This window comes from Coffea arabica, chromosome 8c (assembly GCF_036785885.1).
Source record: "Coffea arabica cultivar ET-39 chromosome 8c, Coffea Arabica ET-39 HiFi, whole genome shotgun sequence".
In the NCBI taxonomy this organism is placed as follows: domain Eukaryota; kingdom Viridiplantae; phylum Streptophyta; class Magnoliopsida; order Gentianales; family Rubiaceae; genus Coffea; species Coffea arabica.
Genome location: NC_092325.1, coordinates 1,955,803 through 2,066,806, shown reverse-complemented (window position 1 = coordinate 2,066,806; position 111,004 = coordinate 1,955,803). Strand labels below are relative to the sequence as shown.

Here is a 111,004-nt window from a genome sequence, read left to right as displayed (position 1 = left end):
TCTATCCGACTCAATAACAAATGGCTCTTACACCAACACAACACTGGCAATTAACTCAACGCGAGTCACTAAAAGTTATGCATATCATCTTACTCTATAAAATGTATTTTCCATATGAAAATCATTCCTGAATACAGACATCCACTAACTCCATCTGACGCATTAGTTATTGGCTCCTTGCACTACAACTGACACACACAACTATGACTAAGCTTACAAGGTCTCTGTACATCTGAGAGAGTCCAGTTACAGTTCAATGTAGTTTCATATCAAAAATCATTCTTCAAAAAAAACCCCATTCAATATACTATCTAACAGCATTTTAAATCTTCATCTAAATACTTTCTATGATATTGCATGTAACTGTTTAAGGGAGTCCGTTGACCTGTATCTTGGTATCTAATATCTAACAGCATCTTGTGTCATTGCTTCATTTATTGGTGCTTCTAGCTTCCAGTTACATTCATTCACATTATGTGCATCCATACTATCACTTAGCTTGTACCTTCAAGGAATTATATCCACAGAAAAAAAAAGAAATTAAAAAAAGTATATAAACAGTTTCCACACAGATTAAGTATATTCACAACAATTTATGCATCCTGCAACGGACTCAATTGAGTAGTTTTAGCACACTTAAAATTGAGTAAGATCAGCACTCATACAAACCATCCCATAGTTCACCTTCTTCTGCTTCTTCTTTTTTTTTTTTTTGTTTTACCCATCCCTTCACCCTTCCCACCTCTAATTGCCATGCCCAAAATTTGAACCCTAAACCTGGCAGTGGGAAGTATTATAAGAGCCCTCCCCTGCCCCAGTGTTTCGTTCATTTCATCCGTCAATCTGCACAATAATGCCCTGAACTTATTGCATGATGCATTTACATTTTATAGCAAGGCACTAGGTCATATCCCCAGTATTATTATGTGGCATGCCAGTTTGAAAAGCTCCCACGAAATGGCCACAGCATCATTTCCTAGAGGAATATCACTACTTCAGCATCGAACATTGAACCCATCATTGGACAGACCACACGAACAGTTGACAAAGACCTCTTAACAACTCAAACATTGAAGCCAGAGTAATGCTTTTTTTTTTTTTTAGTAATGTTGCTTATGATCTTTGGTATGCTAAATCTTCATTTGACCAGAAACTGGAAGCAACTCAATTCAGAAATAAAACTAATCCGGATCGATTTTCTGTGTCGCCCCACAATAAAGGAGAAACTAGTTATAGTCTCCGAAAACCTTTTGAAACTTTTTCACATTCCAGTCAGACTAAAGAAGATTGATGATGGCACAAAGCTAATTTAATTGTTTGGTCCCTGCTAAAGAGTTTTGTAAGTTTGTCCATGCTCAGAGGAATTCCAGAGGACTTCGATCTAGTCTGTTTTGGAACATCCAATTGATGAATGCTGTTCCTTTAAGGAGTTCAATTCTGCCTTTCTTCATTCGTGTATGTATGTTCTTTTTCACTAGAAAAAGGAGAGAACAAATGGAGGGCTGTTGCAGTCTGGAGGAGAATATATAGCACAACTACCATAATTTGGTGTGCCATTACTTGAACTGATCTGAACAATTTTTTTTTTTTTCTTTTGACTATAGAATGTGCATTGAGCAACAAAATTGAGATGCTTTATCCAAAACAATTTCTTACTTGAAATTATGTGACCAATTGCATTAGCCACAATTTTGAGATCGTAAAAAATATTAGTATAAAAAAAATAGATGCTCTTGGAACAAAAGAGAAATATATAAGAAGAAAAGAGTCCATATTCATTTGAAGAATCTTGATATGAATATCGTGTGACAGATATATAATTATGTGCTTTTTATCGGTATGAAGAAATACTAAGAGAAAAGAACAAATAAAAGAACCCAACTATTTCTATCAATTGAATGTCAATAGACAACTAAGTAGACAATCTAGGATAATTAAGCAGTATAGATCATTTACAATCTTTATTAACCTCAATAACACTTAAAAAATGTAAACATTCCAAATTCAATAATATGCCTCACATTATTCAATTCAAATCCACAAAAAGAAATATAAGTTCAACTAGAAAGATATAACGTAGAATAGGTAAATGTTCATGCGAAATTAGATGTTAGCACGGTTCATATATTTTATTCTTAAATAATTATTCATTCTAATTGTACAATTGCATTTCATTTGTCTTAACAAGGAAAAATTAACATTCAAAATGTTATGGCAAATAACATTCAAAATGTTTATACAAATTTTTCATTTGTTAAAATTTATTGAGTTCATTAGAAACTTAACCATGGAATTTATTTTTAAGTAAAAAAAGGCAAGTCTAGACTTTGATTGGTTAGTGAGCAAGCTTTCCATGGGGTAAAAAAAAGGGGTGGGTGTGGTAAAAATAATTAGAATGACAAAATCTAACAAGGCAATTTATTTACTTTAATACCCTTTTAGAAATTGATTTTATGGTTTAAGTCTTTGCTATGCTAATAATTTGGGTAAATTACTTGCAACCCTTGTGGTTTCATCTGTTGCTAAATGGCCTCCTCAACGTTTCAAAAAATCCACTTCATCCCCCTGTGGTTTTATGTAAAGTGAAAATTTGATAGAAAATACCTATGTAACGTCATTAGTTGAAATACTAATAGTGCCCTTATTTAAATGCTAAATTAATTGACGGCATAATCACTTTGTTTAAAAATATAGGGAGATTATATGAATAAATGTAAAAATCACAGGGAGTAAAATGGATATTTATACAAATCATAAGGGGGTTATATAAATATTAAAATTTTATCACACGTTTTAAAGCAATTTTGGTACAAATGTTGTAAATGATTATGTATTCCGTCCATTTTTCAATTTACATAAAATTACATAGGGGTTGTGTGGCTATTTTAAAATCTTAGGGGATCATCTGGCATTTTGTAAAATCACAGGGAGTAATAAGGTATTTACCCTAATAATTATGAATTCTATTTTCTAAACCTGCACTTGACATGTATACATCTATTTTTTGTTTAACAACATCTTTTGTAAGGATGACAATTGGGGCGGGTACTAGGAAACTCATGGGACGAGGGGTAATTTTCATCCCCCATCCCCTGACCCGTTCCCTGCCTTAAAACATATATACATATATATATATATATATATATATATATATATATATATATATATATATATATATCATTAGTTGTAAATATCAAATTATGCATATGTAATATAATTAATATTCTTAGTTATACTAATAATTATGTATTTATACTAATGTAAATTATTGATTAGTTGTACTAATACTTTTTACTAAATTACTAATTATACATTTATGCCAAATACTAGTTACATTTTTTTTTACTAATTATATATAAACTTTTTTCCCTCGCAAACACCAGCAGGGAATGCGGGACAAGGCAGGGGTGGAGCGGAGGAAGCAAGGGATAGGGGGCAGGGGCAGGAGTAGGGTATGCTTAGGCAACCGAGGGGATTGGGGGGGGGGAATCATTGCCATTCCTAATCTTTTGTATGACATTAAAAAAATAATATTATGATTTAATGGTAAAAATATTATGAGTATACAGCAACTTTGGCGAAACACAACCGTATTCAGAATTGTTTATCAAAGCTAAATCCATAATATACTAAAAGCTCAAAATAAATTTAAAAAATTTGAAAATAAATTCAAAAATCAATAGGTCAAGGAGTTCCTTTTTAGATACTTTTTATAACAATAACTGGTTAAAGAAATTAAAATTATAAAATATCATATTATCAAGTACACAATCAAATTTCACAAAAAAATTATATATAAGAGATGTTATATTTGGGTTACTATAATCACGTGCAAAGTACGTGAACTATTACTAGTACGTATATATGTTTGTACACAGTGTTTTCACTAAGAGCATGCCCTATTTCAGCTATAGTTTCTTCCGTTCCGCTTAAAGATTTGTACTAACTTGCAGATCTTGATAAAATCTTTTGTGTATATATAAGGAAAACTGAACAATCCAAACCAGTAATTTTATAGTCTTTTCTAAAGAGAGCAAGCTGAAAATCTATTTGGAATTTCCATAAATTCACACCACCAAAATCAAAACACCATTCAGGTTACCTTACTTGCCTGATAAAAGAACAGATAAGAAGTTTTTTAACTAGTGACTGCATGATCCAAATCAATATATATGTTTGTATCTAGAGCTTTCTCCAACAGCAAGCTCTTTCGGGTTTTGAGGAAGTAATCAAGAAAGAGGATAGCTTTTGACGAGGACAAAATGACGAGAATGCCATTTAATTTTGTGACTACGTATTATACTTTGGGACAGAAATAAAATGATATTTAACTCTAAGATGATCACAATATTTAGATTTTCAATATTATTTCACTATATAAGAAACCAAGGAAAATCTGATGCAATTTTAGGAAGCTACATATTTTTCGATTGAGGGATAAACGCTGTGATTCTGTGGCTAGTTATTCATGTATGACGGATTTATTTGTTTAGTTTTTTTCTTAGACAGACAGCAAGAAGTTGATGGGCTTCTTAGTAGTCCACACCCTCAGGGATTTTCCGTCCCCTACATTCCAGCGATGCCTTGTTGTAGAATGTCATTGCCAAGTGAAATCACCTTCAGATTTATAGAGCCATACGAGATGGTAAAAACCAATTTATTGGCCAATAAAGATTGAGGTCTATTTACATATAAGTTTGAGAGAACTTTTACCCAAGGCTTGGGGGAGTCTTTTAGGATGTGTCATCCCAGTTTTGCTAAGCCTGCCTTGTTGACTAAAGCAATTTGTTTGATGCCAAGGCCACCTTGGTTCTTATTGAGGGTGACAACGCCCCAATTGATCAGGTGGATTTTTCTTTTAGAGGGGTTTGAAAAGCTGTTCGTTCCCTATCAATGGCATCACAAATCTTTTTAGGGACATGTGCAGCTTGGAAAAAATAGTTGGGAATGGAAGCAATACTCTGTTGGATGATGGAATGTCTGCCAGCCAATGATAGAAGATTAGCCTTCCATCCTTCAAGTTTATGTGGGACTTTTTCCAACAAAAATCGGAAGGTTTTGGTTGGGGCTTTTTGGATGTTGAGGGGAAAACCTAGCAAATCTGAGGTGGGACTGATACCTAAAGGGTTGTTGGAGAAGAGAATTTTTTACTTAGAAAGATTAATCTTCAAACCAGAGACATTACAGAATGAATCCAACACAAATTTGATGGTTTTAAGAGAAGTTAGATCAGTTTTGGAATAGAGGACAATGTCATCAACGAAGAGACAATGAGAGAGGAAGTCCATACTTCAACGTTCTGGAGGCCAAACCAACAATCACACCAATCTGGATCAGGAATCTGTTAAAGATTAATGCCAAGACAACCAACACAGAAAGGGGTCGTTTTGCCCGCCTCTGCATAGAACTTGATTTACACTCAACTTTGCCCCATTCCATCCTGCTAGACGGCCACTTGCAACCCATCCAGGTGGAGAACTTCTCCTTCTGCCTACACTATGGAAGGTCGGGTCATCATCACCTTGTTCATTGCCCCAGACTACTTCACACTGTTCCTGCCCCAACCGCTCCACCGGAATCTGGGCCATGGAGAAAGCTTCCGGCTAAGCCCAAAGCTATTTCGAAAGGGTTACAGAAAGAAACCTCTAGCCCAACCCTCCAATGGTAAAAGCATTTCAATTTCAAACCTGACCTCCCAATCCAAGCGCCAAAACCTTAGCCAGACGCTGCAGACAACGTCAAATGCGTATAACAGACACAAACGCAAAGCACATCTAAACCACTAGACAGACAGTCTATAAAAGCCCATCTCATCCTTCCTTGAAACACTCTCAAGCAAAGAAAGGCCAAGTTCTTAAATTGTAAAACAAGATAAAAAGAACTCCAACAAATCTACACGTTCTCCACTCTGTCAAGTCCGGTTAATAACAGGGGAAATTTCAAGAAAAGGGCATGCTTGGAACCTTATTTGACGAAGAACGCACAATGTTCGGCTATATATTGAAGGTCTTCATGTGTGAAATGTATTTTCGTGTACACACACATACTGGTACATTTTGTACAAATGTCAGTGCAAATGCCCTTCACTTTCGGCCTAAAAAACTGAACCCTTTATTGATTAGGGCTTCAAGGGCACCCTTTTCACTAATTTAATTTTCCATAATAATTCTACAGCAAGTCGTAGGAAACAGAAAAAAATCTGCATCTATGATCCAACAACGCAATAACCAACCTATCTAAAGGTCATGTCCCAATGGACTACCCATCCCGGGATGGGTATTCTAATTTTAATGTTGAGTTTGAAATAGGACTTAATCCCATTTATTCCCATTAATTGATGGGAATTTTTAGAACATTCTTGGGTATCCATTGGGATCCAAGTATTTTACCAAAAATTTACTCAATCAATTGTATGTCTTTTAGTGACACTAGTAAATTACTTTTATTCTTCCAACTAGGTCCTTCATTTTTTCCCTTGTAATTATGCTTAAAACCCCCCCCCATCTAGTTTCAAGGGCACCCTTTTCACTAATTTAATTTTCCATAATAATTCTACAGCAAGTCGTAGGAAACAGAAAAAAATCTGCATCTATGATCCAACAACGCAATAACCAACCTATCTAAAGGTCATGTCCCAATGGACTACCCATCCCGGGATGGGTATTCTAATTTTAATGTTGAGTTTGAAATAGGACTTAATCCCATTTATTCCCATTAATTGATGGGAATTTTTAGAACATTCTTGGGTATCCATTGGGATCCAAGTATTTTACCAAAAATTTACTCAATCAATTGTATGTCTTTTAGTGACACTAGTAAATTACTTTTATTCTTCCAACTAGGTCCTTCATTTTTTCCCTTGTAATTATGCTTAAAACCCCCCCCCATCTAGTTTCCTGAGCTCTTTTGTCCCTTAGAAATCAATTTTTTAAATTTTTTCTTTTTTCATAAAAATTCTGTCGCCAGTCTTAATTTAGAGTACTTTTTGAAAAATGTCGAAAGAACGGGAACTTAATAGTTTTGAACTCTTTTTCTAGTAAAATACTGATCAAAATTAATATTGGGAGTAATATGAAAGTCATTAATTTATACTCTTATTAGCAAACACTTTGTCTAGTTTTGATAGTTTTATGATGGCTTATTGGCTTATAGTTCTAAACGCCATTTCTTTATACTCATAAAGACAAGTCCTTTAAGTTTTTATAGAACTTATTTTTTTCTCAACTAAAATTTAGCAACATAGGAAATCAAAGATTAAAAAATATATATATACATATAAAATAAATAAAAGAAAATTTGAGGGAAAAAAAGGATTCACGAAAATATAAATTCACAATAAGGCTAAAAGAAATTTAATAAATTAAAAATATTAAATTTATATAAAAAATTAAAAAAAATTAAAAAAAATTAAAAAAAATAAATTTGGATATTGGACGGAATCAATCCATGCCCATTCCAAAGGTTGATCCGGCCAAATTAATCCCAAAACATATATGGATAAGGTTGGATTCAAATCCATATTACGCAGTCCCGTCTCATACTCAAACAAATCCTATTCATCCGCCTACTTTGCCACCTCTAAGCCCATTTTGCCACAACAAAATTACCTCTTTCCTCTTCCTTCCCATGTTTTCAATCCACTACTACCCATTTCTAGACCCATTTCTAGTATAGATAAAAACCCATATGAACTGAAGAAACTCTACTTAGGATTGGGATTTTACCCCTCCTCACCATTTCCTCAAAAGCTAAGCTGAAAATTCTCCTTTTTTTTGCCAATTATTTTTCCGTCAAAAGACTACGCGAAATTGAGGGGCGTCGGGGCCTTGAGCCGGCAGAATCTCCCAGCGGCAAGGTTCGAGCTTGTGAGAAACAGGGCAGAAGCCGCGAGGGTGACCTTATCAGCAGAAGCGACAGCGGAACCGAATTCGAAAACGGTGATATCAGCTGGTGGTGGGCCGGGCCGCCGGACCTCCACTGCTCCGTTCATGACGGGAACTTCAGAAGCGGATTGGGTTTTAACGGGTTCAGGTTTTTGGGTCACGGGTTTGGAGTTGGGATCGTTTTTGGTTCCCTCAAACCATGAAAAAAATACCCATTGGTGGTGAATCAGTTATGTTGCTCACAAAAAGAACTAGTTAGAACTTCCAGAGAGAGAAAAGGGGCAGGGGTTCGTTGAGGAAGAAATCAAGAAAGAGGATAGCTTTCGTTGACCGCAAAATGACGAGAATGCCAGCTATAAATCAGCTGTAAATCACCCTTTATTTGTTTGGTATTTTTTTCTTATATAGGCAGCTAGAAGTTGAGGAGCTTCTTAAATCCCATTTTTGTGCTCCTAAAAAATTAGCAAATCTAGAGAAACTTTTAGAAATAAATCAAAATTGGGATCAGAAGCTTTTGTTATCTAAAATTGAAGAGTGAAAAAAAGATTGTCATTCTCAAATTTCACACAATGCTATATGCATTGCAATCTTTATGTAGATTTGCGGGCAAATTGATTCATGTACTCATGCTTCATTGCTGAAATTAAAATTAAAGAAAAATAGTTTTAAAAAAATACATTAACAAAATGCAGCATATGAACAAGATGATGATGCAATGCAACATACTACACGTGGTGGAGAAGATAGAAAACATCAGAAACTTCTCAGAAAAACAGAAGAAGAAGAGAAAGCAGTTTGTCAAAGATACCAAGGGAAAGCAAACAAAGAGAAAGGAAAGCCACAGGATGCTGCTAGTGCTAGGCAAGGAATGTTTTCTTCTGCTTCCCCCATAGCCGGCAGATTCTCCATCCACCATCATCTGTATAAAAACCAATGACAATTTCAGGAATGTGTGCCATTCTTCTGTAATTTTCACTTTCTTCCCCCTGATTCTCGACATTTTCGATCATTCCAGAACTCATCTCATACAAACCCAGCTCTTGAAGATGGCTCAAGTGCTGAATTCCCGAAGGTAAGTCCTCTAGTGATGGAAGTTGAGCAAGAACTAGTTTTCGGAGATTTGGGCACGCACCCTCCTCTATTGTCATCCATCTCAACCCTTCCATTCTCCTTAACCACAACTGTTTCAGCTTTAGGAACCCTCCAGCCTTGAAACACAACCTTTCTCCCTGGTAAGATCCACAGAAACTAATTACACCCAAATTGGGCAAATGTTGGAGCGATTCTAGCGGATCCTCCTCAGCCCTTAACCCGCTCCAGATCAAATCTAATCTTACCAAGTTTTGAAGATGAGTTATCCATACTGGCATCGTTTCTAAACGGCCACGCATCATTAGCACACAAAGAGATTGAAGAAACGAACAAGAAGTAGAAGAAGAAAGAGAATGTTGATGATGGTTTAGATCAATTATCTCACGATCATCACCTTTTCCAACTGAATCAACACTTAATTCCTGGAGGCTGGTGAGGTTGACAAGGGAGGAGCAGAGCTCCTTTCCATCTTCTCTTCTCAACTGTGTAATATATAACACTCTTAATTGGGTCAATTTTCCTATCTCTTTAACTATTACAGACCCGCTGCTTGCATCTATGGTGTTTAACATTTGTAGAGCGAGAAGCCCTCCCAATTTTGACGGACCTTTAAACCCATGAAATCCATAATTACTGTCTAAGGGATCAACTGGTTGGAACACTATGAGATACCGAAGCTTTTGCAGCTTTAGGATTTCCACGGGTAATTCCCTAACTCCAGAGTACCCCAAATTCAGATATTCCAAATGTTGAAGCTTTCCAATAGCTCTCGGGACTCTTTCCACTTTTGTACCACATAGGTTCAGATACGTGAGATGCAACAAGTTGAAAATCTCATTTGGTGTTTCCTCTATCTCTTCACCTCCCAATTCCAAAACTTTTAGCAACTTACTACTCCTTAAAACTTCAGATAGGAAAGTTTTGGATAGAAATGGGTTGGTGGAACTAACTGCGATGAATGATCGAAGGTGTTCAAAGCAATAAAATTGTCTTTGTTGGTGGTATTGGATGTTGCTACTGTTACTACTACTATGGATTGCTAGACGGCGTACCTTCTCCTTAGATGGCCACGTCATTGGTTGTCCAGTAGTAACTGTCACCATGTTTTGTTCCCTTGACTTGATGAGAATAACTTCCCTCATTAAGTCATGGATTCGACAATGGTTGGGCAATCCTTCATAAAACACTCCAGTTACTTGAATTAGGCTTCTATTGATGAGTTCACCGAGATAACCCCAGGCTACATCTTCAATATTCATTCCTTCTCTCCATTCTACAAACCTTTCAGCAATCCACAAATTAATTAGTCTATAGCATCCTATTAGATAATCCTCCGGATAAATGCTTAAATACAACAGACAGGGTTTGAGGTGCGAAGGCAGATCGTTGTAACTCAGAGAAAGTATTCTTTTAACTCTCTCTAGCTTACCGGTGCCTTCTAATTCACCCCCAAGACTGTGTTGAATCTTCTCCCATTCATCTATTCTGCTCACGTCCTTCGAAGCCAAGAGCCCACCAATCGCAACAATCGCCAAAGGCAAACCGTCACATTTGTCCAATACAGCTTTCGCAACATCCATCAGGTGGGCGGGGCAATGATTTCCTTTAAAGATCTTGTTGCAAAATAGGGTCCACGAATCTTCAATTGATAGTGGCTCCATTTTGTAGACATAATCCTGAGATTCTGTGCAAGAGGCAGAGGCTACATCGGCATTTCGTGTTGTGAGCATGACACGATTGCCGTAGTTACCCTCAGGTAGTGCAAATTTGATTTCATTCCAAAATTCCACGTCCCATACGTCATCAAACACAATTGCATACCTTCCAACTCGTCGAAGAATATCTTTGACAATTTTTTTCAGCTCAGCGGTAGTCATGGACTCGATCGATTGTGGGACTGATTTGTTCAACTGCCGAATCAAGTCTCTCAGGAGCTTTGGAAAGTCGCATGTTTGAGAGACGGTTACCCAGGCACGAACTGGGAAATTCTTTCTAACTTTTGGATCTTCATGGACCTTTTTGACTAGGGTAGTTTTCCCTAGTCCAGCCATACCAACCACTGAAATAACTTTGAGTTGGTGATCGTGCCCCTCGAGAAGCTTAGAAATCAGATGTTGTTTGGGCTGGTCAATGCCAACCAATTTGGCTTCCTCCACTAGAAGTGCATCATCCCTGCTATAGCGCCGTGAGTCGTTCATGGTTGAAGATCCAGCGACACGGTGGTCGATGCCAAATTCATCTTGGTATCTCCGACGTAATTCTGAAATATTTTTGATCCTGGACTTGATGCTTTGAATTTCACTGGCAACCTGATGACGAGCTGGCAAGCTCTTAATGGCTTTGAGAATTCTCTGCAGAGAGCCACAGAATCCATGATGTCTGTGGCCAGCAAAGCGAAGTACAAATTCATCGAGAACATCTTCAATGTCATAAGCAGCTTCGCACACTTGCTTGATCCATTCTTGGAGCCTGGGATTAGAGGTGTCAAATTGAGTGACTTGAGCGGGTTTAGATAGGGTAAAATGGGTAATGGTATAAGTGAGTCAATCCATTTATATCCATTTTATTAGATGTGTATAAATGGGTAAGTCAAGAAATGAATTGGGTAACCCAATTATCCATTTATAACCCATTTATTTTAACTTTTTGGAAACTCATTAAAATTCTTTTTTGCAAACTAAGTTATCAATTTATACCGCTCTTTATACCCATCATTAGTTTTAAATATTTACTTATAATGCTCAATAAGTCTAATTACCAATTTTTTTCCATTGACACTCTATGTCGTAAAATTACATATTATTTAATAATTGAATAATAAGAATATAAAAATTTGAACTAAATACTATAAAAATTAATATAAAAACTTAATCCAAAAATTTTGAACCCCTAACATTTTTTTCATATGTAAATTTAAATTTTCATTTTAGTAAGATAAGAAAAGAAGCTAAAACTTATCATAAATTAGTAATGCTGAAAAATGAGTAAGTAAACAAACTAAGAGAAAATAAAATAATAAGATAAACCAACAAATAATAATAATAATGAAACAAAAATAGTTAACATCATGACAAAATGAAAAATCTAAAAAAAAATGGGTGGGAAAAGAGAATTCTAAATGAATTAATTGAATTTAATGGGTTATCTAATAATATAAAAAAAATTAAAATACCCTTACCCATTATTCATAGACGAATATGAGTAAATTTAGTTAAGTGGATTGGTTTGCCACCTATACCTTGGATCATCATCTTCTTTTGGTTCAGCCACTTTGAGGAAAGCTCTCATCTGCCCCAACTCATCCTTGATGAATTGGACCTCTTGTCGAAGCCCTCCCAATAGGCTTCCCTCCTCTCGGAGTAAGGTTGCGAGACGATTTGAAACTAAAGGGACAACAGTTTCTGCCATTTTATAATTTTTTTTTTTACTTTTTTTTTCAAGAAAAAGAAGGAGGAGGCAGGGTTTTTGCTTCTTTTTATATGGTTATGAGTAGAAGAATGGTTTTAACTTCATATATTTTTTGGTGCCTGAGAAGGATTTATTATATAGAAAGGAAGACCTTGGCCGGCGATCAGGTTGATTCAATTGGAAGTAATGCTCTTTTTCTACCTTCCTTGTTCCTCATGGTTTGGAATTTGTAGAAAGAAAGTTGAAATGATTTATTCTTTCTTCACTTCCGGAAATTAGTATCACTTTAGGTGAGAGCTGAAGCGCCACTTTAGGAATAAATCAGCCTTACGAGTAAGAAAAGAGATGAACAAATCAGCCTTTATTCTTCGTCCATTCTATTCTTACGTTAAGTCTTAGCTATATCATCTTCAAAGGCTCTCAAATACACATTCTCATTGAGGAAACATGCCTTTCTATATTGTACTACAAAAGTATGAGGAAACAAATTCAGTAGCAACATTGTTATTTGTCTTTTGTGTCTTTTCAGCATTGTTATTTCGTCTTACAACATTTGCCGCAAGACAAGTTTGCAATGAATCAGGCTAACCAAAAATATATATATATTGGAATTAAAGGGAGAGAATCTATTTCATATAGGGTCTGTTTGGTTGGAAGTAAAATGTTTTCCTTGGAAAAATATTTTCGTGGAAGTAATTTTCCATGAAAATCATTTCCCTTTCATCATTTTCAGGTGTTTGGTTAGTTTATTGAAAATATTTTCTTACTTCATTTTTCTGGTGTTTGTTTAACTTTTGAAATATTTTCACTTTTATCTCTATCTTTACTTTCTACACATTATAATTACATACTTCTTTCCATGCAAAATAAGAAAATTTATCTCATTGTTTAACTTTAAAAAATCTTGGAGAAATGTATATATGAATAAAAAATATCTCCTCAAGCAATAAACAAATTGCTGGCCATTTAGTGTCAAATATCAATCACATGCAATGCATATTGTGACATATATCTTGCACTCTCACTGTTGAAAGTTTCTCTAAAAAAGAATGTCCCTATTATACATTATTAATTACTAGCATAGGATGAGCAGGATGAGGTTTTTTTTTTTTAATTTTGAATATACTAGGGGAGGGTTGGGTTGGGTGGTACGGGGGAGGGAGTGTAAGGAAGAGGTCTTGGGTTCGAGTCCTCCTGTTTACACTAAAAAAAAAAGAACATACTACAAGATGTTTTCAGTAAGTTTGGAACATACTACAGGCGGAATGCATGCATTTCGGAAAACAACTTCAGTAAATTTGGAAGGGAAGTTGTTTTCCATAAGATGGGTGAAAATATTTTACATAGGAAAATGTTTTCAGTAACTTTTGTGTAACCAAACACGGGAAATTAGGAAAATATTTTCACCCGAAACAAACGGACCCATAAAGCAAGAATTTTTCTTCTTACAGAAAATCAGGCCAACTGTGTGTTATTAATAACCCCTCCAGTTAATGTTGGCCAAGAATTATTCATGATTTACCTTCTTCCTGCAATAATTTATTCCGTAGGGTAGATAGAATCAACTTGAAATGTTGTTTGGATAGCAAATTTTTCTTCAAAAATTTTTCGCTTCCATCATAAACACATTTCTCAATCCACCTTTTTATATTTCCAATCATATTTTTATCTTACATATATCACATCACAAAAAGTGCTACAGTAATTATTCCAAATAATTATTTGAAATAATTCTCTATCCAAATATTCTTTCTTCAATACTACAAATGAGCATCATTTAAGGTTGAAGCACCACTTTTGGTGTCAATAATAAGATAAATAAAGATGGCTTCATTCTTCGTATCTAGAATATTATTCTTACTTCAACTCTTCTGTTATCCTCTTTGACAGCTTTCGAAGGAAAGAAAACACTTTCTCAATTAATCTCTGTTATTCTGTGTCAGCGTGACATTGGTTATACCTGGTGCCAAGTATTGTTGCATATGATATTTCATATGCATAAATTTTCATTTTCAACAGAAAGAACATTAATTATTGTAAGTGAGGACCAACAGGAATTTGAAGCAACTTAATGCAAAAATAAAAACTAATCCGTGATTCAAAAAATCCAGTTCAATTTCTGTGTTGCCCCAACATAAAGAAGAAAATAATCATGGACTGTTGAAACATTTATGGTTTGTAACTTTAGCAAGGAAAGAAGCCCTCTTAATTCTGATGGAACTTTAATGAGTAACACGCATTATCAGGATTTAAATAATCTAGTTAAAAAGGGATTTGCATTGGTAACCCCCTGGCAATAGTATCACCCATATCTAGATATTCTAAATTCTGAAGCTCTCAAATGCATCTGGGATTGTTTTTAACTTTCATTCTCCTTCATTTGGGATTTCGTTAAATTCGCACCTCCAAAATCCAAAACCTTGATTAACTTACCTGATAAGAGAACAGATTTTGGATACTGACTCCATGGACCAATACCCATACGTGTGTGTATACAGTGTGTTTTCACTCAAAAGTTATAGTTATAGTTTCTTCAGGGCCACTAAAAAGTTTTGTACCAGTTTGCTGATCTTGATAAAATTTTCTGGGCATATAAGGAAAACTTGACAATCCAAACCAGTAATTTTATGAACTGTTCCAGAGAGATCAGATTGGAATTGCTATAAATTCACACCTCCAAAATTATAACACTAATCCAACTTACCGAAGAAGAGAACAGATAAGAAGGTTTTTAACTAGTGACTCCATGATCCAAACCTTTATGTGTCTGTGTCTAAAGTTTTCTCCAGCAGCATGCTCTATTTCAGTAAAAGTTTTTCAACTGCCACTTAAAGATTCATACCAACTTGCTGATCTTGAAAACTATTTCTTGGTATATAAGAACTTGACAATCCAAACCAGTCATCTCAGGGTATTTACTGGAGATACCTTGTAATTTCTCCAATTTACTTGGAGAGTGAAAGATGGTTATTGGCACTCTATCTGACTCAATAACAAATGGCTCTTACACCAACACAAAACTGGCAATTAACTCAACAAGAGTCACTAAATGCATATCATCTTACTCTATAAAATGTATTTTCCATATGAAAATCATTCCTGAATACAGACATCCACTAACTCCATCTGACGCATTAGTTATTGGCTCCTTGCACTACAACTGACACACACAACTATGACTAAGCTTACAAGGTCTCTGTACATCTGAGAGAGTCCAGTTACAGTTCAATGTAGTTTCATATCAAAAATCATTCTTCAAAAAAAACCCCATTCAATATACTATCTAACAGCATTTTAAATCTTCATCTAAATACTTTCTATGATATTGCATGTAACTGTTTAAGGGAGTCCGTTGACCTGTATCTTGGTATCTAATATCTAACAGCATCTTGTGTCATTGCTTCATTTATTGGTGCTTCTAGCTTCCAGTTACATTCATTCACATTATGTGCATCCATACTATCACTTAGCTTGTACCTTCAAGGAATTATATCCACAGAAAAAAAAAGAAATTAAAAAAAGTATATAAACAGTTTCCACACAGATTAAGTATATTCACAACAATTTATGCATCCTGCAACGGACTCAATTGAGTAGTTTTAGCACACTTAAAATTGAGTAAGATCAGCACTCATACAAACCATCCCATAGTTCACCTTCTTCTGCTTCTTCTTTTTTTTTTTTTTTGTTTTACCCATCCCTTCACCCTTCCCACCTCTAATTGCCATGCCCAAAATTTGAACCCTAAACCTGGCAGTGGGAAGTATTATAAGAGCCCTCCCCTGCCCCAGTGTTTCGTTCATTTCATCCGTCAATCTGCACAATAATGCCCTGAACTTATTGCATGATGCATTTACATTTTATAGCAAGGCACTAGGTCATATCCCCAGTATTATTATGTGGCATGCCAGTTTGAAAAGCTCCCACGAAATGGCCACAGCATCATTTCCTAGAGGAATATCACAACTTCAGCATCAAACATTGAACACATCATTGGACAGACCACATGAACAGTTGACAAAGACCTCTTAACAACTCAAACAAGTAAAAAGTCAGTTGCAAAACAGACACTTGGATCATTTGTGAACTGTAAAATATAACTTTATTGATGACACATTGATTCATAGAAATTACAAGATTCCAATGAATATCCAAAAATTAATAACTTATCAACGCTCTCGTCTGCCATAAAACGTATTGGTAACAGGTTTCTAGAATGGACTCAAATCCAGCGTTGAAAGAGTATTCATCAATCTCTATCCCTAAAATTTTTAAAGTGTATCACTCTGTAACACAAAATTTTTACCTTCTCAAGGCAGCCAGAATTCGATTGCCACTCTCTCATTTAAGCCTCACTAGAACCAGCCTTAGAACTCCTGAAATCCTTCTTCAATTCTGCCACTCTTTTCATACAAGCTGGCTTCGTTTTCCCCGGCACTGCAGCTGCAATCTTCTCCCACCTCATTGGTACATCCTTAGGAAAGGCTTTTAGAGCATTAAGCAATGCTAAATCCTCCCCAGCACTCCATCCACTACTGTCTCCCTTCGCTTCAACGCTCTGCAATCCTCCAACATGACTCTCATTTCCCCCCTCGATTCGCCTATCCACCGGCTTCCTATCCTTCAAAAACTTCTTATAACTATCCTCGTCACTCACTTTTTTTTCCCCCAATTCCTTTGATCTCTTTATCACACTGTCTACGCTATGCCTGCCCTTAAAACCCTCAGTTACCGCCTCCCAACGTCCCGGCTTCCCTACCGGATGCTTCCCCATCAACTTCTTCAACAACTCATCATCCCCCGCATCCCACTGCACCTCCTCATTCACAACCTTCCCCTCGCTCTTCTCAAATTTTGCAACCAACCCATTTCGATTCACCGAAAACCCATTTTGTTCCACCGCTTCCCAGCCGTAATCCGGCCTGGTTGACCCGGATCCATTTCCTGACCCGTCTTGTCTCCTTGTAGATTTTACTGACCTTTTACCACTTCTTTTGCTAACCTCATCAGATATTTCGGTTTCCTTTGTGGGTTCGGGTAGGGGTGGGCCAAGGCCGACCCGGATGTCGCCGGCGGTGAGGGAGAGGGGAGCAAATGGGCCGACGAGGAGGGAAAGAGAGAACCATATGAAGAGGGATTGGAAGGGATCTAAGGTGAAGTAGAGGAATGACAGAGCGAGGAAAAGAGCAGAGACAGTGAGAGAAATGAAGAGAGTGGGTTTACGGAGAGATGGGGGATCTTGGGACGATTGGGCGGGTTCGGGTGTAGGCTTCGATTGGAGGACGAATCTGGGTCGGGCATCTTCGTCTAAGAACTCCATGGTCAAATCTCAAAACCAAAAAGCCGTCTCCTCAAACCACAGAAAACGTGGAAACTCTGAAAGAGATCTACCACCCTTTACCGTTTGCATAAGTTGATGGAAGGGAACGCTTTCGCATCTTGGACAAAGCGGAGAGCGGTCTCTGCTTCTCACGTCTTTCCCTTAGGTGGTCTCTCCAATTTTTACTTATTCCACTTTAATTTTGCAAGTGACCAGCATTTTTTCTTCTCTTTTTTTTTTTTTTTGGATGTGGTAACCACTAACCAGCTGTGTAATATTTCATCTAACGCATGTTTTTTACTTAATACTTCTATTTAATTTTGAAAAAAAAATAGTGAGTTTAAAATTTTGAAAATATTGCATTAAAAAATTCAACCTTGAACTTGAAGAACAAATCATAACTTGTGTCCTAATATTCATCATGTTTAAATAAATGATTTAATTCTCACTTTTCCACTCTGTGGCCTTCTATTCATGTACGATGATGATGCATGAAAAATCAAGTAGATTATTTGGGATAATTTTTTGTAAAAAAATATTGTAGCACTATTTTGACTTTTGACTTTTGATACAATGTATGTAAGATAAAAATGTGGTTAAAAAATATGTTAGTAATGCAAGCAAATGAAATTTGACAAATAAGTGCTATCTTTTTGCAAACTACAAAACATTCTAAACCTTTTGAATGCAGCATGAAGTCATGTAAAAAAGAGCATGTGAAAATTTGTTATTCTCTTCATAACTCGCTAAAATAGAGCAAGAAGCAGTAAAATTGAAACTCAATAGACAGTAAAAACGGTATGTCACAAATATGCCCTGATATATAGGAAGCTGTTGGTTAACTGTTGAAACGCTGCTTATCATGTCAATACTTGCAAATGTTCAGTAGCCTTTATGAAGAGGCCTGCCAAGCTAACTTCAAAATTTCTGATCCTTATATCAGTTGAAAAACATAATATTGAACTAAGAATTTCATAACCAACAGATCATGCATTCTTCATATATCCACAATATACATGCTTTCAAAAGCTTAGTATGGCATCCACAATCCACAGTTGTGAAACTTTCAGCAAGTTTTGTACATTTTCAGTCCTTCACTCCTCACTTGTCAATCCACTTTCAAGTAGCCATCCAAGAGTGACAATACATGAAACCTGTAATTAAGCAAAATTAACCAATGCTAACATTTTCTTTTTTGCAAAAATAAGAAACAGCATCTTGTTTTTGTACTTATTTTGGGAGAGGAAGGGATGAATGTTCCATCTGAGAGAACGTCTAATGTAAATCAGAGACTACTACCTGAGTGCATGTAGTATCAAACCAGTAAAAGCTATTATTCCTTGAGCTTCAGGCACCCTGCAAGGCACAACATGGTCTGCATCAGCTGAGTTGGATAACAGAGAAGATGTGGCATTAAAAACTTTTAAGAGCATGACTAGTTCAGTCAACTCATAATTTTCAAGGCAAGTAAAACTACAGTTGTACAATCCAATGCAGAGTTCTCTTTACTTTGTTTTCAGGGGAAAAAGAAAGAAAAGGCCAAATCAACCTCGTAACAGGTAAAGATTAGATATTTCCAATGTCATAGTCATTTAATCACCAATTCACTTCAATAAATTCCATATCTAGTTTTTACCTGTTCATTTGCTGAGGAGAAAATGGTTTTGACTGATTCAAAAACAGCTTCAACAGGCCTTGCAGCATCCACCTGCCAATTGAGAACTTGGTTGTTGCTGCTGCAGGAACCAAAATAGTCATTTGTTCATAAACTCGTGAAGATGAAAGATTGCTTACCTTCCGTACCTTCCCCTTTGAAGCATAATAATTAACCAGAGGCAGAGTGGACTCTTGAAAAACTCGAAAGCGTTTCTTTATTGTTTCAATGTTATCATCTTCTCTTCCCTAAGATTTTGAGTGCAAGTCAAATGCGATCCTTTCTTTGTCCACAATAAGGAAGAAACCTACATTTTGTAAAAACACTAAACAGAAACCATGAGCATGTCAACTTGGCTTACACAAACCTAACCTGGTTTCTGGATAGAAGGCGCTTTGTCATCTCCTCTTCTGGACAATCAAGAAACAGTATGAAATCTGGTTCAATCTTTGTCTACAGAAAAGAAGAGTCAAATTCAAAGTCAATCTTTTAAGTGTGGCTTTGACAAAGTGGTGGTTTTGCCAGAAGCCCAGTACACTGAGATTAGGTGAATACAAGTTTAAATTGGAAGGAGGATGTATTGTGTTCAAAACTCAAACTTTCAGTTGAAAAATATACTTACAAGTTTCTCAAACGTTCTAACATTCTCTTCATCTCTGGGGAAGCCATCTAGAAGAAATTTGTCATTGTCAGTTTCTTGCATAGCTTTTTGAATAAGCCTAACCGTTATATCAGATGGAACAAGTTTTCCCTCATTCATCATGTTCTGGATCATGGTGCTGCAGAATCAATTAGGACATGATGACAGTATGAAGTCAGAGAGTAAGAACTATTCCAACCATAACCATAATCTAACAAAAATTCTACATCAGATCCATTTCAACTACATAATATCATGCCAATGTTGTATAGTCAATACCATGGAATCAAACATTGTTCAACTGATACTTCGTGCTCAATATTCTGAGAAATAAAATTGTAAGACCAATAAATCAAGGGAAAAGCAAGACTATATACCCATGCTCTGAGCCAGCTTTGATTTCTTTCCTGAGAAGCTCACCCGAACTAAGGTGGCTATAACCAAATTGTTCAACAATTTTGGCACACACAGTCCCTTTTCCACTTCCTGGACCACCTGTTAGATGCATCATCCAAAGCCATCCCACCGTAAGAAAGAATAAAAGAAGTGATACAAGTATATTGAGAAAGGTCACAGATTGACAATTACAAGGTCAGAAACACTAAAATTATTGATCAAAAGGAAAACCATATTCATGTGAGGTTGTTAGGGTTATTGCAAAGGAAAATTGAAGAGAAAAGGCAAAAGAAACTCGGATGCTGACACATAGGTGGATGCATATGGTTACCGAACTTGGCAACCAAATATCTAAAAACAAAAACAGGTCTTTAATTAACAACTTCAGGTGCCATGAAAATGAAACACAGCCACATCAAGGAATGATAAAAAATACTTTCTTTTCTGCCAAACAGAGGGTTTCAGAAAAGGACGGAGCAACTAAAACTCGTTGACTCAACCAAAGCCAAAAGAACTAAAGGCACTATGAAGCCATTCTCTGAAATAAATGAATTTTGTGCAGTGCAGATTGCTAGCTTCTTTTATCATTCACTCCTCTTGCTAATAAAAGATATAATAGCCTTGCAGGTGTTTCTTCCAGTCACAAGCAGCAAATTTGGTTCCATGTGGTCCATACAACTAGAAAGGCAAACTTGATGAGACAATTTTCCAAGATGATTTTGAAATTATTTGGCAGTTTATCTGTTTGATTTGAATCTGTGTCAACATGTCTTTTGCTCAACTTTCTCGAGTTTCTTGGACTTGTGTCCTCCGTTATATGGAGGAAAGACAATAAGTAGAGATCCACCTTCAAGATTTGTTGAAAAAGCTGTGTACAATTCATGAGTTTAATTAATCAGAACAGAAGTAGTCTATTTTGACTGAAGAATTGGATCAGAAGACACTTCCTGTGGATTTAAATATAACTAAGTGGAATATGCCAGTTTAAATGCTCATACAGGTTAGGAACAGGAGCAGAGAATCAACCCCAAATGCTCACCCAAGACAAAAACAACTTTGACCTTCTTCTGTTTTGGCAACCTTCCATCATGCTCCTCCTGTATTATGAAATCCTTTCATTGATCAGACTGAATATGATCCCTGCTGATTCTAGCTATATAAACTAAACATTAGCAAGCAAAAACATATCTACTGAGGCAATTCATCAAGTTAAAGCTCTGCACAAGTCCCGTAGTGCTTACCTTTCAATCCAATCACCCATTACCTAGATGTTGTGTGGAGATTGTATTCAGATGGAGCAAATCAAACATGTAATTGTCCAGAATTAAGAACATAATTCTTTAGCTGGCTCCTTAAACTGCCTATAAATTTAACCTAGAAAATCATGTCTAGAACAGATCAACTTTTTAAATCACCATGCACTAGGCTTGCTCATTTCAAAATCATGGGCAAACAAAAAGCAGTATATATCTACCTCGGTTGCAAAACCCATAATAGATTTTAGGAGAGCACAACAATTTCCCATTGAGGTAAGCTCCTACAAAGTCAAAAACAAAATTTAACCCAAATATATTACCTTATAATCAGGCGATAATATCCTTCTGAAACATATTTATTTCAGCAAATATGCAATTGCCGGTACCGAAAATTAACAAACAAAATCCAAACCGCCCTCTAATCAAAGCTAAAAACAATCATATAGCAGTAGGAGGATGATCAGCCAAAACTAGATGTCACTTTCTTATGCCTTGCGAACAAGAAACAATAACGTACCATTCCAAACTAAAGCACTGATTTCATGCAGTCAAACAGTCTAAGCCGCATAGAAAATTCTAGTGATTAAAATCAGAAAAAGCAATAGATTTAAATGGGGAGAAGAGAAAGGTACCTGGTACAGTTGTGGCAGTTGCTGGAAGTTAGCAAGAGACAAAGAAGAACGGAGAAACGTAACAATAAGAGTAATGGAGTAGCAGTATTTAGTAAGCTACTGAAATGGAATAAGTTATTCTATGCGTTAAAACTACGATGCTCTGTCTTTTTGGATGGTTGATACAATTTTAAATACTACTAATCAACTTTTGTACCATTTTAATTTTACTCGACGAAAAGAATAATTAGTGCCACAAGAAACTTTGCATTGTGAATTTCGCATTTTCCATTGCCATTTTGGATCCCATATGGAAAGGTTAATTCTTCTTGACAAAACCATTGCACCCAAGTTTTTTTTTTTTTTGTCAATACGATAGCATTTTATATTATGGAGAGGGGGGAGCCTGAAAAAGTTTTAAAATAATTCGGAGGGAACTGAACCATCACCAGACCAGATTGGTATACTATGCACCTGCCTGAATTTTTTAAGTAAGGCCACATTTAACTGTGACAAATTGGTGGGAGGCGATGCATGGGTGGTGGCCACCAATCCTTGCATCTAGAGGCGTCAAAATGGGTGACTTGGGCGGATTTGGGTTAAGTAAAATGGATAATGGATATAAGTGAGTCAACTCATTTATACCCATTTAATTAGATGGGTATAAATGGATAAGTTAAAAAATGAATTGGGTAACCCAATTACCCATTTATAACCCATTTATTTTAATTTTTTGCAAACTCATTTAAATTCATTTTTGCAAACTAAGTTATCAATTTATACCACTCTTTGTACCCATCATTAGTTTTAAATATTTACTTATAATATTCAATAAACTTAATTACCAATTTTTTTTCATTTATACTCTATGTCACAAAATTACCTATTATTTAATAATTGAATAATAAGAATATAAAAATTTGAACTAAGTACTATAAAAATTAATATAAAAACTTAATCCAAAAATTTTGAACCCCTAACATTTTTTTCATATATAAATTAAAAATTTTATTTGATAAAGATAAGAAAATAGGCTAAAATTTATCATAAATTGGTAATGCTAAAAAATGAGCAAGTTAACAAATTAAGAGAAATAAAATAATAAGATAAAACCAACAAATAATAATAATAATAATAATAATAATAATAATGAGACAAAAGTAGTTAACATCATGACAAAATGAAAAATTTGAAGAAAAAAAAAAGGTGGGGGAAAAGAAGAGACTTGGAGGAAAGAGAATTCTAAATGGATTAATTGGGTTTGATGGGTTACCCAATAATACCCATTTAATAAATGGATATTATTGGGTAATCTGTCGCGCCCCATTTTTTGAATAAATAAATGAATGGTTTAATAAATGTATTTTGTGATTGGAAAATGAATCGTGATTTAAAAGAAAAATGGGTCTAAATGGGGGTTTTGAGAATGCGACGATTTGACCCAAAATTATAGTTTAAAAAGGGTTTTTAAAACTAAATACGGAGTCGCCACTTGGTAATGAGTTAAGGTGTACCAAGTCACCTAAAAATGTATTTTTAAAGAAAAATAGGAAAGAGTAGTGAGAAACCCTTTTTAAACGACTCCTAGTCTACGTAAACCAAGAAAAAAGGTTCGGGAGTCACATTTGACAAAGGGGAAGGCAAGAATACAATCCAAGGCACCCCTTTGACCTAGCCAAGGCTAGTTGCGTGATTTAATCAAAGATTTTCTTGTTTTAACCAAAGAATTTATTACATTTGGATGTGCTACATGAAATGCAAAACCCTAGATTCTAAGATGTCTCTTGTAAGGTTTTTGGTCCCAACCACATGAATTGTGGCGGCCAATAAAGGAAAATCTTATAGAGGTCGATTAATGCAAATGATGGCTAAAGTGCAAGTGTGCAAGTGTATAAAAAGGTGAACGTGTGAAATTGTATGAAAAATCCAAGTGTTTGTGTGCAAGTGTATGAAAAGGTGCATGTGTGAAATTGTATAAAAAATCCAAGTGTTTGTGTGCAAGTGTATGAAATATAATGATAAGTGCATATAGGTGTAATTAAGTGCAATTTTGTGAAGTAGAAATCAAACTGAACACTAAGGAAAGGAAAAGTGATGAGGAAATGTGAATTGAAAAAAAATGAGTAAGTGATAAATGAGAATGAATGAACCTAAAGGAATGCATCAGGTCGGGTATGGGAATGACTCCTAACTTTTCGACTTCGATTTTCCCTTTGATTAGAAAGCAAAACTAGCGTGCTAAGGCTATCGAGTAGCCACACTCGCTCGTTTCCCTTATCAAAAGGGGACTCTTCAGGCAAATGTACCCTAACTAGCATGAGATGTAAGACCTAAAGTGAGGGGAAAGGGGAATCGAGGAGCATGCAAAATGATAAAACTAAAAAAATGCATGACATGTAATGAACATGCAAACATGTACTAACGAGGGGAAATCCCTAAGGGTCTAGCGTTGGACTAGCCCATTCTATGAATTCCGACTAGCGTTGGACTAGTGGAAACGTACATTCATCCATTCCATTCATCTACACTACAGAAAGCTAGTAGACATGCCAAACGCTCATAAACACGTAGCACGTAACACTTAACATGCTCGACTAGATGCAAAACCTAATAAAGCAAGTAACACGTAACACATAGGCATGCAACCATTACATTTGCTAACTAAAACAAAGGGGAAAGGGAAAATGGACCAAATTACTTGCTACGCCCTATCTATTACAAGCCAAGAGGTGTACACATACCCCATTAATAAAAATCAAAAGTAAATGAAATAAATGAAAGGAAATAAGGAGAGGCTAGGAAAGCAAGTAGACATGCAAATTCCAATTAGCACATTAGTCCACATAGGAGAGAAACAAAAGGGGTAAAAGAGATTATACCTCCGTGTTGGTGATACTAAGGAAGTAAACAAACTCAACTTGGCTAGAGTCACCCAAGAAAAGACTAACTTAGGCTAAAATCACCAAAAACAAAAGATTAATGCACCAATTTAGTGATAAGATATAAACTAAACAATTTGAATCCACCAAAACATCAAACTTTCCCTCAATTGCAACTCAATGAAGTCAAAACTACTTAAAGACCAAGGCAGAAGGCATGATCATCCAAACCCCAAGCATAACGTCTACTAAAGACCCAAAAGCAAGCACTACTCAACCATTTGAACCTAATTGAAACATTTAAAAACACAAAAAGTTCCCCAAGTAAATAACAAGATCCAAACAAACATTATGGAATTTTGAAGGTCCAAGAATGAACAAGGGTCCACGAATGATTTAAACATGCATTTTGAAAACTCAATAGCAACCATTAATCAACCAAATAAAACCAATTGAAAAATTTAAGAGCTTCAAAAGTCCCAAAAACAATGAAAGGCCAAATGATGACTCAAAATACACCCACCTTAGGACCTAATTGTAAAGAAATGAGAACATGCTTGGGCTTTTATGGAACATGGAGAAGCTTGAGGGATTAAATTGATTAAGTATTCAAATTACTTGGGCCATAGTGAGCCAAAGGGAAATTTGAGGGGTTTAAGTGCAAAGTTCAGAATTTGTTTCATGCATGCATACGTAAAGAGCTTCAAAATCTGCAACTAAAAAGAATGAAATCTGCTGACTTTTGCTTCCAAGCTTGCGGCAATTTCATCTATTAAACACAACCTTCCGAATTTAGCACAAACTTCAATCAAACCTTCTCAACCCAATGTCCACACTTTGAGTTAAGCAACACAACACACAAATTGGCATTCAAACAAGTAAAAAAAAAAAACACAGAAAAGAAATGATGCAAAACATGGAAAACTTTCTGCAATTCTCGGCCTTCATTCATGCAAGAAAACAGCCGTGGACATAAAAGGAAAGGAAACGTGCAAGCCTATCAATTAATCCCATAAGACCCAACTTAACACAAACCATACAATGATGCAAAATCAAGGATTCAAGATCCATTCCCCTCAACAGATTCACAACAACCAGAAAAACATTTCTTGCCGCCTCACCTAAACTCTAGCATGTTGGGTTCAAATTTCTGGTGAATTTTGGATGCCATACAAACTTGCCTAATGGCAAAACCAACAAAATTTGGATCCAAACAACAACATTACCCAGCATTCATCCCATTTTCAAACACAAAGTCTCATTTTTATGCACTAAAAAAAACGCAAGAGAGAGCATGCGGCAATTTGGAAAATTTTTGGCCATTTGAGCTTTCATTCCAGAGACCACAGAAAACTTGCAGCCTAACATTCATTAGATTTCTCATGAGCATATAATGGACACAGCAATCCAGGAGTAGCAATAAATACTAAGAGTTGAACAACAAATTTCAGCAACCTAAGAGAAGAAAGCTTCGAGCTTTGGGCAATCAAAAGAAAAAATTCCACGCTGCTTCAACAAGCCAACTTCAAGCTTGTTGCAGCAGACTTGTATGCACAAATATATGCCAAACCATAACCCGACACCCAAACAAACAACAAGAACAAGAAGAGCAGCGACCAACGCAACATTAGAACAGACTTGCTCAACTTCCTTTCTACAATTCCAGCATGTTTATAAACGTTTATTTGCCTCGATGAAACTTGTAGATACCTCACCCAAATGACCCAAATCTTCAACCCAAATTACTTTGCGTCAAACAATAAAATCATAGTTTTAGCCACTGCCTGCCTTCCCCCAGAAAATCTGAAAAACAGAAAAATGCAAACTTTGGCTACTTTCTACAATTTTATCCGATATAATCAACCCAGAAGATCAGCAAAACCCATGAAAACCCAATAGTTCAAACTCACTTCCTATCAAAACCTGGTCATACACACTCCATAGACAAGATTAAAGCCATAGAGATAACAGCAAACCCCTAACTCAGTAACGGTTGAAACATCAATAGCGACACAAATAACAAAACAGGAAACAAAACGCGAGACCCAACTCAGTCACGAAGGGAAAACGGAGAAGCTAAGAAACCGGTTTTTAAAGAAAAGACCTGAGGTTTTTGAATCTGGATTCGGGTGAATGATGGAAAAAAAATGAAAACTTCAGTCTCTTACCTCAGCTCCGATACCTTCCTTTGCCGGCTTTCTCCTTGGTTTCCCGCTGACAAGACTTCCCTCGGTTTCTTGTTTTCCTCCTCCTCTGGTGCTGCTTCGTTCCTACTCTTGACCTCCCCTCTTTGGTCTCTCTCTTTCACTCTTTCTTTTCTGAACCCAGCCCTTTCTTCTGCCCAGAACCTATGCCGCCAATTATCCCTGTCCCATTTTCCTCGCAAGCCTTTCTCTTGTTTCTTTCTTTTTGCCGTTCACTCCCTTTTTTCTTCCTTGCTGTTTTCCTTTTGGTTTTGCAGCCGTCACTTGATGCCTATTCTCTCTGATTTCTGTTTTTCTTCAGAATTTTCCTTTCAGCCGTGCTCTCTATCCTTCCTCCTCCTTGCGGCTGCTGATTCTTGTTCCTTTTATATGAGCTCCAATCCGTAAACCCTCTCTCGGATGGTGAGGATGAAGAGCTTATCCTCCCTCTTCCATCCAGCCATCCGATGGCTATTGAAGTTGTACCTTGCACGCTGCAAAAAATTGCAGCGTGCATGCTGCGGTAATTTTTTTTTAATTTTAATTAATTTTTTTTTAAAACAACTTGATAATTACAGAAATGATAAAATAAAATATAAATAATAATAATAACAAAATTACACAAACCAGGTAATAATAATAATAACAAAACAAAAATAATTTTAAACAAAAAACTAAACAAAAATGGCCATTTTTAATTTTTCTTTTTTTCATTTTTTCAAAATAAATTAACAAAAATAAACAAAATGCCAAAAGATTGAATTTAAGAGAAATAAACGTATTTTTGTGAACCATTTTCTTTTTCCCCTTTTTTTTTCATTTTTCCATTTTTTCATTTTTTTCTTTTTCCATTTTTTCTTTTTCCTTTTCCCTCTCTTTTTTTTTTCAAGAAATTCTATGCTAAACTTAAAAATAAAAAATAAAACTATAAACTAAAAGCTAAAAACCGAATAAACTAACACGACTAATAAAAAAAACTAAAAATAAACAGTAAATGAAATTACATCAAAAATTTGGTGTCTACAGTTTGCCCCTCTTTGTCTGAGTTTTGAAAAAACTTGAGACAAAGAAATAGACACCAAATACTTACCTGCATTATTTGGCTGCAAAAATGATTCCAAAAATGGGGCTGACCCAAACATAAAATTAAAAACGGGACTGACCCGAACAGAAAATGTAAAATGGGATAGACCCAAACAGAAACGTAAATGGGATAGACTCGAACAGAAAATGAAAAATGGGATAGACCCACGGGATAGACCCGAACAGAAAATGTAAAATGGGATAGACCCAGACAGAAATTTAAATGGGATAGACCCACGGGATAGACCCGAACAGAAAATGTAAAATGGGATAGACCCAGACAGAAATTTAAATGGGATAGACCCATGGGATAGACCCGAACAGAAAATGCAAACGGGATAGACCCGGACAGAAATTTAAATGGGATAGACCCGAACAGAAATTTAAATAGGATAGACCCAGACAGAAATTTAAATGGGATAGACCCATGGGATAGACCCGAACAGAAAATGCAAACGGGATAGACCCGGACAGAAATTTAAATGGGATAGGTCCTAAGGTGGGTGTATTTTGAGTCATCATTTGGCCTTTCATTGTTTTTGGGACTTTTGAAGCTCTTAAATTTTTCAATTGGTTTTATTTGGTTGATTAATGGTTGCTATTGAGTTTTCAAAATGCATGTTTAAATCATTCGTGGACCCTTGTTCATTCTTTGACCTTCAAAATTCCATAATGTTTGTTTGGATCTTGTTATTTACTTGGGGAACTTTTTGTGTTTTTAAATGTTTCAATTAGGTTCAAATGGTTGAGTAGTGCTTGCTTTTGGGTCTTTAGTAGACGTTATGCTTGGGGTTTGGATGATCATGCCTTCTGCCTTGGTCTTTAAGTAGTTTTGACTTCATTGAGTTGCAATTGAGGGAAAGTTTGATGTTTTGGTGGATTCAAATTGTTTAGTTTATATCTTATCACTAAACAACCAAATTTGTTTTCCATGTTGAGGCAAAAATTGTTTAGTTTATTCAAGATCCATTCCCCTCAACAGATTCACAACAACCAGAAAAACATTTCTTGCCGCCTCACCTAAACTCTAGCATGTTGGGTTCAAATTTCTGGTGAATTTTGGATGCCATACAAACTTGCCTAATGGCAAAACCAACAAAATTTGGATCCAAACAACAACATTACCCAGCATTCATCCCATTTTCAAACACAAAGTCTCATTTTTATGCACTAAAAAAAACGCAAGAGAGAGCATGCGGCAATTTGGAAAATTTTTGGCCATTTGAGCTTTCATTCCAGAGACCACAGAAAACTTGCAGCCTAACATTCATTAGATTTCTCATGAGCATATAATGGACACAGCAATCCAGGAGTAGCAATAAATACTAAGAGTTGAACAACAAATTTCAGCAACCTAAGAGAAGAAAGCTTCGAGCTTTGGGCAATCAAAAGAAAAAATTCCACGCTGCTTCAACAAGCCAACTTCAAGCTTGTTGCAGCAGACTTGTATGCACAAATATATGCCAAACCATAACCCGACACCCAAACAAACAACAAGAACAAGAAGAGCAGCGACCAACGCAACATTAGAACAGACTTGCTCAACTTCCTTTCTACAATTCCAGCATGTTTATAAACGTTTATTTGCCTCGATGAAACTTGTAGATACCTCACCCAAATGACCCAAATCTTCAACCCAAATTACTTTGCGTCAAACAATAAAATCATAGTTTTAGCCACTGCCTGCCTTCCCCCAGAAAATCTGAAAAACAGAAAAATGCAAACTTTGGCTACTTTCTACAATTTTATCCGATATAATCAACCCAGAAGATCAGCAAAACCCATGAAAACCCAATAGTTCAAACTCACTTCCTATCAAAACCTGGTCATACACACTCCATAGACAAGATTAAAGCCATAGAGATAACAGCAAACCCCTAACTCAGTAACGGTTGAAACATCAATAGCGACACAAATAACAAAACAGGAAACAAAACGCGAGACCCAACTCAGTCACGAAGGGAAAACGGAGAAGCTAAGAAACCGGTTTTTAAAGAAAAGACCTGAGGTTTTTGAATCTGGATTCGGGTGAATGATGGAAAAAAAATGAAAACTTCAGTCTCTTACCTCAGCTCCGGTACCTTCCTTTGCCGGCTTTCTCCTTGGTTTCCCGCTGACAAGACTTCCCTCGGTTTCTTGTTTTCCTCCTCCTCTGGTGCTGCTTCGTTCCTACTCTTGACCTCCCCTCTTTGGTCTCTCTCTTTCACTCTTTCTTTTCTGAACCCAGCCCTTTCTTCTGCCCAGAACCTATGCCGCCAATTATCCCTGTCCCATTTTCCTCGCAAGCCTTTCTCTTGTTTCTTTCTTTTTGCCGTTCACTCCCTTTTTTCTTCCTTGCTGTTTTCCTTTTGGTTTTGCAGCCGTCACTTGATGCCTATTCTCTCTGATTTCTGTTTTTCTTCAGAATTTTCCTTTCAGCCGTGCTCTCTATCCTTCCTCCTCCTTGCGGCTGCTGATTCTTGTTCCTTTTATATGAGCTCCAATCCGTAAACCCTCTCTCGGATGGTGAGGATGAAGAGCTTATCCTCCCTCTTCCATCCAGCCATCCGATGGCTATTGAAGTTGTACCTTGCACGCTGCAAAAAATTGCAGCGTGCATGCTGCGGTAATTTTTTTTTAATTTTAATTAATTTTTTTTTAAAACAACTTGATAATTACAGAAATGATAAAATAAAATATAAATAATAATAATAACAAAATTACACAAACCAGGTAATAATAATAATAACAAAACAAAAATAATTTTAAACAAAAAACTAAACAAAAATGGCCATTTTTAATTTTTCTTTTTTTCATTTTTTCAAAATAAATTAACAAAAATAAACAAAATGCCAAAAGATTGAATTTAAGAGAAATAAACGTATTTTTGTGAACCATTTTCTTTTTCCCCCTTTTTTTTCATTTTTCCATTTTTTCATTTTTTTCTTTTTCCATTTTTTCTTTTTCCTTTTCCCTCTCTTTTTTTTTTCAAGAAATTCTATGCTAAACTTAAAAATAAAAAATAAAACTATAAACTAAAAGCTAAAAACCGAATAAACTAACACGACTAATAAAAAAAACTAAAAATAAACAGTAAATGAAATTACATCAAAAATTTGGTGTCTACAGTTTGCCCCTCTTTGTCTGAGTTTTGAAAAAACTTGAGACAAAGAAATAGACACCAAATACTTACCTGCATTATTTGGCTGCAAAAATGATTCCAAAAATGGGGCTGACCCAAACATAAAATTAAAAACGGGACTGACCCGAACAGAAAATGTAAAATGGGATAGACCCAAACAGAAACGTAAATGGGATAGACTCGAACAGAAAATGAAAAATGGGATAGACCCACGGGATAGATCCGAACAGAAAATGTAAAATGGGATAGACCCAGACAGAAATTTAAATGGGATAGACCCACGGGATAGACCCGAACAGAAAATGTAAAATGGGATAGACCCAGACAGAAATTTAAATGGGATAGACCCATGGGATAGACCCGAACAGAAAATGCAAACGGGATAGACCCGGACAGAAATTTAAATGGGATAGACCCGAACAGAAATTTAAATAGGATAGACCCAGACAGAAATTTAAATGGGATAGACCCATGGGATAGACCCGAACAGAAAATGCAAACGGGATAGACCCGGACAGAAATTTAAATGGGATAGGTCCTAAGGTGGGTGTATTTTGAGTCATCATTTGGCCTTTCATTGTTTTTGGGACTTTTGAAGCTCTTAAATTTTTCAATTGGTTTTATTTGGTTGATTAATGGTTGCTATTGAGTTTTCAAAATGCATGTTTAAATCATTCGTGGACCCTTGTTCATTCTTTGACCTTCAAAATTCCATAATGTTTGTTTGGATCTTGTTATTTACTTGGGGAACTTTTTGTGTTTTTAAATGTTTCAATTAGGTTCAAATGGTTGAGTAGTGCTTGCTTTTGGGTCTTTAGTAGACGTTATGCTTGGGGTTTGGATGATCATGCCTTCTGCCTTGGTCTTTAAGTAGTTTTGATTTCATTGAGTTGCAATTGAGGGAAAGTTTGATGTTTTGGTGGATTCAAATTGTTTAGTTTATATCTTATCACTAAACAACCAAATTTGTTTTCCATGTTGAGGCAAAAATTGTTTAGTTTATTCAAGATCCATTCCCCTCAACAGATTCACAACAACCAGAAAAACATTTCTTGCCGCCTCACCTAAACTCTAGCATGTTGGGTTCAAATTTCTGGTGAATTTTGGATGCCATACAAACTTGCCTAATGGCAAAACCAACAAAATTTGGATCCAAACAACAACATTACCCAGCATTCATCCCATTTTCAAACACAAAGTCTCATTTTTATGCACTAAAAAAAACGCAAGAGAGAGCATGCGGCAATTTGGAAAATTTTTGGCCATTTGAGCTTTCATTCCAGAGACCACAGAAAACTTGCAGCCTAACATTCATTAGATTTCTCATGAGCATATAATGGACACAGCAATCCAGGAGTAGCAATAAATACTAAGAGTTGAACAACAAATTTCAGCAACCTAAGAGAAGAAAGCTTCGAGCTTTGGGCAATCAAAAGAAAAAATTCCACGCTGCTTCAACAAGCCAACTTCAAGCTTGTTGCAGCAGACTTGTATGCACAAATATATGCCAAACCATAACCCGACACCCAAACAAACAACAAGAACAAGAAGAGCAGCGACCAACGCAACATTAGAACAGACTTGCTCAACTTCCTTTCTACAATTCCAGCATGTTTATAAACGTTTATTTGCCTCGATGAAACTTGTAGATACCTCACCCAAATGACCCAAATCTTCAACCCAAATTACTTTGCGTCAAACAATAAAATCATAGTTTTAGCCACTGCCTGCCTTCCCCCAGAAAATCTGAAAAACAGAAAAATGCAAACTTTGGCTACTTTCTACAATTTTATCCGATATAATCAACCCAGAAGATCAGCAAAACCCATGAAAACCCAATAGTTCAAACTCACTTCCTATCAAAACCTGGTCATACACACTCCATAGACAAGATTAAAGCCATAGAGATAACAGCAAACCCCTAACTCAGTAACGGTTGAAACATCAATAGCGACACAAATAACAAAACAGGAAACAAAACGCGAGACCCAACTCAGTCACGAAGGGAAAACGGAGAAGCTAAGAAACCGGTTTTTAAAGAAAAGACCTGAGGTTTTTGAATCTGGATTCGGGTGAATGATGGAAAAAAAATGAAAACTTCAGTCTCTTACCTCAGCTCCGGTACCTTCCTTTGCCGGCTTTCTCCTTGGTTTCCCGCTGACAAGACTTCCCTCGGTTTCTTGTTTTCCTCCTCCTCTGGTGCTGCTTCGTTCCTACTCTTGACCTCCCCTCTTTGGTCTCTCTCTTTCACTCTTTCTTTTCTGAACCCAGCCCTTTCTTCTGCCCAGAACCTATGCCGCCAATTATCCCTGTCCCATTTTCCTCGCAAGCCTTTCTCTTGTTTCTTTCTTTTTGCCGTTCACTCCCTTTTTTCTTCCTTGCTGTTTTCCTTTTGGTTTTGCAGCCGTCACTTGATGCCTATTCTCTCTGATTTCTGTTTTTCTTCAGAATTTTCCTTTCAGCCGTGCTCTCTATCCTTCCTCCTCCTTGCGGCTGCTGATTCTTGTTCCTTTTATATGAGCTCCAATCCGTAAACCCTCTCTCGGATGGTGAGGATGAAGAGCTTATCCTCCCTCTTCCATCCAGCCATCCGATGGCTATTGAAGTTGTACCTTGCACGCTGCAAAAAATTGCAGCGTGCATGCTGCGGTAATTTTTTTTTAATTTTAATTAATTTTTTTTTAAAACAACTTGATAATTACAGAAATGATAAAATAAAATATAAATAATAATAATAACAAAATTACACAAACCAGGTAATAATAATAATAACAAAACAAAAATAATTTTAAACAAAAAACTAAACAAAAATGGCCATTTTTAATTTTTCTTTTTTTCATTTTTTCAAAATAAATTAACAAAAATAAACAAAATGCCAAAAGATTGAATTTAAGAGAAATAAACGTATTTTTGTGAACCATTTTCTTTTTCCCCCTTTTTTTTCATTTTTCCATTTTTTCATTTTTTTCTTTTTCCATTTTTTCTTTTTCCTTTTCCCTCTCTTTTTTTTTTCAAGAAATTCTATGCTAAACTTAAAAATAAAAAATAAAACTATAAACTAAAAGCTAAAAACCGAATAAACTAACACGACTAATAAAAAAAACTAAAAATAAACAGTAAATGAAATTACACCAAAAATTTGGTGTCTACAGTTTGCCCCTCTTTGTCTGAGTTTTGAAAAAACTTGAGACAAATAAATAGACACCAAATACTTACCTGCATTATTTGGCTGCAAAAATGATTCCAAAAATGGGGCTGACCCAAACATAAAATTAAAAACGGGACTGACCCGAACAGAAAATGTAAAATGGGATAGACCCAAACAGAAACGTAAATGGGATAGACTCGAACAGAAAATGAAAAATGGGATAGACCCACGGGATAGACCCGAACAGAAAATGTAAAATGGGATAGACCCAGACAGAAATTTAAATGGGATAGACCCACGGGATAGACCCGAACAGAAAATGTAAAATGGGATAGACCCAGACAGAAATTTAAATGGGATAGACCCATGGGATAGACCCGAACAGAAAATGCAAACGGGATAGACCCGGACAGAAATTTAAATGGGATAGACCCGAACAGAAATTTAAATAGGATAGACCCAGACAGAAATTTAAATGGGATAGACCCATGGGATAGACCCGAACAGAAAATGCAAACGGGATAGACCCGGACAGAAATTTAAATGGGATAGGTCCTAAGGTGGGTGTATTTTGAGTCATCATTTGGCCTTTCATTGTTTTTGGGACTTTTGAAGCTCTTAAATTTTTCAATTGGTTTTATTTGGTTGATTAATGGTTGCTATTGAGTTTTCAAAATGCATGTTTAAATGATTCGTGGACCCTTGTTCATTCTTTGACCTTCAAAATTCCATAATGTTTGTTTGGATCTTGTTATTTACTTGGGGAACTTTTTGTGTTTTTAAATGTTTCAATTAGGTTCAAATGGTTGAGTAGTGCTTGCTTTTGGGTCTTTAGTAGACGTTATGCTTGGGGTTTGGATGATCATGCCTTCTGCCTTGGTCTTTAAGTAGTTTTGATTTCATTGAGTTGCAATTGAGGGAAAGTTTGATGTTTTGGTGGATTCAAATTGTTTAGTTTATATCTTATCACTAAACAACCAAATTTGTTTTCCATGTTGAGGCAAAAATTGTTTAGTTTATTCAAGATCCATTCCCCTCAACAGATTCACAACAACCAGAAAAACATTTCTTGCCGCCTCACCTAAACTCTAGCATGTTGGGTTCAAATTTCTGGTGAATTTTGGATGCCATACAAACTTGCCTAATGGCAAAACCAACAAAATTTGGATCCAAACAACAACATTACCCAGCATTCATCCCATTTTCAAACACAAAGTCTCATTTTTATGCACTAAAAAAAACGCAAGAGAGAGCATGCGGCAATTTGGAAAATTTTTGGCCATTTGAGCTTTCATTCCAGAGACCACAGAAAACTTGCAGCCTAACATTCATTAGATTTCTCATGAGCATATAATGGACACAGCAATCCAGGAGTAGCAATAAATACTAAGAGTTGAACAACAAATTTCAGCAACCTAAGAGAAGAAAGCTTCGAGCTTTGGGCAATCAAAAGAAAAAATTCCACGCTGCTTCAACAAGCCAACTTCAAGCTTGTTGCAGCAGACTTGTATGCACAAATATATGCCAAACCATAACCCGACACCCAAACAAACAACAAGAACAAGAAGAGCAGCGACCAACGCAACATTAGAACAGACTTGCTCAACTTCCTTTCTACAATTCCAGCATGTTTATAAACGTTTATTTGCCTCGATGAAACTTGTAGATACCTCACCCAAATGACCCAAATCTTCAACCCAAATTACTTTGCGTCAAACAATAAAATCATAGTTTTAGCCACTGCCTGCCTTCCCCCAGAAAATCTGAAAAACAGAAAAATGCAAACTTTGGCTACTTTCTACAATTTTATCCGATATAATCAACCCAGAAGATCAGCAAAACCCATGAAAACCCAATAGTTCAAACTCACTTCCTATCAAAACCTGGTCATACACACTCCATAGACAAGATTAAAGCCATAGAGATAACAGCAAACCCCTAACTCAGTAACGGTTGAAACATCAATAGCGACACAAATAACAAAACAGGAAACAAAAATAAACAAAATGCCAAAAGATTGAATTTAAGAGAAATAAACGTATTTTTGTGAACCATTTTCTTTTTCCCCCTTTTTTTTCATTTTTCCATTTTTTCATTTTTTTCTTTTTCCATTTTTTCTTTTTCCTTTTCCCTCTCTTTTTTTTTTCAAGAAATTCTATGCTAAACTTAAAAATAAAAAATAAAACTATAAACTAAAAGCTAAAAACCGAATAAACTAACACGACTAATAAAAAAAACTAAAAATAAACAGTAAATGAAATTACACCAAAAATTTGGTGTCTACAGTTTGCCCCTCTTTGTCTGAGTTTTGAAAAAACTTGAGACAAAGAAATAGACACCAAATACTTACCTGCATTATTTGGCTGCAAAAATGATTCCAAAAATGGGGCTGACCCAAACATAAAATTAAAAACGGGACTGACCCGAACAGAAAATGTAAAATGGGATAGACCCAAACAGAAACGTAAATGGGATAGACTCGAACAGAAAATGAAAAATGGGATAGACCCACGGGATAGACCCGAACAGAAAATGTAAAATGGGATAGACCCAGACAGAAATTTAAATGGGATAGACCCACGGGATAGACCCGAACAGAAAATGTAAAATGGGATAGACCCAGACAGAAATTTAAATGGGATAGACCCATGGGATAGACCCGAACAGAAAATGCAAACGGGATAGACCCGGACAGAAATTTAAATGGGATAGACCCGAACAGAAATTTAAATAGGATAGACCCAGACAGAAATTTAAATGGGATAGACCCATGGGATAGACCCGAACAGAAAATGCAAACGGGATAGACCCGGACAGAAATTTAAATGGGATAGGTCCTAAGGTGGGTGTATTTTGAGTCATCATTTGGCCTTTCATTGTTTTTGGGACTTTTGAAGCTCTTAAATTTTTCAATTGGTTTTATTTGGTTGATTAATGGTTGCTATTGAGTTTTCAAAATGCATGTTTAAATCATTCGTGGACCCTTGTTCATTCTTTGACCTTCAAAATTCCATAATGTTTGTTTGGATCTTGTTATTTACTTGGGGAACTTTTTGTGTTTTTAAATGTTTCAATTAGGTTCAAATGGTTGAGTAGTGCTTGCTTTTGGGTCTTTAGTAGACGTTATGCTTGGGGTTTGGATGATCATGCCTTCTGCCTTGGTCTTTAAGTAGTTTTGACTTCATTGAGTTGCAATTGAGGGAAAGTTTGATGTTTTGGTGGATTCAAATTGTTTAGTTTATATCTTATCACTAAACAACCAAATTTGTTTTCCATGTTGAGGCAAAAATTGTTTAGTTTATTCAAGATCCATTCCCCTCAACAGATTCACAACAACCAGAAAAACATTTCTTGCCGCCTCACCTAAACTCTAGCATGTTGGGTTCAAATTTCTGGTGAATTTTGGATGCCATACAAACTTGCCTAATGGCAAAACCAACAAAATTTGGATCCAAACAACAACATTACCCAGCATTCATCCCATTTTCAAACACAAAGTCTCATTTTTATGCACTAAAAAAAACGCAAGAGAGAGCATGCGGCAATTTGGAAAATTTTTGGCCATTTGAGCTTTCATTCCAGAGACCACAGAAAACTTGCAGCCTAACATTCATTAGATTTCTCATGAGCATATAATGGACACAGCAATCCAGGAGTAGCAATAAATACTAAGAGTTGAACAACAAATTTCAGCAACCTAAGAGAAGAAAGCTTCGAGCTTTGGGCAATCAAAAGAAAAAATTCCACGCTGCTTCAACAAGCCAACTTCAAGCTTGTTGCAGCAGACTTGTATGCACAAATATATGCCAAACCATAACCCGACACCCAAACAAACAACAAGAACAAGAAGAGCAGCGACCAACGCAACATTAGAACAGACTTGCTCAACTTCCTTTCTACAATTCCAGCATGTTTATAAACGTTTATTTGCCTCGATGAAACTTGTAGATACCTCACCCAAATGACCCAAATCTTCAACCCAAATTACTTTGCGTCAAACAATAAAATCATAGTTTTAGCCACTGCCTGCCTTCCCCCAGAAAATCTGAAAAACAGAAAAATGCAAACTTTGGCTACTTTCTACAATTTTATCCGATATAATCAACCCAGAAGATCAGCAAAACCCATGAAAACCCAATAGTTCAAACTCACTTCCTATCAAAACCTGGTCATACACACTCCATAGACAAGATTAAAGCCATAGAGATAACAGCAAACCCCTAACTCAGTAACGGTTGAAACATCAATAGCGACACAAATAACAAAACAGGAAACAAAACGCGAGACCCAACTCAGTCACGAAGGGAAAACGGAGAAGCTAAGAAACCGGTTTTTAAAGAAAAGACCTGAGGTTTTTGAATCTGGATTCGGGTGAATGATGGAAAAAAAATGAAAACTTCAGTCTCTTACCTCAGCTCCGGTACCTTCCTTTGCCGGCTTTCTCCTTGGTTTCCCGCTGACAAGACTTCCCTCGGTTTCTTGTTTTCCTCCTCCTCTGGTGCTGCTTCGTTCCTACTCTTGACCTCCCCTCTTTGGTCTCTCTCTTTCACTCTTTCTTTTCTGAACCCAGCCCTTTCTTCTGCCCAGAACCTATGCCGCCAATTATCCCTGTCCCATTTTCCTCGCAAGCCTTTCTCTTGTTTCTTTCTTTTTGCCGTTCACTCCCTTTTTTCTTCCTTGCTGTTTTCCTTTTGGTTTTGCAGCCGTCACTTGATGCCTATTCTCTCTGATTTCTGTTTTTCTTCAGAATTTTCCTTTCAGCCGTGCTCTCTATCCTTCCTCCTCCTTGCGGCTGCTGATTCTTGTTCCTTTTATATGAGCTCCAATCCGTAAACCCTCTCTCGGATGGTGAGGATGAAGAGCTTATCCTCCCTCTTCCATCCAGCCATCCGATGGCTATTGAAGTTGTACCTTGCACGCTGCAAAAAATTGCAGCGTGCATGCTGCGGTAATTTTTTTTTAATTTTAATTAATTTTTTTTTAAAACAACTTGATAATTACAGAAATGATAAAATAAAATATAAATAATAATAATAACAAAATTACACAAACCAGGTAATAATAATAATAACAAAACAAAAATAATTTTAAACAAAAAACTAAACAAAAATGGCCATTTTTAATTTTTCTTTTTTTCATTTTTTCAAAATAAATTAACAAAAATAAACAAAATGCCAAAAGATTGAATTTAAGAGAAATAAACGTATTTTTGTGAACCATTTTCTTTTTCCCCCTTTTTTTTCATTTTTCCATTTTTTCATTTTTTTCTTTTTCCATTTTTTCTTTTTCCTTTTCCCTCTCTTTTTTTTTTCAAGAAATTCTATGCTAAACTTAAAAATAAAAAATAAAACTATAAACTAAAAGCTAAAAACCGAATAAACTAACACGACTAATAAAAAAAACTAAAAATAAACAGTAAATGAAATTACATCAAAAATTTGGTGTCTACAGTTTGCCCCTCTTTTTCTGAGTTTTGAAAAAACTTGAGACAAAGAAATAGACACCAAATACTTACCTGCATTATTTGGCTGCAAAAATGATTCCAAAAATGGGGCTGACCCAAACATAAAATTAAAAACGGGACTGACCCGAACAGAAAATGTAAAATGGGATAGACCCAAACAGAAACGTAAATGGGATAGACTCGAACAGAAAATGAAAAATGGGATAGACCCACGGGATAGACCCGAACAGAAAATGTAAAATGGGATAGACCCAGACAGAAATTTAAATGGGATAGACCCACGGGATAGACCCGAACAGAAAATGTAAAATGGGATAGACCCAGACAGAAATTTAAATGGGATAGACCCATGGGATAGACCCGAACAGAAAATGCAAACGGGATAGACCCGGACAGAAATTTAAATGGGATAGACCCGAACAGAAATTTAAATAGGATAGACCCAGACAGAAATTTAAATGGGATAGACCCATGGGATAGACCCGAACAGAAAATGCAAACGGGATAGACCCGGACAGAAATTTAAATGGGATAGGTCCTAAGGTGGGTGTATTTTGAGTCATCATTTGGCCTTTCATTGTTTTTGGGACTTTTGAAGCTCTTAAATTTTTCAATTGGTTTTATTTGGTTGATTAATGGTTGCTATTGAGTTTTCAAAATGCATGTTTAAATCATTCGTGGACCCTTGTTCATTCTTTGACCTTCAAAATTCCATAATGTTTGTTTGGATCTTGTTATTTACTTGGGGAACTTTTTGTGTTTTTAAATGTTTCAATTAGGTTCAAATGGTTGAGTAGTGCTTGCTTTTGGGTCTTTAGTAGACGTTATGCTTGGGGTTTGGATGATCATGCCTTCTGCCTTGGTCTTTAAGTAGTTTTGACTTCATTGAGTTGCAATTGAGGGAAAGTTTGATGTTTTGGTGGATTCAAATTGTTTAGTTTATATCTTATCACTAAACAACCAAATTTGTTTTCCATGTTGAGGCAAAAATTGTTTAGTTTATTCAAGATCCATTCCCCTCAACAGATTCACAACAACCAGAAAAACATTTCTTGCCGCCTCACCTAAACTCTAGCATGTTGGGTTCAAATTTCTGGTGAATTTTGGATGCCATACAAACTTGCCTAATGGCAAAACCAACAAAATTTGGATCCAAACAACAACATTACCCAGCATTCATCCCATTTTCAAACACAAAGTCTCATTTTTATGCACTAAAAAAAACGCAAGAGAGAGCATGCGGCAATTTGGAAAATTTTTGGCCATTTGAGCTTTCATTCCAGAGACCACAGAAAACTTGCAGCCTAACATTCATTAGATTTCTCATGAGCATATAATGGACACAGCAATCCAGGAGTAGCAATAAATACTAAGAGTTGAACAACAAATTTCAGCAACCTAAGAGAAGAAAGCTTCGAGCTTTGGGCAATCAAAAGAAAAAATTCCACGCTGCTTCAACAAGCCAACTTCAAGCTTGTTGCAGCAGACTTGTATGCACAAATATATGCCAAACCATAACCCGACACCCAAACAAACAACAAGAACAAGAAGAGCAGCGACCAACGCAACATTAGAACAGACTTGCTCAACTTCCTTTCTACAATTCCAGCATGTTTATAAACGTTTATTTGCCTCGATGAAACTTGTAGATACCTCACCCAAATGACCCAAATCTTCAACCCAAATTACTTTGCGTCAAACAATAAAATCATAGTTTTAGCCACTGCCTGCCTTCCCCCAGAAAATCTGAAAAACAGAAAAATGCAAACTTTGGCTACTTTCTACAATTTTATCCGATATAATCAACCCAGAAGATCAGCAAAACCCATGAAAACCCAATAGTTCAAACTCACTTCCTATCAAAACCTGGTCATACACACTCCATAGACAAGATTAAAGCCATAGAGATAACAGCAAACCCCTAACTCAGTAACGGTTGAAACATCAATAGCGACACAAATAACAAAACAGGAAACAAAACGCGAGACCCAACTCAGTCACGAAGGGAAAACGGAGAAGCTAAGAAACCGGTTTTTAAAGAAAAGACCTGAGGTTTTTGAATCTGGATTCGGGTGAATGATGGAAAAAAAATGAAAACTTCAGTCTCTTACCTCAGCTCCGGTACCTTCCTTTGCCGGCTTTCTCCTTGGTTTCCCGCTGACAAGACTTCCCTCGGTTTCTTGTTTTCCTCCTCCTCTGGTGCTGCTTCGTTCCTACTCTTGACCTCCCCTCTTTGGTCTCTCTCTTTCACTCTTTCTTTTCTGAACCCAGCCCTTTCTTCTGCCCAGAACCTATGCCGCCAATTATCCCTGTCCCATTTTCCTCGCAAGCCTTTCTCTTGTTTCTTTCTTTTTGCCGTTCACTCCCTTTTTTCTTCCTTGCTGTTTTCCTTTTGGTTTTGCAGCCGTCACTTGATGCCTATTCTCTCTGATTTCTGTTTTTCTTCAGAATTTTCCTTTCAGCCGTGCTCTCTATCCTTCCTCCTCCTTGCGGCTGCTGATTCTTGTTCCTTTTATATGAGCTCCAATCCGTAAACCCTCTCTCGGATGGTGAGGATGAAGAGCTTATCCTCCCTCTTCCATCCAGCCATCCGATGGCTATTGAAGTTGTACCTTGCACGCTGCAAAAAATTGCAGCGTGCATGCTGCGGTAATTTTTTTTTAATTTTAATTAATTTTTTTTTAAAACAACTTGATAATTACAGAAATGATAAAATAAAATATAAATAATAATAATAACAAAATTACACAAACCAGGTAATAATAATAATAACAAAACAAAAATAATTTTAAACAAAAAACTAAACAAAAATGGCCATTTTTAATTTTTCTTTTTTTCATTTTTTCAAAATAAATTAACAAAAATAAACAAAATGCCAAAAGATTGAATTTAAGAGAAATAAACGTATTTTTGTGAACCATTTTCTTTTTCCCCCTTTTTTTTCATTTTTCCATTTTTTCATTTTTTTCTTTTTCCATTTTTTCTTTTTCCTTTTCCCTCTCTTTTTTTTTTCAAGAAATTCTATGCTAAACTTAAAAATAAAAAATAAAACTATAAACTAAAAGCTAAAAACCGAATAAACTAACACGACTAATAAAAAAAACTAAAAATAAACAGTAAATGAAATTACATCAAAAATTTGGTGTCTACAGTTTGCCCCTCTTTGTCTGAGTTTTGAAAAAACTTGAGACAAAGAAATAGACACCAAATACTTACCTGCATTATTTGGCTGCAAAAATGATTCCAAAAATGGGGCTGACCCAAACATAAAATTAAAAACGGGACTGACCCGAACAGAAAATGTAAAATGGGATAGACCCAAACAGAAACGTAAATGGGATAGACTCGAACAGAAAATGAAAAATGGGATAGACCCACGGGATAGACCCGAACAGAAAATGTAAAATGGGATAGACCCAGACAGAAATTTAAATGGGATAGACCCACGGGATAGACCCGAACAGAAAATGTAAAATGGGATAGACCCAGACAGAAATTTAAATGGGATAGACCCATGGGATAGACCCGAACAGAAAATGCAAACGGGATAGACCCGGACAGAAATTTAAATGGGATAGACCCGAACAGAAATTTAAATAGGATAGACCCAGACAGAAATTTAAATGGGATAGACCCATGGGATAGACCCGAACAGAAAATGCAAACGGGATAGACCCGGACAGAAATTTAAATGGGATAGGTCCTAAGGTGGGTGTATTTTGAGTCATCATTTGGCCTTTCATTGTTTTTGGGACTTTTGAAGCTCTTAAATTTTTCAATTGGTTTTATTTGGTTGATTAATGGTTGCTATTGAGTTTTCAAAATGCATGTTTAAATCATTCGTGGACCCTTGTTCATTCTTTGACCTTCAAAATTCCATAATGTTTGTTTGGATCTTGTTATTTACTTGGGGAACTTTTTGTGTTTTTAAATGTTTCAATTAGGTTCAAATGGTTGAGTAGTGCTTGCTTTTGGGTCTTTAGTAGACGTTATGCTTGGGGTTTGGATGATCATGCCTTCTGCCTTGGTCTTTAAGTAGTTTTGACTTCATTGAGTTGCAATTGAGGGAAAGTTTGATGTTTTGGTGGATTCAAATTGTTTAGTTTATATCTTATCACTAAACAACCAAATTTGTTTTCCATGTTGAGGCAAAAATTGTTTAGTTTATTCAAGATCCATTCCCCTCAACAGATTCACAACAACCAGAAAAACATTTCTTGCCGCCTCACCTAAACTCTAGCATGTTGGGTTCAAATTTCTGGTGAATTTTGGATGCCATACAAACTTGCCTAATGGCAAAACCAACAAAATTTGGATCCAAACAACAACATTACCCAGCATTCATCCCATTTTCAAACACAAAGTCTCATTTTTATGCACTAAAAAAAACGCAAGAGAGAGCATGCGGCAATTTGGAAAATTTTTGGCCATTTGAGCTTTCATTCCAGAGACCACAGAAAACTTGCAGCCTAACATTCATTAGATTTCTCATGAGCATATAATGGACACAGCAATCCAGGAGTAGCAATAAATACTAAGAGTTGAACAACAAATTTCAGCAACCTAAGAGAAGAAAGCTTCGAGCTTTGGGCAATCAAAAGAAAAAATTCCACGCTGCTTCAACAAGCCAACTTCAAGCTTGTTGCAGCAGACTTGTATGCACAAATATATGCCAAACCATAACCCGACACCCAAACAAACAACAAGAACAAGAAGAGCAGCGACCAACGCAACATTAGAACAGACTTGCTCAACTTCCTTTCTACAATTCCAGCATGTTTATAAACGTTTATTTGCCTCGATGAAACTTGTAGATACCTCACCCAAATGACCCAAATCTTCAACCCAAATTACTTTGCGTCAAACAATAAAATCATAGTTTTAGCCACTGCCTGCCTTCCCCCAGAAAATCTGAAAAACAGAAAAATGCAAACTTTGGCTACTTTCTACAATTTTATCCGATATAATCAACCCAGAAGATCAGCAAAACCCATGAAAACCCAATAGTTCAAACTCACTTCCTATCAAAACCTGGTCATACACACTCCATAGACAAGATTAAAGCCATAGAGATAACAGCAAACCCCTAACTCAGTAACGGTTGAAACATCAATAGCGACACAAATAACAAAACAGGAAACAAAACGCGAGACCCAACTCAGTCACGAAGGGAAAACGGAGAAGCTAAGAAACCGGTTTTTAAAGAAAAGACCTGAGGTTTTTGAATCTGGATTCGGGTGAATGATGGAAAAAAAATGAAAACTTCAGTCTCTTACCTCAGCTCCGGTACCTTCCTTTGCCGGCTTTCTCCTTGGTTTCCCGCTGACAAGACTTCCCTCGGTTTCTTGTTTTCCTCCTCCTCTGGTGCTGCTTCGTTCCTACTCTTGACCTCCCCTCTTTGGTCTCTCTCTTTCACTCTTTCTTTTCTGAACCCAGCCCTTTCTTCTGCCCAGAACCTATGCCGCCAATTATCCCTGTCCCATTTTCCTCGCAAGCCTTTCTCTTGTTTCTTTCTTTTTGCCGTTCACTCCCTTTTTTCTTCCTTGCTGTTTTCCTTTTGGTTTTGCAGCCGTCACTTGATGCCTATTCTCTCTGATTTCTGTTTTTCTTCAGAATTTTCCTTTCAGCCGTGCTCTCTATCCTTCCTCCTCCTTGCGGCTGCTGATTCTTGTTCCTTTTATATGAGCTCCAATCCGTAAACCCTCTCTCGGATGGTGAGGATGAAGAGCTTATCCTCCCTCTTCCATCCAGCCATCCGATGGCTATTGAAGTTGTACCTTGCACGCTGCAAAAAATTGCAGCGTGCATGCTGCGGTAATTTTTTTTTAATTTTAATTAATTTTTTTTTAAAACAACTTGATAATTACAGAAATGATAAAATAAAATATAAATAATAATAATAACAAAATTACACAAACCAGGTAATAATAATAATAACAAAACAAAAATAATTTTAAACAAAAAACTAAACAAAAATGGCCATTTTTAATTTTTCTTTTTTTCATTTTTTCAAAATAAATTAACAAAAATAAACAAAATGCCAAAAGATTGAATTTAAGAGAAATAAACGTATTTTTGTGAACCATTTTCTTTTTCCCCCTTTTTTTTCATTTTTCCATTTTTTCATTTTTTTCTTTTTCCATTTTTTCTTTTTCCTTTTCCCTCTCTTTTTTTTTTCAAGAAATTCTATGCTAAACTTAAAAATAAAAAATAAAACTATAAACTAAAAGCTAAAAACCGAATAAACTAACACGACTAATAAAAAAAACTAAAAATAAACAGTAAATGAAATTACATCAAAAATTTGGTGTCTACAGTTTGCCCCTCTTTGTCTGAGTTTTGAAAAAACTTGAGACAAAGAAATAGACACCAAATACTTACCTGCATTATTTGGCTGCAAAAATGATTCCAAAAATGGGGCTGACCCAAACATAAAATTAAAAACGGGACTGACCCGAACAGAAAATGTAAAATGGGATAGACCCAAACAGAAACGTAAATGGGATAGACTCGAACAGAAAATGAAAAATGGGATAGACCCACGGGATAGACCCGAACAGAAAATGTAAAATGGGATAGACCCAGACAGAAATTTAAATGGGATAGACCCACGGGATAGACCCGAACAGAAAATGTAAAATGGGATAGACCCAGACAGAAATTTAAATGGGATAGACCCATGGGATAGACCCGAACAGAAAATGCAAACGGGATAGACCCGGACAGAAATTTAAATGGGATAGACCCGAACAGAAATTTAAATAGGATAGACCCAGACAGAAATTTAAATGGGATAGACCCATGGGATAGACCCGAACAGAAAATGCAAACGGGATAGACCCGGACAGAAATTTAAATGGGATAGGTCCTAAGGTGGGTGTATTTTGAGTCATCATTTGGCCTTTCATTGTTTTTGGGACTTTTGAAGCTCTTAAATTTTTCAATTGGTTTTATTTGGTTGATTAATGGTTGCTATTGAGTTTTCAAAATGCATGTTTAAATCATTCGTGGACCCTTGTTCATTCTTTGACCTTCAAAATTCCATAATGTTTGTTTGGATCTTGTTATTTACTTGGGGAACTTTTTGTGTTTTTAAATGTTTCAATTAGGTTCAAATGGTTGAGTAGTGCTTGCTTTTGGGTCTTTAGTAGACGTTATGCTTGGGGTTTGGATGATCATGCCTTCTGCCTTGGTCTTTAAGTAGTTTTGACTTCATTGAGTTGCAATTGAGGGAAAGTTTGATGTTTTGGTGGATTCAAATTGTTTAGTTTATATCTTATCACTAAACAACCAAATTTGTTTTCCATGTTGAGGCAAAAATTGTTTAGTTTATTCAAGATCCATTCCCCTCAACAGATTCACAACAACCAGAAAAACATTTCTTGCCGCCTCACCTAAACTCTAGCATGTTGGGTTCAAATTTCTGGTGAATTTTGGATGCCATACAAACTTGCCTAATGGCAAAACCAACAAAATTTGGATCCAAACAACAACATTACCCAGCATTCATCCCATTTTCAAACACAAAGTCTCATTTTTATGCACTAAAAAAAACGCAAGAGAGAGCATGCGGCAATTTGGAAAATTTTTGGCCATTTGAGCTTTCATTCCAGAGACCACAGAAAACTTGCAGCCTAACATTCATTAGATTTCTCATGAGCATATAATGGACACAGCAATCCAGGAGTAGCAATAAATACTAAGAGTTGAACAACAAATTTCAGCAACCTAAGAGAAGAAAGCTTCGAGCTTTGGGCAATCAAAAGAAAAAATTCCACGCTGCTTCAACAAGCCAACTTCAAGCTTGTTGCAGCAGACTTGTATGCACAAATATATGCCAAACCATAACCCGACACCCAAACAAACAACAAGAACAAGAAGAGCAGCGACCAACGCAACATTAGAACAGACTTGCTCAACTTCCTTTCTACAATTCCAGCATGTTTATAAACGTTTATTTGCCTCGATGAAACTTGTAGATACCTCACCCAAATGACCCAAATCTTCAACCCAAATTACTTTGCGTCAAACAATAAAATCATAGTTTTAGCCACTGCCTGCCTTCCCCCAGAAAATCTGAAAAACAGAAAAATGCAAACTTTGGCTACTTTCTACAATTTTATCCGATATAATCAACCCAGAAGATCAGCAAAACCCATGAAAACCCAATAGTTCAAACTCACTTCCTATCAAAACCTGGTCATACACACTCCATAGACAAGATTAAAGCCATAGAGATAACAGCAAACCCCTAACTCAGTAACGGTTGAAACATCAATAGCGACACAAATAACAAAACAGGAAACAAAACGCGAGACCCAACTCAGTCACGAAGGGAAAACGGAGAAGCTAAGAAACCGGTTTTTAAAGAAAAGACCTGAGGTTTTTGAATCTGGATTCGGGTGAATGATGGAAAAAAAATGAAAACTTCAGTCTCTTACCTCAGCTCCGGTACCTTCCTTTGCCGGCTTTCTCCTTGGTTTCCCGCTGACAAGACTTCCCTCGGTTTCTTGTTTTCCTCCTCCTCTGGTGCTGCTTCGTTCCTACTCTTGACCTCCCCTCTTTGGTCTCTCTCTTTCACTCTTTCTTTTCTGAACCCAGCCCTTTCTTCTGCCCAGAACCTATGCCGCCAATTATCCCTGTCCCATTTTCCTCGCAAGCCTTTCTCTTGTTTCTTTCTTTTTGCCGTTCACTCCCTTTTTTCTTCCTTGCTGTTTTCCTTTTGGTTTTGCAGCCGTCACTTGATGCCTATTCTCTCTGATTTCTGTTTTTCTTCAGAATTTTCCTTTCAGCCGTGCTCTCTATCCTTCCTCCTCCTTGCGGCTGCTGATTCTTGTTCCTTTTATATGAGCTCCAATCCGTAAACCCTCTCTCGGATGGTGAGGATGAAGAGCTTATCCTCCCTCTTCCATCCAGCCATCCGATGGCTATTGAAGTTGTACCTTGCACGCTGCAAAAAATTGCAGCGTGCATGCTGCGGTAATTTTTTTTTAATTTTAATTAATTTTTTTTTAAAACAACTTGATAATTACAGAAATGATAAAATAAAATATAAATAATAATAATAACAAAATTACACAAACCAGGTAATAATAATAATAACAAAACAAAAATAATTTTAAACAAAAAACTAAACAAAAATGGCCATTTTTAATTTTTCTTTTTTTCATTTTTTCAAAATAAATTAACAAAAATAAACAAAATGCCAAAAGATTGAATTTAAGAGAAATAAACGTATTTTTGTGAACCATTTTCTTTTTCCCCCTTTTTTTTCATTTTTCCATTTTTTCATTTTTTTCTTTTTCCATTTTTTCTTTTTCCTTTTCCCTCTCTTTTTTTTTTCAAGAAATTCTATGCTAAACTTAAAAATAAAAAATAAAACTATAAACTAAAAGCTAAAAACCGAATAAACTAACACGACTAATAAAAAAAACTAAAAATAAACAGTAAATGAAATTACATCAAAAATTTGGTGTCTACAGTTTGCCCCTCTTTGTCTGAGTTTTGAAAAAACTTGAGACAAAGAAATAGACACCAAATACTTACCTGCATTATTTGGCTGCAAAAATGATTCCAAAAATGGGGCTGACCCAAACATAAAATTAAAAACGGGACTGACCCGAACAGAAAATGTAAAATGGGATAGACCCAAACAGAAACGTAAATGGGATAGACTCGAACAGAAAATGAAAAATGGGATAGACCCACGGGATAGACCCGAACAGAAAATGTAAAATGGGATAGACCCAGACAGAAATTTAAATGGGATAGACCCACGGGATAGACCCGAACAGAAAATGTAAAATGGGATAGACCCAGACAGAAATTTAAATGGGATAGACCCATGGGATAGACCCGAACAGAAAATGCAAACGGGATAGACCCGGACAGAAATTTAAATGGGATAGACCCGAACAGAAATTTAAATAGGATAGACCCAGACAGAAATTTAAATGGGATAGACCCATGGGATAGACCCGAACAGAAAATGCAAACGGGATAGACCCGGACAGAAATTTAAATGGGATAGGTCCTAAGGTGGGTGTATTTTGAGTCATCATTTGGCCTTTCATTGTTTTTGGGACTTTTGAAGCTCTTAAATTTTTCAATTGGTTTTATTTGGTTGATTAATGGTTGCTATTGAGTTTTCAAAATGCATGTTTAAATCATTCGTGGACCCTTGTTCATTCTTTGACCTTCAAAATTCCATAATGTTTGTTTGGATCTTGTTATTTACTTGGGGAACTTTTTGTGTTTTTAAATGTTTCAATTAGGTTCAAATGGTTGAGTAGTGCTTGCTTTTGGGTCTTTAGTAGACGTTATGCTTGGGGTTTGGATGATCATGCCTTCTGCCTTGGTCTTTAAGTAGTTTTGACTTCATTGAGTTGCAATTGAGGGAAAGTTTGATGTTTTGGTGGATTCAAATTGTTTAGTTTATATCTTATCACTAAACAACCAAATTTGTTTTCCATGTTGAGGCAAAAATTGTTTAGTTTATTCAAGATCCATTCCCCTCAACAGATTCACAACAACCAGAAAAACATTTCTTGCCGCCTCACCTAAACTCTAGCATGTTGGGTTCAAATTTCTGGTGAATTTTGGATGCCATACAAACTTGCCTAATGGCAAAACCAACAAAATTTGGATCCAAACAACAACATTACCCAGCATTCATCCCATTTTCAAACACAAAGTCTCATTTTTATGCACTAAAAAAAACGCAAGAGAGAGCATGCGGCAATTTGGAAAATTTTTGGCCATTTGAGCTTTCATTCCAGAGACCACAGAAAACTTGCAGCCTAACATTCATTAGATTTCTCATGAGCATATAATGGACACAGCAATCCAGGAGTAGCAATAAATACTAAGAGTTGAACAACAAATTTCAGCAACCTAAGAGAAGAAAGCTTCGAGCTTTGGGCAATCAAAAGAAAAAATTCCACGCTGCTTCAACAAGCCAACTTCAAGCTTGTTGCAGCAGACTTGTATGCACAAATATATGCCAAACCATAACCCGACACCCAAACAAACAACAAGAACAAGAAGAGCAGCGACCAACGCAACATTAGAACAGACTTGCTCAACTTCCTTTCTACAATTCCAGCATGTTTATAAACGTTTATTTGCCTCGATGAAACTTGTAGATACCTCACCCAAATGACCCAAATCTTCAACCCAAATTACTTTGCGTCAAACAATAAAATCATAGTTTTAGCCACTGCCTGCCTTCCCCCAGAAAATCTGAAAAACAGAAAAATGCAAACTTTGGCTACTTTCTACAATTTTATCCGATATAATCAACCCAGAAGATCAGCAAAACCCATGAAAACCCAATAGTTCAAACTCACTTCCTATCAAAACCTGGTCATACACACTCCATAGACAAGATTAAAGCCATAGAGATAACAGCAAACCCCTAACTCAGTAACGGTTGAAACATCAATAGCGACACAAATAACAAAACAGGAAACAAAACGCGAGACCCAACTCAGTCACGAAGGGAAAACGGAGAAGCTAAGAAACCGGTTTTTAAAGAAAAGACCTGAGGTTTTTGAATCTGGATTCGGGTGAATGATGGAAAAAAAATGAAAACTTCAGTCTCTTACCTCAGCTCCGGTACCTTCCTTTGCCGGCTTTCTCCTTGGTTTCCCGCTGACAAGACTTCCCTCGGTTTCTTGTTTTCCTCCTCCTCTGGTGCTGCTTCGTTCCTACTCTTGACCTCCCCTCTTTGGTCTCTCTCTTTCACTCTTTCTTTTCTGAACCCAGCCCTTTCTTCTGCCCAGAACCTATGCCGCCAATTATCCCTGTCCCATTTTCCTCGCAAGCCTTTCTCTTGTTTCTTTCTTTTTGCCGTTCACTCCCTTTTTTCTTCCTTGCTGTTTTCCTTTTGGTTTTGCAGCCGTCACTTGATGCCTATTCTCTCTGATTTCTGTTTTTCTTCAGAATTTTCCTTTCAGCCGTGCTCTCTATCCTTCCTCCTCCTTGCGGCTGCTGATTCTTGTTCCTTTTATATGAGCTCCAATCCGTAAACCCTCTCTCGGATGGTGAGGATGAAGAGCTTATCCTCCCTCTTCCATCCAGCCATCCGATGGCTATTGAAGTTGTACCTTGCACGCTGCAAAAAATTGCAGCGTGCATGCTGCGGTAATTTTTTTTTAATTTTAATTAATTTTTTTTTAAAACAACTTGATAATTACAGAAATGATAAAATAAAATATAAATAATAATAATAACAAAATTACACAAACCAGGTAATAATAATAATAACAAAACAAAAATAATTTTAAACAAAAAACTAAACAAAAATGGCCATTTTTAATTTTTCTTTTTTTCATTTTTTCAAAATAAATTAACAAAAATAAACAAAATGCCAAAAGATTGAATTTAAGAGAAATAAACGTATTTTTGTGAACCATTTTCTTTTTCCCCCTTTTTTTTCATTTTTCCATTTTTTCATTTTTTTCTTTTTCCATTTTTTCTTTTTCCTTTTCCCTCTCTTTTTTTTTTCAAGAAATTCTATGCTAAACTTAAAAATAAAAAATAAAACTATAAACTAAAAGCTAAAAACCGAATAAACTAACACGACTAATAAAAAAAACTAAAAATAAACAGTAAATGAAATTACATCAAAAATTTGGTGTCTACAGTTTGCCCCTCTTTGTCTGAGTTTTGAAAAAACTTGAGACAAAGAAATAGACACCAAATACTTACCTGCATTATTTGGCTGCAAAAATGATTCCAAAAATGGGGCTGACCCAAACATAAAATTAAAAACGGGACTGACCCGAACAGAAAATGTAAAATGGGATAGACCCAAACAGAAACGTAAATGGGATAGACTCGAACAGAAAATGAAAAATGGGATAGACCCACGGGATAGACCCGAACAGAAAATGTAAAATGGGATAGACCCAGACAGAAATTTAAATGGGATAGACCCACGGGATAGACCCGAACAGAAAATGTAAAATGGGATAGACCCAGACAGAAATTTAAATGGGATAGACCCATGGGATAGACCCGAACAGAAAATGCAAACGGGATAGACCCGGACAGAAATTTAAATGGGATAGACCCGAACAGAAATTTAAATAGGATAGACCCAGACAGAAATTTAAATGGGATAGACCCATGGGATAGACCCGAACAGAAAATGCAAACGGGATAGACCCGGACAGAAATTTAAATGGGATAGGTCCTAAGGTGGGTGTATTTTGAGTCATCATTTGGCCTTTCATTGTTTTTGGGACTTTTGAAGCTCTTAAATTTTTCAATTGGTTTTATTTGGTTGATTAATGGTTGCTATTGAGTTTTCAAAATGCATGTTTAAATCATTCGTGGACCCTTGTTCATTCTTTGACCTTCAAAATTCCATAATGTTTGTTTGGATCTTGTTATTTACTTGGGGAACTTTTTGTGTTTTTAAATGTTTCAATTAGGTTCAAATGGTTGAGTAGTGCTTGCTTTTGGGTCTTTAGTAGACGTTATGCTTGGGGTTTGGATGATCATGCCTTCTGCCTTGGTCTTTAAGTAGTTTTGACTTCATTGAGTTGCAATTGAGGGAAAGTTTGATGTTTTGGTGGATTCAAATTGTTTAGTTTATATCTTATCACTAAACAACCAAATTTGTTTTCCATGTTGAGGCAAAAATTGTTTAGTTTATTCAAGATCCATTCCCCTCAACAGATTCACAACAACCAGAAAAACATTTCTTGCCGCCTCACCTAAACTCTAGCATGTTGGGTTCAAATTTCTGGTGAATTTTGGATGCCATACAAACTTGCCTAATGGCAAAACCAACAAAATTTGGATCCAAACAACAACATTACCCAGCATTCATCCCATTTTCAAACACAAAGTCTCATTTTTATGCACTAAAAAAAACGCAAGAGAGAGCATGCGGCAATTTGGAAAATTTTTGGCCATTTGAGCTTTCATTCCAGAGACCACAGAAAACTTGCAGCCTAACATTCATTAGATTTCTCATGAGCATATAATGGACACAGCAATCCAGGAGTAGCAATAAATACTAAGAGTTGAACAACAAATTTCAGCAACCTAAGAGAAGAAAGCTTCGAGCTTTGGGCAATCAAAAGAAAAAATTCCACGCTGCTTCAACAAGCCAACTTCAAGCTTGTTGCAGCAGACTTGTATGCACAAATATATGCCAAACCATAACCCGACACCCAAACAAACAACAAGAACAAGAAGAGCAGCGACCAACGCAACATTAGAACAGACTTGCTCAACTTCCTTTCTACAATTCCAGCATGTTTATAAACGTTTATTTGCCTCGATGAAACTTGTAGATACCTCACCCAAATGACCCAAATCTTCAACCCAAATTACTTTGCGTCAAACAATAAAATCATAGTTTTAGCCACTGCCTGCCTTCCCCCAGAAAATCTGAAAAACAGAAAAATGCAAACTTTGGCTACTTTCTACAATTTTATCCGATATAATCAACCCAGAAGATCAGCAAAACCCATGAAAACCCAATAGTTCAAACTCACTTCCTATCAAAACCTGGTCATACACACTCCATAGACAAGATTAAAGCCATAGAGATAACAGCAAACCCCTAACTCAGTAACGGTTGAAACATCAATAGCGACACAAATAACAAAACAGGAAACAAAACGCGAGACCCAACTCAGTCACGAAGGGAAAACGGAGAAGCTAAGAAACCGGTTTTTAAAGAAAAGACCTGAGGTTTTTGAATCTGGATTCGGGTGAATGATGGAAAAAAAATGAAAACTTCAGTCTCTTACCTCAGCTCCGGTACCTTCCTTTGCCGGCTTTCTCCTTGGTTTCCCGCTGACAAGACTTCCCTCGGTTTCTTGTTTTCCTCCTCCTCTGGTGCTGCTTCGTTCCTACTCTTGACCTCCCCTCTTTGGTCTCTCTCTTTCACTCTTTCTTTTCTGAACCCAGCCCTTTCTTCTGCCCAGAACCTATGCCGCCAATTATCCCTGTCCCATTTTCCTCGCAAGCCTTTCTCTTGTTTCTTTCTTTTTGCCGTTCACTCCCTTTTTTCTTCCTTGCTGTTTTCCTTTTGGTTTTGCAGCCGTCACTTGATGCCTATTCTCTCTGATTTCTGTTTTTCTTCAGAATTTTCCTTTCAGCCGTGCTCTCTATCCTTCCTCCTCCTTGCGGCTGCTGATTCTTGTTCCTTTTATATGAGCTCCAATCCGTAAACCCTCTCTCGGATGGTGAGGATGAAGAGCTTATCCTCCCTCTTCCATCCAGCCATCCGATGGCTATTGAAGTTGTACCTTGCACGCTGCAAAAAATTGCAGCGTGCATGCTGCGGTAATTTTTTTTTAATTTTAATTAATTTTTTTTTAAAACAACTTGATAATTACAGAAATGATAAAATAAAATATAAATAATAATAATAACAAAATTACACAAACCAGGTAATAATAATAATAACAAAACAAAAATAATTTTAAACAAAAAACTAAACAAAAATGGCCATTTTTAATTTTTCTTTTTTTCATTTTTTCAAAATAAATTAACAAAAATAAACAAAATGCCAAAAGATTGAATTTAAGAGAAATAAACGTATTTTTGTGAACCATTTTCTTTTTCCCCCTTTTTTTTCATTTTTCCATTTTTTCATTTTTTTCTTTTTCCATTTTTTCTTTTTCCTTTTCCCTCTCTTTTTTTTTTCAAGAAATTCTATGCTAAACTTAAAAATAAAAAATAAAACTATAAACTAAAAGCTAAAAACCGAATAAACTAACACGACTAATAAAAAAAACTAAAAATAAACAGTAAATGAAATTACATCAAAAATTTGGTGTCTACAGTTTGCCCCTCTTTTTCTGAGTTTTGAAAAAACTTGAGACAAAGAAATAGACACCAAATACTTACCTGCATTATTTGGCTGCAAAAATGATTCCAAAAATGGGGCTGACCCAAACATAAAATTAAAAACGGGACTGACCCGAACAGAAAATGTAAAATGGGATAGACCCAAACAGAAACGTAAATGGGATAGACTCGAACAGAAAATGAAAAATGGGATAGACCCACGGGATAGACCCGAACAGAAAATGTAAAATGGGATAGACCCAGACAGAAATTTAAATGGGATAGACCCACGGGATAGACCCGAACAGAAAATGTAAAATGGGATAGACCCAGACAGAAATTTAAATGGGATAGACCCATGGGATAGACCCGAACAGAAAATGCAAACGGGATAGACCCGGACAGAAATTTAAATGGGATAGACCCGAACAGAAATTTAAATAGGATAGACCCAGACAGAAATTTAAATGGGATAGACCCATGGGATAGACCCGAACAGAAAATGCAAACGGGATAGACCCGGACAGAAATTTAAATGGGATAGGTCCTAAGGTGGGTGTATTTTGAGTCATCATTTGGCCTTTCATTGTTTTTGGGACTTTTGAAGCTCTTAAATTTTTCAATTGGTTTTATTTGGTTGATTAATGGTTGCTATTGAGTTTTCAAAATGCATGTTTAAATCATTCGTGGACCCTTGTTCATTCTTTGACCTTCAAAATTCCATAATGTTTGTTTGGATCTTGTTATTTACTTGGGGAACTTTTTGTGTTTTTAAATGTTTCAATTAGGTTCAAATGGTTGAGTAGTGCTTGCTTTTGGGTCTTTAGTAGACGTTATGCTTGGGGTTTGGATGATCATGCCTTCTGCCTTGGTCTTTAAGTAGTTTTGACTTCATTGAGTTGCAATTGAGGGAAAGTTTGATGTTTTGGTGGATTCAAATTGTTTAGTTTATATCTTATCACTAAACAACCAAATTTGTTTTCCATGTTGAGGCAAAAATTGTTTAGTTTATTCAAGATCCATTCCCCTCAACAGATTCACAACAACCAGAAAAACATTTCTTGCCGCCTCACCTAAACTCTAGCATGTTGGGTTCAAATTTCTGGTGAATTTTGGATGCCATACAAACTTGCCTAATGGCAAAACCAACAAAATTTGGATCCAAACAACAACATTACCCAGCATTCATCCCATTTTCAAACACAAAGTCTCATTTTTATGCACTAAAAAAAACGCAAGAGAGAGCATGCGGCAATTTGGAAAATTTTTGGCCATTTGAGCTTTCATTCCAGAGACCACAGAAAACTTGCAGCCTAACATTCATTAGATTTCTCATGAGCATATAATGGACACAGCAATCCAGGAGTAGCAATAAATACTAAGAGTTGAACAACAAATTTCAGCAACCTAAGAGAAGAAAGCTTCGAGCTTTGGGCAATCAAAAGAAAAAATTCCACGCTGCTTCAACAAGCCAACTTCAAGCTTGTTGCAGCAGACTTGTATGCACAAATATATGCCAAACCATAACCCGACACCCAAACAAACAACAAGAACAAGAAGAGCAGCGACCAACGCAACATTAGAACAGACTTGCTCAACTTCCTTTCTACAATTCCAGCATGTTTATAAACGTTTATTTGCCTCGATGAAACTTGTAGATACCTCACCCAAATGACCCAAATCTTCAACCCAAATTACTTTGCGTCAAACAATAAAATCATAGTTTTAGCCACTGCCTGCCTTCCCCCAGAAAATCTGAAAAACAGAAAAATGCAAACTTTGGCTACTTTCTACAATTTTATCCGATATAATCAACCCAGAAGATCAGCAAAACCCATGAAAACCCAATAGTTCAAACTCACTTCCTATCAAAACCTGGTCATACACACTCCATAGACAAGATTAAAGCCATAGAGATAACAGCAAACCCCTAACTCAGTAACGGTTGAAACATCAATAGCGACACAAATAACAAAACAGGAAACAAAACGCGAGACCCAACTCAGTCACGAAGGGAAAACGGAGAAGCTAAGAAACCGGTTTTTAAAGAAAAGACCTGAGGTTTTTGAATCTGGATTCGGGTGAATGATGGAAAAAAAATGAAAACTTCAGTCTCTTACCTCAGCTCCGGTACCTTCCTTTGCCGGCTTTCTCCTTGGTTTCCCGCTGACAAGACTTCCCTCGGTTTCTTGTTTTCCTCCTCCTCTGGTGCTGCTTCGTTCCTACTCTTGACCTCCCCTCTTTGGTCTCTCTCTTTCACTCTTTCTTTTCTGAACCCAGCCCTTTCTTCTGCCCAGAACCTATGCCGCCAATTATCCCTGTCCCATTTTCCTCGCAAGCCTTTCTCTTGTTTCTTTCTTTTTGCCGTTCACTCCCTTTTTTCTTCCTTGCTGTTTTCCTTTTGGTTTTGCAGCCGTCACTTGATGCCTATTCTCTCTGATTTCTGTTTTTCTTCAGAATTTTCCTTTCAGCCGTGCTCTCTATCCTTCCTCCTCCTTGCGGCTGCTGATTCTTGTTCCTTTTATATGAGCTCCAATCCGTAAACCCTCTCTCGGATGGTGAGGATGAAGAGCTTATCCTCCCTCTTCCATCCAGCCATCCGATGGCTATTGAAGTTGTACCTTGCACGCTGCAAAAAATTGCAGCGTGCATGCTGCGGTAATTTTTTTTTAATTTTAATTAATTTTTTTTTAAAACAACTTGATAATTACAGAAATGATAAAATAAAATATAAATAATAATAATAACAAAATTACACAAACCAGGTAATAATAATAATAACAAAACAAAAATAATTTTAAACAAAAAACTAAACAAAAATGGCCATTTTTAATTTTTCTTTTTTTCATTTTTTCAAAATAAATTAACAAAAATAAACAAAATGCCAAAAGATTGAATTTAAGAGAAATAAACGTATTTTTGTGAACCATTTTCTTTTTCCCCCTTTTTTTTCATTTTTCCATTTTTTCATTTTTTTCTTTTTCCATTTTTTCTTTTTCCTTTTCCCTCTCTTTTTTTTTTCAAGAAATTCTATGCTAAACTTAAAAATAAAAAATAAAACTATAAACTAAAAGCTAAAAACCGAATAAACTAACACGACTAATAAAAAAAACTAAAAATAAACAGTAAATGAAATTACATCAAAAATTTGGTGTCTACAGTTTGCCCCTCTTTTTCTGAGTTTTGAAAAAACTTGAGACAAAGAAATAGACACCAAATACTTACCTGCATTATTTGGCTGCAAAAATGATTCCAAAAATGGGGCTGACCCAAACATAAAATTAAAAACGGGACTGACCCGAACAGAAAATGTAAAATGGGATAGACCCAAACAGAAACGTAAATGGGATAGACTCGAACAGAAAATGAAAAATGGGATAGACCCACGGGATAGACCCGAACAGAAAATGTAAAATGGGATAGACCCAGACAGAAATTTAAATGGGATAGACCCACGGGATAGACCCGAACAGAAAATGTAAAATGGGATAGACCCAGACAGAAATTTAAATGGGATAGACCCATGGGATAGACCCGAACAGAAAATGCAAACGGGATAGACCCGGACAGAAATTTAAATGGGATAGACCCGAACAGAAATTTAAATAGGATAGACCCAGACAGAAATTTAAATGGGATAGACCCATGGGATAGACCCGAACAGAAAATGCAAACGGGATAGACCCGGACAGAAATTTAAATGGGATAGGTCCTAAGGTGGGTGTATTTTGAGTCATCATTTGGCCTTTCATTGTTTTTGGGACTTTTGAAGCTCTTAAATTTTTCAATTGGTTTTATTTGGTTGATTAATGGTTGCTATTGAGTTTTCAAAATGCATGTTTAAATCATTCGTGGACCCTTGTTCATTCTTTGACCTTCAAAATTCCATAATGTTTGTTTGGATCTTGTTATTTACTTGGGGAACTTTTTGTGTTTTTAAATGTTTCAATTAGGTTCAAATGGTTGAGTAGTGCTTGCTTTTGGGTCTTTAGTAGACGTTATGCTTGGGGTTTGGATGATCATGCCTTCTGCCTTGGTCTTTAAGTAGTTTTGACTTCATTGAGTTGCAATTGAGGGAAAGTTTGATGTTTTGGTGGATTCAAATTGTTTAGTTTATATCTTATCACTAAACAACCAAATTTGTTTTCCATGTTGAGGCAAAAATTGTTTAGTTTATTCAAGATCCATTCCCCTCAACAGATTCACAACAACCAGAAAAACATTTCTTGCCGCCTCACCTAAACTCTAGCATGTTGGGTTCAAATTTCTGGTGAATTTTGGATGCCATACAAACTTGCCTAATGGCAAAACCAACAAAATTTGGATCCAAACAACAACATTACCCAGCATTCATCCCATTTTCAAACACAAAGTCTCATTTTTATGCACTAAAAAAAACGCAAGAGAGAGCATGCGGCAATTTGGAAAATTTTTGGCCATTTGAGCTTTCATTCCAGAGACCACAGAAAACTTGCAGCCTAACATTCATTAGATTTCTCATGAGCATATAATGGACACAGCAATCCAGGAGTAGCAATAAATACTAAGAGTTGAACAACAAATTTCAGCAACCTAAGAGAAGAAAGCTTCGAGCTTTGGGCAATCAAAAGAAAAAATTCCACGCTGCTTCAACAAGCCAACTTCAAGCTTGTTGCAGCAGACTTGTATGCACAAATATATGCCAAACCATAACCCGACACCCAAACAAACAACAAGAACAAGAAGAGCAGCGACCAACGCAACATTAGAACAGACTTGCTCAACTTCCTTTCTACAATTCCAGCATGTTTATAAACGTTTATTTGCCTCGATGAAACTTGTAGATACCTCACCCAAATGACCCAAATCTTCAACCCAAATTACTTTGCGTCAAACAATAAAATCATAGTTTTAGCCACTGCCTGCCTTCCCCCAGAAAATCTGAAAAACAGAAAAATGCAAACTTTGGCTACTTTCTACAATTTTATCCGATATAATCAACCCAGAAGATCAGCAAAACCCATGAAAACCCAATAGTTCAAACTCACTTCCTATCAAAACCTGGTCATACACACTCCATAGACAAGATTAAAGCCATAGAGATAACAGCAAACCCCTAACTCAGTAACGGTTGAAACATCAATAGCGACACAAATAACAAAACAGGAAACAAAACGCGAGACCCAACTCAGTCACGAAGGGAAAACGGAGAAGCTAAGAAACCGGTTTTTAAAGAAAAGACCTGAGGTTTTTGAATCTGGATTCGGGTGAATGATGGAAAAAAAATGAAAACTTCAGTCTCTTACCTCAGCTCCGGTACCTTCCTTTGCCGGCTTTCTCCTTGGTTTCCCGCTGACAAGACTTCCCTCGGTTTCTTGTTTTCCTCCTCCTCTGGTGCTGCTTCGTTCCTACTCTTGACCTCCCCTCTTTGGTCTCTCTCTTTCACTCTTTCTTTTCTGAACCCAGCCCTTTCTTCTGCCCAGAACCTATGCCGCCAATTATCCCTGTCCCATTTTCCTCGCAAGCCTTTCTCTTGTTTCTTTCTTTTTGCCGTTCACTCCCTTTTTTCTTCCTTGCTGTTTTCCTTTTGGTTTTGCAGCCGTCACTTGATGCCTATTCTCTCTGATTTCTGTTTTTCTTCAGAATTTTCCTTTCAGCCGTGCTCTCTATCCTTCCTCCTCCTTGCGGCTGCTGATTCTTGTTCCTTTTATATGAGCTCCAATCCGTAAACCCTCTCTCGGATGGTGAGGATGAAGAGCTTATCCTCCCTCTTCCATCCAGCCATCCGATGGCTATTGAAGTTGTACCTTGCACGCTGCAAAAAATTGCAGCGTGCATGCTGCGGTAATTTTTTTTTAATTTTAATTAATTTTTTTTTAAAACAACTTGATAATTACAGAAATGATAAAATAAAATATAAATAATAATAATAACAAAATTACACAAACCAGGTAATAATAATAATAACAAAACAAAAATAATTTTAAACAAAAAACTAAACAAAAATGGCCATTTTTAATTTTTCTTTTTTTCATTTTTTCAAAATAAATTAACAAAAATAAACAAAATGCCAAAAGATTGAATTTAAGAGAAATAAACGTATTTTTGTGAACCATTTTCTTTTTCCCCCTTTTTTTTCATTTTTCCATTTTTTCATTTTTTTCTTTTTCCATTTTTTCTTTTTCCTTTTCCCTCTCTTTTTTTTTTCAAGAAATTCTATGCTAAACTTAAAAATAAAAAATAAAACTATAAACTAAAAGCTAAAAACCGAATAAACTAACACGACTAATAAAAAAAACTAAAAATAAACAGTAAATGAAATTACATCAAAAATTTGGTGTCTACAGTTTGCCCCTCTTTTTCTGAGTTTTGAAAAAACTTGAGACAAAGAAATAGACACCAAATACTTACCTGCATTATTTGGCTGCAAAAATGATTCCAAAAATGGGGCTGACCCAAACATAAAATTAAAAACGGGACTGACCCGAACAGAAAATGTAAAATGGGATAGACCCAAACAGAAACGTAAATGGGATAGACTCGAACAGAAAATGAAAAATGGGATAGACCCACGGGATAGACCCGAACAGAAAATGTAAAATGGGATAGACCCAGACAGAAATTTAAATGGGATAGACCCACGGGATAGACCCGAACAGAAAATGTAAAATGGGATAGACCCAGACAGAAATTTAAATGGGATAGACCCATGGGATAGACCCGAACAGAAAATGCAAACGGGATAGACCCGGACAGAAATTTAAATGGGATAGACCCGAACAGAAATTTAAATAGGATAGACCCAGACAGAAATTTAAATGGGATAGACCCATGGGATAGACCCGAACAGAAAATGCAAACGGGATAGACCCGGACAGAAATTTAAATGGGATAGGTCCTAAGGTGGGTGTATTTTGAGTCATCATTTGGCCTTTCATTGTTTTTGGGACTTTTGAAGCTCTTAAATTTTTCAATTGGTTTTATTTGGTTGATTAATGGTTGCTATTGAGTTTTCAAAATGCATGTTTAAATCATTCGTGGACCCTTGTTCATTCTTTGACCTTCAAAATTCCATAATGTTTGTTTGGATCTTGTTATTTACTTGGGGAACTTTTTGTGTTTTTAAATGTTTCAATTAGGTTCAAATGGTTGAGTAGTGCTTGCTTTTGGGTCTTTAGTAGACGTTATGCTTGGGGTTTGGATGATCATGCCTTCTGCCTTGGTCTTTAAGTAGTTTTGACTTCATTGAGTTGCAATTGAGGGAAAGTTTGATGTTTTGGTGGATTCAAATTGTTTAGTTTATATCTTATCACTAAACAACCAAATTTGTTTTCCATGTTGAGGCAAAAATTGTTTAGTTTATTCAAGATCCATTCCCCTCAACAGATTCACAACAACCAGAAAAACATTTCTTGCCGCCTCACCTAAACTCTAGCATGTTGGGTTCAAATTTCTGGTGAATTTTGGATGCCATACAAACTTGCCTAATGGCAAAACCAACAAAATTTGGATCCAAACAACAACATTACCCAGCATTCATCCCATTTTCAAACACAAAGTCTCATTTTTATGCACTAAAAAAAACGCAAGAGAGAGCATGCGGCAATTTGGAAAATTTTTGGCCATTTGAGCTTTCATTCCAGAGACCACAGAAAACTTGCAGCCTAACATTCATTAGATTTCTCATGAGCATATAATGGACACAGCAATCCAGGAGTAGCAATAAATACTAAGAGTTGAACAACAAATTTCAGCAACCTAAGAGAAGAAAGCTTCGAGCTTTGGGCAATCAAAAGAAAAAATTCCACGCTGCTTCAACAAGCCAACTTCAAGCTTGTTGCAGCAGACTTGTATGCACAAATATATGCCAAACCATAACCCGACACCCAAACAAACAACAAGAACAAGAAGAGCAGCGACCAACGCAACATTAGAACAGACTTGCTCAACTTCCTTTCTACAATTCCAGCATGTTTATAAACGTTTATTTGCCTCGATGAAACTTGTAGATACCTCACCCAAATGACCCAAATCTTCAACCCAAATTACTTTGCGTCAAACAATAAAATCATAGTTTTAGCCACTGCCTGCCTTCCCCCAGAAAATCTGAAAAACAGAAAAATGCAAACTTTGGCTACTTTCTACAATTTTATCCGATATAATCAACCCAGAAGATCAGCAAAACCCATGAAAACCCAATAGTTCAAACTCACTTCCTATCAAAACCTGGTCATACACACTCCATAGACAAGATTAAAGCCATAGAGATAACAGCAAACCCCTAACTCAGTAACGGTTGAAACATCAATAGCGACACAAATAACAAAACAGGAAACAAAACGCGAGACCCAACTCAGTCACGAAGGGAAAACGGAGAAGCTAAGAAACCGGTTTTTAAAGAAAAGACCTGAGGTTTTTGAATCTGGATTCGGGTGAATGATGGAAAAAAAATGAAAACTTCAGTCTCTTACCTCAGCTCCGGTACCTTCCTTTGCCGGCTTTCTCCTTGGTTTCCCGCTGACAAGACTTCCCTCGGTTTCTTGTTTTCCTCCTCCTCTGGTGCTGCTTCGTTCCTACTCTTGACCTCCCCTCTTTGGTCTCTCTCTTTCACTCTTTCTTTTCTGAACCCAGCCCTTTCTTCTGCCCAGAACCTATGCCGCCAATTATCCCTGTCCCATTTTCCTCGCAAGCCTTTCTCTTGTTTCTTTCTTTTTGCCGTTCACTCCCTTTTTTCTTCCTTGCTGTTTTCCTTTTGGTTTTGCAGCCGTCACTTGATGCCTATTCTCTCTGATTTCTGTTTTTCTTCAGAATTTTCCTTTCAGCCGTGCTCTCTATCCTTCCTCCTCCTTGCGGCTGCTGATTCTTGTTCCTTTTATATGAGCTCCAATCCGTAAACCCTCTCTCGGATGGTGAGGATGAAGAGCTTATCCTCCCTCTTCCATCCAGCCATCCGATGGCTATTGAAGTTGTACCTTGCACGCTGCAAAAAATTGCAGCGTGCATGCTGCGGTAATTTTTTTTTAATTTTAATTAATTTTTTTTTAAAACAACTTGATAATTACAGAAATGATAAAATAAAATATAAATAATAATAATAACAAAATTACACAAACCAGGTAATAATAATAATAACAAAACAAAAATAATTTTAAACAAAAAACTAAACAAAAATGGCCATTTTTAATTTTTCTTTTTTTCATTTTTTCAAAATAAATTAACAAAAATAAACAAAATGCCAAAAGATTGAATTTAAGAGAAATAAACGTATTTTTGTGAACCATTTTCTTTTTCCCCCTTTTTTTTCATTTTTCCATTTTTTCATTTTTTTCTTTTTCCATTTTTTCTTTTTCCTTTTCCCTCTCTTTTTTTTTTCAAGAAATTCTATGCTAAACTTAAAAATAAAAAATAAAACTATAAACTAAAAGCTAAAAACCGAATAAACTAACACGACTAATAAAAAAAACTAAAAATAAACAGTAAATGAAATTACATCAAAAATTTGGTGTCTACAGTTTGCCCCTCTTTGTCTGAGTTTTGAAAAAACTTGAGACAAAGAAATAGACACCAAATACTTACCTGCATTATTTGGCTGCAAAAATGATTCCAAAAATGGGGCTGACCCAAACATAAAATTAAAAACGGGACTGACCCGAACAGAAAATGTAAAATGGGATAGACCCAAACAGAAACGTAAATGGGATAGACTCGAACAGAAAATGAAAAATGGGATAGACCCACGGGATAGACCCGAACAGAAAATGTAAAATGGGATAGACCCAGACAGAAATTTAAATGGGATAGACCCACGGGATAGACCCGAACAGAAAATGTAAAATGGGATAGACCCAGACAGAAATTTAAATGGGATAGACCCATGGGATAGACCCGAACAGAAAATGCAAACGGGATAGACCCGGACAGAAATTTAAATGGGATAGACCCGAACAGAAATTTAAATAGGATAGACCCAGACAGAAATTTAAATGGGATAGACCCATGGGATAGACCCGAACAGAAAATGCAAACGGGATAGACCCGGACAGAAATTTAAATGGGATAGGTCCTAAGGTGGGTGTATTTTGAGTCATCATTTGGCCTTTCATTGTTTTTGGGACTTTTGAAGCTCTTAAATTTTTCAATTGGTTTTATTTGGTTGATTAATGGTTGCTATTGAGTTTTCAAAATGCATGTTTAAATCATTCGTGGACCCTTGTTCATTCTTTGACCTTCAAAATTCCATAATGTTTGTTTGGATCTTGTTATTTACTTGGGGAACTTTTTGTGTTTTTAAATGTTTCAATTAGGTTCAAATGGTTGAGTAGTGCTTGCTTTTGGGTCTTTAGTAGACGTTATGCTTGGGGTTTGGATGATCATGCCTTCTGCCTTGGTCTTTAAGTAGTTTTGACTTCATTGAGTTGCAATTGAGGGAAAGTTTGATGTTTTGGTGGATTCAAATTGTTTAGTTTATATCTTATCACTAAACAACCAAATTTGTTTTCCATGTTGAGGCAAAAATTGTTTAGTTTATTCAAGATCCATTCCCCTCAACAGATTCACAACAACCAGAAAAACATTTCTTGCCGCCTCACCTAAACTCTAGCATGTTGGGTTCAAATTTCTGGTGAATTTTGGATGCCATACAAACTTGCCTAATGGCAAAACCAACAAAATTTGGATCCAAACAACAACATTACCCAGCATTCATCCCATTTTCAAACACAAAGTCTCATTTTTATGCACTAAAAAAAACGCAAGAGAGAGCATGCGGCAATTTGGAAAATTTTTGGCCATTTGAGCTTTCATTCCAGAGACCACAGAAAACTTGCAGCCTAACATTCATTAGATTTCTCATGAGCATATAATGGACACAGCAATCCAGGAGTAGCAATAAATACTAAGAGTTGAACAACAAATTTCAGCAACCTAAGAGAAGAAAGCTTCGAGCTTTGGGCAATCAAAAGAAAAAATTCCACGCTGCTTCAACAAGCCAACTTCAAGCTTGTTGCAGCAGACTTGTATGCACAAATATATGCCAAACCATAACCCGACACCCAAACAAACAACAAGAACAAGAAGAGCAGCGACCAACGCAACATTAGAACAGACTTGCTCAACTTCCTTTCTACAATTCCAGCATGTTTATAAACGTTTATTTGCCTCGATGAAACTTGTAGATACCTCACCCAAATGACCCAAATCTTCAACCCAAATTACTTTGCGTCAAACAATAAAATCATAGTTTTAGCCACTGCCTGCCTTCCCCCAGAAAATCTGAAAAACAGAAAAATGCAAACTTTGGCTACTTTCTACAATTTTATCCGATATAATCAACCCAGAAGATCAGCAAAACCCATGAAAACCCAATAGTTCAAACTCACTTCCTATCAAAACCTGGTCATACACACTCCATAGACAAGATTAAAGCCATAGAGATAACAGCAAACCCCTAACTCAGTAACGGTTGAAACATCAATAGCGACACAAATAACAAAACAGGAAACAAAACGCGAGACCCAACTCAGTCACGAAGGGAAAACGGAGAAGCTAAGAAACCGGTTTTTAAAGAAAAGACCTGAGGTTTTTGAATCTGGATTCGGGTGAATGATGGAAAAAAAATGAAAACTTCAGTCTCTTACCTCAGCTCCGGTACCTTCCTTTGCCGGCTTTCTCCTTGGTTTCCCGCTGACAAGACTTCCCTCGGTTTCTTGTTTTCCTCCTCCTCTGGTGCTGCTTCGTTCCTACTCTTGACCTCCCCTCTTTGGTCTCTCTCTTTCACTCTTTCTTTTCTGAACCCAGCCCTTTCTTCTGCCCAGAACCTATGCCGCCAATTATCCCTGTCCCATTTTCCTCGCAAGCCTTTCTCTTGTTTCTTTCTTTTTGCCGTTCACTCCCTTTTTTCTTCCTTGCTGTTTTCCTTTTGGTTTTGCAGCCGTCACTTGATGCCTATTCTCTCTGATTTCTGTTTTTCTTCAGAATTTTCCTTTCAGCCGTGCTCTCTATCCTTCCTCCTCCTTGCGGCTGCTGATTCTTGTTCCTTTTATATGAGCTCCAATCCGTAAACCCTCTCTCGGATGGTGAGGATGAAGAGCTTATCCTCCCTCTTCCATCCAGCCATCCGATGGCTATTGAAGTTGTACCTTGCACGCTGCAAAAAATTGCAGCGTGCATGCTGCGGTAATTTTTTTTTAATTTTAATTAATTTTTTTTTAAAACAACTTGATAATTACAGAAATGATAAAATAAAATATAAATAATAATAATAACAAAATTACACAAACCAGGTAATAATAATAATAACAAAACAAAAATAATTTTAAACAAAAAACTAAACAAAAATGGCCATTTTTAATTTTTCTTTTTTTCATTTTTTCAAAATAAATTAACAAAAATAAACAAAATGCCAAAAGATTGAATTTAAGAGAAATAAACGTATTTTTGTGAACCATTTTCTTTTTCCCCCTTTTTTTTCATTTTTCCATTTTTTCATTTTTTTCTTTTTCCATTTTTTCTTTTTCCTTTTCCCTCTCTTTTTTTTTTCAAGAAATTCTATGCTAAACTTAAAAATAAAAAATAAAACTATAAACTAAAAGCTAAAAACCGAATAAACTAACACGACTAATAAAAAAAACTAAAAATAAACAGTAAATGAAATTACATCAAAAATTTGGTGTCTACAGTTTGCCCCTCTTTTTCTGAGTTTTGAAAAAACTTGAGACAAAGAAATAGACACCAAATACTTACCTGCATTATTTGGCTGCAAAAATGATTCCAAAAATGGGGCTGACCCAAACATAAAATTAAAAACGGGACTGACCCGAACAGAAAATGTAAAATGGGATAGACCCAAACAGAAACGTAAATGGGATAGACTCGAACAGAAAATGAAAAATGGGATAGACCCACGGGATAGACCCGAACAGAAAATGTAAAATGGGATAGACCCAGACAGAAATTTAAATGGGATAGACCCACGGGATAGACCCGAACAGAAAATGTAAAATGGGATAGACCCAGACAGAAATTTAAATGGGATAGACCCATGGGATAGACCCGAACAGAAAATGCAAACGGGATAGACCCGGACAGAAATTTAAATGGGATAGACCCGAACAGAAATTTAAATAGGATAGACCCAGACAGAAATTTAAATGGGATAGACCCATGGGATAGACCCGAACAGAAAATGCAAACGGGATAGACCCGGACAGAAATTTAAATGGGATAGGTCCTAAGGTGGGTGTATTTTGAGTCATCATTTGGCCTTTCATTGTTTTTGGGACTTTTGAAGCTCTTAAATTTTTCAATTGGTTTTATTTGGTTGATTAATGGTTGCTATTGAGTTTTCAAAATGCATGTTTAAATCATTCGTGGACCCTTGTTCATTCTTTGACCTTCAAAATTCCATAATGTTTGTTTGGATCTTGTTATTTACTTGGGGAACTTTTTGTGTTTTTAAATGTTTCAATTAGGTTCAAATGGTTGAGTAGTGCTTGCTTTTGGGTCTTTAGTAGACGTTATGCTTGGGGTTTGGATGATCATGCCTTCTGCCTTGGTCTTTAAGTAGTTTTGACTTCATTGAGTTGCAATTGAGGGAAAGTTTGATGTTTTGGTGGATTCAAATTGTTTAGTTTATATCTTATCACTAAACAACCAAATTTGTTTTCCATGTTGAGGCAAAAATTGTTTAGTTTATTCAAGATCCATTCCCCTCAACAGATTCACAACAACCAGAAAAACATTTCTTGCCGCCTCACCTAAACTCTAGCATGTTGGGTTCAAATTTCTGGTGAATTTTGGATGCCATACAAACTTGCCTAATGGCAAAACCAACAAAATTTGGATCCAAACAACAACATTACCCAGCATTCATCCCATTTTCAAACACAAAGTCTCATTTTTATGCACTAAAAAAAACGCAAGAGAGAGCATGCGGCAATTTGGAAAATTTTTGGCCATTTGAGCTTTCATTCCAGAGACCACAGAAAACTTGCAGCCTAACATTCATTAGATTTCTCATGAGCATATAATGGACACAGCAATCCAGGAGTAGCAATAAATACTAAGAGTTGAACAACAAATTTCAGCAACCTAAGAGAAGAAAGCTTCGAGCTTTGGGCAATCAAAAGAAAAAATTCCACGCTGCTTCAACAAGCCAACTTCAAGCTTGTTGCAGCAGACTTGTATGCACAAATATATGCCAAACCATAACCCGACACCCAAACAAACAACAAGAACAAGAAGAGCAGCGACCAACGCAACATTAGAACAGACTTGCTCAACTTCCTTTCTACAATTCCAGCATGTTTATAAACGTTTATTTGCCTCGATGAAACTTGTAGATACCTCACCCAAATGACCCAAATCTTCAACCCAAATTACTTTGCGTCAAACAATAAAATCATAGTTTTAGCCACTGCCTGCCTTCCCCCAGAAAATCTGAAAAACAGAAAAATGCAAACTTTGGCTACTTTCTACAATTTTATCCGATATAATCAACCCAGAAGATCAGCAAAACCCATGAAAACCCAATAGTTCAAACTCACTTCCTATCAAAACCTGGTCATACACACTCCATAGACAAGATTAAAGCCATAGAGATAACAGCAAACCCCTAACTCAGTAACGGTTGAAACATCAATAGCGACACAAATAACAAAACAGGAAACAAAACGCGAGACCCAACTCAGTCACGAAGGGAAAACGGAGAAGCTAAGAAACCGGTTTTTAAAGAAAAGACCTGAGGTTTTTGAATCTGGATTCGGGTGAATGATGGAAAAAAAATGAAAACTTCAGTCTCTTACCTCAGCTCCGGTACCTTCCTTTGCCGGCTTTCTCCTTGGTTTCCCGCTGACAAGACTTCCCTCGGTTTCTTGTTTTCCTCCTCCTCTGGTGCTGCTTCGTTCCTACTCTTGACCTCCCCTCTTTGGTCTCTCTCTTTCACTCTTTCTTTTCTGAACCCAGCCCTTTCTTCTGCCCAGAACCTATGCCGCCAATTATCCCTGTCCCATTTTCCTCGCAAGCCTTTCTCTTGTTTCTTTCTTTTTGCCGTTCACTCCCTTTTTTCTTCCTTGCTGTTTTCCTTTTGGTTTTGCAGCCGTCACTTGATGCCTATTCTCTCTGATTTCTGTTTTTCTTCAGAATTTTCCTTTCAGCCGTGCTCTCTATCCTTCCTCCTCCTTGCGGCTGCTGATTCTTGTTCCTTTTATATGAGCTCCAATCCGTAAACCCTCTCTCGGATGGTGAGGATGAAGAGCTTATCCTCCCTCTTCCATCCAGCCATCCGATGGCTATTGAAGTTGTACCTTGCACGCTGCAAAAAATTGCAGCGTGCATGCTGCGGTAATTTTTTTTTAATTTTAATTAATTTTTTTTTAAAACAACTTGATAATTACAGAAATGATAAAATAAAATATAAATAATAATAATAACAAAATTACACAAACCAGGTAATAATAATAATAACAAAACAAAAATAATTTTAAACAAAAAACTAAACAAAAATGGCCATTTTTAATTTTTCTTTTTTTCATTTTTTCAAAATAAATTAACAAAAATAAACAAAATGCCAAAAGATTGAATTTAAGAGAAATAAACGTATTTTTGTGAACCATTTTCTTTTTCCCCCTTTTTTTTCATTTTTCCATTTTTTCATTTTTTTCTTTTTCCATTTTTTCTTTTTCCTTTTCCCTCTCTTTTTTTTTTCAAGAAATTCTATGCTAAACTTAAAAATAAAAAATAAAACTATAAACTAAAAGCTAAAAACCGAATAAACTAACACGACTAATAAAAAAAACTAAAAATAAACAGTAAATGAAATTACATCAAAAATTTGGTGTCTACAGTTTGCCCCTCTTTTTCTGAGTTTTGAAAAAACTTGAGACAAAGAAATAGACACCAAATACTTACCTGCATTATTTGGCTGCAAAAATGATTCCAAAAATGGGGCTGACCCAAACATAAAATTAAAAACGGGACTGACCCGAACAGAAAATGTAAAATGGGATAGACCCAAACAGAAACGTAAATGGGATAGACTCGAACAGAAAATGAAAAATGGGATAGACCCACGGGATAGACCCGAACAGAAAATGTAAAATGGGATAGACCCAGACAGAAATTTAAATGGGATAGACCCACGGGATAGACCCGAACAGAAAATGTAAAATGGGATAGACCCAGACAGAAATTTAAATGGGATAGACCCATGGGATAGACCCGAACAGAAAATGCAAACGGGATAGACCCGGACAGAAATTTAAATGGGATAGACCCGAACAGAAATTTAAATAGGATAGACCCAGACAGAAATTTAAATGGGATAGACCCATGGGATAGACCCGAACAGAAAATGCAAACGGGATAGACCCGGACAGAAATTTAAATGGGATAGGTCCTAAGGTGGGTGTATTTTGAGTCATCATTTGGCCTTTCATTGTTTTTGGGACTTTTGAAGCTCTTAAATTTTTCAATTGGTTTTATTTGGTTGATTAATGGTTGCTATTGAGTTTTCAAAATGCATGTTTAAATCATTCGTGGACCCTTGTTCATTCTTTGACCTTCAAAATTCCATAATGTTTGTTTGGATCTTGTTATTTACTTGGGGAACTTTTTGTGTTTTTAAATGTTTCAATTAGGTTCAAATGGTTGAGTAGTGCTTGCTTTTGGGTCTTTAGTAGACGTTATGCTTGGGGTTTGGATGATCATGCCTTCTGCCTTGGTCTTTAAGTAGTTTTGACTTCATTGAGTTGCAATTGAGGGAAAGTTTGATGTTTTGGTGGATTCAAATTGTTTAGTTTATATCTTATCACTAAACAACCAAATTTGTTTTCCATGTTGAGGCAAAAATTGTTTAGTTTATTCAAGATCCATTCCCCTCAACAGATTCACAACAACCAGAAAAACATTTCTTGCCGCCTCACCTAAACTCTAGCATGTTGGGTTCAAATTTCTGGTGAATTTTGGATGCCATACAAACTTGCCTAATGGCAAAACCAACAAAATTTGGATCCAAACAACAACATTACCCAGCATTCATCCCATTTTCAAACACAAAGTCTCATTTTTATGCACTAAAAAAAACGCAAGAGAGAGCATGCGGCAATTTGGAAAATTTTTGGCCATTTGAGCTTTCATTCCAGAGACCACAGAAAACTTGCAGCCTAACATTCATTAGATTTCTCATGAGCATATAATGGACACAGCAATCCAGGAGTAGCAATAAATACTAAGAGTTGAACAACAAATTTCAGCAACCTAAGAGAAGAAAGCTTCGAGCTTTGGGCAATCAAAAGAAAAAATTCCACGCTGCTTCAACAAGCCAACTTCAAGCTTGTTGCAGCAGACTTGTATGCACAAATATATGCCAAACCATAACCCGACACCCAAACAAACAACAAGAACAAGAAGAGCAGCGACCAACGCAACATTAGAACAGACTTGCTCAACTTCCTTTCTACAATTCCAGCATGTTTATAAACGTTTATTTGCCTCGATGAAACTTGTAGATACCTCACCCAAATGACCCAAATCTTCAACCCAAATTACTTTGCGTCAAACAATAAAATCATAGTTTTAGCCACTGCCTGCCTTCCCCCAGAAAATCTGAAAAACAGAAAAATGCAAACTTTGGCTACTTTCTACAATTTTATCCGATATAATCAACCCAGAAGATCAGCAAAACCCATGAAAACCCAATAGTTCAAACTCACTTCCTATCAAAACCTGGTCATACACACTCCATAGACAAGATTAAAGCCATAGAGATAACAGCAAACCCCTAACTCAGTAACGGTTGAAACATCAATAGCGACACAAATAACAAAACAGGAAACAAAACGCGAGACCCAACTCAGTCACGAAGGGAAAACGGAGAAGCTAAGAAACCGGTTTTTAAAGAAAAGACCTGAGGTTTTTGAATCTGGATTCGGGTTCTATGCTAAACTTAAAAATAAAAAATAAAACTATAAACTAAAAGCTAAAAACCGAATAAACTAACACGACTAATAAAAAAAACTAAAAATAAACAGTAAATGAAATTACACCAAAAATTTGGTGTCTACATAATCCATTTATACTCATATACAAAAATTTAAAATACCTATACCCATCTATTCATGAGCGGATATGGAGAAATTTAGTTAAATGGGTTGATTTGCCACCTCTACTTCCACCCAAGTTATTTGTGCACTTTTTAAGCTCCAAAGTAGTCCAATTCAAGTCTGCCTACAGTGACTTTTTTTTTGGAAGTGATTTAGCACATTGCTTTGTAAGATTTGATTTTTTGTCTTCACAAACTTGAGTGATAGAAATTGATTAGCCAGTACGAATATGAAAATTTTACCTTATTAAGTTGACAACAGGTTAAACATGCTTGATAAAAGTACCTTCAAGAATGTTTTATCAAGAAATCAAATGAAGTTTCAACAAAATGTTTGTATAGTATATTTTTCCATGTTTGGTTCTACCTCAATAAGATAATTATAGTATAAGAAATTCACATAATGGAAAAAAAATGCTGCAGTGGCTTAATTTGTATTCCACTATTCTTCGTAAGCATATTTCTGAAGAACTTTAAACGTATTTCTCAATTAACATTTTTTGTACTACATTAATCAAAAAAGAAGTTTCAATAAAAGTTTTATAAAAACACCTCAAAACATCTAATTGATGAAATATCATTTCAATTCATGACCTATAATAATCTGGCCAAGCTAAAAGCATCTATAAGAGTTCAAACCAAAGTTTTTTTTCTTTTTCTGAACGACTTTTCTAAAATTATTTTGACAAGAGTACGGGGTGTAAAGTGATGAAGTAAGCATCATTATACAGAAATTTAACTGTAAAACACCAAACTATACGATCCCTATCTGATCTTGCCGCCAAATCTTGGAGGGAAAAAGATGACCGTTAGGCTCAGAGCCGCCAGAAATTCAATCGACCTTTCCTCAAGAACCCTTGAAAAGTTCATCAAAACCCAGAGAAACCTTGCCAGGCCAACTCCAAAACTCTGGTCTGATGCCGATAAACGAGTCCCCAGCCATCTAGACCATGATGGGGTGCAGATTTTAGATCTTAGCCACCCCATCCTGCGCATTTTAGACTCTATCAGTCCTAATCTCTACCATTTCAACCAAATTTATACCCAACTCGTTGTCTCGGGCCTCATTCAACACCCACTTGCTTCCGGCAGAGCAATTAAAAAACTCTGTTCTTCTCAATCGACACTTCCTTTTGCCATTAAAATATTTGATAATCTTGAAAACCCTGATGCTTTTTCATGTAATACTATAATTAGAGGATATGTGAGATTCAATGACCCAAAAAAGGCATTGGCCTTTTACTATAATGGAATGGTTAAAAATTGCATCTCTCAGAATAATTATACTTTTCCTATATTAGTTAAAGCTTGTGCTGATGTGGGTTTGTTAGATGAAGGGATAAAGATTCATTGTCGTGTTGTGAAATGTGGGTTTGAGTTGGATTTATTTGTTAGGAATGCTCTGATTCATATGTATTCTGTTTGTTTTAAAATTTGGGATGCAAGGAAGGTATTTGATTTATGTTCTGACTCAGATTTGGTAACGTGGAACACTATGATTGATGGGTATGTGAAGAATGGAGAACTGGGTTTTGCAAGGCAGATTTTCGATGGGATGCACGAAAGGGATGTTTTTAGTTGGAATTCAATGATTACAGGGTATGTAGGGGTTGGGGATATGGTGGCGGCAAAGGAGTTGTTTGAGGAGATGCCTTCTCGTGATGTTGTTTCTTGGAATTGTATGATTGATGGCTATGCCAGGACTGGAAATAAAGATGGAGCGAGGATGTTATTTGATCAAATGGATTGCCGGAATATGGTTTCTTGGACTACTATGTTGGCTCTTTACGTGAGGTTGAAGGACTATTCTGAGTGTTTGAGATTGTTTGATGAGATGATGGTGGAAGGAGATGTTCAGCCAAATGAGGCTATACTTGTAAGTGTTCTGATCTCTTGTGGACATCTGGGAAGGCTTGATCGAGGTCAATGGATTCATTCTTATATAAAAGGTAGTGAACAAATCAAGCCAGATGTGTTGCTTATGACAACTCTCTTGACAATGTTTGCAAAATGTGGGGCTATGGATTTGGCTAAGTTGATCTTTGATGAGATGCCAGATAGAAGTGTTGTATCATGGAATTCTATGATTATGGGATATGGGATGCAAGGGCATGGAGAAAAAGCTCTTGAAATGTTCATGGAGATGGAAAAGTGTGGACTGATGCCAAATGATGCCACTTTTACATGCATCCTAAGTGCATGTAATCATGCTGGGATGGTGTTAGAGGGCTGGTGGTACTTTGATTTAATGCATAGAGTTTACAATATAGAGCCCAAAATTGAGCACTATGGTTGCATGGTTGATCTCCTTGGCCGGGCTGGCTTGGTGCATGATAGTGAAGAACTTGTTAAGACAATTCCCGTGGAAGCGGGAACAGCTCTATGGGGGTCTGTACTTTCGGCATGCAGGACCTACTCCAGACTAGAACTTGGACAGATTGTTGCAAAGCGATTAATTGATATGGAACCAGGGGATATTGGGCCATACGTGTTATTGTCCAACATATATGCCACAGAAGGGAGATGGGATGATGTGGAGAATGTAAGAAAGTTGATGAAAGAAAAGGGCACAGAAAAGGAAGCTGGGTCTAGCCTTGTGCACTTGATGGATTTACAATCAGATATGTCTCAGAAAACTAGATCAGCCCACAAGAGAAGCATGGTTTACTCTATGTTGAGTGAGATGGGTGCTCAATTGAAGTTGTCATGCAGACAATAGAACAGGAAGAGGAATATATATTCTTTGTGGAAGAAATTATCAATATTGGTTATTCGCAGACCAAATTCATGAATAGAAGGATTAAACCAATACAAAACTCCCTGCTAGAGAAGATTGAGTTCAGGAAATTACATATTTGAGGCAAAGGGAAAACATTTGATGATTCTTTTTTAAACCAAAAATTTCACTCAGCATATGCAAAAAATCAGAACGTGTTTGTGTTAATATTGAGTTGCGATTATTTGAGACGTAAGCATGCTAGGCAACACTGAAGAGGTAAAATGTTGACCTGAATACCAATTATCTACCAGATATCCTAGCCCGGCTTCTGAATTGAAGGTGATGGTATGACTTTTCGTGGTTCATCGCTTGCATAGACAATAGGGTGATTTCCTAAGTTATGATTGCCCAACTTCATCGTGGAATACTTTTGATCTCTCAGTTTATGAATTAGCATTGGCATTCAAGTATTCAAGGCCGTTGCTGCCCAGGTGAGATATAGTTCATAAATACGTATCACTTCTGTAAATTCACAAAAGTTGTTCAGTTTGTTCAGAAGTAACATGAAATGCTGTATATTGACAGATACAATCAACATCTTGTCTATCAGAGATTTGAAGCTTTGAAAGCTTTATGAGTAAATGTTGAGAGAAAAATAATTATGTCTTGCATCCAATTTATTCATATGCAATCAATTCTTTTAACATAGAAGGAGGATACAATTAGTCCATAGTCTATGGTAGAGAATTACTACAAACCTATAATTCTTCTCATGGTTACTTTGACTAGTGAGCAGTAATGGAATGACTACATGTAGAACTCCAACTTCTTGCACCATCTCCTGACTAAAATTGGATAGGAACCGAATAAAAAATAAAGCACAAGAACACCGAGGACTTATTGACCGTAAAATGACAACATTCAGTTTCTTTGGCTAAGCATTTACTTGTACTCCTGAGTCATATGTGTCTCCAGGTTTCCAATTTCCTGGTATGTTGTTGACTGGAACTACCCATGTCTGATCTTCATCATTGGCACTAAATAGCATCCTTATCGATAAAGGCCCACTTGGCGGCGAGGTGGTCGTCCATACTGCTCCATGAGTCCTATCCAAGAGTTTACAAACAAAGTTTTGTGTCTGCACAAAGAAAAATGTGCGTTTATAAGTTAAGCACGCTTCTGAACTATAGTCAAGGAGTCTAGGTGGTGTGCTTTTACCCGGACTGATTAATTAATCTTGTGACACTCAAAGTTGGTGAAACAAAACTATTCTTGTTTCACAGATAATTTGACAATATCTTTCATAAACTTGGTCTATGGAAAATGAGTAGGTTCCAGTATCAAAGGGGGAAAAGCATTGTATGGTACCTCACAGAGCTGCACAGCTGTAATGTCCATCTTTCCTTGCTGGTACAATATTTCAAAAGCTAGATAATAAGGGTTATTGCTGCTCTCATCGATCTTGAATGTAATATTTTTGTTAGGATAGCTACATGAGACCCTGTTCAAAGAGAGACAGAGAGATTCATTTAGTTCACAGAGGTTTTGCATTGTTCTCTATGGAGGATATAATGAAGTTTTGTGTTTTCATGGACTTGCTTAATTACTATATGGAATAAATCGATGATAAACCCAAGGAAACGAACATATAGTTCCTGCAGATGTTCTCCTCTCAGTCATATGAAAGTTCAGTTTGTGAGCTTCTAACTTCTAAATCATCTGTTATTAGTTGAATCTAGAAGCTTTCTTGATGACCATGAAGCATATCTTGTAGTTTTTTTGTTCATATGTAACTCTAACCTTCTATATTCAATGTCAACTATTCCAAGTGCCAGTAGAGAGGCTGCTGCATCCGTGCTCTGTGCCATCTGACTAAAGGCTCGCTGGCTGAGAATGAAGTCAGTTCGATCACTGATTCCATGGTCAGTTATGACTACAGTTACTCCTTTATCCAGGCAATAATAACTGTAAGTGCACCTTACCTGTTAGCAGCATGATAGAGTCATTAGAGACATAAATATAGATACAAGCATATGAAATTGTTTAACATTCTAATGACATGTATAATACCTGATAGCAAGCACCACATCCTACACCCCCTCGATATAGTTCTGATGCAGCCGAAACGTCACCGCCGTTGAGTGTTGCTCCAAACTTACCAAAGCCACATTCCCCAACTGCAATCATGTTAAGCACGATATTAAGCATGAATTCATGTCATCTAAAATTGCAAAGCAAGCAAGACAACACGCTTTCATGCTCATGTTTATAAATTTGTATATGTAGCTTGATCCTGACCTTCTGTTCCTTTTTCGTCAGAATTTGGGTAATAACCTGCCCGAGAATGGATAAAACAATCAGGACAGGTCTCAGACTTTCCAAGACTGTGCATGAAAAGGAAACATGCAACAGAGATCAAGAGCCATCTCAGGGGTGCCATTTTAGGAGTAAGTTGCAGATGCAGGGTAGAGGGATGCAAATGAAACAAGAAGTTGGTTGCAGAAGAAGTGGATGATGAGTTCTGCAGTATTTATAGAGCTAAACAAGCAAATTGCCTCCTGTTCGGTAAAATCTATGACTTTGACATTCTGTTCAAGTTCGATTTGAATTAATGAATTCTGTCAAGTTTGTACCCAGCAACTTTCTTGGACCACTTTCTGACCTTCCATAGTTTATTATTTTTCAAGGCTGCAGTCTGGAATCTGCAAAGACTCACTTTTCTTTCTTTCTCATGGTGTCATTCTTCATTTTTCCATATGTTCGAAGAATCAAAACCACTAAAAAACAACAGATTTGGATTTCATTTGAAAGTAATATCACGTTAGAGTTAGACAACCACTTTTGTGTTTTGTCTGTTCAGCAAGAAGCTAAAAAGTGTTCTATTTGGAGAAGAAAACAGTCTCTTTCTACTGTTTGGTGAGCTACCACAATAGTGGAGTATCTTTTTGCACGCAGCAGATTCAGAGAATTAACGCTTGGCAAGAAAAGAATTCCAATGAAACTTGTTATTCAGCCAAAATGAACACGGCCAGGAGAGGCAACAACATACTTTTCCTTCCTAAAACATCAAATTAGTGACTGTAATTTGTGCTTAATGATGTTGATTTGGTATCAATGATGTAGGCCCGTATAGGCTAATGAGATCAGAGAAGACTAACTAATCAACACATCATCCATGACATGGAAAGCATATTCAGGTAGGATCCTACCCAGTTTTTGTCAACTTGGGTTGCTGCCAGGAACTTACCATCCAAGAAATTAAATGCTGTTTCTGAGACAACACAATCAAGCCCAGGAGCTATCAGAAAGAGACAAAAAAAAAAAAAATCATGTCCAACTTTACAGAGAATTCAATTCGCAGACAAATAAAGCAGAGGTGATTGCAAACTTCATTAGAAGGAAGTGGAACTGATGATGACTTCCAATACACGAGTTACATCAGAACTCTCTGTTACCAAAATAAACTTTTCTGAGTGCAGAGAATCAACCTTTTATACAAAATTAAGACCAAATACCATGATCAAAAAACCATGAAAAAAAAATGAAAGAGTCTAGATTAAAGATTTACACCCATAGAAACTATCAGAACTTAACAGAAAAACAGAAAAGAAAGAACAAAAAAGACCATGCATACTAATTAATCAACCAGTTCCAGTCACACCCAAGTCCCCCTTGTCATCATCCTTGCCAGCACCGAAAACAGGACCTCCCTTGCCCACAGGATCCTCTACTTTCTCCTGAATTTTATCAACCTCAACATAGCCCTCATCCTCCTTGGAATAAAGGTCGGTTCTGGGCTTGTTCTCTCCTCCATCTTTTGATTCATACGTTGTAGCAGTATAGGCCTCCTTTGGTTGTGCTCCTTGTGCCCCTGACATCCTTAATTTCACCTTATTTTGGAACAACTTTAAATCTCTCTACCTATGTTCATTAATTTTTGTATTCCTTGGCACTGGTACCTAATTGATGGGGTTTCCCTTCTTTCTTGTTTTTCCTTAAATTCCATCTATGAGATCCTAGGATGAACAACAACTTTTATCTGCTTCGAATTTTGATCCCTTTGTGCCACGTTTCATGTTGCCAGTTTGTGTTGTGCATGCATGAGGGAGCGATGTTAAATGTGTCACACGTCGACAACCTTCGTAATTTACGTGTTACATGCTCACCCGTGCTACGTACAGACTGTTTTGCAAAGGTTTCGGCCTACATAGCAAGTGCTGAACAATTCTACACAGAATCATACAAAATTGTCCAAGGGCGATTTTCATTTAATTTGAAGGTAGGGACATGGCCCAATAAAATGGAGAAAAAATAGTTCAAAGTGTTGTTTACATTTTGCCAAAATGAATTTTTTCGTCCTTTACTTTTAAAATAGAAACTTTATACCCCTTACACAATCAAATCGATCGAATTTAGTTTTTCAGCACTTTTTATCCTAAATCCCTTACGTAACTTATACATGGTCATTTTTTTAAAGGCAAAAAAATTAAATCTCATTTGTAATTAAATAAATGACCCAATTCATAATCATTTTTTCCTCTAACAAAGTAGTATCTGACCTGAATCATGTTTATTTTTTTTCCTAAAAAGTGAGATCTGATCTAATTCATATTCATTTTTACCTCTAAAAAAAGTGGAATTTGACCTTTTATACATAAAAAATGACTACATGTGAGTCATATAATAATTTCAAACTAAAAATTGGTCGGAGACTTAGATTTGGACAAAATTTTGCTGATTTAAATTTGTAAAAGACGTAAAATTAATATTTTAAAAGTGAAAGACGAAAATTTTCATTTAACAAAATGTGAAAGACATTTTAAAGGATTTTCCCTAAAATGAAATAAAATAGCCTATATCTGTAGGCTTGAGGCACACAGATTAAACAATGTAATTGATTAGTATGAGCCGATAGTCAAATTTTCACTGAATTACTCATAACATTATTGAATTGAGAGTGCAGGGGATTGTTAATATCACCAAAAAAAAATATAGTTGAATAGAGCCATGAAAAGTTTTGGGGATTCGTACAATAATTATGCTATAACGCAATTTAGCCATGAAAAGTTGAATAGAGCATATATACAGCACATTGAGTTGAAAAGTTGAAAGAGATTATTACCAGCAAAGAGTGAGATTCTGATTTCTGTGAAGGCCCAAATATGCTTTTTTGTTGGCAAACAAATAAACTCAAGTAGAAAATATATAGATTTACCATTACGTATCTGAGATTGGCTGATTGACAGTCATTTACTATTACGTATCTGAAGAATAGTGAGTTTTTTTTACGTTTGTTTTTCTTTCACAATAAATATCTTCTTTTAAAAGTGGTTTAATTGATTATTTCTTAAGATTAATTACTACCAGGTGGAAAACTTGCTCATTTTTTTTCCACCCCAAGCCGATACTAGCTAAAATATATTGCAGCAGAACCGATCAATGTCTTCCTTTAAGGGATCGGGGATCCGGAACGGTTTTATGCATTTGAACAAAATATGCATGCATTTGTTCAGAATGTAAATCAATTTGAACAAAATGTAAATTTATCTCTTTTTTTTAGTCTCGCGCCCGTTGTTGAAATCGATGTATAACTTATAATCTGAGCCTTGCAAATTTTCTTTCTTAAGCAATCAAGGCCGTAAAATGTTCAGAAACGATTCCTGCCCCAAATTCTTACTGAAGGACGGGGTGAATACCCAATTTGGATAAAGATTCCATCTCAACCTGCTTAATTAGAGCCCAAATGGCAACCTTTTTGTAAACTGTAAACCTGGCCACAATGTCCTTCTCAATTTTTTGCCACAACACTCAAAAGTTCGCAGCAATGCTTGTGTCCCACTCATGGTTCAAAAACTCGGCTGAGACCGAGACGATTCGGTCGAGTCGTCACTGGAACGGAGCTTCCCAATCCGATACCGGAACAAGATGATTCCAAGATAATAAATTGCCGAGAACTCGGCCGAGAATTCTCCGAAACGGATAGAAACGGCCGAGTTGCCTCGAATTAAGGAATCAGGATGGATCAATTAAGATTCTAACTGATGTCCGATATGTGCCAGAATTGAAAAAGAACCTCATTTCTGTGGGAGTACTAGAATCAATGGACTACAAGGTGTCGGCATATAATGGAGTGATGAAAATCATTTCAGGTGCATTGGTGCTGGTGAAAGGAATCCGAAAAAATAATAACTTGTATTACTATCAAGGTAATGCAGTTGTTGGAGTAGCGGCCGTGGCTTCCAGTGATGATCGAGAATTGAAAGTAACCAGATTATGGCATATGCGCTTAGGGCATGCCGGAGAAAAATCTTTGAATCTTCTGATGAATCAAGGACTATTAAAAGGAGCCAGTGTTTGCAAGTTAGATTTTTGCGAGCATTGTGTCAAAGGAAAGCAGACAAGGGTAAAATTTGGCACTGCAATTCACGATACCAAGGGTATTTTGGATTATGTGCACTCTGATGTGTGGGGACCTTCCAAAACAACTTCTTTGGGAGGCAAGAATTATTTTGTTACCTTTGTCGATGACTTCTCTCGAAGAGTATGGGTGTATACTATGAAGGCGAAAAGTGAAGTATTGGGAATTTTCATCAAGTGGAAAAAGATGGTGGAAACTCAAACAGAAAGAAAGATCAAACGCCTTCGAACAGACAACGGAGGTGAATACACTAGTGATCCGTTCATGGAGGTCTGTGAAAATGAAGGCATTGTTCGGCACTTCACAGTCAGAGATACACCACAGCAAAACGGGGTGGCAGAGCGTATGAACCGGACATTGGTGGAGAAAGTTCGGTGTATGTTGTCCAATGCTGAGTTGGGCAGACAATTTTGGGCTGAGGCTTTAGCATATGCAAATCACCTCGTTAATCGCTTACCATCAACTGCTATTGGCGGCAAAACGCCATTAGAGAAATGGTCGGAAAAACCTGCTACAGATTATGATTCCTTACATGTGTTTGGTTCTACTGCATATTATCATGTTAAAGAATCAAAGTTGGATCCAAGGGCGAAGAAGGCGCTCTTTATGGGGATCACAACAGGCATTAAAGGTTATCGCCTTTGGTGTCCCGAAACGAAAAAGATAGTTTTCAGCAGGGATGTCACCTTTGATGAATCTACCATGTTAACAAAGGTAGATGTACAGCAGAATGATAGTACTCCCCAACAGGTGGAGAGCACTCCTAAGCAGATGGAGTTTGAAAGAAGCATTATCAGACCAGCAGTGGATATCGGAGTAGATGAAAGGACTCCTATGGTAGAAGAAGAATCAACTGAAGAAAATGTTCCAGTTGAAGAACTTTCACAGCAACATGAATCAATTGCAACCAGTAGGCCAAAGAGGACAATCAGAAAACCTACTCGTTTTGCTGATATAGTGGCCTATGCATCCCCAACCATAAATGTTGATATTCCTGCCACTTTCAATGAAGCAGCTCAAAGTTCGGATAAAGAAAAGTGGAGGATTGCAATAGATGAAGAAGTACATTCCCTTCATAAGAATCAAACATGGAGGCTAACCAGTCTTCCAAAGGGAAAGAAGGCAATCGGATGCAAGTGGGTATATGCAAAGAAGGAAGGATTTTCTGACAAGTCTGGTGTTCGCTACAAAGCAAGATTGGTGGCTAAAGGCTACGCTCAGAAGGAGGGAATTGATTACAACGAAGTGTTTTCTCCAGTCGTGAAACATTCCTCCATCAGAATTTTATTGGCTTTGGTAGCACAATTGGATCTGGAACTTGTCCAATTAGATGTAAAAACTGCGTTTTTACATGGTGACTTGGAAGAGGAAATCTACATGACTCAGCCAGAAGGATTCAAAGTTGCTGGTAAAGAAAAGATGGTATGCAAGCTTGACAAATCGTTGTATGGATTGAAGCAGTCTCCAAGACAGTGGTATAAGCGATTTGACAAGTTTATGATGGGGCAAAGGTACACAAGAAGCAAATATGATGATTGTGTATATTTGCGCAAGCTACGAGATGGATCCTACATATATCTTCTTCTTTATGTTGATGATATGTTGATAGCTTCCAAGGATCAAGGTGAGATTGAAAAATTGAAATCTCATTTGAGTCGGGAGTTTGAAATGAAGGATCTCGGCGAAGCCAAGAAAATTCTCGGCATGGAGATAAGTAGAGATAGAAGATTGGGGAGGCTTTATTTGACACAGAAAGAGTATCTTAGTAAAGTATTAAAGAGGTTTGGTATGAATGAAAAGACTAAACCTGTTAGTACTCCACTTGCTCCTCATTTCAAGTTTAGTGCATCGTTATCTCCAAAGAATGATGCAGAACGAGAATATATGGCAAAGGTACCGTATGCAAATGCGGTGGGTAGCTTGATGTATGCTATGGTGTGTACAAGGCCCGACATTTCACAAGCAGTTGGAGTTGTGAGCAGGTACATGCATGATCCTGGCAAGGAGCATTGGCAAACTGTGAAATGGATTTTACGGTATATTTTGAACACCGTAGATGTTGGATTAGTATTTGAGCGGGATGAGAAGATTGGTCAAGGCGTAGTTGGATATTGTGATTCCGACTACGCAGGAGATCAAGATACACGTCGATCAACGACTGGGTATGTTTTTACACTTGCTAAGGCACCAGTCAGTTGGAGGTCTACCTTACAGTCAACAGTTGCTTTGTCTACTACAGAGGCGGAGTATATGGCAGTTACGGAAGCTGTTAAGGAAGCAATTTGGCTTCATGGATTGCTTGATGAATTGGGAATTGGACAGAAGTCTATCAAAGTTCATTGTGATAGTCAGAGTGCTATTCATTTAGCAAAGAACCAAGTTTATCATGCAAGGACGAAGCATATCGACGTACGGTATCATTTTGTGAAGAAAATTTTGGAAGATAGTACGATACTACTTCAAAAGATTCAGACCAAGGAGAATCCTGCTGATATGCTTACGAAGGTTGTGACAACTATCAAATTCCAACATTGTTTGAATTTGATAAATGTTGTGCACAACTTGAAGATTGGCGCTTGACAACGCATTTGAAGACACCACCGAATTTGAGGAAAAAAAATTTGTATTTTTGGTGGGATTAGAAATTATGCCAAGGTGGAGATTTGTTGAATTCAAAGCCAAGCCTCAATTGATGACTTTTTCAAGCCAAAATTGAGGATTTTGAATTCTTTGGCCTAAGTTTCTAAATCCCACATCGGTTAAGTTTAACATTTGAGAGGTTGTTTGAGAACTATAAATAGCTCTCAAACAAACCAATTCAAGTACACCAAGCAAGAGCCAATAACTTGCTTTCTTCTCTCTCTTTGTAATATTTCTTCTAGTGAAATATTAAATTGTCGGTAGTGTCCGAGGACGTAGGCAAATTAGCCGAACCTCGTTAAATTCTGGTGTTCTATTTTATTGTCTATTTAGTAGCTATATTTGTAGGTATATTTGTAGTGAGTTATTGTGCAATTAAGTGCATATATAGGTGATTCTGTCTAGAAAATTGGTACTTAAGCAGGCCAGTGTGCCTCACCAAATATTTCTTGGGAATTACCATTTTTGCAATTTTAGGTACAATAATTTACTCGTTATACCTTAACTTTGGTAGGGCTTCCGCAACACTAACTTCTAAATCATCTGTTATTAGTTGAATCTAGAGGCTTTCTTGATGACCATGAAGCATATCTTGTAGTCTTTTTTGTTCATATGTAACTCTAACCTTCTATATTCAATGTCAACTATTCCACGTGCCAGTAGAGAGGCTGCTGAATCCGTGCTCTGTGCCATCTGACTGAAGGCTCGCTGGCTGAGAATGAAGTCAGTTCGATCACTGATTCCGTGGTCAGTTATGACTACAGTTACTCCTTTATCCAGGCAATAATAACTGTAAGTGCACCTTACCTGATTAAGAGCAGCATGATAGAGTCATTAGAGACATAAATATAGATACAAGCATATGAAATTGCTTAACATTCTAATGACATGTATAATACCTGATAGCAAGCACCACACCCTACACCCCCTCGATATAGTTCTGATGCAGCCGAAACATCACCGCCATTGAGTGTTGCTCCAAACTTACCAAAGCCACATTCCCCAACTGCAATCATGTTAAGCACGATATTAGTGCTAGCAATTAATGTGCCTCTGACTTCATGTCATCTAAAATTGCAAAGCAAGCAAGACAACACGCTTTCATGCTCATGTTTATAAATTTGTATATGTAGCTTGATCCTGACCTTCTGTTCCTTTTTGGTCAGAATTTGGGTAATAACCTGCCCGAGAATGGATAAAACAATCAGGACAGGTCTCAGACTTTCCAAGACTGTGCATGAAAAGGAAACATGCAACAGAGATCAAGAGCCATCTCAGGGGTGCCATTTTAGGAGCAAGTTGCAGATGCAGGGTAGAGGGATGCAAATGAAACAAGAAGTTGGTTGCAGAAGAAGTGGATGATGAGTTCTGCAGTATTTATAGAGCTAAACAAGCAAATTGCCTCCTGTTCGGTAAAATCTATGACTTTGACATTCTGCTCAAGTTCGATTTGAATTAATGAATTCTGTCAAGTTGGTACCCAGCAACTTTCTTGGACCACTTTCTGACCTTCCATAGTTTATAATTTTTCAAGGCTGCAGTCTGGAATCTGCAAAGACTCACTTTTCTTTCTTTCTCATGGTGTCATTCTTCATTTTTCCGTATGTTCGAAGAATCAAAACCACTAAAAAACAACAGATTTGGATTTCATTTGAAAGTAATATCACGTTAGAGTTAGACAACCACTTTTGTGTTTTGTCTGTTCAGCAAGAAGCTAAAAAGTGTTCTATTTGGAGAAGAAAACAGTCTCTTTCTACTGTTTGGTGAGCTACCACAATAGTAGAGTATCTTTTTGCACGCAGCAGATTCAGAGAATTAACGCTTGGCAAGAAAAGAATTCCAATGAAACTTGTTATTCAGCTGAAATGGACATGGCCAGGAGAGGCAACAACATACTTTTCCTTCCTAAAACATCAAATTAGTGACTGTAATTTGTGCTTAATGATTTGTGCTCCTTGTGCCCCTGACATCCTTAATTTCACCTTATTTTAGAACAACCTTAAATCTCTCTACCTATGTTCAATAATATTTTGTATTCCTTGGTATGGGTACCTAATTGATGGGGTTTCCCTTCCTTCTTGTTTTTTTTCCTTAAAATCCATCTATGAGAGATCCTAGGATGAACAACAACTTTTATCTGCTTCGAATTTTGATCCCTTTGTGCCACGTTTCATGTTGCTAGTTTGTGTTGTGCATGCATGAGGGAGCGATGTTAGATGTCTTACACGTCCACAACCTTTGTATTATACGTGTTACGTGCTCATCCATGCTACGTACAGACTGTTTTGCAAAGGTTTCGGCCTACATGAAACTAGCAAGTGCTCAACAATTCTGCACAGAATCATACAATGTTGTCCAAGGGCGATTTTCACATTTGATTTGAAGGTAGGGACAGGGTCCAATAAAATTAGGACAAATCGTTCAAAACGTTAGTTACATTTTGTCAAAATAAATTTATCGTTCTTTATTTTTGAAATAGTAAATTTATATTTCTTATAAAATCAAATCAGTAGAATTTAGTTTTTTATCACTTTTTATCATAAGTCTCTCACGTAATCTATGCATGGTCTTCTTTTTTTTCAGAGTAAAAAAGTTAAATCTCATGTGTAATTAAACAAATGATCCAATTTATAATTATTTTTGCTTCTAAAAAAGTAGAATTTGATCCGAATCATGTTTATTTTTTTTCCTAAAAAGTGAGATCTGATCTAATTCATATTCATTTTTACCTCTAAAAAAAGTGGAATTTGACCTTTTATACATAAAAAATGACTACATGTGAGTCATATAATAATTTCAAACTAAAAATTGGTCGGAGACTTAGATTTGGACAAAATTTTGCTGATTTAAATTTGTAAAAGACGTAAAATTAATATTTTAAAAGTGAAAGACGAAAATTTTCATTTAACAAAATGTGAAAGACATTTTAAAGGATTTTCCCTAAAATGAAATAAAATAGCCTATATCTGTAGGCTTGAGGCACACAGATTAAACAATGTAATTGATTAGTATGAGCCGATAGTCAAATTTTCACTGAATTACTCATAACATTATTGAATTGAGAGTGCAGGGGATTGTTAATATCACCAAAAAAAAATATAGTTGAATAGAGCCATGAAAAGTTTTGGGGATTCGTACAATAATTATGCTATAACGCAATTTAGCCATGAAAAGTTGAATAGAGCATATATACAGCACATTGAGTTGAAAAGTTGAAAGAGATTATTACCAGCAAAGAGTGAGATTCTGATTTCTGTGAAGGCCCAAATATGCTTTTTTGTTGGCAAACAAATAAACTCAAGTAGAAAATATATAGATTTACCATTACGTATCTGAGATTGGCTGATTGACAGTCATTTACTATTACGTATCTGAAGAATAGTGAGTTTTTTTACGTTTGTTTTTCTTTCACAATAAATATCTTCTTTTAAAAGTGGTTTAATTGATTATTTCTTAGATAATTACTTTTTTTTTTTTTTGTCGAAACGATAAGATGATTTCATTGCTTTAAAAGTAAACCAATTACAAGTACGAGCAACGGCTCGATCGGACTCTACACACTAGTGTTCAAAGACACTGAGGAAGCTGTCGCTCCTCATCCACAATAATGCTTAAAGCATCAGCACTGATTTTTTTGCTAACTATCATATCTTCTTCCCTATTCAATCCAAAAGAGCACATGCGAAACAATCTCTGTAGCTGAGATATGTCTTCAAGTACTGTTGCCAATCTGCTGTCCGCTGGGCTCTGGTGTTTCAGTTGTCTCCACAGTTCTTTGTTACCAAAACTCAGCTTAATATTGCTCCACTTGCGCTGCACAGCTTTACACAGCACTAGTTTCAGCGCCAAAGCTTCATCTAGGAGTTTGTTTCCAGAACTGATGTCTTTCATTGCCCACCCTATCGTCGTATCACTTGCAAAAACTTTAACTTTGACTCCAATTCCCATGAATAGCTGCCCTTGTTTCATGGTTGTAGCCACCTCCATTAGCACTTCTCCTTCATTTACATAACTCTGATCCTGAGTTTCTTGTCTAGGGGCTGTTTCTTCTGTGCTCTCTCCTTCCCCCTTGTACTCCAACTGCTGCTGCTCTAACCAACCAGAATGCGCTTTCCTTATAGCTTTGAAGGGAGTATCAGCGGTAGTGTTCTCGAATTCTCTTTTGTTTCTATCTTTCCACACCTGCCACAGGATATTCGCAGTTAAACCAATGTGATCCATCCCTTCTGTCCTGTGCCTTGCTTCTGAGATTCTTAGCCACCACCTTTTGAAATCTCCCTGCTGCTCCTTTGCTCCGTCCCATTGAATGGGAGAGGCCTTCCATATGTTTTCCGTGTGGGGGCAATTTAGCAGAAGATGTTCAACTGTTTCCTGTGCTGTTCCACACATCTTACATATCGGATCCCCCACCCCCGTTCTTCTATACACTGCTGCTTTCACAGGCAGAGCACCTTGAATACATTTCCAAACGAAAAACTTGATTTTGTGTTTGATGTTTAATCTCCAAAGTGTATTCCACATCTGAGCTAAATGCGAATCACTTACTATATAGCTAGAGCTAGCTTCTCCCTGATTGCACCTATCCCTCTTTCTGTGTTGCTTCATCAGAAACTTATACCCAGAATTGACAGTGTACATCCCTCCCTCCTTTGGTTGCCAGTAAAAGCTATCCTCCCTATCAGCCAGGCTTAGAGGAATAGCTAAGATTTTCTGAGCATCACTTCTATTGAAGTATCTGAATATAATATTTCTGTTCCACCTATGCTGACTGATAAGCTCCTCCACCTTTTCCAGCTCACAATGAATTCCTCGACTAGTAGTTGGCTTCCCTGTCTCAGAGTCTGGGATCCACTTGTGTCTCCAAATATTTGTACTCCTTCCATTTCCTATCCTTCTGATCATACCAGCAGTGATTAAACTTCTAGCCCCCATAAGTCCTTGCCAAATCCATGATGCATTTTTGGCGAGATTACACTGCAGAATGGGTTCCTGTGGAGAATATCTGGATTTCAACACCTTACTAACCAACAGATTTGGTTTAGTAAGTATCCTCCAAACTTGTTTTCCTAACAGCGCTTGATTGAAAGCTTCAATATCCTTAAATCCTAATCCTCCTGCACTTTTAGCCCTTGCCAATCTTTCCCAAGACAACCAGTGCATTTTGTTCTTGCCATTAGCTTCACCCCACCAAAAATTGGCCATCAAAGCACAGATATCTTTGCACAGCCTTCTGGACAACTTGAAACTAGACATCACGTATGTAGGCATTGCCATTACCACAGCTTTCAGAAGCACTTCCTTACCTGCTGGACTCAGAAGTTTGTTCTTCCAATTCTGGCATCTTTTCCTTATATTGTCCCTCACAAAACCAAAGATCTGCTCTTTAGACCTTGAAACTACCATTGGAAGCCCCAGGTATTTGCCTTGTTTAGCCTCTACCATTCCTCCTAAGGTCAGGCATACCTCCTTCTTCAGCTCATCATCCATATTTTTGCTAAAGAAAACTGCTGATTTGTCTAGGTTGACTAATTGCCCCGAGGCCTTTTCATATGTTTTCAACACCTTCATGATTTCCACGGCCTCATTCTTGTTAGCCTTGCAAAAAATGATAGAATCATCCGCAAAAAACAAATGTGTTAACACTGGGCCATTTCTGCTGATTTTGAGCCCCTGGATTCTTTTACTTTCCTCCGCCCTTTTTAGCAAGTTTGAGAAGCCCTCTGAACAGATAAGAAACAGATATGGAGACAAGGGATCTCCCTGTCTTATCCCTCTTTCTGGTGTCACAAAGCCTTTGATCTCTCCGTTACAGTTGAAGGAGTAGCTCACTGTCTTCAAACAACTATGGATCCAGTTTATCCATTTAGAGCAGAAGCCCATCTTTTCCATCATATCCATCAAGCATTGCCACTCCACCCTATCATAAGCCTTTGCCATGTCCAGTTTGATAGCCATGTAGCCCTCTTTACCTTGTCTTTTATTTTTAAGAAAATGCATGTACTCATGAGCTATGATCACATTATCTAAAATCTGTCTTTCAGGTATGAAGGCAGATTGAGTTTTGCTAATGCACAGATCCAGAACAAACTTCAGTCTATTAGCCAAGATTTTTGATATGATTTTATAGAGCACACTACATAGACTGATAGGCCTGAAATTTTTCAGATTGGTTGGGTGCAGAATTTTGGGAATAAGGGATATCACCGTATGGTTAACTGATTTGAGCATGTGACCTGAGTGAAAAAAAGCTTTAATAGCTGGAATGATGTCACTTTTAATGGAATTCCAAAATTTCTGAAAAAACAAAGGTGACATTCCATCTTGTCCAGGAGCTTTTTCTGGGTTCATAGAGAACAAAGCCTCACGGATTTCATCCTCCATTACTTCCTTGGTTAGCTTAGCATTCATCTCCTGAGTAATATAGTGAGGAATCCCCTCTAAAATTTCTGTCGTTTCCCCCTTCCCTCCACTCATAAACAGGTCCTTAAAGTACTCAGAAAGTTCAGTCACTACCTCCTCTTCATTAGCTGTCCAAGATCCGTCCTCTCTTTGTAACCTGTTCAATCTATTACTGACTCGCCTCCCCTTGACTGAGGAGTGAAAAAATCTAGTATTTTTATCCCCCTCTCTCAGCCAGCTGATTCTGGACTTCTGACTCCAGAAGACTTCTTCCTCCTTGTAGGCCTTAGCCAACTTTCTTTTGAGATCCTGGAGCTCCTCTTTTTTGTTCACAACAACTGCATTCCTAGTTTTCTCCAAATCCTGCTTAAGGCCCTCAATTTTACTCCTAGAGTTAGCTTGGACAGTATTTTTCCATTTTAAGAGTTCAATTCTGCAGTTCCTAATCTTTCTAGTAACTTTAAACATCTTAGAACCCTGTTCCTCTCTATTCCAGGCTTGCTCCACCACTTGCTGAATCCCCTCCTTTTGGAGCCATCTCTTGTCAAAGTAAAACCTCTTTTTTTTTTTTCCTATCCCTGGATTGGTGTCTAATAAAAGCATTGAATGGTCAGAAGCAAGAGTCTCAATGTGTTGACACTTAGCACTCTCAAAGTCATGAAACCAATCCATACTACCCAAAGCTCTATCTAGTCTTTGACGAACTTCCCCTTCATTGTCCCAGTGATTACTCCAGGTCCAAGGGTGGCCTTCAAAACCAATATCCACTAGTCTGTTCAACTCAATGAATTGTCTAAAGTCCCTCAAACTTCTCTCCTCCCTAAACACACCCCCCCACTTTTCCTCATTGGACAAAATGTCATTAAAATCTCCAGAGATCAGGTATCTTGATCCCCACAATCTACTTCTATCAGTAAGCACCCTCCATTGTTCCTTCCTGATTCTATGCTCACAACTAGCATACACTCCAATGAACCACCAAGCCGCCTGAGAATCATTACCTTCGATCTTGGCTTCTATCGTAAAGGCAGTAGTAGTCACCTCTACAATTTGTGTATCCTTAGTCCATAGCAGGGCCATCCCCCCTGCTCTATTCATAGCTTCCACAGTCACATTGTTATCTAGCCTTAAGCTTCTAGTAATTCTATCAATGACAGGCTTCCTATTCTTAGTCTCACTTAGGAAAATAATATTTGGAGAGGAGAGGTTATTCACCTCCCTCAGCTGGGGAACTGTCAAGGGACTCCCCACCCCTTGGCAGTTCCACACCACAACTCTCATTGACACCTGGAGGTCCCTTTTAGGAAGGACCTCTCCTCCTTTTCCGTAGCTCCCTCAATATACAGCTCCTCCAAATGTTTGGTTTTTTTCCACTGACTCATATCCTGGTATGCTTCCTCCATCACTTCATCTCTAGGTAGGATCTTCCTCTTTCCCGCGTTCACCTGAATATTATCATTACCTTGAATCATCTGCAAAGGCCTTCTGGTTCTAGCTGGAGTCTTTAATTTCCTAAAAGATCTCCTTGTCTGTCTGTCCAGCAACCCCACCATCTTATTTTCACCTTGAGTTTCCTGGCTAACAATTACAAGCGCTGAGTTTTCCTCTAAGACCCTAGCCTCCTGTATGTGATTGTGCACTACTTCAACTACATCTTCCTCCATCTCTTCCTCTACGTGAGGAAGTTGGGAGGCTTCCCCTACGTGATTAACCAGAGGTAGTTCTACTTTCTCCTTATCACCTATCACCTGCTCCTCCTTCCTAATATTATAGACTACCTTGAGAGACTCCACCTGAGAGGAAGGTCCTCCCAACCCCTCCATTCTATCTTCCTCCCCTGCTTTGTCCCTATCCTGGTTACTACCTCCCCCACTATCAGAGGCCTTGAGGACCTCCTGCAAACTCTGGCTTCTAGACATATTATTTTTCTCCTGTTCAACCAGCTCCCCCTTCCTAAAGACCCAGTAACGTCTATCACTTTGCTCAGAGACTCTTGCATTTCTCTTCTGAGGGGAGAACTTAGCATTCCCTGCTCTCATCCAGGGACCGTACTGATTCTCATCAGTGCTCCCTCCTAGCAAACTCCTTACATTGCAAGACCTTTCACTATGCCCCACAATACCGCAATTATAACAGAAATCCGGACACCTTTCATACTTGAAAGCTATCCATTTGCCAGTTCCTGCTATTCTGACCACAGTACCTCTAAGAAGGGGTTTAGATAGGTCGACCATGACCAAGACCTTTAGGTGCCTACCCTCTTTACCCCCCACCTGGGGGATAACGACCTCTCTAACTTCCTTAAACACACCCCCTATCTTTCTTCCAATTTCCCTAGACAGCCAATGGACAGGCAGATTCCAGAGCTGCACCCAGAGAGGTGCCGTCACAAAGGCTTTATAGTCATCTTCAATGCCTTCAACCCATCTTCTGAGAACTAGCATCTGATTATCTATAACCCAAGGCCCTCCCTCCACTATTCTATCTTTGTCTTCAGAGCTGGGTAAGTTAAACTGAAAAACATTTGGTCCCAGTTCCACCACTGACAGATTCCTGGGATACCCCCAGGCAACAGCCACAAAGTTTTTGATACCAGTGAAGTTAATCACTTTTTCTCCTAAGACTCTCCCAATGATACTGTTTTCACAAGCTCTCACGCCAGTTTGAAAGTCTTCCCCCTCCAGCGTAAGTCCTACCAGCTCATTCCCTTCAAGGGAGAACTTCTGTAATATATCTGACAGCTCTCCCTCCATGGAAAGACTCAGCAAAAAAACAGAAGGAAAAACCACTCTAAACCCAGAAGATGAACCAGTACCAAGGCGTAAAAAAAGAAAGATGAACCAAAAAGAAGAACAAACGAAAACACTAATAACAGAATCGCACTGAAGGAAAAAGAAAAACTTGCAGAAAGAAACTGACCACAACAGATAGAAGATCGATACTCACTTGTACACTTAACAGACAGAGAAAACAGAGCACTGGCTATCAAGGTCCAGACGGTATCTTATCATAGTTGAAGATAGCGACACTTGAACTCCCTTCCTTCATGCACTGGCTTGCTTAAACAAAGAGTAGCTGCCATTAACCTTTCATTAAAAATCCCTCGTACAAGTACTGATGATAAACCATGATCCGGAAGTGCGGGAGAAAGACATTTTTGAAAAGGTTTGAAAAAAGCTAACTTTCCCACCAAAGAGGTGGGAGGGCTCTTATCCCAAGAGAGAGAACAGCTACTTTAGAGAGAGAAAGCCTCTACTCTTAGAGAGAGGAAGGCTCCTTAGATAATTACTACCAGGTGGAAAACTTGCTCATTTTTTTTCCACCCCAAGCCGATACTAGTTAAAATATATTGCAGCAGAACCGATGAATGTCTTCCTTTAAGGGATCGGGGATCCGGAACGGTTTTATGCATTTGAACAAAATGTGCATGTATTTGTTCAGAATGTAAATCAATTTGAACAAAATGTAAATTTATCTCTTTTTTTTTTTTTTGTCTCGTGCCCGTCCTTGAAATCGATGTACAACTTATAATTTGAGCCGTGAAAATTTTCTTAAGCAATCAAGGTCGTAAAATGTTCAGAAACGATTCCTGCCCCAAATTCTTTCTGAAGGACGAGGTGAATACCCAATTTGGATAAAGATTCCATCTCAACATGCTTAATTAGAGCCCAAATGGCAACCTATTTGTAAACTGTAAAACAATGCCCTTATCAATCTTTTGCCACAACACCCAAAGCTCGCAGCAATGCTAGTGTCACAATCCCACCACTATCCACAAAGCCGAAGAACCAACCCCACCTAGCATGACTTTTTTCTCTGTCAAGAGACAGAAACACACACACCCAACACACACACCCAATTAGATTAGAAACACTCAAGAGTTAATGACGGAAAGACCCAATTAAGAGTAATATAAGGGAAACCCACAAAAACCCATGTCCAGTCAATTGGTAACTGAACGAGAACCCTATGGGCCTTAAACCCAGGTTGAAGAACCCACATCCAACCGATGTGGGAACGAAACCCCCTCCCCCTCCCGAGCACACCCTCACCAAGTAAATGATTTTTTTTCTGTCAAGAGGCAGAAACATACATACCCAATTAAATTAGAAACACTCAGGAGTTAACAGCAAAAAGACCCAATTAAGAGTAACTAAGACAGACCCACAAAAAAACCACGTCCAACCCACCTAGCATGGCTGGATTGCCCTTTTGAGGAAAAACGCAAACCCAGTTGTACGCTGGTAGCCACCCACTTTATTTGATGGAAGAACCACAGTCGAAAGGTACTCGCCTCCTGAAGACTGAAGAGTTAACGCATACGCCCCACCAACTACGCATAGTCTCCTTAATAATTTCCATGATGTTGTAGTGTAGCGGACAAGGTAGCTTCGCCTTTCAAGATTCCGTTGCTGTCTCTCTTCTTTCTATTGAATTTCCATCATTGCTCATGCTTTAGTTTCTTGTAATTAGCTACTCCTTTCTTTTTCTTTTTGACTGACTTTAATGGCTCCACTCCATTTTTTTTCTTCTTTTTTTTTTTGGCTGCAGTTTCTTGGTTATGAGTAAGAATTTTCTTCGTATTTTGTTCTTAACTTTCTCACACGATTTTGACAATTCTTCTATAGTAAGTTATTATATAAAAATGACAAACATTGATAGGGCTTTATAATGTGGATAATGTCTTTCTGTCTCCTTTTTTATGCTGTTTCTAGGAAATAGTATGTTATGATCACTAAGAAAAATTTGTGCCTCTGTTTCGCCATTTGCTTTCGAAATTGCTCTTCCAGAATACAGTATTAAGTAGCTCAAGTAACGCACCTTATCACATTTGAGTCCAAATTATGACTCAATAATAGTTAATTTTAATAGTGAATTTCAATTCATTAGCTCAAGTGGCGGCTTCCTACTAGGATTTGGAAAAAAAAAAAAAATTGAACTACTACAACTTTTATAGCCTATGACTCGTTAAATTCAGGAAAAACAAATCTAACTATATATATGTCTCAAATTTATCTTTTTCATAACAAAATCCCTATATAAAAATCTTCTTTACAAGGATAAATTCTCACTAACTATAGTCAATATATTTATTTAGTCCTTGCAGATATGTAGGAAAATTTTCCCATAAATTAATTATTCTTGGACAAGTAAAACTGCGAAAGGACAGATTCATTTGTAAGCTCCAGCTTCCGGTAACTAAACTCCCATTTATTCCACATATATCATTACAATGAGGTAAAAAGTAAGACCCCATAATACCAAATGCTAAGATGATATGGTAAATCATAACAAATATCATGCATCTTGTATGAAGCGATTTGAGAAAATCGGTACGTTGTAAATTCAATTCGACGATGAAAGGTGAATATAATCTAGAAAAAAAGGGCAAACTTCAAAAGAAAAAATTGAACAGATAATTATAGAGTGAAACATGTGCCATCTTCAATATTATTGGTCGATGGTAGAGTTAGTGTCATGCTTTCCTACCAATTCGAATTCGAACCTCTCTTAGGACATTCACCCATCACACAACGCTTGCCTAGTGCATCTTACCCCTCCATGTGGCTGGCGGGTTATTGTACGAGGTGGAATTTACCCAATACATCTTACCCCTCTGTGCGGTTGACAAATTATTGCATGGGATGGGGTTTATCCAATGCGCACTCTCAGATAGCGGTAGCTGGTTTCCTTGTTAAAAAAAAAAAAAAAAAAAAGCTTCAATATTAGGTTGAGTATAATCTATAGCATACATAATTTCCGGCAAGATGTAGGAGAATGGTGGCTGACTACATTCCGAGTTGGTGTGTTACTATCATTCATTTTACACAGTAGAAAGAAGAAAAATAGAAACACAAAATTATGATTTGACGTTGTTGAGCGTATCTAATTTTTTTTTTTTTTTTTTACACATTACAATAAACTAACAGAAAAATTAGACATGATAAGATGGTGGTGATTGGATTTGGCTACGTGGTTAAGGGTTTACGTCAATTGTCTTATCCTGAGCATTAAAAAAAAATTTAGCCATCTCCAATATTTTCATTCCCACTTCTTTCTTCACATCCAATCTTGTCTCCAAAATCAGGAAAAAAAAGAAAAAAGAAAAAAGAAAAGCTTTCCTTGATATATCGATTAAAAGTTTGAAAACTAGAAAACACAAGCTGACAGGGTATAGTTCAAATATCATCAGTCACAGCAAATTCAACTTTTTATCAGCACATCTGAGAGTGGAGGGACAGGGCAGCAACCCTAATTCAATTAATCAAATTGATATACCTGCCAACCACCTAATAACGTTCAGACTAATAAAATTAAGGCTTTTTCTGTTATGTACCATGAGAACACAAAATGGGAGATGAGCCCAATATAAAATTACAACATTGTCATGGTACGGTACAAACTCAAAAATTTAAAACTAATATAATTTATACTTTTAATCTTTAAAAAAAAGAATTACTAAAAATGAAATACCCAGGTAAAAAAAATTTTTGATCCTTGGAAAAAAAGAAAAGAATTTTGAAAAAAATTGCCTTGTCTAAAAAAAATTAAATTGGCTCTATCCAAAAAAGCAATTCAAATTGCGGTGGAAATTCTTTTATTTCAATAAATGACAGGATATTGACTTCAGATATAACGGGATGAAAGCTAGGAGGCCTAAAAGTAAAACTGTACACTTCAAAGCTAGGAACAGCAAACGATCGAAGAAAACAACTGAGGTCATTCCAGTTTCCTCCGAGTTCAAACATTATTTATTATTTACTTCTTTTCTCCTTTTTGAATAACTAACATAATCAAAAGTAATATTTATCCATCCATCAAATTATCTTTAAAAAATAAAATTGCATTATTTCACAAGGAAAAAAATAATTTTGAAAGGATTGAAGAATAGAATAGCATAAGTGAATTTTTCCTTGAGTTGCTTATTACAATATATATATATAGAATTAAATTTATCCTATCTTTAGTAAAGTTGAAATTATAAGGTCAAGAGTAATAAAAGAATTTTGTTTCATCTTCAATAAAATTGAAAATATAAGGTCGAGAGTAATGGTACGGGCAGTGGTGGTTGGCTACATTTTTATGGATTAAAATACACAATTTCTTTATGTTGTTTGAAGATGTATTATGTTGCATAAGACGATTCTAATTGGTAAAAAGAGCCGCCTTTCGTCCCATCTAGTCCTAGTCGCTGGAATTCCACAACTGGAGAAAGAGGGGAAAAAAAACAAAAGAAAGAAAGAAGTGATCATGTTTATAACAGGTTGTGTGCTAACACTAACTTGGTTAGTGTGGTGCCTTATTTATAACAGGTTGTTGATAAATTTTATTTAAACTCCGTGTTTTGTAATTTGTAACTTAATCAAGTTATTAGTAGTTCATTGGAACTTCAATTGTTATGTCCAGGCTAGCTAGCTCAATAAAACTTTTGAAGTTTTATTAAATTACTGGTTTAAAATACATAGGCCAAGTTATTAGTAGCTCATGGACCCTAAGTTTTCCTTCTCCATATGCTGATTTATGCTTCTGTCTTCCACAGTTTTCACACTTATATGTGCTGTTATTAACAAAACAATAACATTGAACTAATTAAGTTTTGGAGGTGGGATGCCTTTCACTTGATCATTATTTCAACATCAGAAAGTTAATTTATTGGGTTCTAATTTCTGATGATTCTCCTGTTTAATTTGTTGTTTTCCTTTTCTTTTGGAATGCCATGGTTGACGATCCTAAGAGTCGTCACTGGCATTCCATAGAATTTATGAAATATAAGTACAAAATCCTAAGAGTTACAACCATGATTCTTATTATCTAAGTAAAGTTGTTGAAAAAAACTCAAAAGGATAAAACATTAAGATATCTAATATAACATAAGTTTAGCAGCAAACCTTACATTTGCTGTTTCATTTTTAATTGTCATATTGAGATCGCTGGCATGAAGGCACTTGTGTGTTTAAGACTCATTTATTCTTCAATTTTTTATTTCAGTAGCATAAAGACAACACTACTATTTTTTATTTTTTTGCCTTTTTATACTTCTCAATGATTTACTTTAGTATTTTCTCTCTTTTATGGCCAATAAATGCTGAAGATAATGTCTTGGAAAGTTACATTTTCTATCATATTGCATAATTTTTCATATTTCAGTTAACATGACTTTCCATGTAAAAAAATTTTATTAGCTAACTGTTAGTTTAACCCTCACTCTTAAGATACTAAAGTACATTTTAAGCAATGCCATTGAATAACTGACATAGTCATAATATTCTAATATTTTATAAATTAGTCACTTAGTACAAGGGGTGGCAATGGGGCAGGGGACACCTCCCCCAACCCCCGCCCCGCTTCCCCTGTGGGGGCACCCGTGGGGTTAAAAAAATTTTATTATATAATTTCATTATAATTAAATTTAAGCAAATAATCAAGTATTAAAATATCAACACATCACCAAATTATTATTTATTGTAACTTCACAAGTGAAACTCATAAAAATAATTAAACAAAGGTTATTTGAATACAATCTAATATAATAAAACAAATATAACTAAAATAATCAAGTTTTCACTTTTGATACAAATACAATCACTAAATTATTATTGTGTTTTTTTAGAAAAAAAAGTGTTATTGTATTAAGTGTAGTTAGGAATTTAACATAAACGTATTAATAAATTTAGTATAAATAATTAATAATTTTTATTAATAGACACGTATAATTAGTAGTATAATTGATAATATCATTATATGTATATAGTTATGTACATATAAATATATATATTTCAAACGGGTGGCGGGGCGGGGAGTGGGGCGGGGGAGTATACCCCCGTCCCCCGCCCCGTTTCTAAACGGGGGAAAAATTCCCGCCCCCATCCCAATGACTAGGGGTGCAAACGAACCGAACTCGAGTTAATTTTGTGAAGCTCGAACTCGAGCTCGAGCTCGACGAGCTCAAAATATCAAACTCGAGCTCGAGCTCGACTCAAATTCGAATTGAGCTCGAGCTCGAGCTTAAAAAATAAAAAAATAATTATTATTATTTTATTTTTAAAAAATAAAAAAAAATAATTATTTATTTTTAAAAATGAATAAAACAATAATTTTTTTAATAAATAATAAAATATTAGAGATATATATGTAATTTTACTATTAAAATAAAAAATAAATATATAACGAGTTTAATGTTTTTGAACTCGAGCTCGAGTTCGAGATCGACTTAATTAGCTCGAGCTCGACTCGAGCTCGATATTGACGAGTTCGAGTCGAGCTCATATTCGAGCCGCTCGTGATCGGCTCGCGAGCGGCTCGATTCGCAAAACATCCCTACCAATGACCCCCGCGAGGCGGGTGCTCGTCCCCATTGTCATCCCTACTTAATACTCATAAAATCAATATAGTTTAATAAAGATGTTTTTTTTCTCCATGAAAGAGGTTATAAATTAAAAAAAATTAACATTTCTTATACATATTTGACTGGTTTGGTGTGCACTGTACACACTGAAGATTGACAATTATTGATTTTAGTATATTATAAAAGATATTAACAAAATTGTATCAACTATACAATTAAAAACATTTATTTAGATTCATAGATGACAAGTGTCGAGTCTGTGCAATAATAAATACCTATTCAAATAAAATATAAATTTTGTATATAGTGGTAGGTATGGTCGAATCTACAGGGACTAAGAAAAAATCTGTCACTTTCCAAGTAAATACTAATTGGGGGTTTTGGAAAATTAAAATTAAAATAAATAATTGGTGCAAATAAAAACAATTAAACTAAAGCAAATTAAATTTAAATTAAGAATAAGCAAGCACTAGCTAAGGATATAACTCCGAAAGTGATTCATACAACTGATCATCGATGTAAGAATTATTTCATCTATTCATTAATAAACAGGTTATAGTTGTCAAATAAGCGATGACAACCAACTTTTTCTGAGTGTATCGATAGTTAAGGTATGCCTGTTAACTATTTCCTAATCAAGAAATAACCCTAAGTAAGCCTGTAGAATTTAATTTTTTGATTGCATTAGAAACTAGAAAAACCCTATTCTAATTAATAAACACACTACCAAAGTTTATTTAAACTAGATTATATGTTTTCCTAACATGAAACAAATCACGCACCTAATTTAAAACAATTAAACAATTACGAATTTAACTATCTTAACTGGTATTAGTTTGTTAAGTTGAATTAAATATCGGGGTCTTTGATATTCAAATATTATAATAATCATGAGAAATTAAATTAGAAAATATATGAATACTAACGAATAAAGAAATTAATAAAAACTATTAGATTTCACATATATGGATGAACCAAATCCTTTGTTATTCTTTGACTAGAAAAGAAAATTAGTTACTTTCAATTGAAACTACCATGCGTGTAAATCCTGCATCATCGGATTTGACAGCAATTCTTGGAAAATCACTCTTTTTATCACTTTTTGCTTCATCTCCCTATAATTAGCACCAAATATCAAATATAAGTAAAATCTATCTAATAATACAATGTTTAGCAAATATCAATGGAAAATAATCATAAATTAAATAGTAATTTTGCATCCTATCAATAGACATTTTACTTTGACTCTTTAGAAATCTTTTTTTTTTTTACTCTTTAGAAATCTTTTTTTTTAGTTACATTTTGATTATATATGTTTTGAGATTTTCTTCAAATTTTAGTTTGGAAGAAGTTCAAATCCTTTCGACTTTTTATTTTTGTGATACAAAATATGAAAAATGTCTGATAGAAAATTGTTTTGTATTAAGTTAATTTTATTTGTCCATCTACCCCTTTTTATTATTCTGAATAGTTTCTCAATGAATTTTGTGATTTTACTGGTTTATTTTCTATATTATGCTCAACTATTTGGTCACCATATAAAGTACAACATCATTTGGTCGAAAAAGCATTGAAATACTATTCAATTAAAAAAGAGGTTTTTGGGGGGGGAGGGGGGGAATAAATTCTACTTTCGGTGTTAGTAGGTGGAAATTAAAGGATTTGAAGATAACTAAAGGATTTCTCGGATGCTTTCTGCGTTTCATGTATAATTAGTCATGTGTGTTCACACTAATAAATAACCACAATCATATTACAAATTAATAACTGAATGAGGCTGGTAGAGAGCGTTGCTGTTGCATGCACTGAGCTGGCCAGCTCCACCTCATAGGCCATAGCCATCTTTGCATTATTTTGAAGCCCACAACTGCATTTGCAGTCTCACCACCAAACTCCACCACTTGCAGATTCCCTTCTTTAAAATATGGTGTCTTGGTGCACTAATTGATTTCTTTGTAACTTTAGAACATCTTGTCATTAATTAATTTATTGATCTCCTTCAATTTACCAAGGTGTGTGTTTTTGTAAAGATTAGGTTGAAGTAACTATACCTATTATTGAATCCAAGGGTTTACCAATAAATCATTAACAGGGCCACAGTGCTAAAGGCTGCATTTCGGCATTAATAGGTGCACAAGCACTGGTGTTCTGAAATTTGAAGATAATTTATACTAACCCTTTGGGTGCCTTTCTGCTTCTTGCCTACTAAGTATAATTTTGTATTCTTAACTAGTTTCAGCTACTCTCGGTTAGCTTTCACAAAAGAATTCGGCACCCTGAATTGAGCTTAGGTCTTGAGTTGCATTTTCTGTTCCACCCCGGAGAAATTAACTTTCATCTGCATCACACATTGCTGGAAAACACATAGCTAGCTTCCATTTGATTCAGAACTGTCATTTTTGTTTTGAGGTGGGGTATTCTTTATTCAAAGTAGATTCTCATTCTCTATACCGAAAATTTGGTCAGAAGGGGGGCAAAAAAAATGCAGAAATTAGTTCCACAGAAGGGGGAGGTAATATATGTCAGCAGAAGCTGCAAAAGACTTTGCAGTAGTAGTTTTATTTCTTCGTCAATGAAAGCAACAATGTCCAGTCCAACCGCGTTTTAACTTTATTCCTTCCCCTGTTAAATAATTTGACATCATTGCTCTGGCACGATGCTGCGGTAGTCACTCCTTTTATCTTCATCCGACCGAAGGACCCACAGTTGAAAGAAGGTCCTGAAGACTGATACCAATTGCAGTGTCTTCTTAATAGCTTCCATGATTTTGTATTGTAGCAGGTAAGGCAGCTTCGTCTTTCACAATCATGTTTCTTGCTTTAGTTTCTTCTAGTTGGTTAGTTCTTTCTTTTTCTTTTTGACGCGGTTTTTCTTTGTGATGAGCACTGCACCATATAGCATCGAAGTTCATCACCTTATGAATCTATAACCTCCTCTTCCTTCTTCCTTCTTCCTTCTTCCTTTCAAGATACTACAAGTGGACCGTCCTATAAACCAGAAACCGCCTTCCCGGACATTCTGAAGTGAGAAAGAAAGACTGAAAATGGCAGAAACGGTTCTCTCTTTTGTGCTGGATCAACTCTCAACTTTTCTGCGCGAGGAGGGACGGCTATTGGGAGGGCTTCGGCAAGAAGTCCAATTCATCGGGGATGAGTTGGGGCACATGAGAGCTTTCCTGAGAGAGGCAGAAGCAAAAGAAGAAGATGCTCTACCCAGGCTCCAAGAATGGATCAAGCAAGTGCGAGAGGCTGCTTATGACACTGAAGACATTCTTGATGAATTTGTAGCTCGATTTGCTCGGCATCACGCAACAGGATTCTACGGCTCTGCTCGGAGAATTTTCAGCTCCATCAAGAATTTGAGAGCTCGCCATCGAGTTGCTAGCGAAATACAAAGCATCAAGTCCAGAATCAAAAGTATTTCTGAAGGTCATCAAAGATACCAATCCGAATATGGTACCTCTGCCCAAGCGTCGAACTCACTTTCTGCTGTGAACAACACAACATGGCGCTATAGCAGAGATGATGCACTGCTTGTGGAAGAAGATAAATTAGTTGGCATTGACCAGCCCAAGAAACATCTAATTTCTCTGCTCCTCCAAGGGGATGATTACCAACTGAAAGTTGTTTCAGTGGTTGGTATGGGAGGCCTCGGCAAAACTACCCTAGTGAAAAAAGTCCATGAGGACCTTGAAGTGAGAAGGCATTTCCCAGTTCGTGCTTGGGTAACTGTCTCTCAAACATGTGACTTTCAGTACCTCCTAAAAGACTTGATTCGGCAGTTGCACAAGGAAGGGAAGAAACCAGTCCTACAATGGATCGAGTCCATGACTACCACCGAGCTGAAAGAATTTATCAAAGATTTTCTTCAACAAGCTGGAAGGTATGCAATTGTTTTTGATGATGTATGGGACGTTGAATTTTGGAATACCATCAAATTTGCACTGCCCGAGAGTAGCCACGGCAACCGTGTCATGCTAACAACTCGAAGAGCTGATGTGGCCTCTGCCTCTTGCATTGAATCTCGGCGTTTTGTCTACAGAATAGAGCCACTATCTGTTGAGGATTCGAGGACCCTGTTTTGCAACAAGATCTTTAACGGTGGTAATTGCCCTGGCCATTTGATGGATGTTGCCAAAGGTATATTGGACAAATGTGAGGGCTTGCCCCTTGCGATTCTTGCAATCAGCGGGCTTTTGGCTTCGAAAGATGTAAACAGAATAGATGAATGGGAGATGGTTCGACGCAGTCTTGGGGGTGAATTAGAAGGCACGGGTAAGTTGGACAGAGTTAAAAAGATACTCTCTCTCAGTTATAGCGACCTGCCTTGGCATCTAAAGACATGTCTGTTGTACACAAGTATCTTACCAGAGGGTCATGAAATAAGATGCCTAAGACTCGTTAATTTGTGGATTGCTGAAAGGTTTGTAGAATGGAGAGAAGGAATGAGTATTGAAGATGTAGCTTTGGGTTATCTCAGTGAACTCATCAATAGAAGCCTAATTCAAGTGACTCGTGTATTTTATGAAGGAATGCCTGGAAATTGCCGAGTCCATGATCTATTGCGAGAAATTATCATTTCCAAGTCAAGAGAACAAAACATGGTCACAATTACTACTGGACAACCAACAAGGTGGCCGTCCGAGAAGGTACGCCGTCTAATAGTCCATACTAGTAGTAGTAACAACACCCAGCACCACCAGCAAATGCAAAATTATTGCTTTGATCACCTTCGGTCGTTCGTTACAATTGGATCCACGAACCCATCACTGTCCAGAATGTTGTTATCTAAAGTTTCAGGGAGTAGCAAGTTGTTAAAGGTTTTGGATTTGAGAGGTCAAGAGACACTGACGGAGATACCAAATGAGATTTTCAACTTGTTTCATCTCAAGCTTCTAGACCTATATGATACAAGAGTGGAGAGAGTCCCAAAAGCCATTGGAAAGCTTCAACATTTGGAGTATTTGAATTTGGGAATCACTGAAGTTAGGGAATTACCTATGGAAATCCTAAAGCTGCAAAAACTTCGGGTTCTCAGAGTATATCAACTAGTTGATTCTTCCGATGATGATTATGGATATCACGGATTTAAAGCTCCCTCGAATATGGGAGGGCTTCTTGCCCTAGAAATATTTGGTTGCATAGATGCTAGTAGTGGATCTATAATCATTAAGGAGATAGGAAAGCTGACCCAATTAAGAGAATTACGTATTACTAAGCTAAGAAGAGAAGATGGAAAAGAGCTCTGCTCCTCCCTTGCCAACCTCACCAGTCTTCGGGAATTAAGGGTTGATTCAATTGGAAAAGGTGATGATCATGAGATAATCGATCTAAATCATCATCATCCTTCTCTTGTTTCTTCTTCTTCTTCTTCTTCGTTTCTTCAATCTCTTCGTATGCTGCTTTTGTGTGGCCGCTTAGAAAAGATGCCACAATGTGTAGCTCATCTTCACGGCTTGCAACGAATAGATTTGAATTGGAGCGGGTTAAGGGGTGAGGAGGATCCGCTTGAATCCCTCCAACATTTGCCCAATTTGGGTGAAATTAATTTCTGTGGGTCTTACCAGGGAGAAGGGTTGTGTTTCAAGGCTGGGGGGTTCCTAAATCTGAAGCAGATGCACCTAAAGAGAATGGAAGGGTTGAGATGGATGAGAGTGGAGGAGGGTGCATTGCGTCGTCTACAAACACTATTTCTGCAACAACTTCCATTACTGGAGGAGTTGCCTGTGGGTATTCAGCACTTGAGCCATCTTCAACGACTGTCTCTGTATGAGTTGAGTTCTCAATTGAGAGAGAAGGTGTTAGAGAATCAGAAGGAAGAAAGTGAGGAGTACAGAAGAATCGCACACATTCCTGAAATTCTCATTGGGTACTATACAGATGATAGGAAATGGAGACGCTGCAACCTGTGGGCGGAGAAGGAGAAAACATAATCTTTCCAAGCAGCAGCAGCAGCAGTCGTGGCTCCCTTTCTCTAGTTTGTGGAGAACACTGCTTCCTCTCCTTTTGTTTTTTAGTTTTTATTTTTTATTAGTAATTTTTCTTCCCTTCGATGTCCCTGAGAAAGCTCATCATCTTCTGTGTTTTACATTCTTATTTATTCTATGTATAATGCGTGATGTTTTTTTAATGTACTGTAATAGAGTATTATTCTTTATCTTTGTGTTTTTTGATCTTTTCTATATTTTGTTTAGCAAATGATGAAGAGGTAGGCATGTTAAATAAAAGTGTATTAATAATATCTACAAGAAAATTTTTATTAAAATCTCCAAATAATAACTTTCAGATTTTGGTGAGAGAGAATACATAATCCCAATTTGCCCTGAGTGTTCGTGGACTAGACCGGTTGGATATCAGATAAAGTTCAGTTCATGTGTTTTATTCGTGCATGGTACTATAAATTCTACTCCCTTAGTTATTGGTTTCAGCATTGTTAAACCTTTCATCTGGATGGAAATCTTGTGCTCTCGTACAACTGCATGTCACTTGGGATCAAATTCATATGTTTATAGTCGTTCTACTTCAAATACAGCTGCATGTTCAGTGATTTTGACCATTGTTGTACATTTCATTCGTAAAGGTCCTTTTTTGCAGTGATTATACGAGTGTAGGGATCCTTCTGCTGTGGAGAAAACTAGAAGAGTATGAGCGCCCATTGGAAATGCAGTATGATCTGCGGATGCTTTGACCTGAGTATGATCTGCGGATGCTTTGACCTGAGTATGAGCGCCCATGGGCTAATTGGTTCTACTTAGCTCCTTTGACCTGAGTGTTCGTGGACTAGACCTGCCCTGCTTTGGCTGATTAAATAGAGTTGAAATTCTTAGGTAATCAGAAACCAGTTAAAGAATAAAAGAAAAAGGGAGACAACAATTATTTGTAGACAATACGTATATTATTTTTTAGAATATGATGGTCGGTTCAATTGAATTGAAAAGGACAATGACCAAGTAACAAATGTTATCTGTGGTTTGACATTTAACCATTCCCTTTCTTTTTTTTCCCTTTCTAAAGTTTAGAATCTTTATTTTGATATTCTAAACATTTATAAACTCTATGAATTGATTAAATTATCAACTGAGGTCAATTGGACAAAGTTGTCCCCTTAAAAGTTGTACAAGTCAATTCCTGCTTAGCTTTATGCATTTACAATTTTTTTGTATGTAACTAGACTTAATATATCCGGAGTGGAGTGGGGCCTCCTCTCCCGGGCCGCAGGGGATTAGTCGGGCCCCGTAAAGATTGATCCGGACACTCCTGTGTCGAAAAAAAAAAACTAGACTTCATAATTAATATGAGTTTAGTCCCTTGTTTTCTCTAATTTTTGCTTGTATCCATCTAACGTAGCACGTGTATAATCATAGTTCTAGCCAAAAACTGACAGGTGTCGAATCTATACAATAATAAAATTCTACTCACAAAAAAATTTATTTGAGTATAATGGTAAGTAAGGTCGTCTGCACAAGAATTAGGGAAAAATCTGCTTCTTTCCAAGTAAGAGCTAAAAAGGGGGTTTTGGAAGATTTAAAATTAATATAAAATACTTGACGGAAATTGATAGGTTACATTTTTATCATTAATTTTATGATTATTTTTCTCATTTATTTTACCAAATATTGCATTAATTGGTAGATTTTACATATTTTTGGTAAATGGTACTGGTTGTAGGGATTTGGAACAAAATGGGAATTAAAGTCATGATTTTTCACTAGATTTGCGGTTCTGCATGGTCACCTAAAACCAGTGTTTTGAAAATCGGACCGGATCGGCCGGTTCGATCGGTCGAACTGCGAACCGGCCATGGCACCGGTCCGGTTCCATGCTTAGGTTGATTTTGCCAGAAAACCGATCAAATCCGGTAAAAACCGTGAAACCCATTGAACCGGATTGAACCGATTTTCGAGTTTTCCCTTTTTTTTTTTTTTTTTTGCAAAATGCTTCTATCAAGATTCAAACTCAAAACCTTTGCAATAGAAGACCAATGTAATAACCATTGCACCATCACATCTTATTTGCTTTTTTTGATAATTTATTTATGTAAAACAAACATCTATATTTCATTTTTTCATTTTTCTTACAAAATCTCATTCTCTCATGACTCTTTCTTTTTAATTTTGAACTCTTTCTTTCTCTCTCATCTTTTCTTTTGTCTCTCCCTTTTTTAATCAAACCTCTTTAGTTTTAATTTATTGATGTTTTCTTCTATCTTTTAATTTTGTTTTTGTCCATTAAATTGAAAAAAGTTAAAAAAGAATTATTTTTCTTTAACCCAAATTATTTAATGCCACAACCACTCACTTTTATCTCATTTTTTGTTTCTTATCAAGTTGCATTTTTATTTTCAATTCTCTTGACTTCTTTCGAACTCCAAACTTTCTTTTTTAAATTACAATATTTAAATCTCAAATATGTAAATTAAAATTTAAGTTCACAATGTCAAATTCTCATAGACGTGAATTTTGCATAATTTCAAAATATTGTGATATTTTTGGGTTGGATTTGAGATTTTTTTGGTAGATATAATTAAAATTGAGATGCAATTTATTTGTTTTAACTTATAATTTAAAAAATTTATTTTTGAAAATCCAAATTATTCAAAAATAGTGAACTTTTCATCATATAAAGTTTTAAATTAGTCCATTGCATGTCTTATTTTGTGCATATATATATTTATATAAATTAATTTTAAAAAAAAATCATTGAACCAAGGTTGAACCAGTCCGACCGGTTGAATCTCGACCCTTTCACCTCACCGGTTCAATTGACGGTCCGGATTTTAAAACATTGCCTAAAACTCTATACGTCCGGAAAGCTCGGGAATTAGGGTGTAATTTCTAGACGCTATTTGAAGTCATATGAATAGGACGCTCCACCAAATGGATAGTGTTTTATCAGTACTAGGAAGCTAGACTATTTTGTTTATGATGATATTCCCTTTTTCGATTAAGATATGATTTGTGGAGACAATTTGACTTCAAATAGTAGTAGTAGTTTAGTTGCAGTTGATAAGTGTGTAGTTTACATGTTTTAAGTATGTTTTATTAATTAGTTTTGGTGTGTTTTACTTAGTTTTATAACTAATTAGTTAGGATTGTGGTGAAAATATACATTTTGTAGTTTGTAGTTTGAAGTGTGAAAATTGTATTTTTATGGATTTTAATGGTAAAAACTTCATGTTTTTATAGGTTTAATGATTCAATCATTAAATTGCATGAATTGAGAAGATAATTAGATGATTGCTGATGATTAGAAGTGATAAAAAAAGACTAGTTTCGGAGCTTCTCTTCTAAAGAAAAAAAAAAGAAGTGATAAAAAGAGAATATGAAGTGCAAGAGATGAAATGCAACTTAGTATACAAGAAAAAAGTTTTACAGTTTTGACACCTTTTAGTAATTCGGCTATATCTTGAGTTACAAGCATTAAATTGAGGTGATTCTTGACCATTTTGAAATT

General features: G+C 36.5%; 8 protein-coding genes and 1 long non-coding RNA gene across 29 annotated transcripts; 3 read left to right on the top strand and 6 right to left on the bottom strand.

Moving 5' to 3' along the window:
- Window positions 1–8,740: 8,740 nt before the first annotated feature.
- On the bottom strand, window positions 8,741–12,383 carry LOC113706870 (disease resistance protein RPM1-like). The gene is made up of 2 exons (XM_027228906.2): window positions 12,214–12,383; window positions 8,741–11,444 (listed from the first exon to the last, which is right to left on the bottom strand). The coding sequence occupies exons 1-2, from the start codon at window positions 12,381–12,383 to the stop codon at window positions 8,741–8,743; spliced, it is 2,874 nt and encodes a 957-aa protein (XP_027084707.2).
- Window positions 12,384–15,404: 3,021 nt separating this feature from the next.
- Window positions 15,405–17,859, bottom strand: LOC113706929 (transcription factor MAMYB-like). Of its 2 annotated transcripts, none has more exons than XM_027229004.2 (2): window positions 16,690–17,859; window positions 15,405–15,860 (listed from the first exon to the last, which is right to left on the bottom strand). In XM_027229004.2, the coding sequence occupies exon 1, from the start codon at window positions 17,701–17,703 to the stop codon at window positions 16,729–16,731; it is 975 nt and encodes a 324-aa protein (XP_027084805.1). In that variant the 5' UTR covers window positions 17,704–17,859; the 3' UTR covers window positions 15,405–15,860; window positions 16,690–16,728. The 2 variants fall into 2 exon arrangements, with proteins under 2 accessions (XP_027084805.1, XP_027084804.1); XM_027229003.2 differs by lacking the exon at window positions 15,405–15,860 and adding an exon at window positions 15,896–16,332.
- Window positions 17,860–18,504: 645 nt separating this feature from the next.
- Window positions 18,505–71,269, bottom strand: LOC113706930 (UMP-CMP kinase 3). 20 transcript variants are annotated; one of them, XM_072063782.1, is made up of 25 exons: window positions 70,735–71,267; window positions 67,570–68,102; window positions 64,405–64,937; window positions 61,240–61,772; window positions 58,075–58,607; window positions 54,910–55,442; window positions 51,745–52,277; window positions 48,580–49,112; window positions 45,415–45,947; window positions 42,250–42,782; window positions 39,085–39,617; window positions 33,638–34,170; window positions 30,473–31,005; window positions 25,140–25,213; window positions 22,282–22,302; window positions 21,868–21,930; window positions 21,635–21,767; window positions 21,433–21,490; window positions 20,375–20,492; window positions 19,980–20,136; window positions 19,730–19,810; window positions 19,498–19,605; window positions 19,340–19,411; window positions 19,003–19,059; window positions 18,505–18,857 (listed from the first exon to the last, which is right to left on the bottom strand). In XM_072063782.1, the coding sequence occupies exons 20-24, from the start codon at window positions 20,130–20,132 to the stop codon at window positions 19,051–19,053; spliced, it is 423 nt and encodes a 140-aa protein (XP_071919883.1). In that variant the 5' UTR covers window positions 20,133–20,136; window positions 20,375–20,492; window positions 21,433–21,490; window positions 21,635–21,767; window positions 21,868–21,930; window positions 22,282–22,302; window positions 25,140–25,213; window positions 30,473–31,005; window positions 33,638–34,170; window positions 39,085–39,617; window positions 42,250–42,782; window positions 45,415–45,947; window positions 48,580–49,112; window positions 51,745–52,277; window positions 54,910–55,442; window positions 58,075–58,607; window positions 61,240–61,772; window positions 64,405–64,937; window positions 67,570–68,102; window positions 70,735–71,267; the 3' UTR covers window positions 18,505–18,857; window positions 19,003–19,050. The 20 variants fall into 20 exon arrangements, with proteins under 20 accessions (XP_071919883.1, XP_071919866.1, XP_071919878.1 ...); XM_072063765.1 differs by lacking the exon at window positions 21,635–21,767 and having other exon boundaries at window positions 70,735–71,269; XM_072063777.1 differs by lacking the exon at window positions 21,635–21,767 and having other exon boundaries at window positions 30,473–30,981; window positions 70,735–71,269.
- Window positions 71,270–74,700: 3,431 nt separating this feature from the next.
- Window positions 74,701–77,287, top strand: LOC113705515 (pentatricopeptide repeat-containing protein At5g15300-like). The gene has a single exon (XM_072062294.1). The coding sequence runs from the start codon at window positions 74,833–74,835 to the stop codon at window positions 76,747–76,749; it is 1,917 nt and encodes a 638-aa protein (XP_071918395.1). The 5' UTR covers window positions 74,701–74,832; the 3' UTR covers window positions 76,750–77,287.
- A 106-nt stretch (window positions 77,288–77,393) lies between these two features.
- Window positions 77,394–79,968, bottom strand: LOC113705516 (expansin-like B1). The gene is made up of 5 exons (XM_027227393.2): window positions 79,048–79,968; window positions 78,820–78,926; window positions 78,550–78,731; window positions 78,118–78,250; window positions 77,394–77,887 (listed from the first exon to the last, which is right to left on the bottom strand). Exons 1-5 carry the CDS (start codon window positions 79,187–79,189, stop codon window positions 77,684–77,686), a joined length of 768 nt encoding a protein of 255 aa, XP_027083194.2. The 5' UTR covers window positions 79,190–79,968; the 3' UTR covers window positions 77,394–77,683.
- Window positions 79,969–80,103: 135 nt separating this feature from the next.
- LOC113705514 (uncharacterized) lies at window positions 80,104–87,913 on the bottom strand. Its single transcript, XM_027227391.2, has 2 exons — window positions 87,790–87,913; window positions 80,104–80,639 (listed from the first exon to the last, which is right to left on the bottom strand). The coding sequence occupies exon 2, from the start codon at window positions 80,625–80,627 to the stop codon at window positions 80,391–80,393; it is 237 nt and encodes a 78-aa protein (XP_027083192.1). The 5' UTR covers window positions 80,628–80,639; window positions 87,790–87,913; the 3' UTR covers window positions 80,104–80,390.
- On the bottom strand, window positions 86,239–87,094 carry LOC113705512 (expansin-like B1). Its single transcript, XM_027227389.2, has 3 exons — window positions 86,953–87,094; window positions 86,707–86,813; window positions 86,239–86,614 (listed from the first exon to the last, which is right to left on the bottom strand). Exons 1-3 carry the CDS (start codon window positions 87,092–87,094, stop codon window positions 86,357–86,359), a joined length of 507 nt encoding a protein of 168 aa, XP_027083190.1. The 3' UTR covers window positions 86,239–86,356.
- LOC113705513 (uncharacterized) lies at window positions 86,460–87,307 on the top strand. The gene is made up of 2 exons (XR_003451898.2): window positions 86,460–86,599; window positions 86,974–87,307. It is a non-coding gene; the product is annotated as an uncharacterized lncRNA (long non-coding RNA).
- Window positions 87,914–104,595: 16,682 nt separating the features above from the next.
- Window positions 104,596–107,484, top strand: LOC113705590 (disease resistance protein RPM1-like). Its single transcript, XM_027227500.2, has one exon. The coding sequence runs from the start codon at window positions 104,596–104,598 to the stop codon at window positions 107,482–107,484; it is 2,889 nt and encodes a 962-aa protein (XP_027083301.1).
- Window positions 107,485–111,004: the final 3,520 nt, after the last annotated feature.

Excerpts from the sequence above, each read along its gene's own strand:
- LOC113705590 (XM_027227500.2), top strand. The coding sequence starts at position 104,596 with ATGGCAGAAACGGTTCTCTCTTTTGTGCTGGATCAACTCTCAACTTTT.
- LOC113706870 (XM_027228906.2), bottom strand. The coding sequence starts at position 12,383 with ATGGCAGAAACTGTTGTCCCTTTAGTTTCAAATCGTCTCGCAACCTTA. Across the intron at positions 11,445-12,213 it reads AAAGAAGATGATGATCCAAG|GCTCCAAGAATGGATCAAGC; the intron begins GTATAGGTGGCA and ends CTCTAATCCCAG.
- LOC113706929 (XM_027229004.2), bottom strand. The coding sequence starts at position 17,703 with ATGGAGTTCTTAGACGAAGATGCCCGACCCAGATTCGTCCTCCAATCG.
- LOC113706930 (XM_027229007.2), bottom strand. Across the intron at positions 19,606-19,729 it reads GCCTTCTATCCAGAAACCAG|GGAAGAGAAGATGATAACAT; the intron begins GTTAGGTTTGTG and ends TCAAAATCTTAG. Across the intron at positions 19,412-19,497 it reads CAAAGGGGAAGGTACGGAAG|GTGGATGCTGCAAGGCCTGT; the intron begins GTAAGCAATCTT and ends CTCAATTGGCAG.
- LOC113705512 (XM_027227389.2), bottom strand. The coding sequence starts at position 87,094 with ATGGCACCCCTGAGATGGCTCTTGATCTCTGTTGCATGTTTCCTTTTC. Across the intron at positions 86,814-86,952 it reads TGACCAAAAAGGAACAGAAG|TTGGGGAATGTGGCTTTGGT; the intron begins GTCAGGATCAAG and ends ACATGATTGCAG. Across the intron at positions 86,615-86,706 it reads GGTGTGGTGCTTGCTATCAG|GTAAGGTGCACTTACAGTTA; the intron begins GTATTATACATG and ends GCTCTTAATCAG.
- LOC113705514 (XM_027227391.2), bottom strand. The coding sequence starts at position 80,627 with ATGTCAGGGGCACAAGGAGCACAACCAAAGGAGGCCTATACTGCTACA.
- LOC113705516 (XM_027227393.2), bottom strand. The coding sequence starts at position 79,189 with ATGGCACCCCTGAGATGGCTCTTGATCTCTGTTGCATGTTTCCTTTTC. Across the intron at positions 78,927-79,047 it reads TGACGAAAAAGGAACAGAAG|TTGGGGAATGTGGCTTTGGT; the intron begins GTCAGGATCAAG and ends ACATGATTGCAG. Across the intron at positions 78,251-78,549 it reads GTTGACATTGAATATAGAAG|GGTCTCATGTAGCTATCCTA; the intron begins GTTAGAGTTACA and ends CTCTTTGAACAG.
- LOC113705515 (XM_072062294.1), top strand. The coding sequence starts at position 74,833 with ATGACCGTTAGGCTCAGAGCCGCCAGAAATTCAATCGACCTTTCCTCA.